Source organism: Leptidea sinapis, chromosome 13 (assembly GCF_905404315.1).
Source record: "Leptidea sinapis chromosome 13, ilLepSina1.1, whole genome shotgun sequence".
NCBI lineage: Eukaryota > Metazoa > Arthropoda > Insecta > Lepidoptera > Pieridae > Leptidea > Leptidea sinapis.
In genome coordinates, this window is record NC_066277.1 from 12045202 (window position 1) to 12174108 (window position 128907).

General features: G+C 36.4%; 1 protein-coding gene and 4 long non-coding RNA genes across 9 annotated transcripts; 3 read left to right on the forward strand and 2 right to left on the reverse strand.

Moving 5' to 3' along the window:
* Positions 1 to 1849: 1849 nt before the first annotated feature.
* LOC126967634 (zinc finger protein 883-like) lies at positions 1850 to 28172 on the reverse strand. Its single transcript, XM_050812201.1, has 15 exons — positions 27798 to 28172; positions 27074 to 27205; positions 26282 to 26713; positions 25744 to 25863; positions 22726 to 22853; positions 21087 to 21161; positions 20455 to 20584; positions 14022 to 14140; positions 13853 to 13922; positions 13503 to 13525; positions 12261 to 12351; positions 10579 to 10701; positions 9575 to 9685; positions 5143 to 5258; positions 1850 to 3938 (listed from the first exon to the last, which is right to left on the reverse strand). The coding sequence occupies exons 1-15, from the start codon at positions 27906 to 27908 to the stop codon at positions 3788 to 3790; spliced, it is 1932 nt and encodes a 643-aa protein (XP_050668158.1). The 5' UTR covers positions 27909 to 28172; the 3' UTR covers positions 1850 to 3787.
* A 6930-nt stretch (positions 28173 to 35102) lies between these two features.
* On the forward strand, positions 35103 to 62202 carry LOC126967681 (uncharacterized). Of its 2 annotated transcripts, XR_007730062.1 has the most exons (4): positions 35103 to 35120; positions 60305 to 60398; positions 61425 to 61557; positions 62112 to 62202. It is a non-coding gene; the product is annotated as an uncharacterized LOC126967681 (long non-coding RNA). The 2 variants fall into 2 exon arrangements; XR_007730061.1 differs by lacking the exon at positions 35103 to 35120 and having other exon boundaries at positions 60286 to 60398.
* Positions 36189 to 52753, forward strand: LOC126967679 (uncharacterized). Of its 4 annotated transcripts, XR_007730058.1 has the most exons (4): positions 41372 to 41495; positions 42939 to 43068; positions 43368 to 43558; positions 52739 to 52753. It is a non-coding gene; the product is annotated as an uncharacterized LOC126967679 (long non-coding RNA). The 4 variants fall into 4 exon arrangements; XR_007730059.1 differs by lacking the exons at positions 41372 to 41495; positions 43368 to 43558; positions 52739 to 52753 and adding exons at positions 36189 to 36312; positions 52262 to 52347; XR_007730056.1 differs by lacking the exons at positions 41372 to 41495; positions 52739 to 52753 and adding an exon at positions 36189 to 36312 and having other exon boundaries at positions 43368 to 43453.
* Positions 62203 to 68911: 6709 nt separating the features above from the next.
* On the reverse strand, positions 68912 to 72857 carry LOC126967678 (uncharacterized). Its single transcript, XR_007730055.1, has 3 exons — positions 72709 to 72857; positions 70830 to 70962; positions 68912 to 69004 (listed from the first exon to the last, which is right to left on the reverse strand). It is a non-coding gene; the product is annotated as an uncharacterized LOC126967678 (long non-coding RNA).
* Positions 72858 to 79702: 6845 nt separating this feature from the next.
* Positions 79703 to 82869, forward strand: LOC126967680 (uncharacterized). Its single transcript, XR_007730060.1, has 3 exons — positions 79703 to 79851; positions 81846 to 81978; positions 82778 to 82869. It is a non-coding gene; the product is annotated as an uncharacterized LOC126967680 (long non-coding RNA).
* Positions 82870 to 128907: the final 46038 nt, after the last annotated feature.

Here is a 128907-nt window from a genome sequence, read left to right on the forward strand (position 1 = left end):
TGACAGAATAGGTTCAACCGTGCTCGACATCACCGCCGGCACTGCCCATATCAAACCGCACACTGCGAGCGCAAATACGCAATATGAGAGGGGACATCACCGCGAATTCACTACACACATCCTGATGAAGGACCTGATCTGATCTGAACCGTCCGAAACTAGTCGGTACCAACTCCGACAAACCGTGAGTAAAGCCGTAGGTATTAGACAAATAAAGTTTATAATGTCTCACAAAAGTTTTAATAATTCATTTGCATTCTTCCTCATAAAGCCAATTTTTTAATCAAAATGTTCCGAAATCGTCCTGTGAAAACTAGTAGAGATGATTCAAAGCTTAGATGTGCACACTTGATCCACATGACACATTGTAGACTTTTTCCACGATAAAAACAAATGAAATCCAAGCTGTTAACATCTCGGCCTCAAGACAGATACACGCCCGTTTTCCCGAACACATGACTAATAAGGGATTGCCTATATTTTCTTTACTACGGTAAATACTGATTGAAAAGGGAAAGACGACCACGCTACAATAAAAAGCCTAAGAAGGGAATATATCTATCTATCTATATATATAAAAGATAATGTATGTTTGTATGTTCCCTAACTCCTAAACTATTCGACCGATCTCAATGAAATCTTTTGTAATAGATTCGTTGAAGCTCAAGGAAGGTTTACATATATAATTTATATGGCAAAACAACGTCTGCCAGGTCAGCTAGTATCGAATAAAAAAGACAACAAAAAAAAGAATGCTGGGAGTTTCTTGCGCCGCTTCTTCTCCCTCAGAGCGCCATTTGTTTCCGAAGCAGTAGTAGTATCTAGTATATTAGAAATGACATCAAAAAGAATTCTAAAGCAATCAATTTTGAGAAAATTTTCTTATCAAATTCAATGCTAAGCTTAAAGATTGACTAGTTTGTGATTTTAACTCGTTCTACCTAAAACTTTTACGTATTTTCACTGTAAACATGTAGTTATTTATTTAGAAGTTAAAAAAATGGTAGGTATAGGCAGTTGAAACTTATTTTATATTTTCGTATATATCACCATATTTGCTATTTTGGGCACACCAAAACTCAAATGTTCTTAAACTAAAAAAACATCCACTGGCACTTAAACAACTAATTCTTTCAATGAACCTTTCGCTTCAAAAACTTACTCCTTGTACTCAGTGTATGTGTCTCATCATAAATTAGAATTAATTCATTAGAAGTAAATACTGTTGTTTTGTATTGCACTTAATTTTAATTTTAACATGATATTTAGATAAACTGTAATTTTACTAAAATATTTAACTATTGTTGTCCAAGTTGTATAATATGGTAAGGAAGGTACAGCTAATGAATGATGTGTAACCCTGTAAGTTATCTATCTGTACACTTAGATATATTGCACGCCTCGAACGAGAAGCGGCGAGGTTCTGCTTTATAACCGACCTGTCAAGTTCACACGATTTCCACTCTTTAAACTGCATTTTTTTTCTATTACTCGTACACATTCTAAACAGCACATCAATATAAAGCTGAGACACTAATGAATAATCCTGATACTTTTTTTAAGTTGTCGAATTCGTATTAATATACAAAAAGTTGTGTGGTTCAAAGAAAAACGGCGTGGTACGGATATCTTGAGAATGACTTGACGAAACGGCTTAATTTTTTTTTTCATAATTTTCAGAATTAAGCAGAGAAGGTTCCTTTTGAAAATCACCACTGTAGGCCTTCTCGTTTTTTTTAAACGTAGGTAATTCGATTTGATACGAAATTTATCTTTTTAAAAAAATATATCTTGAGCGTATATGCGTGCACTTTTAGATTTTCCAATATTTTTTTATTTTTTGTATGTAATTTATATATTAGTGTGCGTTTGTTGGGTTTCCGAATAAATAAATAAAAAAAGCAACAAGCTTTAATATCAGAGTTCCCAACAATATTCTATAGCTCGGTGGTAAGTGACCCTGCCTGCTGAGCTAGAGATTCCAAGTTCGAGTCCCGGTAGGTGCAAACATTTATATGATGAATATGAATGCTTGTATCCGAGTCATGGATGTTTATATGTATTTATGTAAGTTTAAGTAAGTATATCTCACTTCTGGGATTAATTATACAAAAAAATATTTATAAACAAAATTTATGAACGATGCGGGACCCGAACCCGCGAACTCGCGTGTTCGAGTTGAACAACACATATACAAGATTTATCAACGATACGTCACTCGAACGATTGGCTCAGTGGAAGAGCACTCGCACGGAACGCGAGAGGTCGCAGGTTCGAGTCCCGCATGGTTCATAAATTTACTATATAAATTTAATTTTAAAAGTGTGTCAATATTATTATTAGCATTGTTAGAGTTGTATCAGCAGTGTCCTAATATACATACAATAATTAAACCGACATTAGTATAAGCGGTTGGCAGCTCAACACAACCAACTATCTCATTCTCTACTGCAGCCAATTACTAGCGGCTGTTCCCAATATACTATCTACAGATAGAGATAAATTACTACCTACTATTGTCAGTAATTAGCAGTCAATAATCTGAAGCTGTCCCATTATACCCGATAAGTCATTCTTATCGCCTTATATTGGGACGCATGAATTGCATTTTCCATACAAACTTCTATCGCTGGTAAGCAATACGTCGTCCCATTGACAGACAGCGTGTACGGATAAGGTGAATTACCGTCGATAAGTTTATTGGGACAGCGATATGATTTTTATCTCAAGTAAGAGATAGACTGAATATTGGGAACGACCGTAAGAGACTCAAGAAAGAATCTGCTAGCCAGATAGAGGGAGTTAGAGCATTAAAAAATGCGCCTGATTTTGTAATAGTTAATGTTACTGATTGCAGACTAGCCTCACAAATAAAATAACTTTCAATTATAACCACCTAGACTGCAAGAGTCTTTTACTTATGAATTAATTACACAAATATTTAACATCAAACAAAATAAACACTAATACACCAACACATACATCTATAGAAAGCCAGAAAGTTTTAAAACCTACTCATAATATACACAAAAATAAAACGGACCTACAGTCCTCTTATGTACGATAACGTCATAAATATTATATACAAGTATCTACTAATCTAAATTAGTATATTGCGCCTAGGGAGAAAAGTAGGTCATTCTCATCCGTGGAATATTGTCAATGGTGGAAATGTCCTACTTATCTCACGTGGTGCGTATACGATTTTTTTCCCCACCTGAATAAAAAGTTCACGTTTAGTTTTTTTTTATAAAAATACGAGACGAGACGAGCAGAACGTTCAGCTGATGGTAATTGATACGCGCTGCCCATTACAATGCAGTGCCGCTCCGGATTCTTGAAAAGCCCAAAAATTCTGAGCGGCACTGCAATTGCGCTCGTCACCTTGAGACATAAGACGTTAATTCTCATTTGCCCAGTAATTTCACTAGCTACGGCGCCCTTCAGACCGTAACACAGTAATGTTTACACATTACTGCTTCACGGCAGCAATAGGCGCCGTTGTGATACCCATAATCTAGCTGGCATCCTGTGCAAAGGAGCCTCCCACTGGTAGTCCCTGGTACGAGGGACAAAGGTACTGAGAACCGGCCACTTTTGTTCCTCGTACCAGGGACTAAAAGCGAGCATTTCAGCAAGGTGGGAAAAACTATTTTATTCTAGTATTGATAAACAGTCTTTGAGGGTACGAGACCTAACGTGGCTCAACACGAACTCTAGAAAGAGAAAACGAATGCCTGCAAGATTATTTCATCTCTTTCACACGTTTTTCTCTGATCTGGCTGTTTTAGTTCGGATAGAGGGGCAAGTAGGCCCCGTTCTCGTGGACAGCCGGTTCGAGTCCCCGGCGGGACTGTTCGGGGTTGTTCTGGCCGGAGTCACAGTCACTCGATGTCTCACAGTTGTCAGACGGATCTTCATTCTTTTTTCTTCTTATTCTGGAAATACATTTTTATAATGTAATTTTTAATCGAATCAGAATTGAGGAGATCCGTAGGAGAATAAAATTTACTGACAGCCCAAATGATTGCGAAACTGAAGTGGCACTGGGCAGGGCATATAGTTCGACAAACAGATGGCCGTTGGGGCAGTAAAGTCCTCGAATTGCGACCACGTACCGGAAGATGCATTGTTGGTAGGCACAAGATGGACCGATGATGTGGCTAAGATAACCGGAATGCGATGGATGTGGGTTGCGCAGGACCGATTATCGTGGAGATGTTTGGGGGAGGCTATTGTCCAGCAGTAGACGTCTTCCGGCTGATATGATGTTGATGATGATTATGAATGTAAATTGTATATGAAAGTACAAAATTTAAAGATGTTGCGGGATTCGAACCTCAACGATATGAGACCCGTTGGGCTAAGAGGGTTGGAGGCGTAATCTCAATAGAAAAAGGGTTCAAATCACGGATCGTCCGTATTCTTTAAATATAAATATATCGTGTCACGTTGTTTGTTCGCGATGAACTGTTAAACTACTGAACGGATTTTTATCAACTTTTGCACACTGTGTGCAGTATGATACCTACAACTTTAGAGATAGGATTGTTGTTATTTAAATTCGTGAGCCTTGATATTTTTTAATTTAAAATTTTATTTCTCTTTGACACACAGTTTGGCAGTTCTGCTTTGACCTTATTCATTACAAGAACTGGGAAAGAACGAAATATTTTTGATTGATTTTCTATATCGTAATTTAAAAAAAATATATGATATTTTATATCGATATGCATTTATTTAGGTTGAAGCGTTGAAGCGCCAAGACCAGCTAGTTTTTTTTAATGAAAATGAAAATATTGTCTAAGTCTCGATTGGCGGCCACGGTAAGGAAGTTGAAGGGACGGCCCCCCACAAGATGGACTAATAATCAAATGAATTCCATACATTCCATCTTTGTTGAAGTCTTTGGGGAAGGCCCATATTGCTATCGGTAATCCATTTTTTTTCTTTAAATGTGTAATTCACGCGTTAATCAAAGAAAATCCAATTAATCTTTGACTCCTTAAAGCTCATAATGAATGCCCCTTAAAGCACAAGAGTGATTCATAAACATGCAGTGCTTAGGCCAACTGAGAGATGAAAAGACTGCAATAAGGAGCAATTTACTGGTTGATACAATTAGCAACGAGCAGTTCTTACCTCTTAGGGTAGGGTTCCTTAAGATGGAATGTCCTGTAGTGGAGCTTCATACTGTTGCTCTGTGTGAAACGTTTGTCACATAACGAACATTTATGTGGCTTCTCACCCGTATGCGTCTGTATGTAATTTTTTTTATATTAAAACACATTATTAGGCAAATGAATAAAAATATAATTTCTCTGAAAAGCCGTTGAGAGGCGCCACAGTTATACTACACACTATACATGTAAATGCTGTCCAGAATGATGGTACCTATTCATGTGCGTTTACTCTCCAATGTTTATTATTTTTTATAAAGTTATTGACTGTGTACAACGATTCCTAATAGAACTTTTAAATAAAGTCACTTTTTTTTGTGTGTTTTAATTTGTTATTTTAAGTGATAAATCCCCCCAATTCTAGGATTAAATATATAAATGAAATTCGCAACCAAATTTTATGAGTGAAATTTGAATGCAATTTACGTACATACAATCTGAGAGTTGAACAAGACATACCAAGATTTACGATCGACGCGTCACTTGGCTCAGATGGTAAAAGCGCTCGGACGGAGCCCTAATTTTGGCTTCAAAATGGTCAGCACTTTAACCTCTAAGCTGCATATGAAGTCCTGGTATATGTTGCTAGGATGACACATGTTTTCAACCGCTATGAAAGACATCACTATCACCGCTACCATATCTATATTCTCCTGGTGTCTATGTATAAATATGCGAATGACGTCAAAATATATCGCGTCACACATAAGACAATCTCTTCTTCAACTATGATCGCCTGGTACCAAAACATTGTATAATGCTTGCTATATCATTCTCCTGAATCCTACAGGTACATTTACCTGTTTATGTCTCTATCGTCATCGCCTCGTGTCTCTATTACGTTTCATCGAGTTTCAAATCACAACGATTCTAAAGAAGTTTCACTTCAAAAAAAATGCTGCAGGGATTGACGACGGTTATACATGGCAGAAAGAGCCTTCATAACGACACACATCCAAATGGTCAAATTTAGATATTTCTATTCGAGTAGATTTATGAAAACACTTTTGTGTTGTCAAATAAATTTGTTACACCATCACCGATTCTAAATTTACTTTCTTTGACAAAAATCGGAAAAATATTCAAAAATAATTGCCCTTTTAAAATCACTGTACATTACATCTTAAATATTATCGACACCAGCTGAATGTGTGACGTTCCTGTATAGTGCGGTTTTCAAGGAAGTTTCTCTCACTGAACTTTAGAACTTGCGCTGTCTCTAAGAATATACGACCTTCAAAAAATGTGGGTATCTGAAATTCCTCTGGTGTTGCAAGAGATATGAGCTGCGGTGATCACTTAACATCATTTTTCTTCCCACTCCTTAGATCATTTATACGTCTAGATAAACTGTGACAGCTGTGTTTTCACAGTTAACCTCTAATTTTGTGCAATGTACGGACACTAACATGAAGAGACAAATCGCGCGGATAAGACCTAGCTTGTCACGCACACTAAAGTAATAAAACTGGCCTGTTTTCATTGATTACTTAGCAGCTAAGTCCTACTCCATAATAGAATATTATAAAACAAGTGAGCTAAGTTTCCACGCGCCAAATGTAAGGTGAATGATTACATATAGAATACAGCCTACTTCAAAATTATAATTTTAGTGATAAAATGCGATTTTAGTGATCAATTACAAATTATTGTGAGTTATAAATAATAAATGTTCTTTCGACTTAATTATAACACATTTTTATTGGAAAAATATAAATTAATATAGCGGCATAAAACCTGATTGTTGCTACAAATAACTGTATTACCCGGCTAAATTAAAAATGCTCTGCTTACTCTAATATAATATAATTTGCAGTTAGATACTAACTTAACTTGGTAGTGATAATTATTATATTACGCTCTAGTGTTTAATAATATTATGCACGTGTGTTATAGTTCGGATTATACAGGGTGTCCCGTAATCAGTGGACCAACGGGATACCCGTGATAGGGGTGGTCATCATCTATCGAAAACACCAAATTTTTCTGTTCTAGGGCCAGTAGTTCAAAAGATATGATTTTTTAAGCATTATTTTGAAAATTCTACCCTTATCAACACAAAAGTTGAAAAAAAATATTTTTTATTTTTATTTTGCCCTGTTTCTTAACTTAAGGTGGCTGAGGAAACATGTGTCTTCACAATTAAATCCATTTTTGTGAATAAATATTGCCAAATTGAAAATTAAAAACCAAAACATGCGCAAATATCAAATAACTAAATTTGCAACGTGATGTTTGAAGCAAGCTAGTGCAAAAAAAATGTATGACAGCCTTGCGGACCATTATTTAAAAAACATCTGCAGTTCATACTGATTCCAAAAAGGTATAACAATATTACATTTTACAAAAAAAATAACTTAATAACCAATTTTAGACTCCAATTGCGAGAAACATTTAAGCGCTATCTATTCTGAGAATTATTTTGTTATCGAGAGAGAGATAACACAATATGCTATCTCTTTCTCGCTCAGGTACCTTTTTCGTTTACGGGGTCCTATTGGCCGACGCCTATGATCCCCACACCCTAATTTTTCAAATTATTCTTAGTTTCATCAGAGACTTGCTCATAGCTCGTAGCTGCACACGTGTTTTTTACTTCGCTACCATTACGACTCTTTTTTTTGGTGACTGACGCTTGAATTGGACCTTGTTTGTCTTTGTGATTTGGATACTGTTTGCCCGGATTTTATAAAATGCCTAATACCTATACTCCTCGTGAATATGCTGAGATGTATTTTATTTACGGTCTGTGTAATGCAAACGCTCGGCAAGCAGCCCGTACGTATCGTGAGCGCTATCCTAATCGCGACCGCTATCCGGATCATCGAATTTTTCTCCGTGTAAATAACGCGTATTTAGAAGGCAGAATTCCCGGAGCTGCAAACAACGTGGGAAGACCTAGAAGAGTCGATGAACTTCAAATACTGGCCGAAGTGACAGAAGAACCTTCTACGAGTGTTCGTCGTATTTCAAGACGTACTGGTATAGCAAAAACAACAGTACATCGCATTTTAAAAAGAAACAGTTTATACCCTTATCATATTCAACGAGTGCAGGCACTATTACCTGCTGATTATCAACGGAGGATAGATTTTTGTGCAGAGATGCTTCGCCGATGCCGACAAGATCCACTATTTTTCAATTCAATATTATGGAGCGATGAATCGTGTTTTAAAAGAGTTGGAGTGTTTAACATTCATAATTTACATGAATGGGCTGTTGTGAATCCACGTATTGTACGAGAAGATAGATTCCAGCACCAGTTTGGAGTCAATTTGTGGGCTGGAATCTTAGATGGTAAACTTATTGGTCCATTTGAGCTCCCACCGAGGCTTAATGGTGCTCGGTACTTGCAATTTTTAAGAAATGACTTAAGTAATTTATTAGCAAATGTACCACAGGAGGTATGTGAGAGGATGTGGTTACAGCATGATGGCGCACCCGCTCATTATTGCAGACAAGTGAGGGAATATTTAAACGAGTCTTACCCAAGTAGGTGGATTGGACGAGGAGGTACAATCCCATGGCCAGCTCGATCACCTGATCTTAATCCATTGGATTATTTTTTATGGGGATATTTTAAAGAATCCGTATATGAAACCGTTAACGATAACGAAAGACAGCTAAGACAAAAACTGAATGTGGTGAGTGAAAAAGTCAAAAATAATGAAAGGGCGTTAAAAAGTTTAAAAAGAAATTTTATAAGAAGATGCCGGCTATGCCTTAGAGTAAGAGGAAGACATTTCGAACATTTATTATAAGAAATAAATAAAAAAATTCTAACTATTTACTTTTGTTTTATTGTAAATTCCGCCAAGAAATTGCTATCTAATGTTGATTTAAAATAATTATTGTCTTTTATTGTTTCACAATAATGATTAATTATACCTTTTTGGAATCAGTATGAACTGCAGATGTTTTTTAAATAATGGTCCGCAAGGCTGTCATACATTTTTTTTGCACTAGCTTGCTTCAAACATCACGTTGCAAATTTAGTTATTTGATATTTGCGCATGTTTTGGTTTTTAATTTGGCAATATTTATTCACAAAAATGGATTTAATTGTGAAGACACATGTTTCCTCAGCCACCTTAAGTTAAGAAACAGGGCAAAATAAAAATAAAAAATATTTTTTTTCAACTTTTGTGTTGATAAGGGTAGAATTTTCAAAATAATGCTTAAAAAATCATATCTTTTGAACTACTGGCCCTAGAACAGTAAAATTTGGTGTTTTCGAGAGATGATGACCACCCCTATCACGGGTATCCCGTTGGTCCACTGATTACGGGACACCCTGTATACCTAAGAAGGATTTAATAAGGCTCACTTAACGAGCAAGTGTGTCGGAAAATTACAAATAACACACAAGAGAAGCTAATTGGAAGTGTAATTACCAACTGATGTCGCTTAAGACTCATGCTGGTGAAGAACTCCCTGCTGCATGTATCACACTTGTAGATCTTCTCTTTGGTGTGAGTGTTCTGATGGGTGGCGACACTGCCAGGCTATTTAATACAAACACATAATTTTAATAATAACGTCGATATTTTGGTATTTGCTTTCCTGTTTCAATTGTTAACTTAAAGAAAAACGAAGTAACAGTTAATACGTTTTTGTCAGAATTTTCTTTAGTCGTCATGTGGACTCAATTGGTTTTGATTGGCGCTCTTACTGAAATTAAGTCTCGCTCTTAAGTATTATTAACTGAGTTTTGCTTGTTGAAATGTTAGAATTAGTAAATTTTAGTCATAATGCCTCGTGTAGAAGCTAAACTCGTGTCCAATTTTCAGCAGGAATTAACATTACCAACTAGCCCAGTCTTTCAGTAGAGAGTTCAGCGGCAGCCGATTATTCGTGGAGGACACGTTTAACTCCTAACTTAAGGCAACGCGGACCGGCAGGTACACAAATAAAACTTAGCAGGATTAACACTAAATGTATCACTTACTTGCCGCACTTAAATAATTATGGACATTCTCAAAATAACACGTAATTCAATAAGTTTTATCTACGTATTAACGTCAAAACATTAGATACAGTAAGTACGCTAAAAAGGAAGTCAGGACCCAGAATAGATACCCGGGGCATAACAACTGGTAAATTAGGAAACGATGAAAAATTAATTAGAATACGAATTTTGAAATTTAATTGCATGGATTATTAAATAGGTTCGTTTGTAATATCATGGAAGTATTGAGGCTTATCAAGTTATGCCCAAGAGTATGATGACAAACTGCATCGAAAGCCTTTCCAGTTTCAATTCAAAAGCCTTTATAGTCAATAAGAATATACCAGTCTTGGTTTAGGACTTCTTACACTTAAAATGACGTTTAAGGGTAAAGCCAAAATTATACTTTTATATTAAAATATGTATTTATTACTGCTAAAGAAAAAGTACCGCAAGCGATGCGCCACATATCTCGCAGATGTGTCGGTCGCTCTGCGCGTAGAACGACGTCCTGGGGTGTTCCTTGATGTGATGCTTCATACACGCTGCCTGCGTCTCGAAGTGTTTGCCGCACTGTGGCATAAAGTTTTATAATTTCACTTGACTCAAAATTTGTCTTTAATTGAATACACAACAACTAACTTGCAAATTTGGTAGGCTTGTATCGAGAATACACTGCACTTCTTTAAGAAAAAAACCTAATTATCGTTCTCATCGCATCAAAAGCCATGCTTATTCACCATGTTCTACTGTTTTTTAATTATCCGGTTTATAGGATTGTTTGTCCAGTTGATACTTCATCCTTAGTATGCGACAAATAAAATAATCCTGTAACCACGAAAATAAATAAATATGTTGATATTTTTTTATTTAGTTAAGTAGCTTTGTTATTTATGTTTAATTATGATTTGTGTGTTTTTCTAAAATCATAAGTAAGTGCTACTTAAATCGGCAATTTTCTCAACTGCGAATATTAAAACTAGTGCATGTAATAACACCATACCAAAAAACGGCTTTTATATTCATTAGACGAATATTGTCAATCAATAATTGACATATTACACGCTTTTTATTAGCTTCACCTGTATGTTTGTAACCCCTTCTTAGGGCGCGATTTTGACCCACTTTAAACTGCTAGATTTCGTTCAAACTTTGTAGATTTATCGAGGACCGATGCCATTACACTAATTTGACAAGATTATTTCCATTATTCAATATGAAAAATAAGATTTTTGCCAATTTATATAATTTTAGAATAAATTGTAAACTACAAAGGAACCGCACGACATGTCAAGACAGTTCCACAAAATTATAGTATCTAATTGGTTTAGAAGCGAATAGATGGCGTTGAATTAAGTGATCTTCCAATAAACTAAAATATTTTTATTTGCAGATATTAAAATCCCTACATTCAATCTAAAAAATTTAACTTAAAAATTAAAAATAAAAAATAGTTTTAAAAAAACTAAAAAACATGCTTTATATAAAATTCAACTAAAAAATAGAAAATAAATTTTAATAAATTTTTTGAAAATAGTGCAAATAAATATATTTCATTATAAACAAAAGCGTGGGGTGTAGAAGAATTATTATAAAAAAAAATATATTTCTATGTAAAAAAAAGCGTGGGGTGTTTTTTAAGATATTATTAAAATAATAATTCTTCTACACCCCACGCTTTTGTTTATAATGAAATATATTTTTTGTTGAATTTTATATAAAGCGTGTTTTTTAGTTTTTTTAAACTATTTATTTAAACTATTTTTATTATATTATACATATAAAATGTTTAATATTCGAAATATAATATCAAATTTAAGAAATTATATTAAAATAGGCTTTATAACGGCTATTTTGTGAAATTTGCACGTCATAAATATGACAAACATGTACTTTAAAAATACAATTTATTACCTATGCAAATAAAAATTTTGACTTTCCGGTGATCATGGAATTAACGTGCACGGTTTAAGAGCCGGCAGACCATTCAGCATTAATTTTTTCTTGCAGGTTTCTTTCTTAACATTTATACAGCTTTACGAAACAGAAGCAACGGTGAGGTAAATTTCAATTCAAGTGTATTAAAATCTATTCGAATAAATAGTTGGCTTCGACATTGACTTGAAACGTACCTGGTGGCATGTCGTCGGTTTCTTGAAATCTCTTCGCAATCTTCGTAAGATCCTTGTATCCGTCGTGTATTTTATATCCTCGTATCTATTTCTGAAATTATTACATCAGGTTGATACTATATAATACTATTTAATATTTATTAATTAAGGTAGTTTGAAAAGTACGTTCTCAGACCAGTTGTGTAAACTTGATCGTTCAATAAAGATGAATTAAAATTAAATGTTCTCACTAAAATCAACAAGAAGATAGATAAATTACTCCATCTATTATCGATTGGTAAACAGCAATGTATTGAGGACGTGCATTATTAGCAGGAACTTACTCAGCGGAACAGAGCAATACAAAGAAGCTACATACATATGTTATGATTACAATTGCGGAAATGGCTGTTACAACGCGTTGCTACGATTTAGTGCATCAATCATCATCAGCCGGAAGCCGTCAACTGCTGGACAAAGTCCTCCCCCAAAGATCTCCACGATGATCGGTCCTGCGCTGAACTCATTCAACAATTTCGTCTTGTCCATGTACATTTTGAGACCTACTCCTTGGGAGCTGTATTGACGCCATCGAGCATATAGCTTAAGTCTATAAGCGCATCAATGCGTCCAGTGTTTTTATAAATTTGCCTACCTATCTGAACTAGGGAGCTTTCTACAAGTAAAGCTTTAAAAGTTATAAAAACCCCAGAAATGCAATTGGTTAAACAAAAGTTGTAAACCTACAAAATATGAAAGTTTTGCTGTATTGACTCTAAGAACTACATCTAAAAAATTTAATTAGATAGACTTGAAATTTCTCTATTTATTAAAATTTATGGTTATTACCTACATAAGATTAAAAGGCAGTAAACAGAAAAACAACACAATAGATGTGAAGGCAGAGTTGGATTTTAACAAAATAACGCAGCCGTCAGTTTGCAAACGGTACTTTTGATAGGTGACTTTTGAAGTGTCTGCATGGAGGTCGAGATCTACTTGTACCAGGATATAACGATGTCGATTGTTCTACGCCAGAGGGAGCTGCAATGCTGCACGCAAAAGTGCAGATATCTGATAGATGTTATATTCGCATAGTCTGTTATCTTGTACAATAAGCTAGGAGTTCGACCACTCAACGATGGAGGGCGATATTTCTGAAAAGTTTACACAACGAGCGAGTCGATTTAACGTCACTTGATTTTAGTTCGCAGTATAGTTTGTTAAAGCTGGCAATGTTACAAATGGCTTGTTTTTACTTACAGCTGTTTCAGCTTCTCTGATATCTGAAACAAATAAAAGTGTATAATTTTTTAAAACTACCCTCACTATCATCGTCAAAAATGTTTTTATTTCATTTATAAGTTTATTATGGTAGGCTTAGATCATTTATACGTCTATATAGACTATGACAGCCGTGAAAACGTCAAAAAAATAGTGACTTTAGAACTAACCTCTATTTTGAGCATTGCACGCACAACAAAATTGCCGCTCAGAATTTTGGGTGTTTCAAGAACCCTGAGCGGCGTTGTATTGTAATAGGGATAGGAATCATAAAATCCCTTTACAAATCCAAAAAAAAAATACGAAATAATAGTTCTTCAGGCTCATACCATCGCTTGAGTCCGTTTCCCAAGTACTTTCCTTGTGTGTTGTATATCGACTATAGTTTTCTTTCCATCTCTGAAACAAATACACTCGCATTATATCTAAGTGGCTATATATCTTATTATGAGAGAGAAATAATCGCTTATAATATGTAGCGCAGTCTGTCTCACTCACTCTGGCGTCACGATATGCATGGCGGAGTGAAACAGGTGATACTCGAACGCCTTCCGAGTCTCGAAGGTCTTGTTGCACTTCTCGCAGAACGTGCTCACATCTTCATCAGCTTGGTTCTCCTAAAATAATGAATCGAGATTTAAAATACATTTCGAAAAAAAAACAATGGCGGATAACACTTTCACTGAGTGAGACATTTCCCAAATATCCAGATTTTCAGATCCAGAATTTTTTGCCCCTTAATTAAATCAAAATCACTTTAAAGGCTTTATTTTCTCAAGATTGATTCTATTAAAATTCTTTTTGATGTTATTTCTAATACACAGGGTGGCGCAATAGAACGTGCATATTGCATCATCTTTTTTCACGGGGTAGAAAGTGCGCGGGTGGGGGGAGTCTGCATCGTTGGGTAGGCGGGTTCATGGAGTTTTAGTCACTATGAGTCACTTCGACGGGAAGCGTCGCGCATTTTGCGTGCGCGCATTTTACGAGAACTCTCGTTCATACATCGTTACTAGGCGTTTATATTGTTCTGAATATGGACTACGGCAAATTAGTGAAGCTCCGAGTGCTAATTTAATTAAAATATGGGTACAGCGTTTTGAAGAGACTGGTTCCACGTTTAAACCACAAGCAAAAGGTCGTCCAAGAACATCTAGGACCGACGACAATATTGAGAGAGTTATGCAGTCTGTACGAGGAGATCCACAAATGTCTACTCGCAAGAGATCGTCTGTCTTACACTTATCGAGACGAAGTTTGCAACGAATTTAAACTTGGATCTTAAACTGCATCCTTACAAGCTGCAGTTAACACAAGAATTGAAAGAGTCTGACTTCGGAGCAAGGCTCGCATTTGCTAATGAAATGCTTAATCGATTTTCCAATTTTGACAATATCCTTTTCTCAGATGAGGCCCACTTCCATATCAATGGGTTCGTAAACCGTCAAAATTGTCGTTACTGGAACAGTGAGAATCCCAAACTCAAGCACCAGAAACCACTGCATAGTCCTAAAGTGACAGTATGGGCAGCAATCTCTGGTAGAGGAATAATTGGACCGTTTTTCTTTGAAAATGCGCGGGGGCAAAACGTCACTGTTAATACCGAACGCTATGTTGCGATGTTGGAAGGTTTTTTGGCTCCAGAGCTTGAAAATTCAAGAATAGTGAATTCTAGGACTTGGTTTCAACAAGACGGAGCTACATGTCACACATGAAATGACTCCATGGCGGTTGTGAAACAGATGTTCCCTGGCAGACTGATTTCGAAAAGAGGTGATATCCCATGGCCCCCACGTAGTCCAGACGTGACGCCTCCTGACTTTTTTTTGTGGGGATACCTCAAGAACAAAGTCTACAGCAATAATCCGAAAAACATCAATCAGCTCAAGGAGAATATCCGTGGTGAAATAGCAGCAATTACACCAGCATTACTGAAGAAAGTTTTCAATAACTTCCGTTTGTGATTAGAGGAGTGTCGTCGTAGAAAGGGTCATCATTTAGACGATGTTATTTTTAAAAAATAAACTTCAGTTATTTCTTAATAATACCTCAGTTTGATTTTAACTATACCTTTTGTATTTATTTTTTAATCAATATTTTAAATATGCACGTTCTATTGCACCACCCTGTACTAGATACTACTACCGCTTCGGAAACAAATGGCGCTCTGCGCTCTTTTTAATGAAATATACAATATTGTACTGTCTAATGACTATTGCTATTTAGAAATAATATCGCAACTGAATGACGTTTTCAGTTTATTGCATTAGTGGACACTTGAAAAAAAGGTCAGCTGCTATTTTTTATAGCAAACGGGCAAGAGGCTCGCGTGATGGGAAATGGTGAGGCAAAACCGCCTCTGGACATCCGGCAGGGTCAAGAGACCCTGGTGTTAACGACCATTAAGTTGGAAATATTATGCTCTTTTGACCCCTAAATGTTTTCAAATTGAAATATTCTTATTCAAAATAGGATGTGACATCACTTATATAAAGTCAAGAACTACCACCCATTCCAAAATGAATGCCTCAGACCTGAGAAGAACGGGCGCAACAAACTCAGCGGGCTATTTTTTCGATTTTTTCATCGAAAAAATATGTTTGCAAAGTAATATTGTACAATTAAACTTATTATTTAATAGCCTGAGGGCAGTCACTCCATTCCCAATCTGTGGTATCATTAATAAAGTCATATATAGTAATACCTTTACCACACAAACGTTTTTTAACAATTCTTTTGAATAACGTAATACTTTTGTTTTGATCATTTTCTGGGATCTTGTTGTCAAAAGCATACTCACTTCTGACCCGAATAACGATCGCCCTGTTTCAGTGCTGCCGACCCTAAGTAAAACTTTTGAAAATATTATTTTAAACCAAATGCTTAACACTTATAAGTTACTTCATATAAAACAATTTGGCTTTACTAGGGGACGCTCGACTACGGATGCAGGTGTCGAACTCATCAGGAATATTTTTGAGGCATGGGAGGAATCACAGAATGCACTTGGTATCTTCTGTGATTTATCTAAGGCTTTTGATTGTGTTCAACATTCAACGCTGGTCAGGAAGCTATGTCACTATGGTATAAGAAGATCTGCACTCGAACTTCTGATCTCATATTTAAATAATAGAATTCAGAGGGTCGAGGTGAATGGCAGCAGATCTCCTGGGACTCCTCTCGGTATGGGGGTACCACAAGGGTCTATTCTTGGACCCTCCAAATTCAAATATTTTTATTCAAAATAGGATGTGAAATCACCTATTGAAAGTCAAAAAAAACTAACACCTATTCCAAAATGAATGCCTCAGGCCTGAGAAGAATGGGCGCAACAAACTCAGCGGTTTTTTTTTTCATCAAAAATATGTTTTACAATTAAAATAACATTTACAAAGTAACATTGTACAATTAAACTTATTATTTAATAGCCTGAAGGCGGTAGCTCCATACCCAATCTGTGGCATCATTAAGAAAGTCATTTATGTTATAGTAACCTTTACCACACATACGTTTTTTAACAAATCTTTTGAATAACGTAATACTTTTGTTTTGAACACTTTCTGGGATCTTGTTGTAAAAGCATATACATCGCCCCACAAAAGACTTGTTAACTCGACTTAGCCGAGTAGCAGGCATTATAAGCTTATGTCTGTTCCTCGTGTTAACATTATGGTTATGACAGTTTCTGGCAAATTCACTTATGTACCTATGAACATACATTACATTATCAAGAATATATTGAGAAGCAACAGTCAAGATGTTAATTTCTTTGAATTTTGCTCTCAATGATTCCTTAGGATCTAGGTTATCAATAGCGTGAATAGCCCTCTTCTGCAGCACAAATATTGTATTAATATCGGCAGCGCTTCCCCACAGCAATATACCGTAGGAGATAATACTATGGAAGTAACTAAAGTATACAAGTCGCGCCGTATCTATGTCAGTTAATTGTCAAATCTTTTTAACCGCGTATGCTGCAGAACTAAGTCTGTTCGCCAATTCTTCAATATGGGGGCCCCATTGTAATTTGGAATCTAGAGTCATGCCAAGAAATTTAGCAGATTCCACCGATTTTATCACCTCTCCGTTTAACAAAACACTTGTATTAACATTTTTGACATTTGGTACGGTAAATTTTATATATTTCGTTTTATTGCTATTTAAGAACAGGTTATTAGCGCTAAACCAGTACACGATGTCAGATAGAATATCGTTCACTTCGTCATACATAGCTTGGCTTAGCTTCCTCTTCCTAATTTATATAAATGATCTACCTAACCTTGTAGAATCAAAAACACAAGGTGGTATTGTTTGCGGATGACACTTCACTTATATTCAAAGTGAAACGAAGCCAAGTTTTATATGACGAAGTAAACAATGCTCTATCTGACATCGCTTACTGGTTTAGCGCCAATAACTTATTGTTAAATAGTCATTAAACCAAATATATTAAATTTACCGCGCCAAATGTCAAAAATGTAGATGCGAATATTTTATTAAATGGAGAAGTGGTAAAACCAGTGGAATCTGCTGTATTTCTTGGCATTACTCTTGATTCTAAATTGCAGTGAGGCCCCCATATTGAAGGGTTGGCGAATAGGCTTAGTTCTGCAGCATATGCGGTCTTAACCGCTTAAAATTAGACGGTTAACTGACATAGATACGGCGCGATTATTATACTTTAGTTATTTTCATAGTACAATTTTTATTTATTAATACCATCTTTGTGCTGCAGAAGAGGGCTATTCGAGTGATTTATAACCTAGGTCCTAGAGAATCATTAAGAGAAAAATTTAAAGAAATTAACATTTTGACTGTTGCTTCTCAATACATTTTTGATAATGTTCTGTATGTTCATAAACACATTGAAAAATTTTCTAGAAACTGTGACAATCATAATGAGGAACGAGGAACAAACATAAACTTATTATGCCTACTACTCGGTTGGGTCGAGTTAGTAACTCTTTTGTTGGGCGATGTATATGCTTCTACAATATAATCCCAGAAAATGTACAAAACAAATGTATTACGAAATATAAAGAATTGTTAAAAACTTTTGTGTGGGAAAGGTTAGTATAGCATAAACGATTTTCTTAATGACACCACGGACTGGGAATAAAGCGAACACCATCAGGCTCTTTAATTATAAGTGTTTATAGTACGATATCACATTGTAATCCATATTTTATATTAAAAAAAAAGCCCGCTGAATTTCTTGCGCTTGTATTATATCACAAGTACAATCAAAAAACTAATTATTATAATATATATTAATTCCAGGAAATAAATTGCACACATCAATTTTATAAATTGAACACAGACGTCCTTGAAGTTATAATAGTATTAGAAATGAATATTCATACATTTTATCGGCTGTTTACGTTAGAAATAGATTACATTTTATTATTTTCCTCCCATATAGGTACGTACGTAATATCCGATAAGATAATATAGTACTTTCGTGAGACATAATTAGCTTTATTTATTTAAATTGCCTTCACTTGAATTCTTTGGTGGTGGTAACGACTAGTTTTTGACCATTCCACCCCACCCTACGTAAAGCCGAAAGATTCCGTTTTGGAGCAGATGTCAACCGGAGAGATAGTGATTCTTGGCGATTTTAATGCATACGAAATGTCTTGGCTCACGTACTACCGATCATGCGGGTAGATCTGTTCACGACTGTGCGACTCGGAAGATCACACACCTTTACTGTTGGACTTTCTGTTGACCCAACATCCGAACGGCTACCTAGTTTCCAATTACCCTCTAGGGTCGTCGCAACATTGCCTAGCCCGGAGCACCGTGCCGATCACATGTCTAACACGACCCCGCCTTTTAATTTTCCGCCGCGTGTGGCACTATAATTGAGCAGAATGGATCTCGTTGCGGTATTTTTTTGCGTTCTACTTGTGGAGGCAGATATGTTTTCTGCCCGGGAACCTACATCAGCCTAGCAGCGATTGCCAGTGCAGTTACCGTTAAGAGCGCTCTGCTGGTGATCTTCTTGTATATTTCACCCGCGGTGGCGGTGGTCTGGACTGTGGACGTAACGAAGGCCTAGGATCGGGTGTGGCTTATATAGCGAAACTGCCATCCTATGGGCTTCCCGAGGGGTGGCGCAGATGGGTCTCTATCTTTTTGGCAGAACGGAGCATGAAGATCGTTACTGACGGTGCGTGTACCAGCGTATTATGGGTTAAAAATCCATAAACTGGTGAACCAAAAGGCTCCGTGCTATCCCCGACACTCTTTCTTCTGCATATCAATGTAACGCTTAACCGCTTATCAGAACATTCATTGCTATGTAAATGACAGCACTTTCACCACTCACCAACACGTGATTCCTTGCCAGTTTGCCCCCTTATTTATAAAAAAATTCGGAGTTTCCTCGTCCAAGGTGAGTGTAGTGAGTACGCGGTATCATCCCGTCTAGCAATGACGAGACTCAATTTCAGATTTAAACAGAGATATAACTTTATATTAATTATAAAATAATGCCAATTATTAATTTGGTACTTTCCAACGCGAAGTCCATTATAGTAATAAGTTTTATTAAATTTTATTCTGGTCAAATCCAATCAAATCAAAGTCAGTTTATTCATGTAGGTCACGGAAATGACACTTATTAATGTAAAAAAAAAACATTTATTTTCTTATTCAATCTACCACTACTTCGCACTTACAATCTAACCCTTTAGGTTGAGTTAGTGAGAAGAAGTAGTAGGAAATTCATTTCCACTCATTTAAATCAAGATTTACATTTCCATCGTTTTACAAATCATTTCAATTACAATATGTAAAGTGACGCAACAAACATACTTACACATACCACAGTCAAAAACGAGTCTCCTTACTTTTGAACAAATAATAAAATACATGTCAATGTAATCACTTCTCACGTAAGAAAGAGAATTTTAAAAATACTTACGTCGTCTAATAAGTGTTTGACTCTTTTGTGCTGTAACAGTCCCAGCTCGCTGACGAACGAAGAGCCGCATATTGTGCATATGTGGTTACTTCTGTGTGTTCGCATATGCGAGTAGTACGTAGACTGGTGCCTGATGATAAACAATTGTTTAAAAAAACCATCACAATCATTATGCGGGAACCATCCGCGCGGGGGCATCCACGGCTTCAATGACACATTTTACCAGTGGGAGGCTCCTTTGCACAGAATGCCGGCTAGATTATGGGTACCACAACGGCGCCTATTTCTGCCGTGAAGCAGTAATGTGTAAGCATTACTGTGTTTCAGTCTGAAGGGCGCCGTAGCTAGTGAAATTACTGGGCAAATGAGACTTGATATCTTATGTCTCTAGGTGACGAGCGCAGTTGTAGTGCCGCTCAGAATTTTTGGTGTTTATCAAGAATCCTGAGCGGCACAGCATTGTAATGGGCAGGGCGTATCATTAACCATCAGCTGAACGTCCTGCTCGTCTCGTCCCTTATTTTCATAAAAAAACCAAGCCTCGCAAATATCTTGCAGTAAAAAAAGTGACATTATCAAGATACCGGCTTCAACACCGAAACTAATTCCAATATAAATAAAATTGTATTTACCTAAACTCTTCATTACAATGGGGACATTTTCTCACAATACCAGTATGCACTTCTTCGTGTAGTATCGCTGAGGCTCTGAAATTTTAAAAACCTTATTATGTGGATCGTTGCATGTTTTGTAACAATCAGACGATCTTTACAAAAACATCAAAACTAGATGTAGGTACCTTGTCATATCCGTTAATAAGTGTATCCACTTTGTAAAATACGAGAATTTTCACCTACTTTGAAACAATCAGCAAATAAGATCAAACTTCCTTGCTCCTTCCTTCCTCCGGTGTGTCCGGGACGATACGACATGGGTACCTACCCACCTTCAAAAAAAGCGCGTACACCTTCCTTCAAGGCCGGCAACACTCCTGTGATTCCTCTGGTGTTGCAAGAGAATGTGGGCGGCAGTGATCACTTAACACCATCACATCTTACGTTTCAAGGTAATGGGCGCAATTGTAGAACCGCTCGGAATTTTTGTATTTTTCAAGAATCCTGAGCGGCACTGCATTGTAATGGACAGGGTGTATCAATTACCAACAGTTGAACGTCCTGCTCATTTCGTCCCTTACTTTCATTAAAAAAAATGCGACAGAGCAACGTATGGTAAATGTTAATTTAAGAGAGATTGAATAGAGTAGATTTTATATTTACAAGAGCGACATCTCAAGCCAATTTCGTAATATGCAAATATTGGTGTTGAGCAGGTTATCAACTGTAAAGTAGATCCTGTAGATGAAGCTACAACGTGAGAGTTGATCAAAGAATATACATGGCACAACACACGTCGCTATAAAAATAATCTTTTGAAAACTAAAACTAAATTAACATTACACAGCTGTTCCGGTCCCTACCCAATGTCAGTTAAAATTTATAATAAGTTACCAGAACACTTAAGAATTCCTGGCGCCGAATTCCACCTTCGCACGACACGCCACAAGTTAGGATTTCATCTTCACCATCTGGATGTGTGGCGGTCCTCCACAGTGCGGTTTTCAAGGACCTTTCTCCCTCGTACTACAAAGCTATGGAATGAGCTTCCTTGTGCGGTGTTTCCGGGACAATACGACATGGGTACCTTCAAAAAAAGCGCGAACACCTTCCTTAAAGGCCGGCACCGCTCTTGTGATTCCTCTGGTGTTGCAAGAGAATGTGGGCGGCGGTGATCACTTAACACCAGGTGACCCGTACGCTCGTTTGTCCTCCTATTCCATAAAAAAAAAATAAGACCGAAACCAATATTAAAAAATTCATAAGCTCTTTGAAAAAGTTACTTTTGGAAAAAAATACTACTCTATTAATGAATACCTAGGAGGAAAAAGTCTCATGTCACGCAATTTAAATAAATAAATAAAAATAAAATAAAAAATAAGATTTATCAACAACACGTCACTCGAACGGTTCGCTTAGTGGAAGAGGACTCGCACGGAACGCGAAAGGTCGCGGGTTCGAGTCCCGCATCGTTCATAAATTTTATTTGTACAGTAGATGCATCAATCCACACACATGGTTTATAAATGAAGGTATCTATGCGAGCATTATATTATCAACTAGAACATGTATATAGCTATAAATATATGATAGCTTTACATTTTTTACAACATGAGGCAGAGTTCGTCTTGTGACTGTCAATTCCGAATCTACTTACTCCAAAGGACATTTCAATCCACACCGCAAACATTCATATATCGTGTAGTGATCCCGCATGTGTTTACGGAGCTGCCACGAAAACTTAAAACGCATCTTGCATAGGTTGCATTGAAGTCCGTTTTTCACCTGTCAAGAAAATTCACACATTTACACACAAAAGAAACAGATTTGCTATCAAAATATTCGTTTTACTTTTAAATGATACTACAATACAGTAAAGAAAAGTACTTTAACTTTCTACTAGCTCGGCGGAACGAAGCACGCAAACATATACTTGTCTGGCCATAAATACTGTCTCAATTAAAAACAAACAAACAAAAGATTACATTTGAATTTCGAATCTGACATTTTTACATGATTACTAGCTGACCCGACAGACGTTGTTCTGTATATACTAAATAAAATAATGCTTTAATATGAATTTGTCAATAATATATCATAACATCAAAAATTACTTCGTAAAACATGCACCCTGCTGACGTAATGATATTGTTTCACAGCAGAACTGTCAAAAGGTGCGTCAATTAATTCTCTCATAGAAATTATGTATGGACACATCAAAGGAAAAACAATTTTGTTGTTTTTATTTAATTTAGCAGCATTTTCCTATTTATTCACCTTTTAAACCTACCCTGGACTTCCACAAATAATTCAAGACCTAAATTGGCCGAAGCGGTCCAGCCGTTCTCGAGTTTTAGCGAGACTAACGAACAGCAATTCATTTTTATATATATATTCATTGAGTTTTCTCATTTTGGCGCTAATACTTTGTACAATATTTTGCGTTATTAAAATGTAGTGGGATGATAAAGAGAACCGAATCACTGTGATTGCAATACACAAAGGAGAAAATGCAATTTTTAAAACTCTCCATACGCTTGGTATTAGTAAAATGTTTGTGTACCGGGCTATTAATAGGTACAATGAGACCTCCTCTGTTTGTGACAGAAAAAGTTCTGACTGTCCACGTAGTGTTCGTACGAAAAAGGTCTTTAAAGCAGGAAGAGAAAGAATTCGAAGAAATCCTGTCCTAAAGCAAAAGATTTTATCTTGGGAGATGAAGATAACACCTAGAACTCTTTAACTCTTAACTGATAATTAAAAAAAGAATAGGGTGGTAAAATTTAAACAACTACTGAAGCGGTACGCAAAGGGAGGTCACAGAAAAATTTTGTTTTCGGATGAGAAATGTTTTCACAATTGAGCAACATTTTAACAAACAAAATGACCGTATTTATGCTCAAAACTCTGAGGAAACTTCCCAATATGTCGGCAGAGTGCAACGTGGGCACTATCCGACTTCAGATATGGTTTAGTGGGGTATTAGCTATGAATGTGAGACTGAGCCATACCTTTGTGAAAAAGGTATAAAAAAATCGGCACAAGTGTATCAAGTTACCATTCTTGAGAAGGTAGTGAAGCCCCTTAACAACACCATGTTCAACAACCAAGAATGGTCCTTCCAGCAAGACTTGGCGCCAGATCATAAAACTCGTTCTACGCAGTCTTGGTTGGAAACGAACGTTTCGGACTTCATCACAGCTGAAGACTGACCGTCGCCTAGTCCCGATCTTAATCCGCTGGATTATGATTTATGGTCAGTTTGTGAGAGTATGGCTTGCTCTAAACGCCATGATAATTTGGAGTCCCTACAACAATCCGTACGATTGGCAGTGAAGAATATTCCCATGGAAAGAGTGCATGCTTCTATTGATGACTGGCCTCAACGTTTAAAGGACTGTATTGCTGCCAATGGAGACCACTTTGATAAAGGTTTTTATATTTAAAATTGTTTTACATTTATGTATTAAACCAACACAATTTTTTTTACTTTGTTTCAGTATTTATGGCAAGACTAGGTACATGATTTAAACACTTCTGGCCACATATGGAGTATTGCTGTCATCTCTGGTCTGGAGCACCCCAGTATCAGCTCGATCCATTTGACCACGTGCAACGCAGAGCATCTCGAATTGTCAGGGACCCAGTGCTGTGTGAACGGCATTGTGTGTCCTCTACCGCATTTATCACGGGGAGTGTTTCGAAAAGCTGTTTCATCTGATTCCACCTTCGCACGACACGCCACAAGTTAGGATATCATCCCCACCATCTGGATGTGTGGCGGTCCTCCACAGTGCGGTTTTCAAGGAACTTTCTTCCACGTACTACAAAGCTGTGGAATGTACCTACTTCCTTGTGCGGTGTTTCCGGGACGGTACGACATGGGTGCCTTCAAAAAAGCGCGTACACCTTCCTTAAAGGCCGCCAACGCTCCTGTGATTCCTCTGGTGTTGCAAGAGAATGTGGGCGGCGGTGATCACTTAACATCAGGTGACCCCATACGCTTGTTGTCCTCCTTTTCCATAAAAAAAACAGCCGATAAACAATCTTGGGGAGACAAGACTGTTGATGCCACACTGTGAGCCACCTAGTCGCTGTCCGAGTTAAATATTTAGTTCCGCCGCGAGTTACGCAGGCCCAACACGGCTAAACCTGCATACGTCGCCACCCCGTACCCCGACGTAGTGCTGATCGAGCACCCATTGTCTTTTAGATTTTTTAAGTTTAACTGTAATTTTTTTTAATCAGGCTTTTTCCAATTTACCTGTGAGTAACATTAAATATTGTTAAATAAAGTGCTTTTTAAAAACTTAATTCCCGACGCCCGATACATAACTCGCACCATCATTCTTTTTGCATGTACCAACCCTAACACTCCACTGAGACGTACATAGGTATAAATTTCAAGGAGACCGCTGAGTAAACTACTGTTCTATTACCATAGTATGATTATACTTTCTTTTTTTTTTATAATATTTAATGTAATTAGTTAATGATTATTGCGTTGGCGATACTAATAAATAAATAAATTAAGTACAGCAGATGCATCAATCCGTAGGGCCCTTCACGAGCATGTCACACTTTTAAAGTCCTCATTTATTCATTTGAATTATGGCTAAGAGTTATTTTGTTATTTCACAGAATGTTTTTAATAATATTAGTTGGGTAAACCTACTTCATGCCTCCGAAGCATATGTCGCTTGAGTATATCTTCCTTTGAGAATCCTTTATAGCAATCTGTACATTTAAATGGCATTTTAATGTATTTGCTATCCTCTTTCCGGGCATTAAAACTCTGAAACAATTATTATATATCAGGGTTATGATAAATAGCTAATATCCCGACTTCCATGTTTGTTATTACTTAGATTAGGAAAAAAGTTCTTATATAAATCCTTTGAAATGTGATCATTTGACCAATGAACATTCAGTACCCCACACCTTCACACCTCGGTTGATTGACAGATTTTTTTGCATTACAAATAATATAGAGAAAGAAATTAGTGGCCTTCTGGGTTACAACATCTATAAATGCTTAATGTAAGACCATTCAATTAGGATTTAGTTTCAAACTATAATATCAACCTTGAGTAAATTTTCAATGAATTTTTTTTAACAAACCTGTCTCATATTTCTTTTAATTATTCTAGAATGTACCTAAAGTCTACTTTTACAGCAATATTCACATAGATTCTATCAAATATCTAAAATACCTGTCTTGCAGTTTCCTCATCCATAATATGCAATTTCCAACCCTTTGAATTACGAATTTGTGGCCTTTTTGTGTAAATCTTATCATCCTCTCCAACTGGACTATGTTCTTTTCTCTTAATTTTTTTAAACTGCTTTTTTTTAACCCTTGCTCTCCTTGGCTTAGCTTTCTCAACTTTTATATCAACTTCTGCAACTGGAATTATTCTATATGGTTTGACTTCATTTTCTATATCCATTTCAAAGTCACATTCAACTTCTGTATCTGTACTATGTTCAACTTTTGCTATTACTTCATCTTCTAGTTTATCAATATCTGTGGTTTCTGACAGTTCTGAGAACAGAATATCAATGTTTTCTGTGCATGTTACCTCCAAAGTAGAGCTTAGATTATATGATCTCCTGTTCATAGACTTCACAGTCTCATATTTTATCTGAAATAGTAATACACAATGACCAAATACAATATAATTTAATAAGTAACATGTTTTCATTAAACAGATTTGCACAGTTCTACCATTGTGTTTGGGGTGGGTTCAGAATATCCATAAATTTAAGTATATTAACTAAACTACTGCAAAAAGTCACAAAACCATAAACACCAAAAAATAATAGAAGAACATTAACAATATTTTAATCAAATGACAATTATTTATTTATCCAACATTTTTTAATCAAGATTTACAACAGTAGCCAAGTAGGCCATAAAACAACCAGTAAATGTGTGTAAATCCTGTTAGAAAAGTATTTTATTTAATTTATCATTGTACACTATCTATGGCACTTATACTCACTGATCTTAGCCAAAGTAAGTTGCCAAGAACGTCCCAACCTTGGCGACACTTCACTTTAAATTTATGAAATTTATCTAACATAGTGGCACATTCAAAGCAAAAATAATGTGGAAGTTCATCTCCTTCGAGTACCTGTAATTATAAGAGTACACTGAGTATATAATATATTATGTCAGTTTTTATCAAAAATATTTAAATTAATGTACACAGGATAACACGGGAACTGGTACAGTCCAATGGTGAGAAGTATATCCTTATCTGGGTCATACTTTATGTCATGAGAAATACAACCATCAACATCTCACAATGAAATGCAAAATGATGAAGAAGTCACACACAATACAGTCATGGCTGTGTATGTCCATAGGTAATCATTAGCATCTGAGTGGTAGACCTGTTTCCCTTAGCAGCAGAAATGCAGCTCATTAAACCTTCAGTAGCAGAGAGCACTCAAAGAAAATTAAGACATGAAATAACATTGCAAACATGCACAGATATTTAGTTTTTTTGATAGCTATCAACTGCGAGTCTTGCTCACACACGTAGCTGTGGTGGCTGCAGCAGTAAAGGGCCGGACTCAACCACTGGGTAACATACAAGTGGCTTGTAAAAGCTAAATGAAAAGCTCAATTTTATGACTTAATAACTACTTCACAAATATAATTTTAAAGAGTAGTGGAGTGGAGTGGAGTATTATAATATTATACAAATTTGAAAAACTTACTTTTAAAACTAATGTTTCTTCATAAAAAGACTTAAGATTATATTGGTCAAAGTGAAAAAATTTTACATCTGTTGCTAGACATATTCTGCATATTTTCAGCTCAGAAGTCATATTTATTACTATCAATCTTACGATTCAGAAAAATGAAAATTATTCGGATATATGATACTTAATGAAATCGATTTTGATTCCAACTTCCTAACAGAATTACCCCTACAAAGTACAATAGGTACATGATAGGTAACACCAAATAGGATGTAAATACTACGTAATATAATAATACTGCGTTACACACTACACATTAATTCACGAATTTTATTTTTACTTTTTACAACTCTTTCACTGGTTAATGGTGTACAAATCACGGTGCATTTTTTTTTAATTTTGACAAAATTACAAGAAACGAACACTGACTACAAATAGGTTTATCAAAAAAATTGCTGTCACTTGTCAACAACACATACCGGTCACCGAGTTCGTGTTGTTCTAAATAAATATGGAATTAATTATGGCTTGTGTTAATGCCAACCATTCACCAGTTCATATTATTTCCAAAAAATTTGAATTACCTTCCAAAACGGATAATTGATACTTTCCATTGAACAAATTGTGTTTCATGAAGTATAGTATAATAGTGAAGAGCAACTCAAATTATATTAGCTCAATTTTTTTCAGAGTGTTCTTACAAGCAGTAAGCCAGTAGTGTAATAATTTGTTATTCGTGTATGTTTATGTCTGACAAAATTACATTGATTAAAAAAGTTTTATGAATTACACAGAAAAGTTGCTAATATCCACGTAAATAGTTTGACACCTTTTTATACCTAAAGAAATGTTTTTATTAATTTAACTAAACTTTTGAAAGCTTTTTTTGTCACAAAATTTTATCAGTTGTAGCTTAAGTAAACATTATAACAACACTTTACCGTGTTCGAAATTATTGTTCCCCACAAACTATCGCGATTACTACTCAATGTGCTGTAAACTTAACTACATTCTTAAGCGTGATATGGATTACGGCCTTGTTCCCCAAAAAATAAAAATGTCTTATTCGAGTAAGCTTGCTTACTTATGAATTGTTTCGAAATGAAATCCGAGTTATGCTCGAATACAGTTGGAGTGCAGGACCAGTGTCGTTGCAGATTTTAATTGCAGCTCGTTTAGTTATTTACCCAAAGAAGATCACTACTGATGGTTTAAAAGGATTATCAGCTGATGATAGTGATACAAGGTATCGAGTTAAGTATAATATTTTCAAAGCGTAAGACCATTGTCACCGTCAACATAATAATGTTGATATTGATTGTCATACTGTTGTCACCGTTGTCACTTTTGTCACAGTTGTCACCGTTGTCACCGTAGTCACCGTTGTCACCGTTGTCACCGTTGTCACCGTTGTCACCGTTGTCACCGTTGTCACCGTTGTCACCGTTGTCACCGTTGTCACCGTTGTCACCGTTGTCACCGTTGTCACCGTTGTCACCGTTGTCACCGTTGTCACCGTTGTCACCGTTGTCACCGTTGTCACCGTTGTCACCGTTGTCGCCGTTGTCGCCGTTGTCGCCGTTGTCGCCGTTGTCGCCGTTTTCGCCGTTGTCGCCGTTGTCGCCGTTGTCGCCGTTGTAACCGTTTTCACCGTTGTCACCGTTGTCACCGTTGTCACCGTTGTCACCGTTGTCACCGTTGTCACCGTTGTCACCGTTGTCACCGTTGTCACCGTTGTCACCGTTGTCACCGTTGTCACCGTTGTCACCGTTGTCACCGTTGTCACCGTTGTCACCGTTGTCACCGTTGTCACCGTTGTCACCGTTGTCACCTTTGTCACCGTTGTCACCGTTATCACCGTTGTCACTACTTGCACTCGCACCTGCACCTGCACCTGCACTCGCACTCGCACTCGCACTCGCACTCGCACTCGCACTCGCACTCGCACTCGCACTCGCACTCGCACTCGCACTCGCACTCGCACTCGCACTCGCACTCGCACTCGCACTCGCACTCGCACTCGCACTCGCACTCGCACTCGCACTCGCACTCGCACTCGCACTCGCACTCGCACTCGCACTCGCACTCGAACTCGCACTCGAACTCGCACCTGCACTTGCACCTGCACCTACACCTTCACCTGCACTTGCACTTGCACCTGTACTTGCACTTGCACTTGCAAATGTACATTTAATTAAATATACATAGTACTTGGCAAAAAAACTCGGCGAAGTAATTGGCATAGTACATAATCATACATTCTGCAAGTTTCCTTAAATATAAATATTAAATTACAGTATACCGTGCAATAAATCGCTGTTACTTGTTTATAAATAGATTATTTGTTGATAAATCAAGTGTTTTGAGTGAAATGTGAATATCTAAATAGTAAAATTAAGTATAGTAATATAAAAATGCCACGAGTATTGTTGACGTGATAAATGTGTGATGATGGTTATCCGTAAAAAGTGCGAAACACTACACGCAATAATACTGCTTATTGAAGTAGTGAGTTAATGTAATTATGGCATACAGACCATCGCTCGGATCTACAATCAGTCGCAAGTCTATAAGCGGATGAGTTGGGTGAGTATGACGTTTAGATGAATAGACCAGTGTCTCATCTGCCTTCCTATAACACTTCTACTACACTATACATAATCCTTCCTTTTCAGCCTTTTCATCGCTCTGGGATGGATTAGGAGATCATTAGCCAGGGTATTTGAGTGAACCGCGAGGCAATCAGCGTATTTCCTTTTGAATTTATCAATTTCCGACTGAACACTGAGAACGCCAAGATATTGATGGATCTCGTCATTTCTGGAAAACCATGGGGCACTGTTACGCAGGATGTTGTTTTGCACACGTTGAATGAGCATGATTTTGCTTTTGCTGTCAGAGCCCCAGAGTGGAATTCCGTAGGTCCAGATGGGCTTCAATACACCATTGTAGATTAGAAGCTTATTGTCAGTAGACAGGACAGAGTTTCTAACCATGGAGCCAGTGAAGGTTTCGGAACCTATGATTAATTTCATCCCGTTTCTTCTTTATGTGAGAAATCCAGGTGAATCTTCTGCCCAAGTTAAAGCCTAGGTATTTCACTTTCTCAGAATCTGGTAGAACATCAGAGCCAAGTTTGACAGGATGGCAATTTCCCCTTCTTAACGTGAAGGTGAAGTGGTTCGATTTTTGAGCACTTGCCCGAATGCGCCATTTATTCATCCTTGCATGGGTCTCGTCTAAAAGGTGTTGGAGCTTATTAATAGCCTGTGCTGGGTCTTCATCGCTTGCAACGTAGCCTACATCATCGGCATATGTTGCTACGGTAACGTCTTCAGATACCGGTAAGTCATCACATGTTATACATTACGGGACCAAGTACTGAACCTTGTGGAACGCCGGCTTAAAGTTTTCGTAGCGTAGATCTGACATCTCTCTGTTTCACTTCGAAAAGCCTGTCTTCCAGGTAGGACTTGATGATAAGGTAGAGAGAGTGCGGGAGTTTGTCTTTAACTTTGCACAATAGCCCTTTGTGCCAGACTCTGTCAAATGCTTGGTGAACGTCTAAAAATGCCGCAGAGCAGAAAAGTTTCATTTCAAAGCAACGTCTGATCTCGTGATGAACCCGATGCATTTGCTCAATTGTCGAGTGCTGTTTCCGAAACCCGAACTGGTGCTTTGAAATGATGTTGCAGTTTACCATGACTTCATTCAAGCGGACTAAAAATATTTTTTTCCATAATTTTGATATCACTGGAGTTAAACTTATTGGTCGGAATGATGAAGCTTCATGAGGAGGTTTTCCAGCTTTGTGAATCATAATAATTTCCGATACTTTCCAGATTATGGGAATATATGAAGTTCTCATGGTAGCATTAAAGAGTGAGACAAGAAATGTTTTTTTTAGGAAGAACGCATTTTCTAGGAAGATTTTTAAGAATTGTGGGAGTAATTAAATCAAATCCAGGTGCCTTGCCAGGAATTAAGTCGTCTAATCTCATACGCGATTTCCTTTGGAGATGTGGGTCGGAGAGGCAGGCATAGCTGGACTTGTCTAAGTAGATTCATCGCCACCATCATTCACCTTGAATAAATTTTCAAGATAATTGGCAAATACTTCTGCTTTCTCAGCGTCCGTTCAAGCCTATGAGTTTGATTGTTTGAGGGGAGCGTGATTTTCTTGCGGCTTTACAAAGGATTTAGCAGCTTTCCAAAGAGACGTTTCGCCCTTTCCCTGGGGTGACAATCTTTCGAGAGTATTTCGGAATAAAGAATTTGCCTGTTCTTGCAATAGCTTCTTTAGCTGTTTTGCTGCTCGGTTGAAGGCGGTTTTATCTGCAGGATGGCGAGATTGATGCCAGATTCTTCGTAGTCTTCGTTTCTCTCTAAGGCTTTCTTAAATATCTGCTGATTGTAGTGACATCTTTGGAAGGCAATTGGAGAGTGGTGAGTTTTTCCACGCCGATACTTGGATCAGGTTGGTGAGGTACAAGCATGCATTGTGAATTTACGAAAGCCCTGCCAGTCAGTTTTTCCATTAGAGAAGGAGTCAAATGGCTCGGCATGAATGACTGAAGTACTGACGTACTTATCAGCAATTTGCATCCAAATACATGTAGTGCATTTGAACATTCTTATATTTATAGGAGATCACAAGCTGTAGCGGTAAATGGCTACCTTTCGAAGTGGTTCACAATTTCTTCTGGCGTTCCACAGGGATCTCTCCTTAGGCCCCCTCCTTTTTAAAATATTTGTAAACCACATTCACACCTGCTTTAAGAACTCAATTTTTTTGATGTATGCTAATGATGTAAAAATTAAAAAAAAAATTACAGCCCTAATGACTGCCACCAACTGACTGCAATCAACAAGACAACTAAATTTGAACATTACTGCACACTAAACAAGCTCGATTTAAATATATCGAAATGTTTCTACATGATTTTTAGTCGAATAGAGAAACCGAAACAATTTAAATATAAACTTAAAAACCACGAACTAAACCGTGTTGATGAAATACGCGATCTGGTCATCATACACGACTTTAAATTAACATATGAAAAACATATTCATCACATAATCAAAAAGCTAATAAAGCTTTAGGATTTATACAAAGATCTAGCTCGCAATTTTCAAACATAAAGACTACAAAAACTTTATACTGCTCCTACGTGCGTAGTAACCTCGAGTATTGCTCTCAAGTATGGAGCCCACAATATAATAATTATAATATAAATAGAATAGAAACTATTCAGCGCAAATTTTTAAAATTTCTACAGTATAAGTGTAAACAGTATAAGTGTAAACAGAATAAGTCTACAGTATAAGTGTCCTTTGAAAACGACTACTCCTTAAGGTGCAAAAAACATCACATTAGTATGTGATGTTTCTTGGAGGTAGTCCTCTCCAAGAAAGAAGGAGGATTGCTGATATAGCTACTGTAGTTAAAATTGCTCAATCTACAATTGATTCCCCTTATCTCCTTTCACTCTTAAACCTCAGAGTTCCTCCAAGCATAAGTAGACAACCAATTACAACTTAGTTACTTATAATAATTACAAATTAGTCATAACTCATCTAATTATAGAAATAACTCATTCTCTATACGATCTGCAAGTATCTTTTACAATTTAATTGACTTTCCTGACTTCAACACGTTTTATATATTAAATTCTAAGCCTAACACTATTATATCATTACTTTCAAAATATTGGTTTAGTAAATTATAATGTAAGTTTGAATTAACTATAACTCTGACCCATTGTTCTGACTATTAATATTATTTTATGATGAACATAAAATATAACAGTCCTTAATTTATGTTCTTTATTAATTTAGAGTAATAAATCCTACTCAATTTTTATTAAGTACTAGCTGACCCGACAGACGTTGTTCTGTATATAATAAATAAAATAATTTTTAATTTTTATATTTTTTTATGAATTTGTCAATCATAACATCAAGAATTATTTCGTAAAATATGCACCCTGTTGCTGTCATGAAATTGTTTCACAGCAGAACTGTCAAACCGTACGTTAGTAAATTCTCTCATAGAAAATATGTCCATACAAAACAAATGTTGGAAATAAAAATAATTGCTTTAGATTGTAAATTTTCTCTTACACTGGCAACAGCCACTTCGTAACTTGTTGGTGAATTAAACCTCCTTGTATCTTCACCGCCAGGTGTCAGCTCGAATTACAATGTTATGGCTGTATGTGTATGTATGATGTGCACGAACTCGTTAGATTTTAAGCCTATATACTTCATTGTACTGACATAGCAATACGACAATTTCATTGATCTCTCGCTCTCTAATCATCATTGCGGTTCGCACGTTTGATTGACTGCGACGACTTTGCGTTAATTGTAATTAATCAAAGTGAGATAATTTCTCGCGCACTTAGCAGTTAAGTGTATCACAAAATAAATAGTTGTTAGAAATAAACAAAAAACACGCTTTTTAGTTAGGTTAATTCATAAAAACGTGCTTTTTTAGTTTTTCAAAACTATTATTTGCATTAAAAATATGAATTAAAAAATCTAGGGTAAATAAATTTTAGGGTAGTGATATGCTGTTTCGAAATCATTTCTTAAATTTTTTTTTCTTATTTTCTAGTATCCTACGTAAAAGGCATTCAGTCAGCATTCCGTACAGTAAATTATAGTCTTTATTTATGTACATCTGCTGGCAGATTCACAGTGGGTAAATTACAGAAAAAGAAAAATGGTATTTTACTCTTGTAGCCTAAAAACGCAATTAAATTGTAATTACGAGTGAAAGCAATTAGTGATTTAGTATTAATTTTAGGTGAAACAACGCGTCAATATGATTTATTTCAATATATTTAATTGAGGAAACACTTCCATATCCTGCAGAGAATGATAAAAGAAAAATAAAGACACTGCATAACGAGATACGTGAGAAATGGTGAGGCAAACAAGCAAAAATTGTTTTGTTGAATCAAGATAATGCCCCAGCTCACCGTAGCTTTGCAATTCAAAATGTTGACTTGGAAATACTCGTGCATTCTCCATATTGAACCGAACTAGCGCCCAGTGATGTCGTTGATAGGTTATTTTAAAAGGATAGAAATTCCACAATGGTGGAGCCATAGTCTCTGGATTATAATTCTTAGATGTGAGACATGTTTTAGGAAAAGAATTTTAACTTAAGAAAAATATATTTTAGTGTTTTATGGCGACATTATGGTTAGAAACAAACAACACTGGTGTAATAAGGCAGTAATACTGCATAATACAGTTGTCAAAGCGAGTTCATTAGCAATTTATAATTGGTTTTACAAAGATCGTTACACACGGCAGGCCGATTAATAAGTCAAGAAAATATTCCTAGGTGACCGTGCTTATTTATTGTACATGTTGAACATATCTGCCGTAATGACTGTTGTCTGCCAGTTGGTTCCAGGTGAGCTCGATAGACAAGCGACCACTTCCGGCCGCCATATTGCTGATCTTTATATGAAATGGGCACACTAAAAGTTTTGCACTTCTAGGTAATCGGAACTATTTGAATTTCGAATGTTATATTTTTTGAATCGTTGCAACCTTCTCGTGAATGAATAGTGCTCACAGATGCTAATGAAGTACGACCACGGACATTCTAATACTGTATATGACATTGTCACAGGAGATGAACCGTGGATTTATTGTTTTGAACCCGAAACAAAAACAACTATCTTGTGAATGGTATTCTACCATTTGTTTACCCAGGGTGTTAAAAAAAATTGGCGAAAGACGACCAAAAACCTTGTTCATCTTCATCATGACAACGCTTCTTCAGACACGGCCAACAAAACAAGTCATTTTTAGCTTCCGAAAAAGCACAACTCGTCACCCATCCTGCACCCTGTCAATTCTGTATTTTCCGCAAATTCAAAGATCTCATAAGAAGTTTCACTTTTACTAATTCTCAAACTAAAAAACATGCCTTCAGATCTGTGGGCCTCTTGTTTTAAAAAATGATTCGAACGCATGAAAAAATGTTTAAAATGTAAAGGAAAGTATAAAGCAATAAACATAATAATATTTTGGTTATAACATGTTGTTTTATTAAGTTACGCAAAACTTTTAGTGTGACCTACGTTTTAATCAGTAGAGCAGGAGCAAAAGTATGCTCCAGCTCATCTTCCTGTACAGAGAGACCAGAACAAAGAGTTCAATTTGTTTTATCGAGGCTGCCCTCTTGTGTCTTACAGGCGAAGGAAAACTGCATGGGACTCGTCCTTGCTTATTATATTTAATATTAGATTTTGGCGATAACGGGATTTATATTGAGAAAATCAATACCGGGAGCTGACTTGCCATCAACTGCCCATTTGGCCGAAATATGAAATGCGACCACGAATAAGGAAGATTGCGTTTGTCAGCTCAGCCGTGTGGAACGGTCTTTATATCAATATTTTATATAAATAGGTAAAGCGTGTAGTTCAAAATGTAACATAAGTTTTCTTTTTGATCATCGAACAACAGGACGGGTTTAAACGAACAAATATGAAATTCATCTGGTGTGAGTATATTTCAAGTATTTCTGTCAATAAGGATATATAATAGGTTACAGAGGCGCTTTATAATAAAAATATTACTCAAATACATTAAATCCGTATATATTGTATCACATTTACTGAAAGTCAGAATGTCCAAGCGAAGTGGCTTTGATTTGATGATAAAATTGCATTTTATAAAAATATTGTTTAAATGCGCGATGTATCCCGAACGGTACGACATTAATTGTTACTGTCAAAAATTGCGTACACCTTTATAAAAGATCGGCTGCGCTGTAATTCCTCTGCTGATTTAGAAAAATGTGGGCGGTTATCACAGTTCATATAAAATTCGTAACACCTGGATTTTGTACCGATATACCGGGATATCAGTGTAGAAGATCGTAGGATAATGTCGGTATATAATATAGGTCAACCCGGATAGAGATAGAAAACCTTGACAAGTTTATATCTGTTACAGTTATTAATATACTATTATAGGTAAGAATAATTATTATTGGATTTACTAATGTGCTTAGATACATACACCTTATTTTAATTAAGTATGTAAGTTCTTAATTCTAGAATATTGTGAAGCGGCTTTCATGACTAACTTTAATTTAAATAATCTATGGTACCTAACTACGTTAAAAATTGCATGGGATATATATATACATATATCTAATTTCCATTAATAATTGGACAATAAATACGAAATTAACTTTTTTTTTGTTGGCTATAAAAGTCATTACCTTAGGTTCGCTGTGAAAACTATTGACGACATAATATAAATACGGGTAGAATCAAATAGTGATGATAATGATATTAATCCTTATCCATTTAAATAATTTTATAATTAAGCTATGTAGGTATGTGTAGTTAATTGGGATTGGGCTTATCGTTTAGTAGTTATAACAGGTATAAAAATACTCTAACTACTGAAATTGCTACGTTCACAATAATTAATTACGTCTGTTTACGTTTACAATTAATAATAATTTACGTTTAATAATAGATTTTAAATTACTATTTCCCCTCTTTATAGCGTCCACGCGGACAACTTCGCTTCTTTGGGAATACTGCAGTAGCATGTGATTTTACAATATGGTTGTGCGAGGCTGGAAATACGGACTAGTAGGTCCTTCAAGAAATAGGTCATCTAATAAAGATTGGCTTCACTGAAAATGATATAAGTCATCAATGACTGCATGTAACTACTGCATTACCTACAATCTTAAACAATCAATATTCATAGTATAAGCAACAATGTATTTATTACAAGAAATTCGATCCTGCAGTCTAACTGTTCTCTTTGTAAATTATTATTAGTATAAATAAAATAATATAAATTTCAGGCCACGTGTTGGTATGTGATCCTCGAGGACCATACTCTCTTGTGACTCCTCAGATGTTGCAGGCTTTATAACGCTTTTTTTCAACTTACTCATAACCAATTAATTAACCCACAGTGATAACAGTAATAGTGGCGGTGTTCTTCTGGCCTCTCGCGACTGCTGAAAAGGACTGTTACAAAATTGTTCTCTGGTCCTCAAACCCGTTTGTGCCACCAATGGCAACACGTATAGCAGTCTATGCGTGTAAGTAAATTGATTCTGCTTCTCCTGCTATGTATACATATATCATTGCCAATCATTGTTATGTTTAAACAAGTAATTCTTATATATATATATGTACTAGCATGAATCTCGGAAACGGCGATATAATAGCGGTAGTGAACACCTAACATAAAAAGGTCTGTCATCACATCGCACATCATGGTCGTTACCTACATTTTATTAACGACAGCAAACAAATTATCACAATAGTCATAATTGTATCGACTATTTATCTTAATCATCTGCACTTCTTATACAGGTGTTTCCTTTTTTTTTCAGCTTGAAATGCGACGGCGCAACATTTGCTCATAATGGAAACTGCTAGTGCAGTGCTATGAGTTTGTCGATTAAAAGAATTACTTAAATTGCAATTGTATTATTTTAACATAGTATTATAAAGGCCGGCAACGCTCTTGTGATTCCTCTGGTGTTGCAAGAGAATGTGGGCGGCGGTGATCACTTAACACCAGGTGACCCGTACGCTCGTTTGTCCTCCTATTCCATAAAAAAAAAACATATTTATGCAGACACATTATCGTTTCCCTCAATTTGATAACACTCCTCTGTCTTTGTATCGGCATATTATGATAGGCATACTTGGCGTCGACATATCGAGCGGCGTTTAGTTCCGTGATCTCCTGCGTGAGTAGAAATAACTCATTCTTTATACGATCTGCAAGTATCTTTTACAATTTAATTGACTTTCCTGACTTCAACACGTTTTATATATTAAATTCTAAGCCTAACACTATTATATCATTACTTTCAAAATATTGGTTTAGTAAATTATAATGTAAGTTTGAATTAACTATAACTCTGACCCATTGTTCTGACTATTAATATTATTTTATGATGAACATAAAATATAACAGTCCTTAATTTATGTTCTTTATTAATTTAGAGTAATAAATCCTACTCAATTTTTATTAAGTACTAGCTGACCCGACAGACGTTGTTCTGTATATAATAAATAAAATAATTTTTAATTTTTATATTTTTTTATGAATTTGTCAATCATAACATCAAGAATTATTTCGTAAAATATGCACCCTGTTGCTGTCATGAAATTGTTTCACAGCAGAACTGTCAAACCGTACGTTAGTAAATTCTCTCATAGAAAATATGTCCATACAAAACAAATGTTGGAAATAAAAATAATTGCTTTAGATTGTAAATTTTCTCTTACACTGGCAACAGCCACTTCGTAACTTGTTGGTGAATTAATGTTCACCGCCAGGTGTCCGCTCGAATTACAATATTATGGCTGTTTGATGTGCACGAACTCGTTAGATTTTAAGCTTCATTGTACTGACATAGCAATACGACTATTTCATTGATCTCTCGCTCTCTGATCATCATTGCGGTTCGCACGTGAGGTAGCTCTTCGCACGTTTGATTGACTGCGACGACTTTGCGTTAATTGTAATTAATCAAAGTGAGATAATTTCTCGCGCACTTAGCAGTTAAGTGTATCACAAAAGATCAACAAAATAAATAGTTGTTAGAAATAAACAAAAAACACGCTTTTTAGTTAGGTTAATTCATAAAAGCGTGCTTTTTTAGTTTTTCAAAACTATTATTTGCATTAAAAATATGAATTAAAAAATCTAGGGTAAATAAATTTTAGGGTAGTGATATGCTGTTTCGAAATCATTTCTAAATTTTTTTTTCTTATTTTCTAGTATCCTACGTAAAAGGCATTCAGTCAGCATTCCGTACAGTAAATTATAGTCTTTATTTATGTACATCTGCTGGCAGATTCACAGTGGGTAAATTACAGAAAAAGAAAAATGGTCTTTTACTCTTGTAGCCTAAAAACGCAATTAAATTGTAATTACGAGTGAAAGCAATTAGTGATTTAGTATTAATTTTAGGTGAAACAACGCGTCAATATGATTTATTTCAGTATATTTAATTGAGGAAACACTTCCATATCCTGCAGAGAATGATAAAAGAAAAATAAAGACACTGCATAACGAGATACGTGAGAAATGGTGAGGCAAACAAGCAAAAATTGTTTTGTTGAATCAAGATAATACCCCAGCTCACCGTAGCTTTGCAATTCAAAATGCTGACTTGGAAATACTCGTGCATTCTCCACATTGAACCGAACTAGCGCCCAGTGATGTCGTTGATAGGTTATTTTAAAAGGATAGAAATTCCACGATGGTGGAGCCATAGTCTCTGGATTATAATTCTTAGATGTGAGAGATGTTTTAGGAAAAGAATTTTAACTTAAGAAAAATATATTTTAGTGTTTTATGGCGACATTATGGTTAGAAACAAACAACACTGGTGTAATAAGGCAGTAATACTGCATAATACAGTTGTCAAAGCGAGTTCATTAGCAATTTATAATTGGTTTTACAAAGATCGTTACACACGGCAGGCCGATAAATAAGTCAAGAAAATATTCCTAGGTGACCGTGCTTATTTATTGTACATGTTGAACATATCTGCCGTAATGACTGTTGTCTGCCAGTTGGTTCCAGGTGAGCTCGATAGACAAGCGACCACTTCCGGCCGCCATATTGCTGATCTTTATATGAAATGGGCACACTAAAAGTTTTGCACTTCTAGGTAATCGGAACTATTTGAATTTCGAATGTTATATTTTTTGAAACGTTGCAACCTTCTCGTGAATGAATAGTGCTCACAGATGCTAATGAAGTACGACCACGGACATTCTAATGCTGTATATGACATTGTCACAGGAGATGAAACGTGGATTTATTGTTTTGAACCCGGAAAAAAAACAACTATTTTGTGAATGGTATTCTACCATTTGTTTACCCAGGGTGTTAAAAAAAATTGGCGAAAGACGACCAAAAACCTCGTTCATCTTCATCATGACAACGCTTCTTCAGACACGGCCAACAAAACAAGTCATTTTTAGCTTCCGAAAAAGCACAACTCGTCACCCATCCTGCACCCTGTGAATTCTGTATTTTCCGCAAATTCAAAGATCTCATAAGAAGTTTCACTTTTACTAATTCTCAAACTAAAAAACATGCCTTCAGATCTGTGGGCCTCTTGTTTTAAAAAATGATTCGAACGCATGAAAAAATGTTTAAAATGTAAAGGAAAGTATAAAGCAATAAACATAATAATATTTTGGTTATAACATGTTGTTTTATTAAGTTACGCAAAACTTTTAGTGTGACCTACGTTTTAATCAGTAGAGCAGGAGCAAAAGTATGCTCCAGCTCATCTTCCTGTACAGAGAGACCAGAATAAAGAGTTCAATTTGTTTTATCGAGGCTGCCCTCTTGTGTCTTACAGGCGAAGGAAAACTGCATGGGACTCGTCCTTGCTTATTATATTTAATATTAGATTTTGGCGATAACGGGATTTATATTGAGAAAATCAATACCGGGAGCTGACTTGCCATCAACTGCCCATTTGGCCGAAATATGAAATGCGACCACGAATAAGGAAGATTGCGTTTGTCAGCTCAGCCGTGTGGAACGGTCTTTATATCAATATTTTATATAAATAGGTAAAGCGTGTAGTTCAAAATGTAACATAAGTTTTCTTTTTGATCATCGAACAACAGGACGGGTTTAAACGAACAAATATGAAATTCATCTGGTGTGAGTATATTTCAAGTATTTCTGTCAATAAGGATATATAATAGGTTACAGAGGCGCTTTATAATAAAAATATTACTCAAATACATTAAATCCGTATATATTGTATCACATTTACTGAAAGTCAGAATGTCCAAGCGAAGTGGCTTTGATTTGATGATAAAATTGCATTTTATAAAAATATTGTTTAAATGCGCGATGTATCCCGAACGGTACGACATTAATTGTTACTGTCAAAAATTGCGTACACCTTTATAAAAGATCGGCTGCGCTGTAATTCCTCTGCTGATATAGAAAAATGTGGGCGGTTATCACAGTTCATATAAAATTCGTAACACCTGGATTTTGTACCGATATACCGGGATATCAGTGTAGAAGATCGTAGGATAATGTCGGTATATAATATAGGTCAACCCGGATAGAGATAGAAAACCTTGACAAGTTTATATCTGTTACAGTTATTAATATACTATTATAGGTAAGAATAATTATTATTGGATTTACTAATGTGCTTAGATACATACACCTTATTTTAATTAAGTATGTAAGTTCTTAATTCTAGAATATTGTGAAGCGGCTTTCATGACTAACTTTAATTTAAATAATCTATGGTACCTAACTACGTTAAAAATTGCATGGGATATATATATACATATATCTAATTTCCATTAATAATTGGACAATAAATACGAAATTAACTTTTTTTTTGTTGGCTATAAAAGTCATTACCTTAGGTTCGCTGTGAAAACTATTGACGACATAATATAAATACGGGTAGAATCAAATAGTGATGATAATGATATTAATCCTTATCCATTTAAATAATTTTATAATTAAGCTATGTAGGTATGTGTAGTTAATTGGGATTGGGCTTATCGTTTAGTAGTTATAACAGGTATAAAAATACTCTAACTACTGAAATTGCTACGTTCACAATAATTAATTACGTCTGTTTACGTTTACAATTAATAATAATTTACGTTTAATAATAGATTTTAAATTACTATTTCCCCTCTTTATAGCGTCCACGCGGACAACTTCGCTTCTTTGGGAATACTGCAGTAGCATGTGATTTTACAATATGGTTGTGCGAGGCTGGAAATACGGACTAGTAGGTCCTTCAAGAAATAGGTCATCTTATAAAGATTGGCTTCACTGAAAATGATATAAGTCATCAATGACTGCATGTAACTACTGCATTACCTACAATCTTAAACAATCAATATTCATAGTATAAGCAACAATGTATTTATTACAAGAAATTCGATCCTGCAGTCTAACTGTTCTCTTTGTAAATTATTATTAGTATAAATAAAATAATATAAATTTCAGGCCACGTGTTGGTATGTGATCCTCGAGGACCATACTCTCTTGTGACTCCTCAGATGTTGCAGGCTTTATAACGCTTTTTTTCAACTTACTCATAACCAATTAATTAACCCACAGTGATAACAGTAATAGTGGCGGTGTTCTTCTGGCCTCTCGCGACTGCTGAAAAGGACTGTTACAAAAATTGTTCTCTGGTCCTCAAACCCGTTTGTGCCACCAATGGCAACACGTATAGCAGTCTATGATTGTAAGTAAATTGATTCTGCTTCTCCTGCTATGTATACATATATCATTGCCAATCATTGTTATGTTTAAACAAGTAATTCTTATATATATATATATGTACTAGCATGAATCTCGGAAACGGCGATATAATAGCGGTAGTGAACACCTAACATAAAAAGGTCTGTCATCACATCGCACATCATGGTCGTCACCTACATTTTATTAACGACAGCAAACAAATTATCACAATAGTCATAATTGTATCGACTATTTATCTTAATCATCTGCACTTCTTATACAGGTGTTTCCTTTTTTTTTCAGCTTGAAATGCGACGGCGCAACATTTGCTCATAATGGAAACTGCTAGTGCAGTGCTATGAGTTTGTCGATTAAAAGAATTACTTAAATTGCAATTGTATTATTTTAACATAGTATTATAAAGGCCGGCAACGCTCTTGTGATTCCTCTGGTTTTGCAAGAGAATGTGGGCGGCGGTGATCACTTAACACCAGGTGACCCGTACGCTCGTTTGTCCTCCTATTCCATAAAAAAAAAAATTATATTTATGCAGACACATTATCGTTTCCCTCAATTTGATAACACTCCTCTGTCTTTGTATCGGCATATTATGATAGGCATACTTGGCGTCGACATATCGAGCGGCGTTTAGTTCCGTGATCTCCTGCGTGAGTAGCCTCTGAACAGCTTCTGTGCTCGTAGTAAGTGGAGACTGTGGTGCTTCACCTCAAGCCACCTCCTGCAACTATTTCAGGCGCAAATTGTGACTCAGAGAGTGTGCTGTTCTCGCCTCGAGAGCACTAGAGTACCAGCTTTACCCAAATGTAAGTTACAGTGACACTTTTTATTACCATCCACAACGAAGATCTCCGTTCGACTTGAATCCCTTCATGTTGTAACACACTAATTAGGGCAAGTGTTTGGAGGAATTATTTTTTATTTTTTTTATTAAGAAAAGAAAAAAACTACAACTTAAAAAGTAGGTACATAAAGAAATAACATATAAGTCTAATAAAAATGTAGTCAGATACGCTATCCACATCTTACTATGTAAAACTTTGAGGTATTCAATGTAAGGTACATAAAAAATGTTTATGCAATACTAATTGAAACTAAAGAGAAATAAACAATGTACTTAATATTATGGCTAGTTGGAGTAAATTAAATTTATAAAAATCAAACAAATAATAAACACAAAAAAGAAAACAAAAGAAATAATTATCTACACAAATGTACACTAAATTATGACTATATTTACGATGATATTAACCTTAAGTTCTTATGATGCTTAGTAGGTATTTAAAAGTATGTATGTAAATAAATCAAATATTATCCAGTAATTTTTTAATTTCGCACTTGAACTGGCTCTCGGATAAATGGAAAATATCAACACTGACGAATTCTTTGTTATAATTGTCAACTAATTGATGCAGAGGTGATCTTATTCCTGCATTAGTATGAAATTTACCAGTTGCAAAAAGTATACGATTACACAGTCCTCGGATATGGGCTGTTCTAGGAATTACATAATTTAATTTCTTGGTCAATTCTGTACATGCGGCTTGCGCGTACTGCGCCTTGATTGAAGGGATAGTAATTTATACTTATCTATCAAATCTGCGTACGACGTATTGTAATAGCCATAGCATCTGTAACTCATGGAACTTAAGAATTTACGTTGGATTAGGTTTCTATCATTTCGTTATTCTTTTATAAAGAGGGTGCCAAATAGGAACGGCATATTTGGGAATGTACAAGGGATTTATATAAATATAAAAAAGTATAGGGCTTCTTAAAGTCAATGGATGTTCTTATGATAAATCCATATATTTTGAAAGCAGTGTAAGAAATTTTTACAATATGATTTAAGTGTAATTTATTATCCAAGATAACTCCTAGATCCCTAAGAGATAAAACTTTACTCAATGTAACATTACAAAGAGAATAACTATAATAAATAATGCACTTTTTTTTAAACTTGATAGAATTACATTTATGTAGGCTTAATGTTAATTTATTCTTTCAGCAATAATCAGTTAATCTATTTAGGTCCTTTTGGATTAAGTCACAATCATTGAGGTTTGTAATTGAATATTTTAAGATCATCAGCATATAGTATAAAATTTACAATTATCAAAACACTGCTTTATGTAATTAATATAAATAATAAACAGGAGAGGTCCAAGTATGGAGCCCTGAGGTACACCTGAAGTGACATCTATACTTTCAGGCCTAAATCCATTATTAACTACTTTTTGAGTTCTTCTTGTAATATAAGAAGAAAACCAGCATAACAAATTACCACGTATGCCATTAAAATCTATTTTACCTAACAAAATTACATGGTCCACCTTGTCAAAGGCCTTCATAAAATCAGTATAAATCACATCTGTTTGAACGTTATTGTCCATATTATTAAATAGAAAAGAAGTGAAATTAATACGGTTGGTAATAGTAGATCGCTTTTTAACAAAACACATGGTTTTATTCCTCTAAAATTTTACTATTTACTATTGACTATGGATAGCTGGTTATGTTAATTATGAACAAGTCGTTCAAAAACCTTTGCTACTTTGCATAAAATAGAAACGGGACGATAGTTTTCCACGAAATGTTTAGAGCCGCTCTTATGAACTGATACAATGTTTGCACGTTTCCATACTTCAGGGAAAACACCATATAATATACATTTATTAAAAATCAGGTGTAAAGGTTTGCAAATGGCATTAGCCGTTCTAACAAGGAAAAATACAGGCAGCCCATCCGACCCAGTATCTTTTGATGAATCCAGGGTTTTTAATGCTACTCGAACCTTATTTTCGGTGGGGTGTACATAATCTAATGTTATATCATTCTCCGTTGATTCTGGCGGGGGTGAACATGTATTAAGTGAAAGGGAGAAAGGTTCATAAACAGCGGCGAAAAAATCAGAGAACATTCTACAATTTCTGTCAGGTTCAATCAATTGAAGATTTTTGTAATGCATGTACGAAGGAATACTACATTTTGTTTTTATTATTTGATATAAATGACAAAAAATGTTTAATATTTTTTTTATAATATCTTCAACTGAGGATAAATTTACTGAAACATTTGTTATTTTAATTTAAACCTAGATCTGAATAAAGAAACTTGTTCATAATCAGAAGCGTTTTTATACTTTTTCCACCTGACCCAAGCTTTTTTCTTGTTTAAAGCAATGTGTATTAACGATTATGAAAACCAAACAGGGTACCTAGTAGATTTTTGCTTTGCCAGAGGAGTGAATAATTTAATTATACAAAAAATTGAGTTAAAAAAAAATAACAACAACTTCGTCTACATCGCTTGAAATGAGTATCGTAGGCCAGTCAAGATTGTCCAGGTCCTTGTTTATAAGGTCAAAATTGGCTTTATGAAAATTATACTTTAATGATGGACACCGCGGCATATGATAAGAAACAACCTTAAAAGCGTTTGAAACACAAATGGGGTGTGATGGTTATCTATGGGTAAAGGTGGAATAGTTGGTAGAGTGATATCAACCTCGTTGTTAGATATTAATAAGTCTAATATTTTTCCTGTTGCGTTTCTAATACACTTATACTGCACTGCCCCAAGATATGACAAAATGTTACATAAGTGAGTACATAGTGGGGTATATATACCATTAAGTTTGCAGTATTTAAAATATAAGTTAAGCTTAGATAAATATAATAAAATCTATGCTTATAATAACTCTGTACAGATCAAATTTATGAACAATTAAAAATATAAATGTTTCGAGTTTTTACCGAGTCAGGAGAAGAAAATGTTAAAGATTTTTAAGCGGCAAATCGCCCGTGCCAAGTCGAAGCACGTCGTCAAAATCGGTGAGCAGCTTTCCAGTTACCCGACCGGAACACGCAAGTTCTGGTCGTTGTCAAAAGCTACTCTTGGTAACTTCAACCAGCCGTGCCAACTGTGCGCTCTTTTTGCCTTTAATTCGACTCTTGACGACAACGGAAAAACACCGCGCAGCATCCCGCGGTGTCAGAGTGCTATTATGATATTTATTTTATATTCAGGCAGAATTACAGTTCAGACAGAAAACTGTTAGGCGAGCTCTGTTTTCGTTGGAAGTCAGGAAATCGAGCGGGCCGGATGGCATTTCTCCAATCGTGCTTAGAACGTGTGTCCCTGGGTTGACACCGGTGCTAACGCGTTTATTCCGGCACTCATGTATAAAGGTGTAGTCCCTAACTCATGGAAGTCAGTACTTGTCCATCCGATCCAAAAAAAAGGAGACAGTTCGGATCCGGCAAACTACAGGCCTAAAGCTATTACCTCCCTGATCTTCAAAATTATGGAGAGCATAATTAACCACCAGCTCTTGGTTTACCTAGAGGGTCACCAGTTGATCAACGACCGACGATACGGATTTCGCCATGGTCGATTGGCAGGTGATATTCTGGTATACCTAACACATAGATGGGCGGCGGCTATCGAAAGCAAGGGGGAAGGCCTGGCAGTAAGCCTGGATATAGCGAAGTGTGCATTAAAATATATATTTATTAGGAACAGGGTGGGGTCCAAGATAGAACCTTGGGGACCACCAAAAATGGGGATACTTCGGCACTGAGTAAATTCTTTTGTACTAGGTTCAGAATCGAATGCCTTGGAAAGATCCAAGAAAATTCCTATGCATTAACTTGAGGACGCAGTGTAATAACACTGCGTCCTCAGTTGACTTTCCCCTTCTAAATCCAAATTAGTTTGGGGCTAATATTTTATGAGGAAGGAAAGTAAGCGAGAGTTGAGTACCTATTTTCTCTAACACTATATAAAATAGAGTTGACAGCACATAAATTGGCCTATAGCTTTTGCCATTTTATTTGTTTCCACTTTTGTTGATAGGATGGAATATAGCCTTTCTAAATACTTTTGGAAATTGATCACTGTCCCGAATGCATTTAAGTAAGCCTTTTGTAATCCATGGTTTTATCTCGCTACCTTTAGATGGAAATAGTCTAATTGTAGAGTGTTACTTAACATCCAGCAAGCATAAATTGATACATAGAAAATTAGAGTAATTTTTGAGAACGAACTTTTGATCCGGCGTGAAACGAATGCAGTAGAAATAACTTTACAGCAATATCAATGTTGTGATACACACCCGACTAGTCAACTCCATTTTTGGCCCATTGTCTAAATATCTAATCTAGTCCACGTCATGTGCTGTTTCGTCAAGCATTTCTTCGTACATTTTTTTGCTTATTTTCTAGTACCTATCCTATACCTACGTAACAGGTATTTATTAAGCATTCTGTATAGTTAATTATAGTCTTTATTTGTTTACATCTGCTGGCTGGTTCGCAGTGGATAAGCAAAAAAATAAATAGTAAGTTATTAAAATTAATAGTTATAGAAGAAAAAAAAATGTCTTTCATCAAAACGCAATCAAATCGTAATTACAAGTGAAAGTAATTAGTGATTAAGTATTAATTTAACGTGAAATAATGCTTCAATATGATTTATGTCAATATATTTAATTGCTGAAACACTTCCTTATCACGCAGAGAATGAATGAAGAAGAATTATTAATTATTAAACTGCGTTACGAGATAGGTGAGTAATGGAGAGCAAACAAGCAAAAATTGTTTTGTTCAATCAAGATAATGCCCCAGCTCACCGTAGCTTTGCAATTCAAATGCTGACTTGGAAATTCTTGGGCATTCTCCATATTCTACTACCAAAATAGCAACCTAAGTGAAGGATTCGATGAAAAATTATTTGAAAGGATAGAAATTCGACAATGATGGAGCCGTAGTCTCTGCGTTATAATTTTTAGGTGTGAAGGATTAAGAGATGTTTTAGGAAAGGAATTTTAAGTTAATTAAAATATATTTTAGGGTTTAATGGCGACTATATCGAAATATCGATCTATATTGATCAAAAAAGTTACAAAGAAACAACACTGGTGAAATAAGATAGTAATACTGCACAATACAGTCATCGAAGCGAGTTCATTAGCAATTAATAATTGGTTATATAAAGTGCGTTTCACACGGCAGGCTGATTAATAAGTCAAGCAAATTTCCCGATGACCGTGCTTATTTGAATGAATCTGCGGTGTGGACTGTTGCCTGCCAGTTGGTTCCAGATGAGCTCAGTGGGCAGGCGACCGCTCCAGGCCGCCATATTGCTGATCTTTATACATTAGTCAGTAGAGCAGCCGCTGCAAACGTATACTCCAGCTCATCTGCCTGAACAAAGAGACCAGAACAAAGAGTACGATCTGTTTCATCGAGGCTGCCCTCTCGTGTCTTACAGTCGGAGGAAAACTGCATGGGACTCATTCTTGTTTATTATATTTAATATTAGATTTTGGTGATAACGGGATTTATATTGAGAAAATCAATACCTGAGCTGACTTGCCACCAACTTTTGGTAGAAATATGAAATGCGACATAGAAATAAGCATGATTGAATTTGGGAGTTCTGCCGTGTGGAACGGTCTTTATATCACTATTTTATATAAATAGGCTATGTATGTAGTTCAAAATGTAATATTAGTTTTCTTTTTGATCATCGAACAACAGGACGGGTTTAAACGAACAAACATGAAATTCATCTGGTGTGAGTATGTTCCAAGTATTTCTGTCAATAAGGATATTTAATAGGTTAAATAGGCGTTTTATAATAAAATTATTGTACAAATATTTTAAATCCATAATTGATATATTATTTTGAATCCTATTGATAAAATTGCAGTTTATTAAATATTAAATAATACATGAGCGACGTTTCCGGAACAATATTACCAGTGGGAGGCTCCTATGCACATGATGCCGGCTAGATTATGGGTTGGTAACTACGGCGCCTATTTCTGCCGTGAAGCAGTAATGTGTAAGAATTACTGTGTTTCGGTCTGAAGGGCGCCGTAGCTAGTGAAATTACTGGGCAAATGAGACTTAACATCTTATGACTCAAGGTGTCGAGCGCAGTTGTAGTGCCGCTGAGAATTTTTGGGGTTTTTCAAGAAGCCTGAGCGGAACTGCATTGTAATGGGTAGTGCGAATTAATAACCATCAGCTGATCGTCCTGCTCGTCTCGTCCCTTATTTCCATAAAAAATAACAATACGAAATTTGTTACCGTCAAAAAAGCGCGTATTCCTTTATGAAAGAACAGCAGCTGCGCTCATGTGATTCCTATGCTGATTCAGGAGAATGTGGGTGGGTAATAAAGATTGGCTTCATTGAAAATGATATAAGTCATCAACCATTGCAAGTAACTACTGCATTACCTCAATATTCATAATACTTATTCTTTAATCTTACACAATCAATATTCATAATATAAGCATCAATGTATTACAAGAAATTCGATCCTCCAGACTAACTGTTCTCTTTGTAAATTATTATCAGTATAAATAAATAAATACAAATATGGGCCACGTGTTGGTATGTGATCCTCGAGGACCATACTACTCTTGTAACATCTGAGGTTGCAGGCTTTATAAGGAGTCAGATAATATTAATTCTATCCAAAACCTGTAGCGGCACCAACGCTTTTTTTAACTTTCTCATAATCAATTAATTAACCCACAGTGATAACAGTAATAGTGGCGGTGTTCTTCTGGCCTCTCGCGACTGCTGAAAAGGACTGTTACAAACATTGTTCTCTGGTCCTCAAACCCGTTTGTGCCACCAATGGCAACACGTATAGCAGCTTATGCTTGTAAGTAAATTGACATTAATATATTATTGCCAATAATAATTGTTATTTTTATAATATGTGCTTAAAGAACAGACCTTGGCTGACATAAGAAAGGCATTTATGTCAACTCTCAGTGCCGTAGTAGCAACTCTTTGCAAACAATTCACACCAACCGCACTGTCCCTTCAGTATACTACTGATGTGATGTGAGTTGGTTATGGTTGTGGTATAGGGGCTCCTGTTTCCGCAATTAAACCACTAGTATGGATCCTTTTTGCGTGCAGTATTAGCCAGTTACTCCAACCAGCCCAGCTCCTTCCAGAAGTTCAGGACATTCCTGGGGTGTTGACAGATTTTCTGAAGCGACCTCGTATTGGTTAATGTTTTTGCCCGTTGGTTGGCCACCTCCGCACATTCCAGGATTACATGAGTGACCGTTTCGTCCTCGAAGGACTCTAACCGAGGACAGTACTTAGGACTGACCGGTACGCCGATTCTGAAAAGGTGCTTGTTTAGTGATGTGTGACCAGTTAGGGTGCCCATCATTATACGGATGTCTTGTCTGTTGAGGCTGATAAGTCTACGTGTCAGTTTCGGCGACAGTGCAGGTATCGCTTCTTTCGACTGTCTACAGCTTGAGACATTCATCCATCGGGTGTAGTGTAGGTTGTTGGTGAGAGAGCGTATCCCTGAGAGCATTTGGCTGAAGGGCAGTGGCAGAAGTGGCAATGGACCAGTTACTTGGGTGATGTGAGGCTGATGCCGCAACTGAAAAGACTTCGTACACGTTCAGAGGAAGAACTGGTCTATAACGATAACAAGAGACTATGTAAGATACCCTCTCCGCTGCAACAGTGACTGCAGTAACCGACAATCCAAATAATCAAACGGGCCCGCTTCTCGACAGGTTTATGTTTCTGTCGTCCTGGTTGCGAGCTCAAATTCCTCTGGGAATGGATTTTCCTATCTACAGGTGTATAATATGTTCTTATTATGGTATATTTTGGGTGGTAGGAATATTATTAAATTCTGCTGGGAAGCGACCCATGACTGACATACGCAAAGGCCATTAAATGCGTTATGTACACTTCGGCCTTTATCTGCAAATCTCCCCAGAAGATACATTAAGTTATGATATAATGGCGGTGTTGAACACCTAACATAAAAAGGTCTGTTATTTATGAAAATTTATTAATTTGTTACTTTGCGGAAATCAATAATTACACAAATGATTAGAGTTTTCTTTACAGTTAGATTTTGGCGAGACAGCACGACCTGGGGATGCCTCGTGTAGAGGCGAAACACGTGTTGAATTGTTTAAAGGCGAATATTGGCGGAAGTAACACTAAAGATAACTCAAATCATTTGTGAAGGTCTGTCATTACAAACATCGCACATCATGGTCGTTACCTACATTTTACTAAGGACAGCAAACAAATTATCACAATAGTCATAATTGTATCGACTATTTATATTAATCATATGCATTTCTTATACAGCTGTTTCCTTTTTTTTCAGCTTGAAATGCGACGGCGCAACATTTGCTCATAATGGAAATTGCTAGTGCAGTGATGTGAGTTTGTTGATTAAAAACATTACGTAAATTGCAGTTGTATTATTTTAACATAGTATTAGTATATTTATGCAGAAATATATGATATTATATATTATAAATTAAAATGAATAAGCCTATGAAATTGTCACTAATGTATGATTCCTTCCGCCGAATTCCGCCTTCGCACGACACGCCACAAGTTAGGATATCATCCCCACCATCTGGATGTGTGGCGGTCCTCCACAGTCCGGTTTTCAAGGAGCTTTCTTCCTCGTACTACAACGCTGTCGAATGAGCTTCCTTGTGCGGTGTTTCCGGGACGATACGACATGGGTAACTTCAAAAAAAGGCCCGTACACCTACCTTAAAGGCCGGCTACGCTCTTGTGATTCCTCTGGTGTTGCAAGAGAATGTGGGCGGCGGTGATCACTTAACATCAGGTGACCCGTACGCTCGTTTGTCCTCCTATTCCATAAAACGTTTATTTAAGTTTGCTTGGGATGTAATATCTTTTTTAGTATAGTACAGTATATTATAATTGTTACAGAAATTAAAACGTGAACTGACTTTGTATTCCACTATAAGTTTGCAAGCCTTATGGGTAAGGATAAGAGCACCTGTTAATTATAAACCAACAACACCTTATTATTACCTTATCTTGCAAATAAAGATGATTTGATTTGACATTATCATATCCCCTCTATTTGATAACACTCCTCTGTCTACGTAGCGGCATATGATCGACATAAGTGATCACCTGCGAGAGTAGCCGCTGAAGAGCTTCATGTGCTCAGTAAGTCGAGACAGTGGTACTTCAAGCCACATTCTGCAACTATTTCAGGCGTAAATTGTGACTCAGAGGGCTGTTCTCGCCTCGAGAGCACATCAGTACCAGTTCTACCCAAATTTCAAATTCAAATATTTTTATTCAAAGTAGGATGTGACATCACATATTGAAAGTCAAAAACTACCACACATTCCAAAACGAATGCCTCCGACCTGAGAAGAATGGGCGCAACAAACTTAGCGGCTTTTATTTTACATAAAAAATATTTTTACAAAGTAATTTCGTACAATAAAACTGATTATTTAATAGCCTGAGGGCACTCGCTCCATTCCCAATCTGTGGTATCATTAAGAAAGTCATTTATGTTATAGTAACCTTTATAACTCAAAAGTTTTTTAACAATTCTTTTGAATAACGTAATACTTTTGTTTTGAACATTTTCTGGGATCTTGTTGTAAAAGCATATGCTTCACCCCAAAAAGATTTACTAACTCGACTTTGCCGAGTAGTAGGTATTATAAGTTTATGTCTCTTCCTGGTGTTAAAATTATGGTTATGACAGTTTCTAGCAAATTCCTTTATGTGCCTTTGAACATACATTACATTATCAAGAATATATTGAGAAGCAACAGTTAAGAAGTTAATTTCTTTGAATTTTGGTCTCAATGACAATGTTCCTTAGGACCTAAGTTATAGATAGCGCGAATAGCCCTCTTCTGCAGCACAAATATTGTATTAATATCGGCAGTGTTGCCCCATAGCAATATACCATAGGACATAATACTATGGAAATAACTAAAGTATACTAGTCGCGTCGTATCTATGTCAGTTAATTGTCTAATTTTTTTAACCGCGTATGCTGCAGAACTAAGTCTGCAAGTATTATGAATATTGAGGTAATGCAGTAGTTACTTGCAATGGTTGATGACTTATATCATTTTCAATGAAGCCAATCTTTATTACCCACCCACATTCTCCTGAATCAGCATAGGAATCACAGGAGCGCAGCTGCTGTTCTTTTATAAAGGAATACGCGCTTTTTTGACGGTAACAAATGTCGTATTGTTATTTTTTATGGAAATAAGGGACCTCGTATCTATGCTAGTTGAATGTCTTATCTTTTTAAACGCGTATGTTGGAGAACTAATTCTGTTCGCATATCTTTCAATATGGGGGTCCTAATGTAAGTTACAGTGACTCTTTTAATTTCCATCCACAACGAAAAAGAGCAGCTCGATTCGTCATTGATCAAGACATCCAGCCTAGCGAAACTCTCTAAGAAAGGTTTAAAAGGTGAATAAATATGAAAATGCTCGGAATTAAATAAAAACAACTGTTTTGCCTTTGATGCGTCCCCCGTCGAATTTATTGACGCAAAAGTTTGACATTTCTGCTGTGTAACAATTTCATTACAACAACAGGGTGCATTTTTACGAAGCAATTCTTGATGTTATGATATATTATTGACAAATTCATAAAAAAACATTATTTTATTTATTATATACAGAACAACGTCTGTAGGGTCAACTAGTCTTGTATATAACGAAGATAGCCGAAATCCACGTTTAAGCAACTATTCGCTTTCAAACTTAGCCGGATTATACTTCGTCGCCAATCGTCATACATACTATCATTTCAAACTTATGTCAAATCACTGGACGTTTCGAACTATAAGTACTTAATTCCAATTTTTCCTTAGGCAGTCTCGCCTCTTAAGGCCATTGTATGTGCCAACAAGAGGTTTTCTCCGTGTAACTGTTTTTATTGAGTGAATATAAATGAACAAAAAAAATATATGTTATTTATTGGACATACAATTTTAGTTTGAACGTTTGAAATAATTCTTATAATGTTATAAATAGATGAAAAAAATTCTCAAAGTGAAGCCTTTTTTGTTTGAATTTTTGTAACTACTTTTAAACGGCATTGAATTTCAGTATTTTCCTTTCTCATAAATTTTTGACTAGATTTTTTTCACAAAGTGTACGATTGGCGACTCAATATATTGACTTATTTACATCCTCTGTGCAGTGATCTCCGATCGACTTTAATCTCTGCCTGTTGTACCGCACTAACCACGGGAAGAGTTTGGAGGGATTTTTCAGGATTATACAAGATAAGCTTTGACACTTACGTTCGCCGATTTAAAAAAAAATTGGGCGTCAACGACACAATTTTAATTCTTCGTATAAAATGAGTGTTATAAGTTATTACATATAAATAGATTTTTTAAGCAATACATTAATATGTAAATTATATTGTGTACTGTTTTCTGATATTTCCTATTTAAAATACTTATCTTATCACAAAAACAAAGTGTTGGTGGTAGTGGTAATTTAAATACACCAAAAAGAAATAACTTGTTTTGCTGTTAACAAATATTTATGCATACCTACATATTTTTACTTATACAATACATATTAGAAAAATGTTTTCGTATTTTATTTTATTTCTTTGGGATAACGAACAGTTCACATAATACATTTTACAATTTCAAAGTACCGTATTTAATTCATTTCTAGTGAAAACCCAAACCGTTATCCATAGGTTGATTTTATAGTGTTACTAGTATCTAATACATAAGGAATGAAAAAAGTTTAACAATAATTAAAGTAGGTAATATTTACATACAATAAGATGAAAGAAATACAAAACTTGACGTTTCGAAATCAAATTGTTAACAAAATTAAGTGTGTACAATCTATTTATGCTCGTCTTAACTATCATTATTTGTTAATACACATTGAAACAATTTGTTAACACAAACATACATGCACACTAACATTTACACTACATACAATCATAAACACATACACACACACTTAAATACATTACACTAAACATCACCACACTCGCCGGCGAGTGTGTTCTTCTCATCCTTTCATCTTCATTTTCATTTTCATTCTCTCTCCTTCCCACAAGCACACAGCCGGTGTGAGGTTCGAGTCTCCTTAGGAGACGCCCCGCGACTGTTGTTGCGTAGTCTTTGCGGCCTCCACGGCCCACGTCCTACTTCGCTGTGAAAGCCAGGGCTGCTAACAGCACAGAGGAGGTTTTAGTCGGTATACGCGGACACTCGAGTCCGACATATTACGCCCCGTTCCGGGGCGTAAATACGTAACAGTATTTCCTCCTCTCAAAAAAAAAAAAAGAAACAATTGAGTTATTGAGAGTTAACATAAAAAAAATATTAATCCTATTTTCTTAAGATGTCATCCGCTTGCCTTTTTAATTATGTTTTTGTTGTAAAAAATGTCAAGAGCATGAAACGTACTGTCATGTGTGTCGACCAATCTACGCAGTGGGGCGCGACCGCCCGCCTATGTGCTACTACGCGTGGGACAGTGTAGCTATGTTTGTTGCATAGTTCGGTGCAATCATATATATTGTTACAAATATTGTATAATGTCATTTCACCCAAAAGAGTACGCTGATTGCGTAAGCTAAGAAGTCTATAACTTTCAAGCAATTGACTGTACGTTCGTTTTGTACGCCCATATTGGAAATCAATTCTACTAAGGAATTTACTTTGAATCCTCTCCAAAGTGTCGGCATATTAATGAAATAAAGGGTTCCATACTGGTGTGACATAACCTACTTGGGAGCTCACAAGTGTTATGAACAATATTAAAAATGTTGAGGCACGCTTAAAGTCACTGCCAGAACTCATGGCGAAGCCAAACAACCTAAATGCTTTATCTCTGATAGAGCTTATGTGTTGATCTAGATGCAGTTTCGCGTCTAATAGAACTCCCAAGTCCTTAAGTAATAAAACGCGCTTTACTTTAGAATCAGATAATTTGTAATAGATTTTTACATTTTTATTATATGAAAAAGTGATGGAATAGCATTTATCAAAATTAATTTTAAATTTATTACGATAGCCGAAAAGGAAACACTATTAAGATCCTGCTGAAGTAAATCGACATCAGACTCATTCCTAATACTTCTATAAATTTTTTAGGTCATCGGCGTATATTAAGAACTGTGGTTTCTGGAAACAATTTTTATTATTTATGTCATTAATATATATTATGAACAATAACGGACCCAAAATAGATCCCTGTGGAACACCAGAAGACGTATTTACTATGGTATCTGATTTATAACCGTTAATTATAACTACTTGGCTTCTACAAATTGCGTAAGAGGAGAACCATCTGAGTAGATTTCCTCTGAGACCATTATAAACTATTTTATTGAGAAACAGTTCGTGGTCCACTTTGTCAAAACACTTTTGCAAATCAGCCTGTACAGCATCGATTTGCAAGCGTTGGTCCAAATGCTCAAATAAATAGTTCGTAAAAAACCAAAAGATTTATTTATTTATTTATTTATACATAATCCACAGCTCTTATAAATATTTAAAAAATACATATTAATATGATCTGACAGCCAAAAGGGGATTAACATTTTAAAGGCCTGAATTTTAAGCAATGACCACAGTAAAATACAATTATTGTATTCAGTATGTGTCAGTATATAAAAAAACATAATTAAAAAGGCAAGTGGATGACTTCTTAAGAAAATAGGATTAATATTTTTATTAAGTTAACTCTCAATAACTCCTTTGAAACATCAAAAATTGTTGCAACAATAATTATATACGTGCTGTTTTGATTACATTCCTAATTTATATTTTATTTCTTCTTTCTTATTTAGTATATCTTACAATTTACTAAGGGATATGTCTATTCACTTACAACATTATTTGGCTGTCTGTGTCCGTGGTTGGAAATGTAAGTACGTGACGCTCACGCACACATTAATTATAATATTACTTCTATATTGATAGGAATTATGTATTAAACTATCGTTCTGAGCGTTATTAGTCTGTGTTCACGGGTGTGTAAGATAAAGTTTCGTATGTCTAACCTAATGTACTTGTCGTTCTCACTCTTTGCCTCAGGTGGAAATGACGTCCGTCACACACAATTGATTTAATATGAATGACGCTATTCCGCGCTATGTTTTTGTAGTGTTTTACTTTCCTGCGGAAACTCGTCACTTTTAAGGGATTTTTAAATTTTATAATACTGACACTTTGTTTTACCGGCAATATAAGGTATCAACTTGACAAATTTTACTAAATTAGGTGCAGAAGTTGTGTACTAAGCTTTATAAGAAACGAATAGTTTTTATATATTTCTCAAGGGAACTCCTAAATTTTCCAGGATGAAATATAATTATCAAAATGCCAAATTTCATTAAATTATGTGCATAAGTTATGGTGCACTAAGCAATATAAGTTACTATAGTTTTTTAACTATCCCACGGGAACTCTTTAATTTAACGGGATGAAAAGTATTTAAGATGTTGACCGGCAATTTAAGATATCAACATGCTAAATTTTAAAAATTATGTGCTTAAGTTGTTGTGTACTACGCTATTTAAGTAAGTAGAGGTTTTTAACTGTCCCACAGGAACTCTTTAATTTTCCGGGTTGAAAAATATCTAAGATTTTATCCGGGGATATAAAGTATCATCAGGCGATTTTCATTTAAATTAAATTGCTCCAATAGTTTCAGAGATTAGCCCATACAAACATACAGAGAAACAAAAAAATCTAAAAAAATCGGGACCTGTTCTATTTCTCTTCTTATATCCCCCTAAATCGGTTTTAATCATTTTTTTTCTCTGTACAGAAATTTAATCTCTACAAAATTTATTATAAGTATAGATTGTATTTCGATAAATATTATACAGTACGAAATATTGGGTAGGTCTGAGAATCGGTCGTCATCTATTTTTTGTACCCCAAAAACTTTAATTATTGAATTTGTTTGATTACTTTATATGGCAATACCACGTTTGCTGGGTCAGCTAATAAAATACTGTTTTATCTATGTCAATAATTTGTCATAACATCAAGAATTATTTCGTAACGTATGCTCCTTGTTGTTTTAATGAAATTGTTTCACAGCAGAACAAACCGTACGTCAATAAATTCTCTCACATAAAATATGTCCATACAAAATATGCAAATAAAAATAATTATGGGGCCCAAATCGAAATAAAAAGTATCCTATCTCTCAAGTTGGACTAAACTGCACTCCATGAAGTAATCCCCATTTAAATCCGTTCATTAGTTTAGGAGTCCATCGCGGACAAACAACGTGTCACGTAATTTATATATATTAAGATATATATTTATATAGTGGACCCGACAGACGTTGTCCTGTACATACGTCTTAAATTTGAAAAATCGGTCCAGCCCTTAGGAGAAGTTCACTAACATAGACATGAGCAAGAGAGTTATATTATATGGACGGAATTGAGAATCTAAACCAATCTCAAATTCACTAGTACACAATAAAAATCATCAAAATCGGTCCAGCCGCTTAGGAGGTAGTTCAATTGTGAATCTAAACCATTCTCGAATCCACCTGAAGACACACAGAAAGTAAAACATATTATATTATTAATAACATAGCACTCACATTGTAAGTTATTAGGTAGTTATAAAATTAGTTTATAGAACTGTTAGGTCTTCAATAAATAAAATAGTTAAAGTATTTGAAGTGGGTTTTATAAAGTGCGTTTCACACGGCAGGCCGATTGATAAGTAAAGCAAATATGCAAACCTGAGTGCGTTTATTTCAAGGACATGTTGTAGATACCTGCCGTGAAGGGCAAGTAGGGCAAACGAGCGTACGTGTTACCTGGTATTAATTGATCACTGCCGCTCACATTCTCTTGCAACACCAGAGGAGAGGAAATTTATTCACTGCCAATCGTTTAGACCATATCATACTCTCTAAAACTGAGCATAAATCATAATCCAGTGGATTCGGGACTTCGGGGGATCGGAAAAAAATAATTTGTCTTCCGTAAACAAAATATTTCTGTGACTTCTCTTTGCATACCACTTCCATAGTTGTTTTGATTTTACTATAATTTTTTAAGATATCAGTTAAGAAATAGTCTCTTATAGTATGCAAGTCCTAAGTCATCTTTTAAGAAAGTAGGAAACCAGAACAAAGAGTACGATACATTTTATCCAGGCTTATCTCTTGTGTCTTACAGTCCGAGGAAAACTGCATGGACACCTTGTTGTTTATTATATTTTATATTAGATTTTGGTGACAGCGGGATTGATATTGAGTAAATTAATACCGGGAACCGATCCATTTGGCAGATATATAAATTGCGACATCGAATACGCAAGACATAGGTGCTTGTGAAACGTTCTTAATAGTTATATTTTTTATATAAATAGGTAATGTGTGTAGTTCGATATGTTATATTAGTTTTGTTTTTGATCATCGAGGAACAAGACCTATTCCAACAAACCAATATGAAATTCATCTGGAGTGAGTATATTTTAAGTATTTATGTTAGTAGGGATATATACGTGAGGTTCGATTGGCGCTTTGATAGTAAATTTCTTATTGAAATCTGGACCATATGGCAAAAGATAAAACTGTTCTCCTGCGAACTCTTTTTTCCTCCAACTCGACTCTTGACGACAACGTAAAAACACCGCCGACCATCCCACGGTATCAGAACTATGTCTGAAGTACATTACAAAATGAAAACAATGTTCGGCGAGTTTGTAATCATTACGGCACTCATACTCAAAAGAGCATAATTAACCTCAGCTTTTGGTATAACTAGAGGGTCACCAGTTGATCAACGCCTGACAGCACGGCTTTCCCCATGGTCGGTCGGCAAGTGATCTTCTGGTATAACTAAAACATAGATGGGTGGCGGCTATTGAAAGCAGAGGAGAAGGCCTGGCTTAAAACTAACTAAAACTTCCATCATTTAGGCTTCTTGAGAGTTTATGCAAGTGGACCTCCAGCTTCCTCTACGATACACACAGTCTACGGTAATTGCTAGAGGACCCAGTGCTCTGTGAACAGCTGGAGCATGTCTTGGCGTTGCGTAGAGACGTCGCGTCTTTGTGTGTCTTCTACCGGATTTATCACGGGAAATGTTCCGACGAGCGGTTTCGCCTGATTCCTGCAGCCGAATTCCACCTTTTCTACGATACGCCACATATTAGGATATCATACTCACCATGTGGATGTGTGGCGGTCCTCAACAGTGCGGTATTTAAGGATCCACGTACTACAAAGCTGTGCAATGAGCTTCCTTGTGTGGTGTTTCCGGACCGATACGACATGGGTACCTTCATAAAAAGCACGTACACATTGCTGAAAGGCCGGCAACACTCCCGTCATTCCTCTGGTGTTGCAAGATAATGTGGAAAGCGGTGATCACTTAACAACAAGTGACCCGTATGCTCGTTTGTCCTCCTTATCCATAAAAATAGAAGACTCCTATAGCGCTACCAATCGCTTTAACTATCTCATAACCAATTAATTAATCCACAGTGATAACAGTAATAGTGGCGGTGTTCTTCTGGCCTCTCGCATCTGCTTCTACTACGAGTAAGAACTGTATCTGTCCTGAACAGTACAGTCCCGTATGTGCCACCAACGGCAAAACATATACCAATAAATGCTTGTAAGTATCGATTTTGATTTTCTCGTTATTTTTTTTAGTATATTACTAATGTGATGTGAGTCTGGTGCCGCAAATGACGTCACACATGAGAGGAAGAGCTAGTCCATATTGATATCATGAGGCTGTGTAAGACACCTGCTCCGCTATAACAGTGACCATACATGACATTTTGCAACAGTGAAAATCCGAATAATCAAACGGTTTCGCTTCTGGACGTTATCTGCCGCGCGGTTCACGGGTTCAATCTCTGCGGGGAATATATTTTTCTATTATAGAACGCATACATCCATATATTAAATGGGTACATATACCACTCACATACGCAAAAGCAGTGAAATACGGCCTGTACAGAGCGATACGCGCTCTTAGTTCATAAATCTCCCCATTAGGTACATAAGGATAAAATATAATAGCCGTGATATCAAATAGTCTGTCGTTACAAACATCGCATAACATTCTATAAATTACATATTGATGACGAACATATTATCAATAATGACATAATAGCTGTAGACAAATCTGTATTTCTTATACATCTGTTTTCATTTTTTCAGCATGAAATGCGACGGCGCAAAATATTCCCGGAATGGGCCTTGCTAGCCTAGTGCTGTTATTAGTCGATTAAAAAAATTACTTAAATTGTAATTGTGTTATTTTTACATAGTATAAGTATATTCTCTGTCTTTGTATCGGCATATGATCCACATACTTGTCGTCGACGTATCGAGCGACGTTTATTTCCGTGATCACTTGCGAGAGTAGCCACTGAAGAGCTTCATGTGCTCAGTAAGTCCTTCTGCAACTATTTCAGGCGCAAATTGTGACTCAGAGGGAGTGCTGTTCTTGCCCCTTGAGCACTACAGTACCAACTCTACCCAAATGTAAGTTACAGTGACACTTTTCATTTCCATCCACAACGAATAATGGCTCGATTCATTAATGATCAAGTCATCTTCGATAGACTCGACCCTTTGATTGTTGTACCGCATTTATCAAGGTGAGTGTTCGGAGGAATTGTTCAGGTTTATATTAGTTTTTGCATTTATGGTCGCATTGAAGTTAAGTTGATGACATTTTCGTATAAAATAAATATTGTTGTCTAAACTAATAATAATATTATAAAGAGGAAACATTTGTGCTTTTGTAAGTATGTTTGTAATGTTTTCACACAAAAACTACTGGACCAATTTCAAAAATTCTTTAACCATTAGAAATCTGCATCTTCACTGAGTGACATAGGCTATATTACATTTTCAAAAAATAGGGATCCCTAATAAAAATCAATAATATGACCAAATATATGAAAAATATATTCATAAAAAATCTGATATCGCGTGCGCTGTGGAAAATATTGATGATAGAACACTGTTCTACAGTATTATGGAACGTATTGATAAATAATATCTACAAAAAAGTCCGCGATACCATGTCCCACTACTGTAATTGTTCTGCCACTATAACTACTTTTTTACATTTTGTTGATAAAAGTGCGGGCAAAAATCAAGCGATATTATTCATCCCTCTATATTTAATCCTTTATCATATTTTATATTAATATTTTATTAAAGACCGTTTCAATACCTACTTCTAAAGTTATTGAATATTGGACAAAGCATTGCACTCAAAAGATATTAAGGTTTAAAATGTTAATCTAGAAAAAATAATGCAATAATAAAATAATAAATAAGTGAAATAAAACGTATATGTTACCAATAATAAATCTATAATCCGGCTTGGTAGACTTTCCACTACCATAGATCGCTATCTAAGCGAGTGAAACCGCGGGGCATGGCTAGTAACATATAAATATACACTGGCCTGCAAAAGTAAGTATCACACTTTTAAATTTTTTTTTTTTTCTTAACTATAGAAGGTAGAGATTTAAGATTAAAAACGTTTTGTTGCAAATTTAAAATTTAATATAATATTGTAATAGATCCATTTAATAAATTAAATAGACAAGTATATGTTCAGAAATACGAAAAAATAATTCCTACTAATATTAAAACTCAAAGTCAAAAAAATCTTTATTCACTGTAAAACTTTATAAGTAATTTAGTGCAAGTCAGGGTGAAGTACAAAAGTTACAATAGCATTCAAAATAGTATAACAATATTCATTAACAAAAAAAAGAAACATTAATTCCAACTATCTTTATTATAAATGTGATGTCTATGAAATTTTGTACAGAGATAGACTAGAGCTTGGAATAGGACATAGGCTATTTTTTATTGCAAAAAAATGAATGGAGGGGTTGAGATAGGGGATGGAAGTTTGCATGGAAGTTTGTCATTATTGAAGAAGACACCATAAAACTTTCTATTTAGGCATTTGATAAGTATTTGATCGAGCATTTTTGAAACCCTGGGGATGAAATAGGACATAATAGTTCGCAGGGAAATGCTATTAAAGTGACTGTCCACATTGACAAGGGATATCCGCTGTATCGTAGAAGACCGCCGCCAGCAGTGGAATGAGCAGTTTGTTGCAAAGTATCCCAAAAAATAAAAAAATCTGCCCAAAGTAACTAACTATTCCATGCGTACAGAGTCGCGGGTACAAGCTAGTAGATTACAAATTGATATAGAATAATAATAAAGTTGTACGTAGCCTAAATTTCCAAGGAAATCTTCAATTTCCTCCGAAGATTTGAGTTTTCAACAACAATGATATATTAAATTAGCACAACAAAATTTTGAGTAAACTTAATTGTACATATTGAGGCTCTGATAACGAATGCAATTTGTGTTCGCAGATAGTATGAACTAATCAATGCTTGTCGTATGAGACAATTTTGAGAGTTATCAAACATTATCTGCTGATACGCTGGAAATATTTTATTTGGTTTTGTATTTGGTAATATTGGTGCAGATTTCAGCTGATTATTGCAATTTCCTTACCTTTTTTATGAGTGATCGGTGTATAATGAATAAATAACATAAATAAAATCTCAAACTCTATAAAACTCTTGTGTTTTTAATTATTAATTTTCATTAACTTCTTTTTTACTTACTCGTGTAAGGCGTTTATAGTATTTGAAAATGAAGTATTTTGCTGCATCACTTTAATCATCACACGCAGTAATACGTTGAAGCAGAAAATGTTGGTTTAAAAGAGTGCCCATGAGTTTCTTGCCACTTCTTCTCATTTAAGCTCAACCTTTTCCGAAGTGGTAGTAAATGTAAGAAAGAGAAAACTTTTGAGATTCATAGGTGTCATTTACTTGACCTACATGAATAAAGTGATTTTGGTTTGAATTGATTTAATACAATTCTCAAAATATTAGCTCGCTGACAAAAAAATGAAGTTGGTGACACACTAAACATAAAATATTCTATATTCAATACTCATAATATACCTAATGGATAAATGTCTCAAGCTGTAGATAGTCGATAGCAGCGATACCTGCACTATCGCCCAAACTGACACGTAGACTTATCAGCCTCAACAAACATGAAATCCGTATAATGGTGGGCACCCTACCTGGTCACACATCACTAAACAAACACCTTTTCACAATCGTCCGTCGACGACTGTCCGTTACAGTCCCAAGTGCAGAGGCTATCTAGCCGAGGACGAAACGGTCCCTCACGTAATCCTGGAATTTTTGGGGGGGTGGCCAACCAACGGGCAAAAACCTTAACTGATACGAGGTTGCTCCAGGAATGTTTGTTTTATGACTATGATAAGGGACGAGACGAACAGGACATTAAGCTGATGGTAATTTATACGCCCTGCCCATTACAATGCAGTATCACTCAAGATTCTTGAAAATCACAAAAATTCTTATCGGCGCAGATATAAGATGTTAAGTATCGTTTGCCCAGTAATTTCACTAGCTATGGCGCCCTTCGGACCGGAACACAATAATGCTACACATTATTGCTTCGCGGCAGAAATAGGCGCCGTTGTGGTACCCATAATCTAGTCGGCATCCTGTGAAAAGGAGCCTTCAACTGGTGAAATGTTTTGAACTTCTGGAAGGAGCTGGGCTGGTTGTAGTAACTGGCCAATACTGCACGCAAAATGGACCCAACCTAGTGATTGAATTGTGTTGGAGCCACCATACCATATACCTAATGCAACGTCATTATGAAATATTTTGATCTCAGTCATAGTCATCACCACTTATGTCGATAAAAATATATAATATTATGAACCTATATTGAAATAATTAGACTACTAAAATTAATAAATCAAAATCACTTTATTCCTTTAGGTCACGGAAATGACACTTATGAATGTCATTTTTTTTTCTTATTGTACCTACTGCTTACTTTGTAAGAAGAAGTAGGAAGAAACTCATTGCCACTCTTTTAAATCAAGATTTACATTTTCACCGTTATATTTATACAAATCATTTCAATTACAATATATTATGTAAAGTGACGCAACAGACATACTCACACTACAAATACTCAACGCCTTACACGAGTAAGTCAAAGAAAATGTAAATTCATACGTAAATTGACAATTGGGAATAAATAATGATAAGTGATCACCGCCGCCCACATTCTCTTGCAACACCAGAGGAATCACATGAGCGTTGTCGGCCTCTAAGGGAGGTGTAGTTACACGTTTATTTTGAAGGTACCTATGTCATATTGTCCCGCACGGTGCACGCAAGCACGTTGGTATGTGGAACAAAGTTCCATGAAGATCGCACTGTAATTCTCCACAGGACTCCGTAGGAACGTCACACATCCAGATGGTCTAGATCCAGATAGTGGGAATGATATCCTAATTTGGGGCGTGTCGTGTGAATCTGGAAATCGGCTGCAGAAATCAGGTGAAACAATTCTTCGGAGCACTTCCCGTGATAAATGCGATAGAAGACACACAATGAAGCAACGTCTCTACGCAACGCCACCTTAACCTGTTATTGATGCCTCTTTCATTTATTTATTTTAATGGTTTAGATATCTACAATCAGCCCCTCGGGTAGTGTACTTAAGCTGATAAAGGTAAGATGGCGTTTTGAGGGTATGTGTCAACGTGTTTACGTCTTCTTTGTCAGAGGGCGCAGGAAGATCAAAAACAAGCAGTTTAGCCTTTAAAACTTTTATGTGAAATGTAACAACGTGGTCAGCTTATCATTTATCTTCTGCAAATTTTATTAAATCAGAAATACTTTTAGGTAGCAGCCTAGTCAATAGCTATACAATTAAAACATTTCGTAGGCTCATTGTGGCAACGGTGGGTCACCGTTCTATCAGAAGTAACTAACTTCGTAACAAGCAATTTAAGTGTAATTCTAATGAAAGAAATACTCGTTAATCTCCCGTTGGTGATCGTCCCAATTAGATAGCACCTTCTGAGCAATATCCCAGCAGATACTCCCAAGGGAGTACCGCTTGTGCCTCTTTTAAAGGAACTTTTTGCCACGTACTATAAAGTTGTGGAATGAGCTTCGTTGTGCGGTGTTTCTGGGACGATATGATAAGGGTACCTTCAAAAAAAGCGCGTACACCTTCCTTAAAAGCCTGCAACTTTTTTTTAAATGTAAGAGTGGGCAAATGGGCAAGAGGCTCACGGGATGGGGAGAGGTGAGGCAAACGCTTATAGACATCCGCAAGAACAGGTGTCAAGAGATGCATTGCATGCAGCCTTAAAGGTGACAGTGTGCTCTTTTCTTGAAGAACCCTAAGTCGTATCGGTTCGGGATTACCACAGCCGGTAATTGATTCCACAAACTGTAATTCCGCTGGTATTGCAAGAGAATGTGGGCAGCGGTAATCACTTAAAACCAGTTGACCCGTACGCTCGTTTCTCCTCCTTGCCCATACAAGGCTTATTTATATCTAGGTAACACTGAAAATGTTTGAAAAATGAAAAACGGCTTAATGTAGAAAGTTGCCAATACTTTTATTACTCTCTGCACATCGTCGCATTCGATGGAACCATTGAGACAAGCAGTGGGAACATTCTTCCTTCTCTCCCTCGGGTCTCTTCTATGGCATTTTCGAACGATTTCACCGCATCTTCAGGGCTCGTTAAACGAATACCTCGAATTTTATCTTTAGTTTTTGGGAATAAATAAAACTCGCAGGCAAATAATCTCTTCAGAAAATTAAAAATTAATAATTTAGAAGATAATATCAAAAGCTAAAACTCAATAACTGTTTTCATCTTATTTAATTAATCATGACAATTGCAATTCTTACGTGCGGTAAAACCCTTAAAATATATTAAATCAATATATTACACTGGAGACATTAATTTAATGATTTTACATCACGTCACGTTTTTAAGGTCATTCCAAATTCAATGAACTATCTTTAAAAAGCTCTTACTGTATTTTTCACTTTTTTACCATAACCGGACATTACAGGCGTGATTGTATATTAGTATGTATGTAACAGTAACTTATTTATAACACTTTCATCTTATCGAAGGTTATGAACCAACTGGGTTTCACTGAATTAAATCTGATAATATTAAATCAATCAACCTTGTTATCAATCAAAATCATTTTATTCATGTACGTCACGAAAATGACACTTGGGAATGTCAAAAATTACATTTGTCGTTAAATTTACCGCTACTTCGTAAAGGGCTTTAATGAGAAGAAGTGGCATGAAACTCATTGCCACTCTTTTAAATCAACATTTACATGTTCGTCGATTATTACATTACAAATCATTTCAATTACAATATAATCTATACAAATCTAAAAATCTAACTAAAACTCGAGAACGGCTGGACCGATTTGGGCTTATTTTGGTCTTGAATTATTTGTTTAAGTCCAGAGAAGGTTTAAAAGGTGAATAAATATGAAAATGCTCGGAATTAAATAAAAACAACAATTTCATTTTTCCTTTGATGTGTCCACGTCGTTCAGAAATCAAATTGAAAGGATAGTTTAAAATGAATAACTAATTGGAATTTTTATATCTAACCAACTTTCTCAGGAGGTAAAAAAGAAACTTAATTTTTGGCTGACAATAGTCAGTAGATTAACAGTTGTTAACTATGTATCAGATTATTTTTATGTAAATTGATAAATCTTAAGTTTTGTCACAAATTAAATTTCTGAAAGCAACCATTATAGTTGATATTTGACAACCAACTAAATGTAGATTCATAATTCTTAAGTTTTGTCACAAATTAAATTTCTGAACGCAACCATAATATTTGACATTTGACAACCAACTGAAGTGAAGTACCACTGTCTAGACTTCCTGAGCACACGAAGCTGTTCAGCGGCTACTCTCGCAGGTGATCACTGAACTAAACGTCACCCGATATGTCGGCAAGTATGTCGATCATATTCCAATACATAGACAGAGCAGTGTTATCAAATAGAGAGGATGCGATAATGTTTCTGCATAAATTAAAAAATTAAAAAATACAATTGCAATTTCAGTTCATTTATTTAGTGGAAAAAGTCACAACACAGCACTAGCAGGGGCCATCATGGGAAAATGTTGCCTTATCGCAATTCATGCTGAAAAAAAACAGATAAATAAGAAAATATGCTGATGATTATAATTTTCTTTGTTTTAAAAGTGATAACCTTCACTTCTAGGATTAATATACAAATAAAATTTAAATACAAAATTCCTAGAAGTGAGGATTATCACCTTAAAAATATAACAAATTGTTAAGATTTACAAGAGCGACATCCCAAGTCAATTTCCTAACATGCAAATATTGGGGTTAAGCAGGTTATCAACTGTAAAGTAGATCCTGTAGATGAAGCCACGACCTGAGAGTTGAACAAAGCATACTAGATTTTATGACGATACGTCACTCGAACGTTTAGCTCAGTTGGCAGAGCACGGAACGCCAGGGTCGCGGGTTCGAGTGCCGCATCGTTCAAAAAATTTTGTATTAAAATTTTATTTGTATGATTATTAATATTTTTATTGGTGAGGGAAATAGGCACTTAAACCTGTAGATCTATTGTGCCCCCTACGTGTGTTTGGACGTGTTATAGCGTGCTATAGCAATTACTATGCTCATTGTGATGAGGCATTTGGGGAACGTTTAGAGAATTTTTCCCTCGCATATTCGGAGTCCGGTTTGTATCTAAATCACATCCTCCATGCAGATGATGTACTATTGACTATAGTGACAATTATTTCTTTATCTATGTGTAATTAATAAAATTCACAATTCCACTTGAAGATCAAAGGAGTGTTAATCCCAAGTGGTATTCTACCATTTGTTTACCCAGGGTGTTAGAAAAGTTCGCGAAAGACGAGCAAACAGCCGCGATCTCCTACTACTACTCCTACTTCATCACACACGACCAACAAAACTAAGTCATTTTTAACTTCCAAAAAAGTACAACTCGGCACTCATCCTGCACATAGCCTTGACCTAGCACCCTGTGATTTCTGTATTTTCTCCAAAATCAAAGATTTGATGAGAGGTTTAACTTTAACCAATTCCGAAGTGGCAGTGATAGCGTTCAATCAGCACGTAGAAAACATGCCTTCAGATCTGTGGTCCTTCTGTATTACAAAATGGTTCGATCGCATTAAAAAATATTTAAAATGTAAAGGAGAGTATTTCGAAAATCAATAAACATAACATTTTGGTTATAACATGTTGTTTTTTTAAGTTACGCAAAAGTTTTAGTATGACCTACGTATACCTAAATAAGTACCTAGATATATACCCCTGCAATATAATATATGGGTGTATACGTTCTATTATAGAAAAATATATTCCCAGCAGAGGTTAAACCATCAAACCGCACGGCAGATAAAGTCATGAAGCGAACCCTCAATTTGATTATTGGGATTATCTGTTGGATTCAATGGATTGCTTGTTTGGATTGTTTGGATTGCCGTCTTACTGCTGTCGCTGTTGCAGTGGACAGGGTAAAGATACCCTGTCCACTGCAACAGCATAGTCTCTTGTTATCTTTGTGAACCATGTTGTGCTCGTCCTCTGTGCGTGTGCAACGCAACTGAACTTAAGTTACCAGTGGGAGGCTCATTTGCACAGGATGCCGTCTAGATTATGGGTACAACAACGGCGCCTATTTCTGCTGTGAAGCAGTAATATGTTAACTACATTACTGTGTTTCCGTCTGAAGGGCGCCGAAACAAGTAAAATTACTGAGCAAAAGAGACTTAAGATCTTATGTCTCTAGGTGACGAGCTCAATAATTGTAGTAACGCTCAGAATTTTTGCCATGGCGTATCAATTACCATATTTTCATTAAAAACAAAAACTTATCTGTTCAGTTACGGCATCAGACTCACATCACATTAATAAATACTGAAAAAACTAGCAGGAAAAGCAGAGTAAATACTTACAAGCATTTGTTGCCATATGTTTTGCCGTTGGTGGCACAAACAGGACCGAACTCTTCAAGACAGATACAGTTCTTACTTGTAGTATCAGCAGATGCGAGAGGCCAGAAGAACACCGCCACTATTACTGTTATCACTGTGGGTTAGTTATTTTTTTATGAAAAAGAAACAAAAAGGCGCGATAAGTGGTATGATTGCTTTTCGAATTCAAAATTATTAAAGGATCAGTGGGAGGCTCCTTGCACAGGCTGCCGGCTAGATTATGGGTACCAAAACTGCGCCTATTTCGGCCGTGAAGCAGTTATGTGTAAGCATTACTGTGTTTCGATCTGAAGGGCGCCGTAGCTAGTGAAATAACTTGGCAAATGAGTACTAACGTGTTATGTCTCAAGGTGACGAGCGCAATTGCAGTGCCGCTCAGAATTTTTGGGTTTTTCAACAATCCTGAGCGACATTGCATTGTAATGGGCAGGGCGTATGAAGTACCATCAGCTGAACGTCCAGCTCGTCTCGTCTCTTATTTTCATAAAAAAAAGAATAAGTTTGACGCTTTATAAGGCCAGCAACGCTCTTATGAAAGAATTGAATTGGTTGGATGCAATTACATATTATCACAGTAATCACGACCATCATGTTCACGAAGCATCCTTACACTAATAATGAGTTCAAGCTCTAAAGGTTGATTCATCCAATTAACGATAAATTATATTTATACATTTAATTCTTTGGTTGCAACACCTTATAAACTAATTTGTTTTGTAAATTACAGCCATTGTAAGATACTCTATTTGATTGAAATGTTTGGCCGTTTAGTTTCTTGTATGTTCATCTCACGAGCTTAACTTTTTACGAATATACAGTAAATTCAGTAATTTAAAAGAAATAAATAATTGTAGTGATGATTCAAAAGCGCTTGGTTTAAGCCTATTTTGAATAATTTGACTTTGACTTTGACTTTAAAGACAGAAAAACCATTTATTCACATACGTATAAATGACACTAATGAATGTCAATGATTTTACTATACTTCGGAAAAGCTGAGCTTTAATGAGAAGCCTCGAAGCTTGAAATAAATTGCCACTGTCTTTTATCTCATTTATAGTTTCAGAATTTTAGATTATATTTTACACATTGTATGTAAAGCGGTGCACCAAATTTAATCAAAGATTTCAAAAAGAAATGATAAATCTTGAACAAGACTTAGAAGATTAATGGGTGCAGTAGATGTATCAATTCGTATACACTATAAATTAAATTATAAATTTCGTTTATTTCAGAGATTACGTATACATTTTTAGTGGTTGAGACTTCCCAGTAAGTTGTCTAAGGCCACTTGTATTGGGAATATCCCGCAACTTCCTTAGCAGATACATTTAATTTAATAAACAATATAGAAATAAACAGAAATGATTAAAGACCAAATTTAACAATTATCGCAAAATGAAAACTCGTATGTAAGCTGTGTGTGTGTGTGTGTGTGTGTGTGTGTGTGTGTGTGTGTGTGTGTGTGTGTGTGTGTGTGTGTTTGTGTTTGTGTGTGTGTGAGTGAGTGTGTGCATGGGTTTGAGTTTGGACCTTTATTAGGGTCCATCTATAGAATGCGTGTGTAGCTATATAATATATATATACATAAGTTTAGGTGTTATGTTAAAATTATATCTGTAAACCAATAGTACAAAGACAGGACACCACATGCAGCGCCCCTTCACGAGCATGACGCGCAGACCAGCCATCACTTCCCTCACACATATCTCAGGGAAGTTAATGACCCGTCCCACGATGCCGCCATGAATCATTTCTCTTATGTAACAAGATAGTAATTGCCGTGAGGAGCTCTAAATTAAAATATCCTTATTGATATAAATACTTAAAGTATACTCACACCAGATGAATTTCATGTTTGTTTATTACTCGTATACCACGTATATGCTCGATGACCAACAAGAAAACTTATATTGCATTGTCGAACAACACACATTACCTATTTATATAAAAATATAATTATTAGGAACGTTTCACACGGCAGTGTTGACAAGTAGGTATGTCTTGGTTATTCGTAGTCGCAATTTATATTTCTGCCAAATGGACGGTGGCAAATCGGTTCCCGGTATTGATTTTCTCAATATTATCAATCCCGTCTCGCTAAAATCTTATATTAAACTTAGGACCCGACAGATGTTGTCCCGTACACAAGTGTTAAATTTGAAAAATCGGTACAAACCTTAGGAGGTGATTTCTAACATACGTAGGAGGATTATACTATGTTGACTGTATTGAGAATCTAAACCAATCTCAAATACACTGGAACAATCTAAAAAAAATCATCAAAATCCATTTAGGAGGTAGTTCAATTGTGAATCTAAACCATCCTCGAATCTACTTGAACACACACAGGAAATTTCATTCAAATCGGTACAGCCATTTAGGAGGAGTTCACTGTCAACTCACGTACAGAAGAATTATTTAAATAAAGATATAATAAACAAGATGGAGTCCCATGCAGTTTTCCTTGGACTGTAAGACACAAGAGATCAGCCTCGATAAAACAGATCGTACTCTTTGTTCTGGTCTCTCTGTACTGGAAGGTAAGCTGGAGCATACGTTTGAGGCCGCAGTCCTACTGATTAATATAAAGATATCAGCAATTTGGCGGCCGGGAGCAGTCACTTGTCTACCGAGCTCATCTGAAACCAACTCGCCGACCGCAACAGCTAAAAACCCCATTTGTCAGTAGTATTGGAATACTGGGTCTCGAAATCTCGAGAGATTGCCAATTCCACGGTCATCTGCAGCCAAATTGACTTCGGAGAGCTGGGCGTCATAAATAGAGCACGGCAATTATACACGCCAGCCCACATTTTAGCGCTCTACAAAGCGCATACACGGCCACTTAATATGGTGTATTGCTGTCATCTCTGGTCTGGCACACCCCAATATCAACTAGATCCATTTGATCGCGTGCAACGCAGAGCTGCTTAAATTGTCAGGGACCCAGTGCTCTGTGAACGGTTGGATCACGTTGCGTAGAGATTCCCCTTCATTGTATGTCTCCTACCGCAATTATCACGGGGAGTGTCCCGAAGAGCTGTTTCACCTGATTCTTGCCGCCAAATTCTATCTACGCAAGACACGCTGCAAATAAAGATATCATCCCCACTATCTGGATGTGTGGCAGTCCTCCACAGTGCGCTTTTCAAGGAACTTTCTTCCACGTACGTGTGGAATGAACTTCCTTATGCGGTGTTTCCGCGATGATACGACATGGGTACCTTCAATTCGAGCGCGTAAACCTTTCTTAGAGGCCGGCAACACTCCTTTGATCCTCTGGTGTTGCAAGATAGCGTGGGCGGCGGTGATCACTTATCACCAGGTGACACATACGCTTGCTTCTCCTGCTTCCACACGGCAGGTATCTACAACATGTCCTTGAAATAAACACACTAACGTTTGCATATTTGACTTATTGATCGGCCTGCTATGTGGAACGTACTTTATAAAACTAATTATAAATTGCTAATATACTCGCTTCGATAGCTGTATTATGCAGTATTACTGTTATTACAACAATATAGTTTTTGTATTATTTTTAATCTATATTCATTTTTCGATAAAGTCGCCTTAAAATAACTCCATCATAGAAATGGGCGTTTCGGTTTCCGCAATATCGTAACCGGTTTCATTTTTTCTAAGCAACCAATTACGGTGACAGGTTTTTTCTGAGACAGGTTTCTAATTGTAACCTCCTAAGCTACACAATAATAGTTTTGTACGTGGATGGCGCTGGCTCGAGTCCTGTTTGGAAATAACTTGTTTTTCTGAACAAACAGTTTTTATTATTTATTTTGTTGAATTTTGGGTATTTTACAAATATATTATAGTTTTCATATCTGTTTATGGTTTGAAAGATGAATTGACTTCAATTAAGAGCTATTAATTTTATGCCTACCATAAAAGGCATAAAAGGCATTTATTTTCTCAAAATTGGTTCCTTTAGAATTCTTTTTGATGTCATTTTTGATAAGTACTAGATACTACTACCGCTTCAGAAACAAATGGCGCTCTAAGAGAGAAGAAGCGGCGCAAGAAACTCTCCCAGCATTTTTTTTTGCGCTCTTTTCAATAAAAATATACAATATTGTACAGTCATTTCTATCGCTATAAAATAATCACAATCTAGTCCCAGGCTGTCCGATCATTGAGATATTCAGCAGTCGGGTAATTTACGACAGAGCCAATTTTTTATAAAACATTTAAAATTATTTATAGATAATGCCTGAACAGTGGCTGGGACTTTAATAAAGATGTGTATACATGTACCCTTAAAGCTATTATGTATCTTATGAAGCCTACTAGAATTTGCCACAAGCAATCCCTTATTTCTAGTGTTATAATAATGAAAATCACTATTAAGAGCAAAAGGGTGACGATTTTTGTGAACATATATTAAATTTTCATAAATGTACTGACAAGGAACAGTCATAATATTGATTTCTTTTAATTTTTCTTTGAGAGACTCATATATATATATCATAATCATATATAGTCTATAAGCAAGCTGATATATAGCACGAACAGCTCTCTTTTGCAGAGCAAACACTATATCAATATCAGCAGCATGACCTCATAGTAAAATACCGTACGTCATGATGCTGTGAAAATAACTGAAATACACTAATCTAGCGGTCGCAACATTCGTGTAACCTCTAATCTTTCTAACTGCATATTTCGCAGAGCTGAGTCTATCTGCTAGATGGGCAATATGTGGACCCCACTGAAGCTTTTTATCTAACGTGATACCCAAGAAGACCGTAGAGTTCACATGTTCCAATATCTGGTTATTTATAAGTACGTTGGTTTCTACCTCCGCTGTGTTTGGTGTAATGAACCGTAAACACTTTGTTTTTTTCTGTTTAAGTGCAGATTATTCGTCTCAAACCAACGCACTATCTTTGAGAGTGCATTGTTTACCTCGTCATCAATATCTGCACGTCGCTTCACCTTAAAAATAAGTGGATTATCATCAGCAAACAATACAATCTCATGGCTATCATCTACCACAAACGGTAGATCGTTTATATATATAAGAAACAAGAAAGGACCGAGAATAGAACCCTGTGGAACACCTATTCTCACAGGTTTACCCGAAGACCGTTTGCCATTTACATCAACTATCTGTACTCTTTCGCTTAAATATGATTTTTACAAAAATGCATTTGTAGCTGTTGAAGCAAAAGTTTTTCAAATATTTTACTAAAAACAGCCAGTACTGAAATAGGTCTGAAATTAGCAGCGTCAAAAGAACTGCCCGATTTAAACAAAGGTATAACTTTGCTGTATTTTATGAGGTCAGGAAACACACCCTCTATGCATTCATTAAATATTATTGCTAATTCTGGTGCTATAATGTCAAGTGTGTATTTTACAATATTAGTCGAATGGCGATATAGGTCTTTTGTATTTTTTAGGTTAATTAATTTGAAGATTTTTATTATATCGTTACCTGTAACATACTTAAATTTCGAATCAGTGGAAGACACTGGTACGTGTAATTTAAGCATATCACGTGCTGCTTTTGGTGAAGAGTTAAGGTCTTTGTTCATGACAATCGGGATTTCGGAGAAGTATTTATCAAATTCATTTGCAATTTCTATTTCCGATTTTATAACGCGATTATTAATATTTAAACAGATAGAGGTGTAACGACAATTTTATATAACAGTTTCATTGTTAATTACACTCCAAGTCGCTTTTACTTTATTATTACTGTTTTTTATTTTATCTGCAATAAAACGTGTTTTCGCTTCATGATAAACTACTTTAAAAAGCTTGGAGTATTTTTTACATATATTTTAAATTCTTCACTATTATTGTAATGTTTCTCATAATAAAGGTCATATAAGCGTTTACGACTTTTGTGGATACCCATTGTTGCCCAACCATTAAAACAATGTTTGTTGTTTTCTGTCACCGTTACTGGAGTAAAAATCCTGTCAAATTCCTCACAGATGGAATTGAAGACTAAGTTATAGTGAAAATTAGCAGTTTCACCACAGTGTAAATTATTTATTATTTATCGGTATCGTATTTACCAAATTATTTCTAAACCTCTCAAGACGGCTACCCGTAACTGGTACAATCGCCACCTTTTTTTGTCTGACATTGTCCAATCTTTATAAATGACCAGAGATTGGAACTTGTGAACTCTACGGTTTTCTTGGGTATTACGTTAGATAAAAAGCTTCAGTGGGGTCCACATATTGCCCATCTAGCAGATAGACTCAGCTCTGCGAAATATGCAGTTAGAAAGATTAGAGGGTACACGAATGTTGCGACCGCTAGATTAGTGTTCTTTAGTTATTTTCACAGCATCATGACGTACGGTTTATTACTATGGGGTCATGCTGCTGACATTGATATAGTGTTTGCACTGCAAAAGAGAGCTGTTCGTGCTATATATCAGCTTGGTTATAGACAGTCTCTCAAAGAAAAATTTAAAGAAATAAATATTATGACTGTTCATTGTCAGTACATTTATGAAAATTTAATATATGTTCACAAAAATCGTCACCTTTTTGCTCTTAATAGTGATTTTCATTATTATAACACTAGAAATAAGGGATTGCTTGTGGCAAATTCTAGTAGGCTTCATAAGATACATGCTTTAAGGGTACATGTATACACTTCTATAATAAAGTCCCAGCCACTGTTCAGGCATTATCTATAAATAATTTTAAATGTTTTATAAAAAAATGGCTCTGTCGTAAATCCTATTACTCCACTGCTGAATAGCTAAATGATCGGACAGCCTGGGACTAGATTGTGATTATTTTATAGCGATAGAAATGACTGTACAATATTGTATATTTTTATTGAAAAGAGCGCAAAAAAAAATGCTGGGAGAGTTTCTTGCGCCGCTTCTTCTCTCTCAGAGCGCCATTTGTTTCCGAAGCGGTAGTAGTATCTAGTACTTATCAAAAATGACATCAAAAAGAATTCTAAAGGAACCAATTTTGAGAAAATAAATGCCTTTTATGCCTTTTATGGTAGGCATAAAATTAATAGCTCTTAGTTGAAGTCAACGTTTCATCTTTCAAACCATAAACAGATATGAAAACTATAATATATTTGTAAAATATCCAAAATTAAACAAAATAAATAATAAAAACTGTTTGTTCAGAAAAACAAGTTATTTCCAAACAGGACTCGACCCAGCGCCATCCACGTACAAAACTATTATTGTGTAGCTTAGGAGGTTACAATTAGAAACCTGTTTCAGAAAAAACCAGTTACCGTAATTGGTTGCTTAGAAAAAATTAAACCGGTTACGATATTGCGTAGCAGAAACCGAAACGCCCATTTCTATGATGGAGTTATTTAAAGACGACTTTATCGAAAAATGAATATAGCTTAAAAATAATACAAAAACTATATTGTTGTAATAACAGTAATACTGTATAATACAGCTATCGAAGCGAGTATATTAGCAATTTATAATTAGTTTTATAAAGTACGTTCCACATAGCAGGCCGATCAATAAGTCAAATATGCAAACGTTAGTGTGTTTATTTCAAGGACATGTTGTAGATACCTGCCGTGTGGAAGCAGGAGAAGCAAGCGTACGTGTCACCTGGTGATAAGTGATCACCACCGCCCACGCTATCTTGCAACACCAGAGGATCAAAGGAGTGTTGCCTCGAATTGAAGGTACCCATGTCGTATCATCGCGGAAACACCGCATAAGGAAGTTCATTCCACACGTACGTGGAAGAAAGTTCCTTGAAAAGCGCACTGTGGAGGACTGCCACACATCCAGATAGTGGGGATGATATCTTTATTTGCAGCGTGTCTTGCGTAGATAGAATTTGGCGGCAAGAATCAGGTGAAACAGCTCTTCGGGACACTCCCCGTGATAATTGCGGTAGGAGACATACAATGAAGGGGAATCTCTACGCAACGTGATCCAACCGTTCACAGAGCACTGTCCCTGACAATTTAAGCAGCTCTGCGTTGCACGCGATCAAATGGATCTAGTTGATATTGGGGTGTGCCAGACCAGAGATGACAGCAATACACCATATTAAGTGGCCGTGTATGCGCTTTGTAGAGCGCTAAAATGTGGGCTGGCGTGTATAATTGCCGTGCTCTATTTATGACGCCCAGCTCTCCGAAGTCAATTTGGCTGCAGATGACCGTGGAATTGGCAATCTCTCGAGATTTCGAGACCCAGTATTCCAATACTACTGACAAATGGGGTTTTTAGCTGTTGCGGTCGGCGAGTTGGTTTCAGATGAGCTCGGTAGACAAGTGACTGCTCCCGGCCGCCAAATTGCTGATATCTTTATATTAATCAGTAGGACTGCGGCCTCAAACGTATGCTCCAGCTTACCTTCCAGTACAGAGAGACCAGAACAAAGAGTACGATCTGTTTTATCGAGGCTGATCTCTTGTGTCTTACAGTCCAAGGAAAACTGCATGGGACTCCATCTTGTTTATTATATCTTTATTTAAATAATTCTTCTGTACGTGAGTTGACAGTGAACTCCTCCTAAATGGCTGTACAGATTTGAATGAAATTTCCTGTGTGTGTTCAAGTAGATTCGAGGATGGTTTAGATTCACAATTGAACTACCTCCTAAATGGATTTTGATGATTTTTTTTAGATTGTTCCAGTGTATTTGAGATTGGTTTAGATTCTCAATACAGTCAACATAGTATAATCCTCCTACGTATGTTAGAAATCTGTCGGGTCCTAAGTTTAATATAAGATTTTAGCGAGACGGAATTGATAATATTGAGAAAATCAATACCGGGAACCGATTTGCCACCGTCCAGAAATATAAATTGCGACTACGAATAACCAAGACATACCTACTTATCAACACTGCCGTGTGAAACGTTCCTAATAGTTATATTTTTATATAAATAGGTAATGTGTGTTGTTCGACAATGCAATATAAGTTTTCTTGTTAGTCATCGAGCATATACGTGGTATACGAGTAATAAACAAACATGAAATTCATCTGGTGTGAGTATACTTTAAGTATTTATATCAATAAGGATATTTTAATATATTTATATTTGGATAGTTTCGAAAGGCACTATATAATTAAATACTGTTTTAATTTAATGTAAGATATTTGTACCATTCTTTTGTCGAATGTCGAATCAGAAATGGTGGAGATCCGTAGGAGAACGGAAGTCACCAACATAGCCCAAATGATTGCGGCACTGAAGTGGCAGTGGGCAGGGCACATAGTTCGACGCACAGATGGCCGGTGGGAAAAGTTGTCGAATTGCGACCACGTAAGATGGACCGACGATCTGATATCAGCACAGAAATGATCGTCTTGGAGATCTTTGGCCTTTGTCCCAAAGGTTTGTCCAGCAGTGGACGTCTTCTGGCTGATGTTGACTGAATTAAGTTATAAGAGTAGCCATTTCTTATGGAAGAGGGGGAACCATACCATGCGGGCCACGTGTTGATTAGATGGCGGAAGAAGAGAAATGATTCATGGCGGCATCGTGGGACGGGTCATTAACTTCCCTGAGATATATGTGAGGGAAGTGATGGCTGGTCTGCGCGTCATGCTCATGAAGGGGTGCTGCTTGTGGTGTTGTTGGTCCTAATATAATAAAACATATAATTTCTCTCATAACACCTTCACTTATGTATATATATTATATAGTAGCACACGCATTCTATAGATGTACCCAATTAAAGGTCCAAATTCAAACCCACATGCACGCACCCACTCACACACACAAACACACACGAGTTTTCATTGTGCGATAATTGTAAAATTGGGTTTTTAATAATTTCTGTTTATTTCTATATTGTTTATTAAATTAAATGTATCTGCTAAGGAAGTTGCGGGATATTCCCAATACAAGTGTCTTTAGACAACTTACTGGGAAGTCTCAACTACTAAAAATGTATATGTAATCTTTGAAATAAACGAAATTTATAATTTAATTTATAGTGTATTCCAATTGATACATCTACTGCACCCATTAATCTTCTAAGTCTTGTTCAAGATTTATCAATGTGTAAAATATAATCTAAAATTCTGAAACAGTAAATATAGATTAAAGACAGTGGCAATTAATTTCCTACTACTTCTTCTCATTAAAGCTCAGCTTTTCCGAAGTATAGTAAAATCATTGACCTTCATTAGTGTCGAAGTCGAAGTCAAAGTCAAAGACAAAGTAAAAGTCAAAATCAAATTATTCAAATAGGCTTAAACCAAGCGCTTTTGAATCATCACTACAATTATTTCTTTTAAATTACTGAATTTACCGTATGTTCGTAAAAAGTTAAGCTCGTGAGATGAATATACAAGAAACTAAACGGCCAAACATTTTAATCAAATAGAGTATCTTACAATGGCTGTAATATACAAAACAAATTAGTTTATAAGGTGTTGCAACCAAAGAATTAAATGTATAAATATAATTTATCGTTAATTGGATGAATCAACCTTTAGAGCTTGAACTCATTATTAGTGTAAGGATGCTTCGTGAACATGATGGACGTGATTACTGTGATAATATGTAATTGCATCCAACCAATACAATTCTTTCATAAGAGCGTTGCTGGCCTTATAAAGCGTCAAACTCATTCTTTTTTTATGAAAATTAGGGACAGGATGAGCAGGACGTTCAGTTGATGGTTACTGATGCGTCCTGCCGATAACAATGCAGTACCCCTCAGGATTGTTGAAAAACCCAAAAATTCTGAGCGGCACTTCACCTTGCGCTCGTCACCTTGAGACATAAGATGTTAGGTCTCATTTGCCCAGTAATTTCACTAGCTACGGCGCCCTTCAGATCGAAACACAGTAATGCCTTCACATTACTGCTACACGGCAGAAAAAGGGGCCGTTGTGATACCCGTAATCTAGCCGGCTGCCTGTGCATGGAGCCTCCCACTGATACTTTAATAATTTTAATTCGAAAAGCAATCATACCACTTATCGCGCCTTTTTGTTTCTTTTTCATAACCCATTAATTAACCCACAGTGATAACAGTAATAGTGGCGGTGTTCTTCTGGCCTCTCGCATCTGCTGGTACTACAAGTAAGAACTGTATCTGTCTTGAACGGTACAGTCCCGTTTGTGCCACCAACGGCAAAACATATAGCAATAAATGCTTGTAAGTATTTACTCTGCTTTTCCTGCTATTTTTTTCAGTATTTATTAATGTGATGTGAGTCTGATGCCGTAACTGAACAGATAACTTTTTGTTTTTAATGAAAATATGGTAATTGATACGCCATGGCAAAAATTCTGAGCGGTACTTCAATTATTGCGCTCGTCACCTAGAGACATAAGATCTTAAGTCTCTTTTGCTCAGTAATTTTACTTGTTTCGGCGCCCTTCAGACGGAAACACGGTAATGTAGTTAACACATAACTGCTTCACGGCAGAAATAGGCGCCGTTCTTGTACCCATAATCTAGCCGGCATCCTGTACGTAGGAGCCTCCCACTGGTAACTTAAGTTCAGTTGCGTTGCACACGCACAGAGGACGACCACACTTTGGTTCAAAAAGATAACAAGAGACTATGCTGTTGCAGTGGACAGGGTATCTTTACCGCAACAGCGATAGCAGTAAGACGGCTATCCGAACAATCACACAAGCAATTCGAAAAATCGAACAAGCAATCCGTAGAATCCAACAGATAATCCGAATAATCAAATTAAGGGTTTGCTTCACGACTTTATCGCCTGTCCGGTTCGAGGGTTTAATCTGTGCTGGGAATATATTTTTCTATAATAGAACGTATACACCCATATATTATATTGCATGGGTATATATCTAGGTACTTATATAGGTATACGTAGGTCACACTAAAACTTTTGCGTAACCAAGGGTTATCACTTTAAGAACATAACAAATTCCTTAAATAATAATCATCAGCATATTTTCTTATACATCTGTTTTTTTTTCAGCATGAATTGCGATAAGGCAACATTTTCTCATGATGGACCCTGCTAGTGCTGTGTTGTGACTTATTCCAATAAATAAATGAACTGAAATTGCATTTGTATTTTTTATTATTTTAACATAGTATTAGCATATTTATGCAGAAACATTATCGCATCCTCTCTATTTGATAACACTGGTCTGTGTATGTATTGGAATATGATCGACATACTTGCCGACATATCGGGTGATCACCTGCGAGAGTAGCCGCTGAACAGCTTCGTGTGCGCAGGCACCTCCTGCAATAATTTCAGGCGCAAATTGCAACTCAGAGAGAGTGCTGTTCTCGCCTCGATTTGCGTCGATGTGCTTGTTTTTTGTGACAAAACTTAAGATTTATCAATCTACATATAGTTGGTTGTCAACTGTCAAATATTATGGTTGCGTTCAGAAATTTAATTTGTGACAAAACTTAAGATTTATCAATCTACATATAGTTGGTTGTCAACTGTCAAATATTATGGTTGCGTTCAGAAATTTAATTTGTGACAAAACTTAAGAATTATGAATCTACATTTAGTTGGTTGTCAAATATCAAATATTATGGTTGCGTTCAGAAATTTAATTTGTGACAAAACTTAAGATTTATCAATTTACATAAAAATAATCTGATAGATAGTTAACAACTGTTAATCTACCGCCTATAGTCAGCCAAAAATTAAGTTTCTTTTTTACCTCCTGAGAAAGTTGGATAGATATAAAAATTCCAATTAGTTATTCATTTTAAACTATTCTTTTAATTTGATTTCTGAACGACGTGGACACATCAAAGAAAAATGAAATTGTTGTTTTTATTTAATTCCGAGCATTTTCATATTTATTCACCTTTTAAACCTTTTCTGGACTTCCACAAATAATTCAAGACCAAAATAAGCCCAAATCGGTCCAGCCGTTCTCGAGTTTTAGCTAGATTTTTAGATTTATATAGATTATATTGTAATTGAAATGATTTGTAATGTAATAATCGACGAACATGTAAATGTTGATTTAAAAGAGTGGCAATGAGTTTCATGCAACTTCTTCTCATTAAAGCCCTTTGCGAAGTGGCGGTAAATTTAACGAGAAATGTAATTTTTTACATTCCCAAGTGTCATTTTCGTGACGTACATGAATAAAATGATTTTGATTGATAACAAGGTATTGATTTAATATTATCAGATTTAATTCAGTGAGACCCAGTTGGTTCATAACCTTCGATAAGATGAAAGTGTTATAAATAAGTTACTGTTATAATAAGTTACTAATTCTAGTAGGCTTCATAAGATACATAATAGCTTTAAGGGTAAATGTATACACTTCTATAATAATGTCCCAGCCACTGTTCAGGCATTATCTAGATATAAATAAATTTTAATGTTTTATAAAAAATGGCTCTGTCGTAAATCCTATTACTTCATAGCTGAATATCATCTAACTCATATCATCTAAATGATCGGACAGCCTGGGATCAGATTGTGATTATTTTATAGCGATAGAAAAGACTGTACAATATTGTATATTTTTATTGAAAAGAGCGCAAAAAAGAATGCTGGGAGAGTTTCTTGCCCCGCTTCTTCTCTCTTAGAGCGCCATTTGTTTCCGAAGCGGTAGTAAATTCTAGTATATTAGAAATGACATCAAAAAGCAATCAATTTTGAGAAAATATGTGCCTTTTATGCCTTTTATGCCTTTATTAATATACAATCACGCCAGTAATGTCCGATTAAGGTAAAAAAGTGAGAAATATAGTATGAGCTTGTTAAAGACAGTTCATTGAATTCACCTTAAAAACGTGACGTGATGTAAAATCATTAAATTTATTTTTCTAGTGTAATGTATTTATTTAATATATTTTAAGGATTTTACTGCTCGTAAGAATTGCAATTGTTATGATTAGTAAAATAGGATGGAAATAGTTATCGAGTTTAGCTTATGATATTATCTTCTAAATTATTAATTTTTAATTTACCGAAGAGATTATTTGCGACTTTTATTTATTCCCAAAAACGAAAGATAAAATTCGAGGTATTCGCTTAACGAGCCCTGAAGATGCGGTGAAAGCGTACGAAAATGCCATAGAAGAGACCCCTAAGGAAGAATGGGCCGACTGCTTGACTCAGTGGTTCCATCGAATTCGGCGATGTGTAGACAGGAACGGAGATTACTTCGAAAAATAATAAAAGTATTGGCAACTTCCTACATTTTCATTTTTCAGCCGTTTTTCATTTTTTAAACATTTTCAGTGTTACCTATGTTTAAACAAGCCTTGTATGGGCATGGAGGAGAAACGAGCATACGGGTCACCTGGTTTTAAGTGATTACCGCTGCCCACATTCTCTTGCAATACCAGAGGAATTACAGTTTGTGGAATCAATTACCGGCTGTCCCGAACCGATACGACTTAGGGTCCTTCAAGAAAAGAGCACACTGTCACCTTAAAGGTTGACAATGCATCTCTTGACACCTGTTCTTGCGGATTTCCATGAGCATTTGCCTCACCTCTCCCCATCCCGTGCCTCTTGCCCATTTGCCCCCTCTTACATTTAAAAAAAAGTTGCAGGCTTTTAAGGAAGGTGTACGCGCTTTTTTTGAAGGTACCCTTATCATATCGTCCCAGAAACACCGTAATAGTATAGCTATTGACTAGGCTGCTACCTTTTTTTTTTATGGAATAGGAGGACAAACGAGCGTACGGGTCACCTGGTGTTAAGTGATCACCGCCGCCCACACTCTCCTGCAACACCAGAGGAATCACAAGAGCGTTGCCGGCCATAAAGGAAGGTGTACGCGCTTTTCTTGAAGGTACCCATGTCGTATCGTCCCGGAAACACCACACAAGGAAGCTCATTCCACAGCTTCGTGGTACGAGGAAGAAAGCATTTAGCATTTTTTTACCTAAAAGTATTTCTGATTTAATAAAATTTGCAGAAGACAAATGATAAGCTGACCACGTTGTTACATTTCACATAAAAGTTTTAAAGGCTAAACTGCTTGTTTTTGATCTTCCTGCGCCCTCTGACGAAGAAGACGTAAACACGTTGACACATACCCTCAAAACGCCATCTTACCTTTATCAGCTTAAGTACACTACCCGAGGGGCTAATAGTATATCTAAACCATAAAAAGAAAAAAATATCAAAAAAGAGGTATCAATAACAGGTTAAGGTGGCGTTGCGTAGAGACGTTGCTTCATTGTGTGTTCCACCGCATATATCACGGGGAATATTCCGAAGAACTGTTTCACCTGATTCTTGCCGCCGATTTCTACCTTTGCACGACATGCCACAAATTAGGATGTCATCCCCACCATCTAGGTGTGTTTCACTCCTCCACAGTGCTGTTTTCAAGAAGCTTTCTTCCACTTATTACAAGCTGTGGAATGAGCTTACTTGAGCGGTGTTTCCGGGACGATATGACATGCGCAAAACAAGCGCGTACACCTTCCTCATAGGCCGGCAGCACTCCTGCGAGTCCTCTGGTGTTCCAAGAGAATGTGGGCGGCGGCGATCTTTGGCGGCGAACACCAGGTAACCCGTAGTGCGTGTGGTGTCGCAACAGAATAGCACCACCCTATCTCCTACCGTGGGTGTCGTAAGAGGCGACTAAGGGATACAAACAACGGAGGATGGGCAGCAGCATACTTCGTTAAGAGCCCACCACTTACTGCGATCGCCAACCCGCCTGCCAAGCGTGGCGATTACGGCAGAAAACATCCCTCAAAAAATATGATAGACACAATAAGGCCCCGGCCCCCAGTCCCCGGCAGCTCCGTTCGTGGTGGCCACGGTAGCAGCCACATAAGAGACGGGGCAGGGTGTGCTAAGAATCCCCGGGTGCGGCAGCGCTACCACAATCGAAGACCATTGGCCCTGGCAACATACAATGTCAAGACAATGCGGACCGACGAGAAGTTGGAGGAACTGGAGGAAGCTATGAGCAGATTACGATGGGATGTCGTGGGGTTATTGAGGTCCGAAGACAGGGTGAGGACTCGATAATCCTAAATTCCGGACACATGCTCTACTTCCGGGAGAGCGACCAACTGTCCCAGGGTGGTGTCGGGTTCCTCGTTCACAAGTCTCTCGTCAACAACGTAACTGAGGTGGGGAGCGTGTCGAGTCAGGGGAGGGTACCTAATACTCAGAATTACTGAACGGTATTCGTTGAAGGTCATTCAGGTCTACGCTCCGACTTCGACACACTCAGACGACGAGGTGGAGGCAATGTATGAGGACATCTCAACAGCCATTCACACTCCGAAGACCCACTTCGGAGTGTGAATCAATGACTTCAATGCAAAACTGGGCAAACATAGCGGCGATGAGTTGAGAGTGGGGAAATTTGATTATGAAAATCGGAAGGCCCGAGGCCAGATGCTGGCTGAAATCATGGAGAAGGAGGATCTCGATATGATGAACTCCTTCTTCATTAAGCCAGAACAACGCAAATGGACTTGGATCAGTCCCGATGATGCCACTAAAAATGAGATCGACTTCATTATGTCGACCAAAAGACAAATTTTCAATGATGTCTCCGTGATCAACTCAGTGAAAACTGGGAGTGATCACCTCTAAGTAAGATTGAATATCAATCCAAAACTGGAGCGGTCTTGACTGATGAAGTCTACGCTCCGACCCGCACCCATCCAGATCCAAAACCCCGAAAACTTTGAACTAAAATTGCAAAACCGCTTCGAATGCCTCGGTGACTGCGTTGATGTGGACGAGTATAACAACAGGTTCGTGGCAACTGTTCAAACTGCTGGGTCTTAGTTCTTCAAGGCCAGCCGTTCAAAAAGAACCGTAAAAATCTCAGATTATACCCTCAAATTGATGGATGTAAGACGCCAAAAGACCCTTCAGTCCCCGGACGATGCTTCCCAGTATAGGCAGCTAAATAGATAGATCTCCAAGTCATTGACTCGCGATATACGCCGCCACAATACACATTGTGTGAAAGCGGCCATAAAGCGTAACAAAGGCTCAAAAGTATTCGCACGAGATTTGTCTATCGGGCAGAGCCCACTGACAAAGCTGAAGACCGGTGACGGCAGGGTCGTTTCATCAAAACCCGAACTTTTGAGGGAGGTCGAGAAGTTCTATGGACAGTTATACACGACCGCACGGGCACCTGTTACCAACAAGGCTGAAGACCCAAGAGCCAAATTAACCCGACACTATACCGAAGATATCCCAGACGTCAGCCTGTATTAGATTAGTATGGCCCTAAAACAGCTTAAAAACAACAAGGCGCCGGGTGATGATAGAATTACAACTGAGCTTCTGAGAGCTGGTGGTACCCCTGTACTTAAGACCCTCCAGAATTCAATTCCGTTATCCTCGAGGGCAAAACGCCGCAAGCATTCTTCAAAAAGGGCGATAAAATGCTTTTGAAGAACTATAGGCACATAATATCACTTCTGAGCCATGTATATAAACTTTATTCTAGAGTTATCACGAATCATCTCGTGCGCAGGCTCGACGACTTCCAGCCTCCCGAACAAGCCAGATTCCGGAAAAGCTTTAGCACCATTGACCACATACATACGCTGCGGCAAGTTATACAGAAGACAGAGGAGTATAACCAGCCACTATGCTTGGCGTTCGTGGACTATGAGAAAGCCTTTGATTCGTTCGAGACCTGGGTGGTGCTTCAGTCTCTCCAGAGGTGCCACATTGATTACCGATATATCGAAGCGTTTAAGTGTTTATATAGAAACGCCACCATGTCAGTCCGTCTCCAGGATCAGATCTCGAAGCCTATATGCAGCGGGGAGTCAGACAAGGCGATGTCATATCGCCCAAGCTGTTCACCGCTACGTTGGAAGATGTCTTTAAGTTTCTGGACTGGAACGGACTGGGCATCAACATCAACGGCGAATACATAACTCACCTTCGATTCGCAGACGATATCGTAATCATGGCAGAGACCATGGAAGACTTAAGCTCGATGGCCTCAATACAGCTTCCCAAGGAGTAGGGCTCAAAATGAACATGGACAAGACGAAGATCATGTCAAATGTCCATGTCGCACCTACTCCCATAACAATTGGGAACTGTACTCTCGAAATTGTTGACGAGTACGTCTACCTCGAACAAACAATCCAGTTAGGCAGGTCCAATTTCGAAAAGGAGGTCACTCGTCGAATCCAACTCGGATGGGCAGCATTCGGGAAGCTCCGTAAAATCTTCTCGTTCCAAATACCGCAGTGGCTAAGGACGAAGGTTTTCACTGGCAAGACACACTGTGCTGCCAGTGATGATTTACGGTACACAGACGTGGTCGCTAACTTTGGGCCTTATAAAAAAAGCTCATGGTCGCTCAGAGGGCAATGGAGAGGGCTATGATTGGAGTTTCCCTGCGAGATGGAATCAGAAATGAGGAGATCCGTAGGAGAACCAAAGTAACCGACATAGTCCAAAAAATTGCGAAACTGAAGTGGGCAAGGCACATAGTTCGACGGACAGATGGCCGTTGGGGCAGTAAAGTCCTCGAATGGTGACCACGTACCGGAAGACGCAGTGTTGGCAGGCCCCCCACAAAATGGAACGACGATCTGGTCAAGATCGCCGGAATACGTGGGTTGAGGGCAGCGCAGGACCGATCGAAATTTTTGGGGGAGGTCTTTGTCCAGCAGTGGACGTTTTCCGGCTGATGATGATGAACCCGTACGCTCGTTTCTTTTCCATAAAAAATATATCATGTGTATTTTATGTATGTATATTTTATTATGTTAAATTTGGCACCAACTTCATTTTTTGTCAGCGAGCTAATATTTTTGAGAATTGTTTAAAATCAAATCAATTCAAAATCACTTTATTCATGAAGGTCAAGGAAATGACACCTATGAATCTCAAAAATTTTCCTTTTTCTAACATTTACCACCACTTCGGAAAAGGTTGAGCTTTAATGAGAAGAAGTGGCAAGAAACTCATGGGCACTCTTTTAAACCAACATTTTCTGCTTCAACATATTACTGCGTGTGATGATTAAAGTGATGCAGCAAAATACTTCATTTTCAAATACTATAAACGCCTTACACGAGTAAGTAAAAAAGAAATTAATGGAAATTAATAATTAAAAACACAAGAGTATTGAGTACAGTAGATGCACACACCGGAAATAAATAAAGGCATTATTATTTTATTTATGTTATTTATTCATTATACAGCGATCACTCATAAAAAAGGTACGGTAATTGCAATAATCAGCTGAAATCTGCACCAATATTACCAAATACAAATTTTATCATTTTATCGGCTCCCTTGCACCGGATGCCGGCTAGATTATGTGTACTGCAACGGCGCTTGTTTCAGCCGTGAAGCAGTAATGTGTAAGCATTACTGTGTTTCGGTCTGAAAGCGCCGTAGCTAGTAAAATTACTGGGGAAATGAGACTTGACAACTTATGTCTCAAGGTGACGAGCGCAGTTGTAGTGTCACTCAGGATTTTTGGGTTTTTCAATAATTCTGAGCAGCACTGCATTGTAATGGGCAGGTCGTGTCAATTACCATCAGCAGAACGTCCCTCATTTTCATAAAACAAAAATACAAAACCAAATAAATATTTCCAGCGTATCAGCAGATAATGTTTGATAACTCTCAAAATTGTCTCATACGACAAGCATTGATTAGTTCATACTATCTGCGAACACAAATTGGATTCGTTATCAGAGCCTCAATATATACAATTATGTCTATGGGTTTATTGAAAATTTTGTTGTGCTAATTTAATATATCATTGTTGTTGAAAACTCGAATCTTCGGAGGAAATTGAAGATTTCCTTAGGAATTTTGGGCTACGTACTTTATTATTATTCTATATCAATTTATAATCTACTAGCTTGTACCCGCGACTCTGTACGCGTGGAATAGTTAGTTACTTTGGGCAGATTTTTATATTTTTTGGGATACTTTGCAACAAACTGCTCATTCCACTGCTGGCGGCGGTCTTCTACGATACAGCAGATATCCCTTGTCAATGTGACAGTCACTTTAACAGCATTTCCCTGCGAACTATTATGTCCTATTTCATCCCCAGGGTTTCAAAAATGCTCGATGAAATACTTATCAAATGCCTAAATAGAAAGTTTCATGGTGTCTTCTTCAATAATGACAAACTTCCATCCCCTATCTCAACGTCCCATTTATTTTTTCTCAATAAAAAATAGCCTATGTCCTATTCCAAGCTCTAGTCTATCTCTGTACAAAATTTCATAGACATCACATTTATAATAAAGATAGTTGGAATTAATGTTTCTTTTTTTTGTTAATGAATATTGTTATACAAATTTGAATGCTATTGTAACTTTTGTACTTCATCCTGACTTGCACTAAATTACTTATAAAGTTTTACAGTGAATAAAGATTTTTTGACTTTGAGTTTTAATATTAGTAGGAATGATTTTTTCACATTTCTGAACATATACTTGTCTATTTAATTTATTAAATGGATCTATTACAATATTATATTATCAATGAAAAATACTTATTTCCTTAATAAGAGGAATAGTATTGTCTATATATTCTCCGTATTATACTATTTACATTTTATTGCGGCATAAACGGCCGCATCTTTTTATACGTTAAATAAGATGTTTGTTTTTTTCACAGTTGTGAGAAACTTTAGATTTGATATTGTTCTATTTTCACTCGATATCGGCACGCGTTCCTGGGATAAAGGGTCTTGACAGACAGAAATTTCGACGGACAGACAACAAGGTGTCTTTAGCCTAATAGAAACAGAAATCTACTAAGAATTATCATCATCAGACTTATCATCAGATTACATCCTTTATACTCTGTCTATAGATATGTCTAAATCGATCCCAAATAAAATTTGAAAACAAAATCTTATGAACGATGCAGTTCTCGAACCCACGACCTCTCGCGTTCCGTGCGAGTGCCGACTGAGCTAACCGTTCGAGTGACGTATCGTCATAAAATCTTGTATGCCTTGTTCTACTCTCAGGTTGTGGCTTCATCTACAGGATCTACTTTATAGTTGATAACCTGCTCAACCCCAATATTTGCTTATTAGGAAATGGACTTGAGATGTCGCTCTTGCTAATCTAAACAATTTGTTATGTTTTTAAAGTGATTAATCTCACTTCTGGGATTAATACACAAAAATTTTATGAACGATGCGGGATTCGAACTCACGACCTCGCGCGTTCCGTGCGAGTGCCTTCTCAACTAAGCTAACAGTTCGAGTGACGTGTCGTCATACAGCGATCACTTAATCTTAATTGAACTTAAAATCAAACTTACACTTATAGCAACTGGTCATTAAGTTGCCTCTGTAAGTGACCGGTTAAACGCACAAGTAAACATTCATTAACTAGTCTGGCGGTTTGATTATGTTAATAGTTGTGATATTAGTTTACTACTGGTTTGTGAGTTTAGATCTCGAGGATTATATATTCTGTGGTTTGGGTTAGTTAGCCCTTTAGTTACACGTTAAGCTATTGTTTTCGTCTGAAATAGTAAGTTATTTTTTCCCCCATTCCTCCAGTACTTTCGTGGTTGCGGCTAGAAAATAAACTAAAAAAAAAACGTGGAACATCAGGACTGGGTGATGCTCGTAAGTATTTTTTCTGACTGCTGAAAAACTGCGAAAGTGGTGAAACTCATGAAGGTGGCGCCAAATTATTAAGACGACCCGTCAAACTATGTATTAGATTTTCCAATTTGTTATGTTTTAAGGTGATGATTACACAAACTCTCACTTCTAGGATTATTACACAAATAAAATTTGTAAACAAAATTTTATGAACGATGCGGGACTCACGACCTCTCGTGTTCCGTGCGACTTATCTGCCAACTGAGCTAACCTATTAATCCTAGAAGTGAGGGTTATCACTTTAAAAACATAACAAATTGTTTAGATTTACAAGAGCGATATTTCGAGTCAATTTATTACTATGCATATATTTAGGATTGAGTAGGTTATCAACTGTAAAGTAGATCCTGTAGATGAAGCCACAACCTGAGAGTTGACCAAAGCATACAAGATTTTATGACGATATGTCTCTCGAACGGTTAGCTCAGTTGGCAGAGCAATCGCACGGAACGCGAGAGATTGTGCGGTCGAGTTTCGCATCGTTCATAAAACTTTGTTTTAAAATTTGATTTGTGTATGTTATAGTTTTTCCATTGAGTTTCTAACATTAATTTGTACTTAGTACTTGGTGAATCTGGTTCTAGGATCACCAGCTGTTGTAGCAATAATTTAATTTTAAGGTGTGAATAAGAGGGTTAATAAAAGGAGCAAGTGACCTGGAATATCACAGGGGTTTCTGATGGTATGCTCGTGCGCAGATGCAACAACAGGTAACTGAGGGTTTCCTTCACACTATACTATAGGTACTGTAACAAGGAGTTCTTATTCGCATAATATAATGTAACTGTGCTAAATTCAAATATTTTAATTTAAAATAGGATATGATATCACTTATTGAAAGTCAAAAACTAACACACTCAGCGGTATTCTTATTTTTTTTTAAAACTTCGATAAAAGCAAATTTATAGTTACAATAACCTGATGGCGGTCGCTTCATACTCAATGTGTGGTATCAAATAGAAAGTCATTAAATATGTTATAGTAACCTTTACTAAATAAACGTCTCTAAAGAATTATTTTGAATTTCGTAATACATTCGTTTTGAACGTTTTCTGGTATCTTGTTGTAAAGTCTTAGTAGTAGGCATAATAAGTTAAGTATGTTTGTTCCTGGTCTTAACATTATTATGGCTAAGACAGTTCCTAGAAAATTCAGATTGTTAAAGAGACTTCCATCTCTCCAACTATTTAAATAAAGTATTACAAAACAAATCTTTATATATATATGATTATATTAAATTAAAACTATCATTACGGGAAAGCGTACCAAGAATACTGGCAGCGTTGCCGCGTTGTATAGCTAAGCTGTTCCGTTGACCGAAATAGCTGCCAGGGCTTGGGTTACCAGTAGCCCTATTGAGCTGATATATTCCTGTTGATTTGTAGCCGTGAGAACGTAGTGATATCTTCGTTAAGTATCCCGCGATATATATATCGTGATAAAGAAGAACCCAGATTCTTGCAGAAGAGGTGAGTACCGGCTATTCCCTTTATTCCCTCTCCAATGATTCCTGTTCTGTTTACCTGAGTACCCCTTTTATAAATAAAATTCCCTGGTGCAAACAATTATTTTGATCGAGAAATACTTGAAATCTGCCAAATAATAGTATACATTTAATCATGAATCAACTAGACATTACAAACATTGCCAATCTTGTCGTTACATTGTATATCAAAAATCAACCGAATGTATGATAATTCAATCACAAATCATTTGGGTCAGATTGTTGTTTGTTCTCTTTGTTCTCTGATTTCGGTTGTGGAGACTATTTAATTACAGATGGACTTTGTTTTGCAATGTATTGCTATTTTAATATGAAGTTATATGTTTCACTGTTAAATAAGGTTTTATTTGTCATTTTAAAAATTAAAAAAGATAAATACGTTTTTTAGATCTTGATTTATCTTCATTGATCCTTATTAGCAACACAGTCCATTGGTTCAATAATAGAGGATGTCACTTTATTTGAATAACCATTCGGGTCGATTTGCGTCAAAAGCTCAAGAAATCTTAACAAACTAAATATGCAGTTATTGGTTACACATAAATCGAGGGCATGACTCCTTTCATGACTTTTCTCTGCCTCGTAGCTTCTGATTTGGCCATCACCGCCCTTCTCAAAAAACCATCCTGTATATTTAATCGCAATTCTACATTGGCAATCCGAGATATTTCAATCCAATTTCTGCTTGTGCGGTATGCTGAGTATGCTACTATGACTGGTAGTGTCATGCTATATCCTAATCGACCCAACCGCGAGAGTCCTGTCCAAATACCCACCACTTAAAACCGACGTGAAATAGCGCTTTAGCCGCTGTGTTTCGTTCGGTCTGTGGCCTATCCGGAGGAGCAACCCTCTCTCCAGAGACAAATAACAGTTTGGATTAAAGAAAGACCACTCAGGAACTGTACCAGATTAAGCAGCCCTAGGGATTCCGTCGTTGCACGCACTGCAATTGTGAACAATTATGACCTTTACCTGATTGTGGATGCCCCGCTAACTCAGGTAAACATGTGCCGACTCGGGGCAAACAGAGAAAGAGGCTCAACCCACCAGGGGGCGTGCATATCATGTAGGCAATTAGGCAGTGCCTACCTTATTAGGAACCTAAATAAATATAGCACTAGTGCTAAAGTTGGTTTAGTTTAATATGGTTCTGTTATTCTATAACCAAAGTTCTATTCAATACCCACTCATTGAGTTTTGTTTGCTAAGAAACCGATGCACGCCACTGATTAACCACCCCTTGCATCTGCAATATCAGGGGATTTCGATTTATCTTAAATGCCATCCACCTCCATCCGAAGTCGGCGACTGCTCTTTTTGACCGAGACACAGATATCTTCTCTGGCTACCTTACCTCTTCTACCCGGGATTTAAACATGAACACTCCTTTATAACACGGGCTTTATGTCAAGGTGGATATACGTTTTCGAAACTTCATAAATAATCTTATTTTCAATAGAAATGACAATGTAGCTTTCAAAAGTTGAAAGAAACTATAAAAATGTTTAGTTTTTAAGCTTTTCTAATATGATTAATTTAAATTTGTAAACATACTTTACAAAAATGTTATAAATCCTTTTATAATAAAGTTTACATCATAATAATAAAATATAGAACCTTAATTATGTTTCAATGCACAGTGTAAAGATTTCTCGTTTGAAAATTAAGGCCATTAATCAAATTAACGTGAAATATTAACACTGTCTATACCAATTGAGATGTTTGGAATGTTATTTGATTAAATTCCAAGGTAGCGAGTTTTAATTTTACATTTCATTTCTTTTCTATGTTCTACTATTTGTTTTAAATATAAAAACACATATTATTATGTAGTTCACACTATATTCGTGATATTCTAAGAAGTACGGCGTCCTTCAGACCGAATCACAATAGTGTTACTGCTTCACGGCAGAAATAGACGACATTGTGGTACTCATAGTTCATCTATCCGGCATCCTGTGCAAAGGAGTCTCCCACTGGTAACTTCTCATTAAAGAACAACCTTTTTCGAAGTGGCGCTGAATATAAAAAGAAAAGTAAAACATTCACAAGTGTTATTTCCTTGACCTAAATGAATAAAGTTATTTCGATTTGATTTGATTGAACGTTAGTGTGGTAGTGGTTACTATAATATAAATGACTTTCTTAATGATACCACAGATTGGGAATAGACCGCCCCAGGTTCACTATAATAAAATAAATTTTATTATACGATACTACATAGTAACGATATTTTTTTTTACAAAGGATCCCACCGAATTTCTTGCGTCCGTTTTCTCAGGTATATACATTTTCGAACGTACTATTTTGAATAAAAATAAATTTCATAGCGTTGTTCCGAAAAACGCGTTTGACAAATCTATATATATATAAAAATAAATTGCTGTTCGTTAGTCTCGCTAAAACTCGAGAACGGCTGGACCGATTTGGCTAATTTAGGTGTTGAATTATTTGTGGAAGTCCAGGGAAGGTTAAAAATGTGAATAAATAGCTAAATTAAATAAAAACAACAAATTTGTTTTTCCTTTGATGTATCCATACATAATTTCTATGAGAGAATTTATTGACGCACGGTTTGATAGTTCTGCTGTGAAACAATTTCATTACGACAGCAGGGTGCATATTTTACGAAGTAATTTTTGATGTTATGAAATATTATTGACAAATTCATGTAAAAACATTATTCTATTTATTATATACAGAACAACGTCTGTCGGGTCAGCTAGTAATTTATAAAGATACAACAGATAATTTTACATAGCCATTGACAATCATGGCAATCAAGAACATAACCCAATTATGCACAACCACGATACTCGGTTGATGTCCGCTGATAAGTAAGAGGTACCTAGAATCAATAACTACTACGGTGATAGAACTTTGAAAAAACGCCTACCGTATCTATTAAACAGTTTGCCTGATAACATCCGACTAGAAACCAGTAAAAGAAAATTTAAAACTAAACTTAAGAAATATCTACTGTCAACACTGCCTTAAAATTAAAATTAGATTTTTGATTATATTCTTATCAATATTTGTTAATTACACTTATATAAAATCTTTCTTATAAGCATTAATGTCCAAATAACGAAACAGTTTTGCGGGACTATGTTAATTTAAGATTCTTTCTGTAAATGATTAATCTTAATATATATAAATCTCGTGTCACAATGTTTGTCCTCAATGGACTCCTAAACTAATGAACGGATTTTAATGGTGATTACTTCATGGAGTGCAGTTTGGTCCAACTTGAGAGATAGGGTAGTTTTTATTTCGATTTGGGACCCATAAATATTTTTATTTTCAATATTTGTTTTGTATGGACATATTTTCTATGAGAGAATTTAGTGACGCACGGTTTGACAGTTCCGCTGTGAAACAATTTCATTCTAACAACAGGGAGCATTCTTTACGAAATATTTCTTGATGTTTAGAAATTTTATTGGCAAATTCCTATAAAACAGTATTTTTTTATTATCTACAGAACAACGTCTGTCGGGGCAGCTAGTAGTATAAATAAAAAAGAATAGTGTTCATGATATTTACTATAATAACTATTGTTTTGGCTATAGAATTTATTACCTATATAGATATCTCATATTTGTTTACGTTGAGAACGTCGGACATCGATATGTAATAAGACGCTAAGTACATACAAACAACGCAATTAGCTATTTGTGTCTGTTGCATTATAATCGGTTTTCGATTAGTCGGCCGACGGGTAAGGATTTATTTATAATTAATTTTATCAAAATTAATTTGATTAATTATTAATTAATTTAAAAGCTCTTTAAAGAATACAATATTTCATCACATGAAATTTTAAAATAGTTTTATTCGACGAAAATAAAATAAAATGTGTGTCCTGTTGTTGCTGTATTCTGTAAGTAGTTAGTTGTATTTAATTTTCCACAATCGTCTTAAAATTCAATGTTGTAGTCTCCTGTAAGTAGTTCGTAGTATTTAATTTTCCACAATCGTCTTAAAATTCAATGTTGTAGTCTTCTGTAAGTAGTTCGTAGTATTTAATTTTCCACAATCGTCTTAAAATTCAATGTTGTAGTCTCCTGTAAGTAGTTCGTAGTATTTAATTTTCCACAATCGTCTTAAAATTCAATGTTGTAGTCTTCTGTAAGTAGTTCGTAGTATTTAATTTTCCACAATCGTCTTAAAATTCAATGTTGTAGTCTTCTGTAAGTAGTTCGTAGTATTTAATTTTCCACAATCGTCTTAAAATTCAATGTTGTAGTCTTCTGTAAGTAGTTCGTAGTATTTAATTTTCCACAATCGTCTTAAAATTCAATGTTGTAGTCTCCTGTAAGTAGTTCGTAGTATTTAATTTTCCACAATCGTCTTAAAATTCAATGTTGTAGGCTCCTGTAAGTAGTTCGTAGTATTTAATTTTCCACAATCGTCTTAAAATTCAATGTTGTAGTCTCCTGTAAGTAGTTCGTAGTATTTAATTTTCCACAATCGTCTTAAAATTCAATGTTGTAGTCTTCTGTAAGTAGTTCGTAGTATTTAATTTTCCACAATCGTCTTAAAATTCAATGTTGTAGTCTCCTGTAAGTAGTTCGTAGTATTTAAATTTCCACAATCGTCTTAAAATTCAATGTTGTAGTCTCCTGTAAGTAGTTCGTAGTATTTAATTTTCCACAATCGTCTTAAAATTCAATGTTGTAGTCTTCTGTAAGTAGTTCGTAGTATTTAATTTTCCACAATCGTCTTAAAATTCAATGTTGTAGTCTCCTGTTAGTAGTTCGTAGTATTTAATTTTCCACAATCGTCTTAAAATTCAATGTTGTAGTCTCCTGTAAGTAGTTCGTAGTATTTAATTTTCCACAATCGTCTTAAAATTCAATGTTGTAGTCTCCTGTAAGTAGTTCGTAGTATTTAATTTTCCACAATCGTCTTAAAATTCAATGTTGTAGTCTTCTGTAAGTAGTTCGTAGTATTTAATTTTCCACAATCGTCTTAAAATTCAATGTTGTAGTCTCCTGTAAGTAGTTCGTAGTATTTAAATTTCCACAATCGTCTTAAAATTCAATGTTGTAGTCTTCTGTAAGTAGTTCGTAGTATTTAATTTTCCACAATCGTCTTAAAATTCAATGTTGTAGTCTCCTGTAAGTAGTTCGTAGTATTTAAATTTCCACAATCGTCTTAAAATTCAATGTTGTAGTCTCCTGTAAGTAGTTCGTAGTATTTAATTTTCCACAATCGTCTTAAAATTCAATGTTGTAGTCTCCTGTAAGTAGTTCGTAGTATTTAATTTTCCACATTACTCATAAAATTCAATGTTGTAGTCTTCTGTAAGTAGTTCGTAGTATTTAAATTTCCACATTCCTCTTAAAAGTCAATTTTGTAGTCTTCTGTAAGTAGTCCGTACTATTTAGTTTTCCACATTCGACTTAAAATTCAATGTTGCTGTCCCCATTTTATCAATTACTTTTCAAGATTTCTCTTGCAAATTTTGAAATGAATGTTATGTCTTTAGAGACTACAATTCTAGCTTTAAAAGAACCAGTATAATATTAGTCTTATTGCCAACATAGCTGTAGAACTTCTCAATTTAACATTCAAGTTTATCTTTGAAAGCCATTTCCAGTTTTACTCGGACCCAACAAACTTCCTACAGATAGTGTACTTTAAAACAAGAAATTGCTTCAAAGCCTAGGCGATAAAACTTTAAGTTAATGAAGATTGTACCAGATAATGTATATTTAGATAGAGGATATTTATGTTTGCCCTGTTTTTTATGATAATAAGGGACAGACGAGCAGAACGATGATGGTAATTCACACGCCCTGCGCATTACAATACAGTGCCGCTCAGGATTCTTGTAAAACCTGAAAATTAAGGTCGGCCTTAAAATTATTTGGGCTCGTCACCTTCAGACTTAAGATGTTAAGGCTCACTTGCCCAGTAATTGCCCACACGCTACGGCGCTGTTCAGACCGGAACACAACACCATAGGAAACACAATAGCAATGCCGACCTTTAAAGCCTTGAATAAACGTAAATATGAATATAAAAAGATGTTAATATATAAACCTTTACGTTCCGGGAAACTCTGATCGCGCGGTATGCCTCAGATTGGCGTGATTTTGGCGCTTGCACAGCGTTCTGACAATGCGTATTATTTTACGCTATAAGTTATTGCTTATATTATATTAATTAGTGAATGTATCTGAAAGCTATTGAAACAAGCTATAAGATCATTCAAAATATATCTTATAATTAAAATAAGGCTCCGAGTTTGGTGAGGGAATAGTGTGCCGTACGGCACTCTCGGTTTCGATGTATCTGAAAAATTTAGTGACCCTGGGGACCTGCCCTGTAAAAACAGAATAAAATAATGACCAACATTTTTGGTAATCTTATGTCACAAACACATAATAATATTCTGCTCTGTAATTAGATATTTTACAAATCAAGAAACATCCCCTAATTATCTTTCGAGGATATGTAATGAAGCAATTATTTAACAGAATGATGTTAAATTTGTTGTTAGTTTGATAAATATGTAATGAATTCAACATACGTAACTTTTAACTTATAATATTTACATTGCTGCTTATTGACCCACAATATGTTAAGCAACTGGAGTAAATGCGTCGATGTATATAGCAGTCGAAGCTTACTATGGTGTAATTTGTGGCGTGCTCCATATCTCGGCTTTATTTTATTCGACGTGGTTTGGAACGTCATTAGGGAAAACAAAGTTTTTAATATAGTCAGATTTATTGCGAAATAAACCGTTAGTGTATTGTATTTAACAAATAAATTGCAATTGACTTCATATCGCTGTCAAACTGATATACTCGTATCTGTAGATTTTCACTGTTTTAAACTAAGGATATTTGTTTTAGTAGCTTCATCATCTTATAGATCATGTATCTTCAGGTTTGTGTTTGTCTTGACTAATAAGCTACAATATATTGCTTTGTACTATTACACATTGCTTGTAACTAATTCTAGTAGGCTTCATAAGATACATAATAGCTTTAAGGGTAAATGTATACACTTCTACAATAAAGTCCCAGCCACTGTTCAGGCATTATCTATAAATAAATTTAAATGTTTTATAAAAAAATGGCTCTGTCGTAAATCCTATTACTCCACTGCTTAATATCTAAATGATCGGACAGCCTGGGACTAGATTGTGATTATTTTATAGCAACTGTACAATATTGTATATTTTTATTGAAAAGAGCGCAAAAAAAAGAATGCTTCTCTCTCAGAGCGCCATTTGTTTCCTAAGCGGTAGTAGTATCTAGTAGTATAAGAAATGACATCAAAAAGAATTCTAAAGGAATCAATTTTGAGAAAATAAATGCCTTTTATGCCTTTTATGCCTTTATATAACAGTGAAATTTTATGAAAGATACGGGATTCGAACCCGCGAAATCTCGCGTTCCGTGCGAGTGTTCTTCCACTTAAGTTTTCTTTGTCTAATTAATCCCAGAAGTAAGGGTTTCACTTTAAAAATAACAAATTGTTCATATAAACGTGATTAAAAATCGCAAACTGAGTTAATATCACATTATACAAAAGCTTAGCTGCCAAGACAGCAATCAACAACTTTTATATTATATTAAAATATAAACTAACGACACCGCTTCCTCCTCTGGTCTGTTATAAAATAAGTTAAAGTTAAGGGCGAGCTGCTAAGTACTATTGCTCACATTATTAAACTAGTGTGCTATCCTCGTAACTTCGCTCGAGGTGGTACTAGGTGATCACTCGCCTGCACCGCTAGTTGTGAAAGGGAATCTATCATCACAAATTCACATCATTCGATATTGAAAGGCATAAAAGGCATTTATTTCTCAAAATTTATTTCTTTAGAATTCTTTTTGATGTCATTTCTAACACAGCCTTCGGAAGCAAATGGCGCTCTGTGAGAGAAGAAGCGCAAGAAACTCTCTCAGCATTCTCGCTTTTGCGCTCTTTTTAATGAAATATCTATACAACATTGTGGGGTCATTGTTATTGCTAAAAAATAATCATAATCTAGTCCCAGGCTGTCGGATCACTTAGATATTCAGCTGTGGAGTATTAACGACTGAGCCATTTTTTAGTAAAACATTTAAATTTATTTATAGATAATGTCTGAACAGTGGCCACAACTTTATTATAAAAGGTATAGTCATTTACCCATAAAGCTATTATGTTTCTTATGAAGGTTACTAGAATATGTTACGAGCAATCCCTTATTTCTAATGTTATAAAAATGAAAATCACTATTTAGAGCAAAAGGGTAACGATGACGATTTTTGTGAACGTATATTAACTTTTGATTACTGACAATTAAGAGTCATAATATTTATTAATGAACTATGTAGTTGACCCGACAGACGTTGTCCTGTATACAATAAATAAAATAATGTTTTTTATGAATTTGTCAGTAATATATCATAACATCAAGAATTATTTCGTAAAATATGCTCAATGTTGTTGTAATGAAATTGTTTTACAGCAGAACTGTCAAACCGTGCGTCACTAAATTCTCTCATAGATAATATTTCCATACAAAACAAATATCGGACGATGTGTCCCCATCAAAGGAAAAACAAAATTGTTGTTTTTATGTAATTCCGAACACTTTCATATTTATTCACCTATTAAACCTTCCCTGGACTTCCACAAATAATTCAAGACCAATATTAGCCAAATCGGTCGAGCCGCTCTCGAGTTTAAGCGAGACTTACGAACAGCAATTCATTTTTATATATATAGATTAATGATGCATGAACATACTAAATGTTTGTTAGGCTCGTCATTTAATTTTTTTTATGATAGTACCCTTCCTGAGGTGATCACTCGCCTCCACTGCTAGAGGAGAAGGGAAACCTTTCATCGCGAGGCCACTATCTAAAATACACACAGCATTAGTTAAACTTAGTATATTTGTTAGAAACATAGCTCACAGTTACATATAGTACTTTAAAGGTTATTAAGCTCGAGGTGCCAAAGGAATCCCGATAAGGGAACCGAGAGTGTCATGATTAATACAAATGCGATTCATACGCACGGCTCACACACTTTCTGTATTTCAAAATGGCGACGTAGCGAGTAGTGTTGTAATATAATTGTTGTTGTATAGACTATGGTATGGTTATTAGTAATATATTAAGACAGTAATGTAGTAAAATATAGTTGTACTACTGTTAAAATTGTAAATTATAATCAGGGATGTTTGTTTTATGGGACACTGCCTTACAATTAATTAATTGTAAATATATAAAAGTATGAATCAGAAATCAGTAGATCCGTAGGAAAACCAATGTCACTGACATAGCCCAGATGGTTGCGAAACTGAAGTGGCGGTGGGCAGGGCATATAGCTCGACGGCCGTCGCGTTGGGGCAGTAAAGACCACGTACCGGAAGACGTAGTGTTGGTAGGCCCCCCACAAGATGGACCAACGATTTTATTTCACTTGTTATTAAAAATGTGGTGCCAAAGTTTGGAGAGTCAACACATACTGAGGATACCTTTTGTAGAGGCGAAACGCACGAAATGATTTAGAGGAACTTTATAACATTTCAAATAGCAATGAATATCCGCAAAATAACTACTTATCATATTTTTTTTCTTGTATGTTGTTCTTGCGGACTAACTTTTCCCGAGTGAAATTTGGAGTGTTTAGGCCATTCATATATAGATGGGAAATATTATTAGGGGATAAAATATGAAATTGCCGATTCGTACTGAAAAATTGAAATTAGTTTTTTTTTAATTTAACATATTTATTTAATCAAAATAATTTCCATTACTATTTATACATTGCTGCCATCTAATAGGAAAGTTATTTATGCATTTGCGATAGAACTGTGGTGATTTAGATTCGACAAACTATGTAAAAGCATTTTGTACTACCTCTTGAGAAGAAAACTTTTTATCACGTACAAAATTGTCCAAATCACGAAAAAGCAAGGTCTGGCGATTATGGAGGGTGGCGATATCGTTTCTAATTGCAGTTACTGTAGAGTTAAAACGGTTTCTCGTGCTGTATGAGGTCTCGCATAATCATGGAGCAATAATGGTGAAGATCGATTCATGAGTCAGGGCTGTTTCACTGCTAGTTTTGCTATCATTGTTTATACCTTAACCTATACTATTTTCACAAAGACTGTGTCAGTTGTACACCCGACACCGCGTCCGTATGATACTAAAGAATTCCCGAATTTAGTGACAGAATGAACATAAACGATCACGCAGAATGCTGTTTTATTCTACTCATATAATATTATTTTTTATTGTGCTATTAAGCCTTTAAGGTCGGGTGGCTTTTATGGGTAACATAAATCGTGTTTGACCAAGAAACGAAGTAATATGCCGTCTCCACGTTGTTACAAGTCCATGTGCATCCGATATTTAACTTTAGTAAATATGTACAAATAAAAAATAGATTATTTTAACTAAACTAAACAATTGCGTATTTTTTTACAATCGAATTCTATTTACGATGATTTTAATTTTTGGAATCGGTGTCCTCCCGAAACGGCCCATCTCTCGCCTCTTGCCACCTCACGTCGGGCGTGCGACTCAAGCACATCTCACCTATAACTATGTATGTAGTTACTACCTTGGCTGACACCGACTTACAATGGGACCACACGGGAAGCACCGCTTCGGAAACAAATGGCGCTCTAAGAGAGAAGAAGCGGCGCAAGAAACTCTCCCAGCATTCTTTTTTTTGCGCTCTTCTCACAATCTAGTCCCAGGCTGTCTGATCATTTAGATATTCAGCAGTGGAGTAATAGGATTTACGACAGAGCCATTTTTTTATAAAACATTTAAATTTATTTATAGATAATGCCTGAACAGTGGCTGGGACTTTATTATAGCAGTGTATACATTTACCCTTAAAGCTATTATGTATCTTATGATTACCTAGCTTTCAGTATAAAAGACTTCTAGATTAGAATGATTCTTGTGAGTGGAATAGATACCTAATAGATTATAACAGAAAACAAACTTAAGTGTGTGGGGTTACCTCTACTATATACCACTGGACTGGTGGCTGTCAAAGGTCTTTTGTGCCTGTTTGATAGTCGCCATTTTGCCGCTGTGGGCCATGTAGCGAGAGTCTGCGGTACTAAAACTAATGATGAAACCTCAGCGAACATTGATAGATGGTGGAAAATATTTACAAAAAAAATAGTGTACTTTATTACGTTTTTTCTTGAAGTTTAAATAACACGGAAAATGAAAGAAATTCAGAGTATTGTACGTTCCTTCGCAGCCATTTGTATTATACGTTAAAATTAGTTCTCTGGACGCTCGCGAGTGGCGCTTCAAATAAGCAAAGCCAAAAAAGTTTTGATAATTGAATAATGTCAAAAATTATCTACTAATATATAAAATTCTCTTGTCACGGTGTTTGTTACCAAACTCCTCCGTAACCGCTAAACCGATTTATATGAAATTTTGTGTGCATATGCACACGGATAGGTCTGAGATTCGGCCAACATCTATTTATAATTCCCCTTAATAATATTTGCCTTCATCCCTAAATACTTTCTTTTATTTTTTTGACAGTTTTGTATATTTTATTATGATTTAGCATTAAAAACACATACAACTTAAAATTTTCACCCTTCTTCAATCAATCTTGATTTTGAAACCTCTTGTTTTTATTTGACCATTTTTATATTATTCTGTTCCATCTATCCGCAATAGGGTTGGAATATGGCAATCGAATACAATAATTGCAGTACGATAAATTTTATGTACGATATATTTGGTAGGTCTGAGAATCAGTCGTCATCTATTTTTATACCCCAAAATTTTTATTATAGAATATTATTTTATTACTTTAATTAACAATACGACATTTGCTGGGTCAGCTAGTATATTATAACAATTTCATATTCCTGCTCATGGGTTAGTTACTAAATGTCGCCCTTAAAATCACAAGTAAGATGTAAGAAAACTATTTAAAAACTTTTACATATATCAAATTTGAAAACGAAATTTTATGAACGATGCGGGACTGGAACCCACGACCTCTGGCGTTCCGTGCCACTGCTCTCCCAACTGAGCCAACCGTTCGAGTAACGTATCGTCATAAAATCTTGTATACTTTGTTCATACTTAGAAGTGAAGGTTATCACTTTAAAACATAACAAATTGTTTAAAATTTTTTCCTAAGTTAGGCTTATTTTTGGTATTATGTCCGACGATGAACCACCCCATTTCAGTATATTTAAAGGCTAAAGTTTAAGGTTCGCCGTCACTCTGGTTTGTAACGAGCAGATAAAAAGTTATCTGATCAAAGAAAGTGCTCTGCGTGAAGGTTACTACGGCAATAAATCTTATCTGCTCTTCGATTATTTGCGGGTAGTTACTTGTTGGATTGACGCGCATCGAATTGATAGATTTCTTTTAACTTAATAGTTATGAGGACTGTGCCATTCCAATTTACTAGTGGGACTCCTTTGCACAGGATACCGGCTAGATTATGGGTGCCACAACGGCGACTTTTTCTGCCGTGAATCAGTAATGTCTATGCATTACTGTGTTTCGGTCTGAAAGGCGCCGTAGCTTGTAAAATAAAAAATGAGACTTAACATCTTATGTCTCAAGGTGAAGACCGCAATTGCACTGAACTACTTTGGATAATTTGGCAGGGCGTATCAACATCCATCAGCTGAACGTCTTTCTCGACTTGTCCCTTGTTGTCATACAAAATGTAAGCAAGAAATTTTTGTATCACTATTTTTAGAACAATTTTAATAATATAAATTATATATTTAACAATAAGAAAAATTACAACCATCAACTCATAAGGTCAACTTTCTTAACTTACTTAAGAAAGACGATTGTACCGTTGAACTGTTGAGCGCTATGTAAACATTATTGAAAATTGCCGCACATTTTAAATCTTAATAACGCGTTAATCTATACATATAATTAATAAAATTGGTGTGTCTGTTTGTAATATTAACTATAATATTATATAGCCTGTATAACCGAGTGGTTAGCGATCCTACCTACTAAGCTAGAGGTCCCGGGTTCGAATCCCGGTAGGTGCAAGCATTTATATGATGAATATGGATGTTTGTTTCCGAGTTATGGATGTTTAAATGTATTTATGTATGTTTATATGTATGTTTATATGAATTTATATATGTTTAAGTAAGTATATTGTATTAAATATATCGTTGTCTTGTAACCCATAACACAGGCTATATATGCTTAACTTGGGACAAGATAATTTGTGTAAAAAGTGTTTCAATATTATTATTATTGACACGGGAGTGGGTCAGGGATTGGAAATAATACTCCGCTTATAGGAACGAGTCTTTATTTGCGTTCACTTTTTCTGAACTTGCACTTCGCCGGTCTGCTAGCATCAGCATCCACTATGAATCTTCCCTCTGTGTCAGGATATCCGAGGATAGGTGATTCACATAGTTCCTTTCTTCAACTCTAAGAAAGCTTGTTCGCATTCTTCACCCCAGGAAAAGGCTCTTTTCTCCTCCGTCAGTCGATGTAAGGGCTTAGCTACATCAAAAAACCCTTTCACAAAGCGTCGATAATAAGAGCATAGTCCTAGAAATGCTCTCACATGTGTCTTTTCTGTCGGCGTCGGCCAGTCTTTGACAGCACTTATCTTGGCAGGATCCGTCGCAACGCCTTGCTCCGAGATAACGTGCCCCAAGTAATTCACCTGACGTTGAAAGAAGGAACATTTCTTTGGACTCAACTTCAAGTTGGCACCCTGCAGTTTTGTGAAGACTTTTTCGAGCTTCTTAAGATGATCTTCAAAACTTTGTCCCATAATGATTATGTCATCCAAGTAGACAAGGCAGGTTTCTCCCAACATACCTGCCAGCACATGCTCCATCAACCTTTCGAAAGTAGCTGGGGCGTTGCATAATCCGAAGGGCATTGTTTTGAACTGCCATAACCCTTTTCCGGTTGAAAAAGCCGTCTTCTCCTTGTCTTTAGGGTCCAGATCGACTTGCCAGTAGCCACTTTTCAAATCAAGAGTAGAGAACCACGTCATGCCACAAAGTGAATCTAATGTGTCATCGATTCTTGGCAATGGATAACTGTCTTTCTTAGTTACATCGTTCAAACGCCGATAGTCCACACAAAATCTAGTTGATCCATCCTTCTTCTTCACCAGAACCACTGGAGAACACCATGGACTCGATGTCGGTTCTATCACACCATTTTCTTTCATATCCCGAATCATGTCTTCCACTTCTTGTTCACGTGCAAACGGAATACGTCTTGGTCTTTGCCTTATTGGAACAGTATCTCCTGTGTCGATCTTGTGTTTTACCAAACCAGTTCTTCCGATGTCCCCGTCGTTCTTCGAGAACATCCCGGCGTAGTGTAGCAGGAAATTTCTCGCTTTTATTAACTGTAGCTTGGTAAGATTGTCCTTATAGCCATCCAGAAGTTTCTGTATTTTCACATCCTGGCTTGCAGCTACGGTCTTCCTCCCTTCTTCACACTTTCTTAACCAAGCTATCTCCTCACAACCTCCTATCACTGTTCCTTTCCCAATGATTTGCTTGTCCTCATGAGGATTAAACACGGAAACTATCGCAATTTGGGAGTTTCCCACAACAGTCCTGGCTGGGATCCATTTCGTGTCCGATGTCTCTCTTTCTATTAAAGCGCATTTACAAGGTCTTCCTCTGTCATCTCTTGGCAGGACTACCGGGACCAGGGTCTGCGATCTCGGATTTAAAGTAGTGTCTCGTAAGCACAACACTTTCCCAAAAGTTCCGCCTTTTATTGGAATTTCTTCACCTCCATGCTTCAATACACCATGTTTCATGTTAATCGTACACTGATGATTTCGAAGAAAATCCAACCCAATGATGCAGTCATCTGTGATATCTGCGATTACCACTTTTTGCCAGTACAACGTATTACCGATTTTCACGGCCACGATCTTCTCTCCCTGGACTGGTATGCGCTGGCCGGTAGCTGTTGTGAGTGTTAAGTTTGCATTTTCTCGCATATGTTGTCTTCCGATGCTCTCTAGTCTTCTTTGGCTAACGACTGTACGTGAGGCTCCCGTATCCAAAGTGAAACGGCAAGATTTTCCATTTATCATTCCCTCTATAACTAAAGTGTTTCCGTCACATGTCTGCTTATCGAAGATCCTTGGGGCTTTGCTTCTACCAGCCAGCGCCCACCCCACTGCCCAGGCCTTTTCTAGTTTTCCTGCTGCTCCAGCGGTGATGTTGAGACCGCCGCATCCTTCCTAACTTGCGTTATGCTCTCACGCCTGGGGCAAGTGCTGCTAATGAGTCCTCGCTCCCCACACCCATTGTATACTGGGTTATATGCTTGCCTTCGGCTGGAATCTGCTGGTACAATTTTGCGGAGTCTCAACCCCCGAGAATCGTGGCGAACTGCTTCCACTTCCAATGCATGTGCCACCGCTTCCTTCAAGCTAGTATGATGACTCAGTCGTACGGCTGCTCTTACTTCGGCTTCCCGTATTCCATCGATGAACACTTGGAGCAACATTTCTTCTATTGCAGTTGGCGACGACTGATATGCTTTACGCACTAGCTTCTCAGCTTCGAGGGACCACTGCTGCAGAGTTTCGTTGGCCCTTTGACTGCGGTCCTTAAGCTGCGCCCAATACACATGCTCAAGGTGTTTATCGCCATAACGTGCCTCCAACGCGTTAAGAAGGTCCGTATAGGTTACTTCCTCCTTCCCAGCGCCGAGTGCTTCCAATACGGAAAGTGCTTCATCACGGAGCGCTAGTGTGAGGGCAGAGTGTGCTTCTAGGTCACTCCAACCACTTGCTCTTCTGACCGTCTCTAATTGTAGCTTGAAGGCGGCCCAGGAAGACTTGCCGTCGTAGGGGGGTACTTTCAAACTTCTGGTCGATGTGATTCCGCAGGTGACTCCTGGGTTGGCTGAAGGACCCACGACCTTCCTATTGAGCTGATGAATTGTTGCTTCCATCTCCCCCATCTTCCTTTCCACAGTGTCAATCCGGCGCGCTTGCTCTTCCTGTCGGCGCGCTTGCTCCTCTTGCAAGCTCCGCAGCTGTTCCTCCTGTCGGCACGCTTGCTCTTGCATCATGGCGGCCATCTGCTGCATGAGCGCGCTGATGTCTACGGCATAGTCCTGCGGTGCTGACACGGTCGCACTGAGTCCAGAGCCGGATGCTTGTTGTGACTCGTCCTCTGCCGCTGCAGCTGCTCCCGCTCGCGTGGTCACTTCCTTCTCGTTCCTGGGCACTAATGGCATCTTTCCAATGCCACTTCTGACACCAATTGACACGGGAGTGGGTCAGGGATTGGAAATAATACTCCGCTTATAGGAACGAGTCTTTATTTGCGTTCACTTTTTCTGAACTTGCACTTCGCCGGTCTGCCGCTGTTCCTCTTGTGGGCGGCGGTACCTTCAACGCGTCACACCGCACCGAACACTAAGTCTCTTCTATCTTCTTCCTCTTGGAACACTTCCACTTTTCACTACTTCTTCTTTTCTTCTTCTTCTTCTTTACACTTTCGAGTCAGAACTAGAACTGCCGTAGGCCACGCTTAGTACGGCTTATATACCCCCGGATCAGAGTTGTCAAACTTCAAGACATTGTAAATTTCAACAGCTCCGTCAGCATTACTCGTAGCTCAGCTTTTTTATTTTATTATAATGTGTTTATAACCTTATTAATGAAAAAGTCAAGATCTATACGCGTAACAAAGTGGAATGTAGAAGAAATTTAACCACTTGGTTGAAATCCATGAATTATGAGGAAATGGAAGAGGTATTTAACTACACGGAGTAAATTTTAGGTATACCTTTTTGATAGTACAATAAGTAGTGTTTTACGAAAAGTAACAATGACACACACCACACACACGCACACATGCTCATACACACACATACTCACATACATACACACACACACAGACATCCTGTTTGTATAATATTTTTCTTTTGTTAAATTATATTTTTAGACTTAATTTGTGATCCCTAGTTTTTGGTATTGTTAATTTTAACTTAATAGAAGGTCACATCCACTACTATGTTTGTACCATTTTTGTTACAGAAATAAATATATTTTCATTTACATTTTTTTTAATATTTTTTTTTCAATGCGTTGAACGACGATGCATTGCAACATTTATTTTTTCTGGTTGCGTTTACTGCCTTATTAAAACTCTCCGAAAATAACGGGGGCTTCTATTCCATTAATGTATGGAAAAAAGTGTCACCCAGTATCATGGTAACGAGAATAGTTAAAAAATCGTGTACCTGGAATCAATGGTAGACTTACAATTAATCGTAGGTGCTCAATCCGGAAAGAATAATAGTAATAATAAAACTTTATTTTCAAGTAACTATAGACTCAAAATCATGTTAGTTAGACTAAAAAAAACTACGTTAGTACTAAAACATAATCTTAATTAACTACTTATTACTATTATTTGAGTCACTATTTCTCCATTCCATTAGAAATAGGGCAGCAGCGACTGATATATTTGTTGTCTATCCTGCTACCAATCATCTTCAGGATACCGTTGGTGCTGCCCCTCATTTTGTGCACCAGGGAACCACATCTTTTGCGCATAGTTGCGTAAAAGCCGTCGTGAGCATCCCCGATGCACTACAGAAACGAGGCAACCCCAGTAGCAGTAGCAACCCTGACGCGGAGGGCGCTGTAGGATCTTTGCATGTAGCTGGCCCACAGACTGCACGTGTTACAACTCATGCAATATAATGTCGAGCTTGCGGTGGTCGATTCCCCGAACCCGAAATCCAAACACAGTACCACCCTACACTAATGCCGTGACGTGATGGGTAAACAATCTATAATGCAAGAACAAAGATCGAGAACTGTAGTGTCTTGTTGGAAATGCCACCTTGACGCCATCAAGTGACGAGTGCAATTGTGACACACCAGTCCTTTGCACAGGGAGGCTCCTTTGCACAGGAAGCCAGCTAGATTATGGGTATCACAAAGGCGCCTATTTCTGCCATGAAGCAGTAATGTTTAAATATTACTGTGTCTATAGGGTGCCGTAGCTAGTGGGATCACTGGGCAAATGAGACTTATCATCTTATTTCTCAAGGTGACGAGCGCAATGGGTGGGGCGTATCAAGTGGGGCGTATCAATTACCATCAGCTGAACGTCCTGCTCGTGTCGTCCCTTATTTTAAATTTTTAAAAAATTGTGATGCCGCTAGCGGCATTTTTTCTGATCTTCCTGTCACTTTTCTCACTCAGAAAATGATCCTATATTTTATCCATGCATTACATGTTTACAGCACATAAGCAAATGCTGAAACTTAGTTCCATTCACTTGAGTGCTCTCGTGATAAATGGTGAAAAGTAAAAAAAAACTTGTTCAAAATTGCAAAATGACCACAAGCTGCGAATATCCGGAGCAGAAACAATGGAGATCGTAGCACAAACTTTTGAATACGAGTGTCGAGATTGCGACATAGACTTTATAATATATAGACGTGTCAGTTAAATTAATTCATTATTTGTTATTATAATTGTTATGTTACAGCGAAGGTATTTATGCATTGAATTCTAAGAAATTACAAAGACACTCACACACATTTACCCTCAAACAAAATTTAATAAAGAAGACTATTTAAAATTTAAAAATATAAAATGGATTCACAGCCACTTTGTGGAATCAATTACTCATCACACTTGCCTCTTACCTGATTGCCTACTCTTGTATAAGAAGTACTCAATACTTATAGTTTTAATTGAAATTGGGATAACCCTAATTCTAATAGTGATTTTCACATTCATAGTCAAATAACCTTATTCAATTATGCTTAAACTAAGCGCTTTTAATCGTTATTTTAAATATTTAGGAATTTTGAATGACTGAATCTACAATATGTTCGGAAAAGGTGAGATCCGTGAGTCGTGAGAAACATGTACAAGATCAAATGAAATAGAGTATTTTCCAATGGCTGTAATATATATGATAAAATAGTTTGTAAGGTGCTGCATCAAATACATTGTATTTAATACATGTATATAAATTATGTTCAAAGTAAAAAGCGTTTAAAATATCAAATATTTCATTAAAAGTAATAAAGAAAAAGCTGTAGAAATATAAATTGTCGTATATGAGATACATCAACCTTTAGAGCTTGAATTCATTGTTTGTGTAAGAATGCTTCTTGAACATGATGGTCATGATTCCTGCCAACCAACACTCAACAGAGGCTTCCAAGTGAAGTGAACCTATTGACTTCAGCCGTGGACATCTCAATGCCTTTTGTACAGGAATTAAACGGTTACTGTTACTGCTAGTATATTGAATAGATCTAGTAGCTTATAATTCGCTAAATGGTTGATTGTTTTAAAAGAAGATTGAAGTTTAAACTACTTCAGGCGAACTCAACATACTTTCGGCGCACTCGGCACTTTGTTTTGTGAGTTTTGATTGCACCGTCTCGGCTTAATACGGCTCACTCGTACGTTGAAAATCGACTAAGGACGACTTGTTTAACATATAAATTTAAATAAAACACTTTTAAAGGATTAAAACGCGTGTAATTGTAACTGTGTTTCTTAAATTTCAATAGAGAATACGGTCTAAAATTAGCTAACACCTGGGATACAATATTCTCTAAATTAAAAACCACAACTATACATACCAAAAAAGAAAAGGACACTGTCAGATTTTTTTTCCAAAAACCATCTGTCTAAAGCAAATACCACCTCTGAGGCAATAAATGGCGCTAAACTTCATAATGACAACTATGACAATGATATCTTTGACTCAATTCATCTCCCCCTGAAAACCAGTGTTTAAATTCTCTTTGCTGAAAACGAAATGCAGTTACAATTACACGCGTTTTAATCCTTTAAAAAGTCTTTTATTTAAATGTGTAACACACGCGCTAATCAAAGCAAATACTATTGTTGAATATAGTTCTAGTCGACTTATTGGGAACTGTCCTCGGGCTTTTAAATAATAAGAATTATTGTATTATATTACATTGTAACCATATTTTTTTATGAAAAAAAAAAAGATGCTCGCTGAGTCTGAGTTCTTCTCGTAGTGTTTGACCTTCAATATCATAATATGATATCATATCCTATTTTGAATAAAAATATTTGAATCAGCGTGTAAATCTCGGTCTACCATATTTAAAAATTCATATAATTACTTTTTTTTTTACACCCACTGCATAATACTAACTTATTTATAAAATGTATTATTTTTAATCATTTTGTACATAGATATAGAATAACGAACCATTATTTTATAAATAAAATGACCCGTTTTTTTAATTTTTTTATTTTATTTTTAGCCGACTTCAAAAAAGGAGGAGATTCTCAATTATATACATACGTATAGCAAATTGGATGATAAATTTACGAATAACTCAATATCGCGCGAACTGATTTCGATGATTCTTTTTTTATTGGAAAGGATATACTTCAGAGCTAGTGTGGTGAGAGTTTGGTTAGGTTCTGATTACGGAATCCATGACAAAGTAACGGAACTCTTCAATTAAGCGCTTACGTTCATTGCTGCATTAAAAAATTTAGTATATCTGCACATATTTAGACAAGTTCTTAGTAAGTATACTTCAAATTCACTAAAAATCAAAAAAATAACAAAAAAACTACCGACTTCAAAAACACTATTCATATAACGTATAAAAATAATTGCGTATTTTTATACAATCTAATTCTAGTTACGATTATTGTAATTTTTGGACTCGGTGTCATTTAAGATAGGCTTGTTACTAGGCATTCATACATACATACGTGAGATGTGCTTGAGTCGTGAGGAGGTGAGAGGCGAGAGCGGGTCGCGGCGGAAGGACACCGATTCCAAAAATTACAATAATCGTAGCTAGAATTATATTGTATAAAAATACGCAATTATTTTTATACTTTTTAGTGCATAGTGTTTTTGAAGTCGGTTGTTTTTTTGTTAATTTAATATAAGGTAAATAATGTGAGGTTAAATACTATATATACTGCAAAGGAGCTTCCCACTGGTATTATAATAATGTATAAATCTCCAATATTATAATAATATATAAGAAATTATTATAGACACAAGTATACTTTAGATGATTATAGACTTATTATAGACGGATATTTCCGTCTTACCTTGTAACATTTCTGGGGGCTTCATGTAATCCACTGCTCAAACTCCCACGCATAAATGAAGGAACGTGCAACAGCATCGCTTTTCAAATATCTTAATTTCCTATATTACTGTTGCAATTTTAATTATGAAATTTCTTGTCAATATTGATTCGTGATTTTTTTATAGAAGAGGAAATACGAGCGTACGTGTCACTTGATGTTAAATAATCACCTCCGTCCCAAACTCTTAACGGAACATCAACGGTTTTACAGTGCTCTGTGAACGGCTGGATCACTTGGCGTTGCGTAGAGAAGTCGCTTCATTGTGTGTCTTCTACCGCATTTATCACGGGGAGTGTTCCGAAGAGCTGTTAAACCTGGTTCCTGCCGCCGAATTCCACATTCGCACGACACGCCACAAGTTAGGATATCATCCTCACCATCTGGATGTGTGGCGGTCCTCCACAGTGCGGTTTTTAAGGAGCTTTCTTCCACGTACTACAAAGCTGTGGAATGAGCTTCCTTGTGCGGTGTTTCCGGGACGATACAACATTCAAAAAAAGCGCGTACACCTTCCTTAAAGGCCGGCAACGCTCCTGTGATTCCTCTGGTGTTGCGGGAGATTGTGGGCGGCGGTGATCACTTAACAACAGGTGACCCGTACGCACGTTTGTCCCCCTATTCCATATCAAAAAAAAAAGTGAGATCAAAAAAGGAACAAAAAAAAGGGGACCCCTGACCCCGCAACTAGTTAAAACTGTATCTTCGGGGGCAGAAATTTATATCTGGTATTTATTATATAGTGGGTGTCTATAAATTATCTAGTCTATAGATCTTGTATTATTAGCCGTTCTCATATCCGCTGGGTCTAGTCATAGGCGCCATCTGTCGTTTGGCAAGCTTATCGTATTCGCCATGATACCCAATACTTACCAACCAGCAAATACGTATTTGCGACAATTTGACATCATCATATTTTTTTCACAAATTAAAGAGGGACTTTATCCTTAGTGCGGTACTTATCTTTCAAAATAAATGTAGCATGTTTTGATTTTGTAATTTTTTTTAGTTAATTTGACTATTCACCCACAATCCATTTGCCAGTGGCAAGACTCCTTTGCAAATGATGCTGGCTATATGGGTACCCTTGCAGTACGTTTTTTTGCCGTGAAAATGTGATGTGTAAACATTATCGTGTTTCAGTTTAAAAGGCGCCGTAGCTAGTGAAGTTACTACTTGGTTAATGAGACTTAACATCTTGTGTATCAAAGTGTCAAGCACAATTGCAATGTCGCTCAAAATATTGAGTTTAATGAAGAATATTATTTCCATCAGGTAGGTGGACGTCACGCATAGTACAGGGTACTTTATATATATTTTTTTTTTTATGGAATCGGAGGACAAACGAGCGTCACCTGGTGTTAAGTGATCACCGCCGCCCACATTCTCTTGCAACACCAGAGGAATCACAAGAGCGTTGCCGGCCTTTAAGAAAGGTGTACGCGCTTTTTTTGAAGGTACCCATGTCGTACGTCGTCCCGGAAACACCGCACAAGTAAGCTCATTCCACAGCTTATCATTATTATTCATAGAATGTGGGCCGGCTTAAATTATTGCCGTGCTCTATTGATGACGCCCAGCTTCTTCGAAGCCAATTTGGCTTTGCCCTCCAGATGGCCACGGAATTGGCAATCGCTCGAGATTTGGAGACCCAGTATTCCGATACTAGGCGAGGCTTGAAGGGAGCGAATCACCAGTGCTGTCGTCTGCATAACAATGTATGTTGGAGGTGTCCAACATATCATTGATATGCAGAAGAAACAGCGTGGGAGATAGCACACAGCCTTGGGGCACTCCAGCATTCACGGGATTGGGATTCGAGCAAAAACCGTCGACAACGATTTGTATGCTACGCCCAGTGAGGAAGCTGGAGGTCCACTTGAATAAACTCTCGGGAAGCACAAATGATGGAAGTTTTGAGAGGAGCGCCTTGTGCCATACACGATCAAAGGCCTTCGCTATATCCAGGCTAACCGCCAGGCCTTCCCCCTTGCTTTCAATAGCCGCCGCCCATCTATGTGACCTAATACCAGAAGATAACCTGCAGACCGACCATGGCGAAAGCCGTATTGTCGGTCGTTGATCAACTGGTGACCCTCTAGGTATACTAAAATCTGGCGGCTAATTATGCTCTCCATGATTTTGGAGAGCAGGGAGGTGATAGCAATAGGCCTGTAGTTTGCCGGATCCAAACTGTCTCCTTTTTTTTGGATCGGATTGACAATGGCTGACTTCCATGAGTCAGGGTCTACGCCTTTGGAATAAGAGTGCCGGAATAAACGCGTTAGCACCGGCATCAACTCAGGGGCACACGTTCTAAGCATGATTGGAGAAATGCCATCCGGCCCGCTCGACTTCCTGACGTCCACTGAAAACAGAGCTTGCCTAACAGTTTTCTGTCTAAACTGTACTTCAGGCATAGAGCTCTGACACCGCGTGATGGTCGGCGGTGTTTTTCCGTTGTCGTCAAGAGTCGAGTTGGAGGCAAAAAGAGCACACAGGATCGGCTTTCTCTTTTGCCGTATGGGCCAGGGTGTCATTCCTCATGTGCAACGGCGGCATGGATGGCTGGTTGAAGTTACCAAGAGCAGCTTTCGACAACGACCAGAACTTGCGTGTTCCGGTCGGGTAATTGGAAAGCTGCTCGCCGATTTTGACGACGTGCTTTGACTTCGCACGGGCGATTTGCCGCTTAAAAAATCTGGAGGCACGGTTATATTTCCTCTTAAGAACTTTGCAGTTCGGATCCTTTGTGCCCAGCGCCGCAACCCAAGTTCGATACGCCTGTTTTTTGCAATCAGTTGCTGCTTTAACTGACGCATCGAACCAGGGCTGTGATCTGCGACCGATCGGTACTACAGAGCTTGGTATAAAAATATCCATGCCCTGCAGTATCACATCGGCTACTGCAACGGCGCAGGCACTAGGATCATCCGAAGGGAAACAAACCTTGCCCCAAGGGTAGGATGCAAAAAAGGAACGCATCCTATCTCAATCTGCTGACTTGTAGTGCCAAAAGCGGCGGGTTGCTGGTGGTCTGCGACGTTGGCGTCAGATGGGCACTACACTCCTGATCAGGCAATGGTCAGACGTTCCGAGAGGGGCGTCGACAGAGGCCTTGTAACTATCGGGATGTCTAGTCAGCAGAAGATTTAATAAGGACGGCGTGTGGCTATCCACATCCGGGAGCCGCGTAGGCGACTCAACCAATTGGGACAGACCATACGCCAATGCAAAATTGTGCACAGATCGCACTGCATAGTCTGTGGTACGTGATCCAAGCCATTCGGCATTGCGCCCGTTGAAATCACCCAAGACTACGATTTCAGCGGAGGGGATCTGTGCAAGCACGTCGTCAATTGCCTCTTGAACGCAGCCCATGAGATGATCGGTTTCTGCGTTACCACTATGGGACCTGTAAACACACGCATAAATGCGGACACGGTCCTCTAAATCTACGCGGAGCCAGAGATTAGATCCCTACTCTCAAAATTGCCGAGACGGCGACAGCAGATATCCTCCCTAACGTACACACATACCCCGGCATAAGGCAAAAAATTGTGCTCAATATTGTACCTGGGGTACGTTAAATATGACGTATCGCTAGGTCGAGATATCTACGTCTCCTTAAGGAAATACAAGGCCGTCTGCGCCGTCTCAAGGTGGTGGTGGACGTCGTTTAAGTTGGAGTGAATTCCCTGGATGTTGCAAAAGACCACATTAAGCGTGGAGCGGGGTGCCGTGGTGTTGCTGCCCTGTTTGTCCTGTGACATACGCGGTACTGTGCCCTCCCCAGAATATGAGGATAAGCCCGAGCGCGGATGCTCGGGGAGGGATTCTCCGGCTCTACTAGAACTGGTACCCTCTTGGGGTAATTTCTGTTTGAATACCGCTCTCATATTTTGTTGGGGGGAAGGGGGCGGGGAATTGCCTATTAATTACTAACCTATGCGAAACATAGCGGTATTAAGCCGCTATTTCACGCCGATATTCTGTGCGAGTGTGGTAAGTAACCCGGACGAGTCTGGCCCGATTGTGCTGACGTCAAAAGACGGTAGCGTGACTCTCCTACTTTCAATAAGCCCGTAGTCGCCTCTTACGACACCCTTTGGCCTGGGACTACCCTATTCTTTTTACGCCCCGGGAAAGCACAGGGCAAATATTTACAATGTAATCACTGATATAATTTCTGAAAAGAAATATGCGTACTTATGTTTTGAAGAATTTAAAAACAAACAAAAACTTAGAAACTGCTATGTGTGTGTGTGAATTTGCATGAAAATATACAAAAATAATTTCTTAGGTAACCTTACAAACGTTTTATTTTCTCGAAATTTCTTTTGGATACAATCCCTCGAGGCTAGGCGAGAGTGGCAGCAGCTTACAGTTATGTGTAAAGTTCTAAGGGGCGATACAGATATCCAAGTTTGTATGATGAGCTGTGTATAATCTTTTTACCGGGTAATTATTGTTCGACATCCACAGGTTGTTCTCAGATCTAGCGCGTCATTTTGTGTACGAATTGATGTTGTTTCTTTTTAATTACTTACTTTCCTTAATATTCAATTTGTCTGACGCCGTTATATTAAAGTATAAAAAATAAAACTTATGAGTGTACATTTTAATACTTTCCATTCAGTTCAATTCAAATATTTTTGTTTAAAGCAAATTTCAAAATAGGATTAAAAGTCACTCATTGCACGTAAAATTCAACCACTAAAACTCATTCCTCAGATATAACCAGAACAAGCGCAAGAAGCTCAGCAGTGGGAGGCTCCTTTGCACAGAATCCCGGCTAGATTATGGGTACATTACATTACATAAAGCAGTAATGCGTAAGCATCTTATATCTCAAGGTGACGAGCCCAATTGTGGTATCACTCAGAATTTCAGTGTTTTTCAATAATCCTGAGCGGCACTGCATTCTAATGGGCAGAGCGTATCAATTACCATCAACTGAACGTCCTGATCGCCTCGTCCTGTATTTTCATTAAAAAAAAGTGCAGGATGTGCCCAAACCAGAAAAGCACATAAACACCTTTAGTAGTAGTAAGCAAAATAATCTTACACTTTAGAACTTTAAATTAAAAGATCATAGTAATAGTGAAACATTATTTTGACGTATAACATCCATTTTCCGCCTTGACCTGCTTCATGTAATTAATGTGATTTCACTGCGGCACTCATTATGGTCTAGAGGTAGAGCGCTAAAGTAAGGCTACTTGTACATTACATCGGTGCCGCAGCGGAACCGCGTTCAAGTACTATAATTGCGCAGATTATGTACAGATAAATAGTTAACGATCTTAATTATTATTATATATTATTTGCAAAGAGAGTAAATGGTATGTTTGCGTATGATTTAATACTTATATATTTTTTTTGGTCTGTTTCCAATCTTGCAATCAGTCTTTCTGACTATGAGTAAAAGGCATGAAAAGGCATAAAAGGCATTTATTTTCTCAAAATTGATTCCTTTAGAATTCTTTTTGATGTCATTTCTTATACTACTACCGCTTCGGAAACAAATGGCGCTCTGAGAGAGAAGAAGCGGCGCAAGAAACTCTCCCAGCATTCTTTTTTTGTGCTCTTTTCAATAAAAAAGTAGATGTGTCGCGTAAGTTATTTATGTGGAGATGATCCCCAAATTGATTCCTTTAGAATTCTTTTTGATGTCATTTCTTATACTACTAGATACTACTACCGCTTCGGAAACAAATGGCGCTCTGAGAGAGAAGAAGCGGCGCAAGAAACTCTCCCAGCATTCTTTTTTTTGCGCTCTTTTCAATAAAAAAGTAGATGTGTCGCGTAAGTTATTTATGTGGAGATGATCCCCAGCAGGAACATCTTCCAAATGTACATTGGCTTAGTCATCACTGTTGCCGAGTTGTAGTGTTCTGCGGCATATAAGGCAATTTAAAACATCTGGTAAGGTAAGCTGGACGGCAAGTTGGTCTGGGTGATGGTCCATTCTTTGTTTGTATTTGTCAGTGATTGCTTTGATCTCCTTCTTCACATTTGGCATGCTTAGGAATTCGTGTATTTCAGCATTTCTATTGAACCTAGGTGCATTATTTAAACATTTGCTTCAGGATGTAGTTCTGGGCTATTTAGTTTTTATGTTGGAATTACAAGTGGCTCCCAACAATTGGATACCATGTGTCCAAACTAGTTTATGTTGCTCATGGATTTGTAGATAAGAAGGTTATTTTCCAGCAGCAGTTTTGAGTTCCTACCAAGTAGCCCAGTGTAGGCCTTTGTATTTAAGATTAATTTCTTTGCGTTTTATTTCAATATGTTTAGAATTCTAATACTTATATATGTATATTAAGGTTAATTTAACATAAAACACTGTTACGTATTTATAACTGAGATCAGAAGTGAGATCTTCCATTTTGATAATTTATACGAATGAAATATTTATATTTTATTTTTAATCGTTAAGATCTAAATGATCTTCTTTTTACGTTCAATTTCTTTTTTTTTTAAGAGCTAAAATACAAAAATTAGATCTATACTGCCTTTATTTATGTTTTAACTTGTATTGAATTATATTCATAACGATAATTTAAAAATTACTAGTCGCTGCTACTCCAGGACTCAATAATGTTGGGGCTACTGAAAACCAGTGATACATTGGCGCCACGCCATTGCAGCTTATTACTGAGTTGGTGAAATTCACTGCCGCACAGTACCTTTTTCGTTTTTAGCTATAAATTGTATTATTTAATTGGTTTTATTTGTTAATAATTGTAATTCTCAAAATTTATTATTCATTCTGGTTTGTTATTTAATAATTGTGTGGTTTGTTATCAATAAATTTTTATTCTATTCTATTCTAAATACACGCATGGACATTGGTGCAAACGATCGATTCGACAGATTTTGCGGTGCTTTCACAATATTAATTTGTATAGATACTCAATTATGTTGTCTGGCACCGGTTACGTTGCGGGTGGGACACCGTTGACCCTGCGGTTCCGGTGTAATGTACAAGAAGCTTAGCGTGCTAGACTTAATTCATGCGTTATTTCCGTGCGTGGTGATTGTCTTTAAGGGCATATTTCCCAAATAGGTTGAAATGGTATAATCATGGCATAATTGCGTTTTTTTATGGCAAAGGAGGACAAACGACCTGCACAATTTCTTTGTAACTATAACAATAATCAAAGTGATCAGTTTTACAATGTACGGTTAAAGTTGATGTCATTAGGTGAAAAGGATTTGAACCAACTAAGCATTCCTTCCCGATAAAAATATGATTTTGCATTTTTGACGGATGCATTAAAATCGAAACAATTTACTAGCGATGCATAGATAACAAATACACAAACAATTAACCTTTGTCATATAGAAGAGATACTTGGAAACCATATAATAAGAATTATACTTACATTTAGATACAAAACTTTTTTATGTCAAAGTTTACGATCACCAGCTTAGAAAACCTGAGATTTGATTTGAAGAAGTGGAGAAAAGCTCAGTTGCAAATTCTTATAAATCCTTTTTTACACCTTCATTATTTTACAAAATATATTAAATATATTCTAAATAAAGTCATGATACAAAACAAATAGCTTAATCCTATTAATTTACTTGAGTAATTACAAATTGAAGTAGTTCATACTATGAGAACCACCTAATTATTATTACGTTATTCACTTAATTACCATTAAGTATTGTTATTCTAAGTAATACCTAAACTTACTATTTATTGAACAGTTCGGGTGTATCTATTCATCTATATAAGTATATCTACAACGCACATAAGTAATTAAATTAATAAAAAAAACAAATGATATTGTTATTTTAAATTTTTGTGACGGTATGGGGAGTGGTGGGGCAATCGCCCATGCACATCCACTATAACAGGTGTCAAGAAATGCGTTTCCAACCTTTAAGGTGGGAATATGCTTTTTTCTTGAAGGTCCCTATATCGTATCTGTTCGGGAAACAGCAGCCGGTAATTGATAACGCAAAGTGGTTGTGTGAGTTGTGGAATGCCAGACGTCAACGTGATGGGAGTGGTACTTTGCACATAATGTCCGGTGGTGGAATTCAGCCGATGAAATCAACCCCAACAGCCCCTCTGAGCACTCTCCGTGATAAATGCGGTAGGAGATGCAGAGAGAACCCACATCTCTACGCTTTTATTGATTTTGCTATCGATTCTTCTTAACACAAGCAACTCTACTATCAATAAGGTGATAGTGTTAAACGATGTGTATCACGATTTAATATCTCTTATAAGTACCTTTTTTTGTCTTTGAAAGAAGATCAATATCGCAATTTTGAATGTGCCCTTTGGAATAAACTGAATCCAGTTTAAATAAAGATTCTTGAAACTAAATAAGTGCGATATATTACAATATTTAAATTAATGAGGTTTGTAAAATATTATTATACTACATTTTTCCAAGTCTGTAGCAGTCGATCCGTAGCGCTACGACGTAGCTTATGATACGTTGAACATGAAACTAATGTGTGTCAGTGTTAATTAACAGTGATCTAAAGATAATAATATGAATATAATTCAATGATGTGCATCCCTTTAGTTACATTAAATAGTAATAATAAGTATCTCCACCATCTGGATGTGTGGCGTTCCTTCACTGTGCTGTTTTCAAGGAACATTCATTCACGTACAACCAAGCTGTGGAATGAGCTTTCTTGTGCGGTGTTTCCGGCATGATAACACATGGGTACATTATAAAAAAGCGCGCAGATCTTTCTTAAAGGCGGGCAGCATTCCTGTGATTCCTCTGGTGTTACAAGAGAATGTGGGCGGCGGTGACAACTTAACATTAAGTGACTCGTACGATCATTTGTCACCCTCTTTCGAAAAGAAAAATCAAAGGCAAATAGTCCAGTAGAGATTATCATTAATAAAAAATGAGCTGTGATCAAGTTCTTATCCCTTTGAGTAAATTAATTTTGTTTTCATTTAAGTTGCTTTTTGTTCGATTAAGAAAGAGCGCTACACTAAGTTAAGGCGAAGAGTAAGCAGAAAACACGCAAACATGGTGTTTTTATACAAGTTTTGTGGTGAAAATATAGCATTTCGAGCTATGAACAATACTTAATCCTGTTACACATATCCTTAAGTCTTGTTTGTAAGTTGCTAATGCTTGCTGTGGTTTATAGTTAACACTCCTGAGCCTTTTTGAACTACCACTTTTCTTTGCAGTTAAACAAGTTTTTTGGCATGGCAGGACGCATTTTTTTAGTACCTACCACTCTCAGAAAAGTAATTCTTATAGCTTGTACTTTTTTGTGTAGGTACATTTATTCAGATTAGTGAGGAATAACGAGGATTGTAAACAAATAAACTGTTTTCCACGCAAAAAAATTTGAAAATAGTGGCTTAGTTACACAGATGGCAAGCCGGCAGCCGTGAACTCATATCGCTCAAGGTCGCTAGCATTTAGTATTGTCGCCTTAAGGCTAAGCATGCAATTGATACTCGATACCGTTCTGTCAAGTTATAAAGCTTTAGAGAGTTAAGTGCAGGCATCAAGTTACTCCTATCAGGCTTTCTGCGTGTTGACAAACGCACTTGTTTTTGTTGGTTTAGCTATAATGTTTGAACCCGGCCAATCTTATATATTTGGCCTTTATGTTTGCCATTTATTTTGTATTATGCCTAGGCGCTTATTTCTGCCGTGAAACAGTAATACGTTATTGTGTTTTGGTCTGAAGGGCGCCGTAGCTAGTGAAATTACTGGGCAAATGTGACTTAACATATAATGTCTCAAGGTGACGAGCGCGATTGCCGCTCAGAATTTTTGAGATTTTTCAAGAATCGGCACTGGGCGTATAAACTACCATCAGCTAAACGTCCTGCTCGTCTCATGCCTTATTATCATAAAAAAATTAACATTCTTACCACAGCCTGCTCTTAGTAAAAGTGTTAATTACCGCCCATAAGTAATATCCGAAGTGTTAATAATGTTGTGAGTTTTACAATTATTAATTTTATTCAATTGTAATTTAGTTATTTATATTTATTGTAACAACTGTTTGTCATCCCCAGTAAAGATAATAAAATTAAAAGGAATGGCGTGATTTGTATTTTATTAATAATATGTATTGATAAGAACCTTGAATAAAACTCTTATTGAATAAAATGTACAAATTCAATGTTATAATAATTTAATCTAAATTGTTCTGTCTTATGAAAATAGTTTCATGTGGTTTTTATGATAATCAATTGCAGCCAGTATAATAAAATGTTTAACATTTAAGATGTATTAAAAATTAAAGAGAAACACGCGTTAAGATTGATTTACTATGTTGAATCAGTGCAGAAATTAAGGGATTTTCGGTGCGAGTTGTGACGTGTCATGAAAATTGTATGGCGAATTGATGGCGGCATTCAAAGTGAGACTGCCACGACTCGTCAATCAATCTTCACCATTGCTCCAAGACAACGCAACACTTGAGAAACCTTTTAATTCTACAGAAAATACTTTTAGTGTAAGATATTTCACGGTTTTACAGAAGAATTAATAAGCTGATAGTTATTAAACCACGTTCTTACTACATAAATCAACCATTTTATAATTCACAGAACACAGCAGTGTATCATTAAGATTGACAGCAGTCCTCATACAAATATATAGACGACGCCTATAGCTCAGTGGTTACTGACCTGCCTACTGAGCTAGAGGTCCCGGGTTCGGTATCCCGGTAGGATATGATGAATATGACTGTTTGTTTCCGAGTCATGGATGTTTATGTGTATTTATGTATGTTTATTGTATTCAATATATCGTTGTCTTGTACCCATAGTACAGGCTATGCCTAGTTTGGGGCAAGATAATTTGTGTAAGTGTGTCAATATTCTTATTATTAAATAATGGAATTTGTAATGGATTTTGGACATCCTCCGTACCCTACTAGAAATGACTACAACCAACTACCATTTACTTCCCAAATTGGAGAATTTTAACTATAACATTTCTTGGCTCGTTGAATTTATAAGAAAAGCCCTTGCAAAGTTTTTTAAGTCCGTGTAAATTATGCCTTTGCGGTAGAACTCAGGGTTACTATTATAATTATATTATAATATTATATTTATTTAAAATTTATGGTAGTATATTACGTGAAATACAAAAACACACACTAACTTTATGAAGCTTATCTGTGTATATTAACCGCTTTAAATTTAGGCTGAGTCTATTAATACGGGTACTGGACAAACAATTTATTATTAGGCTGTTGCTATTCGTCCGGCAACTGGACGAATGAATTTAATTAGTCGTCCGAGAGAGAAAAAAGATATCATTGATTGAAATTTGGGTTAAAACTTAGTATCCCGTAGCACGAGTTATGAGGTAATAAATATTTTAATTGATAGAGCTAAAGCTCTATTTACCAGTCTAATTACAAGGTACTGCACCGTTCCAGAGAAAAAAGCATTATAACCTAACCACAAATTATGACATTTTTAATGTTTGGACATTTTTATGGGGAGGAAAGAAAGGGAAACGCTAGGAAACGTCGTTTCTGGCACTCGCCGGCCGCTCCCGCGGCCCGCTACACTCGGCTCGTGCGTTGTTTTAACTCTTGTAACATAATATAACCTAACCTAAACAATTTTTATAAATCATAGTGACAGAGATTTGGTCCATGTTTATAGTGCTACTAATTTTATTACAATATACAATTTTCAAGAAAACAACGAAAAAAAATTACAACCTCTGAAAGGGTAAACACGTTAATAAAACACAGATCATACATTTGAATAGGTAATTAAAAAATCAGACAAATGTGTTATGATAAGTTTTTTAATACATAAAAAAGGAATCATTAAATTAAAAAAAAAACGCTTTCCGACTGAGCTAGGTCAACTTTGGAAAAGAAAATTGAATAAATGTACGAATAAATATAATTTATTCGTCCAGTACCCGTACAAATAGCCACTGCGTAAAATTTAATTACATAAATATACTTAAAAAGGAAAGGACTATTTTCAATAAGATGTGCTTATATATACTTTTTTTTAAAGTTCCAATAAGGAATAATTTTTAACATTCCCGAGATATAGCAGGAATGTATATTTAAAGTGGTATTTCGATTAAATAAATAAAAAAATATCTTACAAAAAAAACGACCGACTTCATGAACAGTATTCCAAAACAATAGATCTAATATGCACTTAAAACAATAAAAATAATTGCGTATTTTTATACAATGTTATTAATTAATCTAATTCTAGTTACAATTTTCGTTATTTTGGCTAAATTGGCAATTGGCCACACGGGATGCACCAGCTTTCAAATAAATAAATAATTTCAAAAATCGGTTCACCCAGTCGAAAATTCTCAGGTAACAAATATAAAAAATATACCGACGAATAGAGAACCTCCTCCTTTTTTGAAGTTGGTGAAAAATAGTTGAATTTTTAATACTTTTAATACAGTATAAAATGGAAAAGTAATGTTAGTGATGCATGTTATCTAAGAATGTTCAGTTCATTATTTTAGCATCCACGTTCGTTGTGTTTTATGTTCTCATTTTGTAAATAAATATTCTTGAGGATATTTTTAATATCTTACGGGTGACGACGAGCAAAAGCAACATGGATTAAGTACAATTTCATGTAAATATTTTACAAAGCGAATATTTTCATCTTTATAAATAATATTTAACATATTATGCTTATTTTTTACGCTTTATTTGCTTCACCTGTATGTTTGTATGTATCATGCATTTAAGTAGATATCGGTTTGAACTTTAGCTTTGAACTTAACTTTTAACTGACTTCAAAAAAGAAGGAGGTACCTACTCATTTCGTAAGTTTCGACTGGGTGAACCGATTTTGATAATTATTTTATTATTAAAAAGCTGGTGCTTCCGGTGTGGCCCCATTGCCAATTTAGTCCAGACCTTAAAATAGCATCCATGAGAAAACCATAAAAGTCTTAAATTTGCTATAAGTAGGTGCGAGACAAGTTTACGAATAACTCAATATTGCGCCAACCGATTTCGATGATTCTTTTTTTATTGGATAGGATATACTTCAAAGTTAGTTTCGTGAGAGTTTGGTTAGCTTCTGATTATGGGATCTATGACAAAGTAATTAGATTTTATAAAAGTCGATTGTTTTTTTTTATTTTTATTTCAATCACTCTAGACTTCTTCTATTATATTCAGCATGGCACCGACTTCAAACCTATCAATAAGTAGTATTTTATTAATATTAAATGTATAATATTAATCAATGCAAACTACATTTATAACATTAATATTAATATTAATGTTATAAATTAATATTAATATTAATGTTATAAATGTGGTTTGCATGAGAAGTGTATTAAATTAACACTTTATTAAGTTATTTTACACTTTTCCGTTCTTGAAGTCAGTTTTAGTAAACGTAGTTTAATTTTTTTTGTAAAAGTAAATAAAATCAATGAATACTTTTTACAGATACATACAGATGTAATAATTATGTAAATAAAATGGTTCCCAATAAAATTTATTATATTTTGTGACTAAGATTGAAACAAGACGACTTCAGACAAAGATGAAATTGAATGTGCGACTTTAAATGCCAACCGGAACTAGTTAATCTTAATCAGCTATTAGCCAAAATATCTGTCAGTTTAGTTAATGGTAACAACCAGCTGCAGCGTAGCGTAACTCTCAAGGAGAAAAGCAATTCACTCGATTGTATGAAACGTGCAGTCATTGATAGACTGACAGATGACGGCTATAATGTTGTAAAAAACGAAATCCAATAAATACGTTTTACGGCCGTTTTTTATAACGTATCTCTAGTCACGGATACATTGCTGTCACAGTTTAATGACAAGATCTTATCTAACCATAGTTATGTCC

Excerpts from the sequence above, each read along its gene's own strand:
- LOC126967634 (XM_050812201.1), bottom strand. The coding sequence starts at position 27,908 with ATGACTTCTGAGCTGAAAATATGCAGAATATGTCTAGCAACAGATGTA. Across the intron at positions 9,686-10,578 it reads TATGTGGCGCATCGCTTGCG|CCTGGCAGTGTCGCCACCCA; the intron begins GTACTTTTTCTT and ends TGTATTAAATAG. Across the intron at positions 5,259-9,574 it reads GTCTTAAGCGACATCAGTTG|ACGCATACGGGTGAGAAGCC; the intron begins GTAATTACACTT and ends AATTACATACAG.